The sequence below is a fragment of the Cucurbita pepo genome, chromosome 2 (genome assembly GCF_057944985.1).
Source record: "Cucurbita pepo subsp. pepo isolate OVF chromosome 2, ASM5794498v1, whole genome shotgun sequence".
NCBI classification, from domain to species: Eukaryota; Viridiplantae; Streptophyta; class Magnoliopsida; order Cucurbitales; family Cucurbitaceae; genus Cucurbita; species Cucurbita pepo.
In genome coordinates, this window is record NC_141799.1 from 5211893 (window position 1) to 5335000 (window position 123108).

General features: G+C 36.5%; 16 protein-coding genes, 2 long non-coding RNA genes, 2 other non-coding genes and 1 pseudogene across 28 annotated transcripts; 14 read left to right on the forward strand and 7 right to left on the reverse strand.

Moving 5' to 3' along the window:
- The first annotated feature begins 960 nt into the window (after positions 1-960).
- LOC111788517 (fasciclin-like arabinogalactan protein 1 pseudogene) lies at positions 961-2449 on the forward strand (annotated as a pseudogene).
- A 4922-nt stretch (positions 2450-7371) lies between these two features.
- Positions 7372-18972, forward strand: LOC111788516 (uncharacterized). 2 transcript variants are annotated; one of them, XM_087121676.1, is made up of 11 exons: positions 7372-7651; positions 7769-10308; positions 12185-13373; positions 13896-14266; positions 14355-14543; positions 15462-15616; positions 15817-15908; positions 15991-16100; positions 16472-17387; positions 17460-17558; positions 18520-18972. In XM_087121676.1, the coding sequence occupies exons 1-8, from the start codon at positions 7468-7470 to the stop codon at positions 16020-16022; spliced, it is 4752 nt and encodes a 1583-aa protein (XP_086977802.1). In that variant the 5' UTR covers positions 7372-7467; the 3' UTR covers positions 16023-16100; positions 16472-17387; positions 17460-17558; positions 18520-18972. The 2 variants fall into 2 exon arrangements, with proteins under 2 accessions (XP_086977802.1, XP_086977803.1); XM_087121677.1 differs by having other exon boundaries at positions 7775-10308.
- A 2371-nt stretch (positions 18973-21343) lies between these two features.
- On the reverse strand, positions 21344-21771 carry LOC147793400 (uncharacterized). The gene is made up of 2 exons (XR_015418458.1): positions 21630-21771; positions 21344-21560 (listed from the first exon to the last, which is right to left on the reverse strand). It is a non-coding gene; the product is annotated as an uncharacterized LOC147793400 (long non-coding RNA).
- LOC111788955 (mavicyanin) lies at positions 21643-22431 on the forward strand. The gene is made up of 2 exons (XM_023669550.2): positions 21643-21844; positions 21946-22431. Exons 1-2 carry the CDS (start codon positions 21643-21645, stop codon positions 22299-22301), a joined length of 558 nt encoding a protein of 185 aa, XP_023525318.2. The 3' UTR covers positions 22302-22431.
- A 99-nt stretch (positions 22432-22530) lies between these two features.
- On the forward strand, positions 22531-25491 carry LOC111787684 (uncharacterized). The gene is made up of 3 exons (XM_023667710.2): positions 22531-22777; positions 24317-24384; positions 24474-25491. Exons 1-3 carry the CDS (start codon positions 22675-22677, stop codon positions 25305-25307), a joined length of 1005 nt encoding a protein of 334 aa, XP_023523478.2. The 5' UTR covers positions 22531-22674; the 3' UTR covers positions 25308-25491.
- A 2189-nt stretch (positions 25492-27680) lies between these two features.
- Positions 27681-29487, forward strand: LOC111788786 (protein NOI4-like). The gene is made up of 3 exons (XM_023669288.2): positions 27681-27822; positions 28340-28522; positions 29109-29487. Exons 1-3 carry the CDS (start codon positions 27817-27819, stop codon positions 29151-29153), a joined length of 234 nt encoding a protein of 77 aa, XP_023525056.1. The 5' UTR covers positions 27681-27816; the 3' UTR covers positions 29154-29487.
- Positions 29488-29645: 158 nt separating this feature from the next.
- Positions 29646-33150, reverse strand: LOC111788784 (cellulose synthase-like protein E1). Its single transcript, XM_023669287.2, has 8 exons — positions 32846-33150; positions 32380-32686; positions 31909-32049; positions 31607-31738; positions 31157-31369; positions 30825-31046; positions 30391-30738; positions 29646-30306 (listed from the first exon to the last, which is right to left on the reverse strand). Exons 1-8 carry the CDS (start codon positions 33112-33114, stop codon positions 29749-29751), a joined length of 2190 nt encoding a protein of 729 aa, XP_023525055.2. The 5' UTR covers positions 33115-33150; the 3' UTR covers positions 29646-29748.
- Positions 31934-33724, forward strand: LOC147793401 (uncharacterized). The gene is made up of 2 exons (XR_015419942.1): positions 31934-32072; positions 32343-33724. It is a non-coding gene; the product is annotated as an uncharacterized LOC147793401 (long non-coding RNA).
- A 3768-nt stretch (positions 33725-37492) lies between these two features.
- LOC111788956 (uncharacterized) lies at positions 37493-41294 on the reverse strand. The gene is made up of 5 exons (XM_023669551.2): positions 40791-41294; positions 40044-40129; positions 39428-39733; positions 39262-39345; positions 37493-38089 (listed from the first exon to the last, which is right to left on the reverse strand). Exons 1-5 carry the CDS (start codon positions 41151-41153, stop codon positions 37639-37641), a joined length of 1290 nt encoding a protein of 429 aa, XP_023525319.2. The 5' UTR covers positions 41154-41294; the 3' UTR covers positions 37493-37638.
- Positions 41295-41874: 580 nt separating this feature from the next.
- Positions 41875-47117, reverse strand: LOC111789039 (26S rRNA (cytosine-C(5))-methyltransferase NOP2B). The gene is made up of 17 exons (XM_023669656.2): positions 46691-47117; positions 46413-46579; positions 46257-46320; positions 46031-46164; positions 45849-45932; positions 45687-45761; positions 45525-45596; positions 45366-45439; positions 45030-45082; positions 43982-44091; positions 43689-43757; positions 43438-43512; positions 43228-43320; positions 43066-43145; positions 42867-42966; positions 42308-42579; positions 41875-42204 (listed from the first exon to the last, which is right to left on the reverse strand). The coding sequence occupies exons 1-17, from the start codon at positions 46959-46961 to the stop codon at positions 42150-42152; spliced, it is 1848 nt and encodes a 615-aa protein (XP_023525424.2). The 5' UTR covers positions 46962-47117; the 3' UTR covers positions 41875-42149.
- A 1366-nt stretch (positions 47118-48483) lies between these two features.
- On the reverse strand, positions 48484-50531 carry LOC111787757 (pentatricopeptide repeat-containing protein At5g66520). Its single transcript, XM_023667803.2, has one exon. It carries the CDS (start codon positions 50405-50407, stop codon positions 48536-48538), a length of 1872 nt encoding a protein of 623 aa, XP_023523571.2. The 5' UTR covers positions 50408-50531; the 3' UTR covers positions 48484-48535.
- Positions 50532-52880: 2349 nt separating this feature from the next.
- LOC111788872 (heterogeneous nuclear ribonucleoprotein 1) lies at positions 52881-55687 on the forward strand. The gene is made up of 6 exons (XM_023669432.2): positions 52881-53058; positions 53268-53308; positions 53562-53725; positions 54129-54228; positions 54372-54541; positions 54819-55687. The coding sequence occupies exons 1-6, from the start codon at positions 53003-53005 to the stop codon at positions 55329-55331; spliced, it is 1044 nt and encodes a 347-aa protein (XP_023525200.2). The 5' UTR covers positions 52881-53002; the 3' UTR covers positions 55332-55687.
- Positions 55688-58500: 2813 nt separating this feature from the next.
- On the forward strand, positions 58501-62636 carry LOC111788873 (uncharacterized). The gene is made up of 2 exons (XM_023669433.2): positions 58501-60604; positions 61977-62636. The coding sequence occupies exons 1-2, from the start codon at positions 58757-58759 to the stop codon at positions 62097-62099; spliced, it is 1971 nt and encodes a 656-aa protein (XP_023525201.1). The 5' UTR covers positions 58501-58756; the 3' UTR covers positions 62100-62636.
- Positions 62637-67260: 4624 nt separating this feature from the next.
- LOC111788874 (E3 ubiquitin-protein ligase At1g63170) lies at positions 67261-70514 on the forward strand. The gene is made up of 3 exons (XM_023669435.2): positions 67261-68902; positions 69633-70017; positions 70122-70514. The coding sequence occupies exons 1-3, from the start codon at positions 68397-68399 to the stop codon at positions 70266-70268; spliced, it is 1038 nt and encodes a 345-aa protein (XP_023525203.1). The 5' UTR covers positions 67261-68396; the 3' UTR covers positions 70269-70514.
- A 3632-nt stretch (positions 70515-74146) lies between these two features.
- TRNAE-UUC (transfer RNA glutamic acid (anticodon UUC)) lies at positions 74147-74218 on the forward strand. Its single transcript has one exon. It is a non-coding gene; the product is annotated as a tRNA-Glu (tRNA).
- Positions 74219-74281: 63 nt separating this feature from the next.
- Positions 74282-74352, forward strand: TRNAG-CCC (transfer RNA glycine (anticodon CCC)). The gene has a single exon. It is a non-coding gene; the product is annotated as a tRNA-Gly (tRNA).
- A 1746-nt stretch (positions 74353-76098) lies between these two features.
- On the forward strand, positions 76099-81014 carry LOC111789212 (farnesyl pyrophosphate synthase). The gene is made up of 12 exons (XM_023669909.2): positions 76099-76381; positions 77733-77757; positions 77854-77969; positions 78048-78134; positions 78238-78354; positions 78425-78513; positions 78594-78645; positions 78850-78945; positions 79060-79104; positions 80306-80395; positions 80475-80546; positions 80718-81014. The coding sequence occupies exons 1-12, from the start codon at positions 76271-76273 to the stop codon at positions 80844-80846; spliced, it is 1029 nt and encodes a 342-aa protein (XP_023525677.2). The 5' UTR covers positions 76099-76270; the 3' UTR covers positions 80847-81014.
- A 2575-nt stretch (positions 81015-83589) lies between these two features.
- LOC111788928 (uncharacterized) lies at positions 83590-90575 on the reverse strand. Of its 4 annotated transcripts, none has more exons than XM_023669511.2 (11): positions 90292-90575; positions 88678-88770; positions 88052-88176; positions 86804-87272; positions 86506-86710; positions 85040-86331; positions 84631-84710; positions 84451-84540; positions 84308-84381; positions 84068-84200; positions 83590-83910 (listed from the first exon to the last, which is right to left on the reverse strand). In XM_023669511.2, exons 1-11 carry the CDS (start codon positions 90374-90376, stop codon positions 83827-83829), a joined length of 2730 nt encoding a protein of 909 aa, XP_023525279.2. In that variant the 5' UTR covers positions 90377-90575; the 3' UTR covers positions 83590-83826. The 4 variants fall into 4 exon arrangements, with proteins under 4 accessions (XP_023525279.2, XP_023525278.2, XP_086977409.1 ...); XM_023669510.2 differs by having other exon boundaries at positions 86506-86731; positions 90292-90574; XM_087121283.1 differs by having other exon boundaries at positions 86506-86731; positions 88402-88770; positions 90292-90348.
- Positions 90576-90982: 407 nt separating this feature from the next.
- Positions 90983-101118, forward strand: LOC111789168 (protein transport protein sft2). Its single transcript, XM_023669828.2, has 4 exons — positions 90983-91381; positions 100287-100554; positions 100640-100744; positions 100839-101118. The coding sequence occupies exons 1-4, from the start codon at positions 91173-91175 to the stop codon at positions 100947-100949; spliced, it is 693 nt and encodes a 230-aa protein (XP_023525596.1). The 5' UTR covers positions 90983-91172; the 3' UTR covers positions 100950-101118.
- Positions 101119-101411: 293 nt separating this feature from the next.
- LOC111787721 (kinesin-like protein KIN-14F) lies at positions 101412-110196 on the reverse strand. Of its 2 annotated transcripts, none has more exons than XM_023667752.2 (18): positions 110000-110196; positions 109618-109897; positions 108500-108663; positions 108186-108329; positions 107756-108112; positions 107601-107669; positions 107311-107526; positions 106648-106729; positions 106468-106563; positions 106238-106390; positions 106058-106164; positions 105479-105657; positions 104635-104799; positions 104307-104560; positions 104073-104236; positions 103782-103976; positions 102276-102727; positions 101412-101787 (listed from the first exon to the last, which is right to left on the reverse strand). In XM_023667752.2, the coding sequence occupies exons 2-18, from the start codon at positions 109784-109786 to the stop codon at positions 101655-101657; spliced, it is 3099 nt and encodes a 1032-aa protein (XP_023523520.2). In that variant the 5' UTR covers positions 109787-109897; positions 110000-110196; the 3' UTR covers positions 101412-101654. The 2 variants fall into 2 exon arrangements, with proteins under 2 accessions (XP_023523520.2, XP_023523521.2); XM_023667753.2 differs by having other exon boundaries at positions 109971-110196.
- A 5286-nt stretch (positions 110197-115482) lies between these two features.
- On the forward strand, positions 115483-122980 carry LOC111787722 (uridine kinase-like protein 3). Of its 4 annotated transcripts, XM_023667757.2 has the most exons (16): positions 115484-115618; positions 115753-115819; positions 116623-116803; positions 117395-117486; positions 117793-117862; positions 118604-118722; positions 119305-119401; positions 120328-120407; positions 120629-120823; positions 120953-121036; positions 121158-121218; positions 121784-121844; positions 122016-122109; positions 122197-122269; positions 122419-122501; positions 122600-122980. In XM_023667757.2, exons 3-16 carry the CDS (start codon positions 116653-116655, stop codon positions 122786-122788), a joined length of 1449 nt encoding a protein of 482 aa, XP_023523525.1. In that variant the 5' UTR covers positions 115484-115618; positions 115753-115819; positions 116623-116652; the 3' UTR covers positions 122789-122980. The 4 variants fall into 4 exon arrangements, with proteins under 4 accessions (XP_023523523.1, XP_023523525.1, XP_023523524.1 ...); XM_023667755.2 differs by having other exon boundaries at positions 115483-115618; positions 122016-122269; XM_023667756.2 differs by having other exon boundaries at positions 115493-115643; positions 122016-122269.
- Positions 122981-123108: the final 128 nt, after the last annotated feature.

Below are 123108 nucleotides of genomic sequence, written 5' to 3' on the forward strand. Positions count from 1 at the left end.
ACGCGCTTACTTATGATAATTAATTATTTATTATATTTATAGAAATTAATTTGTCAGTCTCCAAACAATAATTAATTATATAAAATGTACACATTAGCTTACCATACTCTAATATAATATTGAAGTTTGTATTATATAAATTTTAATTTAACTTCTAAGTTTCATAATTATAATTTGATTCTAAACATTATAATATATTACGTAAATGTAGAAAATTATATGCGACAGTTCGAGTAAATGAGAGGTACATGAATGAACTGAGACCTTAACAGCATCAGAGAATATGAGTATAAGATAGCTAAAAAATTCTTAAAAGTATTGAAAGTCACTGTATATGTATATACAAATAAGGTGTACCTTTTTTTGGGTCATTACGAGAATGTTGAGGCCATTAGGTGTCGAATCTGGATTCTGAATTCTGGGTATGGGTCGTTACACTGTATATAGTGACTTTTATTTCGTGGTATCCTCAATTGGTGTCGTCATCTGTCCATGAGTATTGAAAGATAGTTCGTAAGTAATTCTAGTGTTACTTGTCACAATTGCACTCTTGATGATAGTGGATTTCGATTGTGTGGCACTCACTTTTCAACGACGAGTGAACTAAGTTAATTCGTTCTTACGTCGCCTACGGCCAAGCGACGTATGCTCGAGCCTTTGGCCTTGGTTTAAGAGAAAGTTTTAGAAAACGAGGGCTGAGAGAGATTTTGGAAAGAGACGTTAAATAAGCAAACAAGAGAGTAACAACGGCTCACAGTATATAACCTTGGATCGGGGAAGAGTTAAGAAGCGTGCTTAAGTTCTACGCTGACGTGTAAAATAATTATTAAATAAAAAAAAGCCAAAAAGAAAAGAAAATAAAATGCGGGATGAGTCAGAAAAAGAGAATTCCAGTGGTATAGTTGTAATAATCTTCATCTCTGAGCCCAATTTGTTCTTTTAAACCCTCACTCCTTCTCTCTGTTATCGTCTTCCTTTTGCACTCACTTTGCTCCAATTCCCACATACTCAGCCCCTGTTTCTCTTCCTCTTACGATTCACAATGCAGCAGCTCCGTTGCGGCACGGCCGCCGGGACAATGCTCCTTGCCGTGCTCCTCCTCGTGATTTCCGCCGCTAGGGCTCACAACATCACGAAGTTGCTTGCGAAGCACCCGGAGTTCTCCACCTTCAACGACTATTTGACTACTACTCACCTCGCGCCGGAGATCAACCGGAGAACCACTATTACCGTCTGCGCTGTCGATAATTCCGCCATGTCCGATCTCTTGGCGAAGAAGCTTTCCATTTACTCCATCAAGCACACGCTCTCGCTCCATGTCCTCTTAGACTACTACGGAGCCAAGAAGCTTCACCAGATCACCAATGGCACTGCTCTCGTAGCGACTATGTTTCAGACCACCGGCGCTGCTCCTGGTGCTTCCGGTTTCGTCAACATCACAAATTTGAAGGGCGGGAAGGTAGGATTTGCTCTTCAAGATAGTGACGCCATTGATGCGATGTTTGTGAAATCTGTGGAGGAGGCTCCGTACAATATCTCTGTGATTCATATCAGTAAGATCTTGCCGTCGGAAGTGGCGGAGGCTCCAACTCCGTCTCCGAGTGAGATGAATTTGATCGGATTAATGTCCGCTCACGGTTGCAAGGTCTTCGCCGATGCGCTTCAGGCCTCCGACGCTGCGAAGGTTTTTCAGGAAAACGCAATCGGTGGATTGACGATTTTCTGTCCTGTTGATGACGCTTTCAAGGCGTTTTTGCCGAAGTACAAGAACTTGACAGCCGCCGGAAAGATATCGTTGCTCGAATACCACGGATTGCCTGTTTACATGTCTATGTCTATGCTTAAGTCCAACAATGGCGTAATGAACACCTTGGCTACCGACGGCGCCAGCAAGTACGATTTCGTCGTGCAAAACGACGGCGAAGTGGTCACAATCCAGACGAAGGTTGTAACCGCCAAGGTCACCAGCACGCTTCTCGACGAGCAACCAGTGGCGATCTACACGATCAACAAAGTTCTGAAGCCAATAGAGCTCTTCAAGGCTTCTCCGACTCTGTCACCGTCACCGGCTCCAGCGCCCGAGGAGGAGAAACCTGCCGACGCGCCAAAGCCTCATTCTCGTCGGCACAAGGGCACCACGACTCCTGCAGCAGACTCACCGGATGATTCCCCGTCAGACGAAGATTCGGCAGATAAGACAGCGGACGATACTGGCAGCGCGGCGAGGCTGGACGGATGCAGATTTGTTTCGGCCGGAATTTCTGGATTGGCAGCGCTTCTTCTACTGTAAGTCGTCCTCTTCACATTGCCGGCCCTAAATTATTTTTTTCCATATCCTAATTTTTCTTATTTTTATTTTTTTAAACTTCGAATAATTGTTTTTTAAATTAATTCCAATCGGTTGTATTAGTACATTTCTGTGCAATGATGAATGATCTGTCGTTTCTAAGCGTGTTTATTTGTTCCTTTTTTTTTTTATTATATTTTCCAGTTTGGAATGAATAGAAATTTCTACGGCTGTGATTTGTTTTGAGAGTGAAACTTTGAACACCGTTTGAATATTACTATTTTTCTTTTTTCTTGGGCTGATTTAATCATTATTTAGTATAGTTTGAGTTTTACTTCGGTCTGTTTGGAGTGCATTTAATGCAACTCCATTTTTGCTGTTCTAAATTTAGAACACATATGATTAAGTCTAAATTTAGAACACATATGATTAAGATGTTTTGGTTCGTATTTTTCCATTTCATTCACACATCAAAGAGAGGAAGAGAAGATCTTTAGATCTTTAGGTGTATATTTCCATAGCTCCTTACCTAGATTTCTTCCTAGCTACTCTTTTTGAGTGTCGACATTTCCATTGATTTCTTTGTAGTCGTCCATTTCTTCCACTTTCCTTTGTAACTCATATATATTTAGTATCTTCTTTATTGGCAAAGGAAATCGTAGAGTCCAAAACATGGGTTAGTGCAAGGTTAAAGATCACGGGAGTGAGGAAGAGGTAATTGAGTATTCCTTGATTATGAACCCATGATCATTCCCTAAATTCAATCTATTAGCACGACTAAATTTAGGGCATGGCTCTGATACCTTTTACTATGCTTTGAGGAGGCTTGACTTCTTTTCTTTTGGAGTCCTTGTTCGACATTTGAGGATTTACCAATCTATTAGCACGACTAAGTTTAGGGCATGAGGGCATGACTCTGATACCATGTTAAACGAACACGACTCTCCACAATTGTATGATATTGTCCACTTTGAGCATAACCTCTCATGGCTTTGCTTTGGGCTTCCCCAAAAGGCCTCGTACCAATGGAGAGAGTATTCTTTGTTTATAAACCCATGATCATTCCCTAAATTAGTCGATACCGGACTTTCATCATCCAACAGTTAAAGAGTATAATGAATCAAAGATCGACCAAAATTACTGACGATAAGACAAAACAAAAAAACAAAAATAAGACACCAAATTATGGAAAAAAATGTTTTCGTAAATAATGATGTATTTTCTCGGTAATTTTTTAAGTTAATCTTAGATAACGTAGAAATTCGAACATACGAGCTTCTAGAAAGGTTATTGCTTTCAATATTCTTTTTTTAATAATTTGATTTAATAAATTTAAAAAGTATAATGTTAATATTGTATTGAATTTTGTGATTTAGGCATCTTATTCACCGCATAACTTTTAAAAGATAAGACCTAAAATTAAGAACTTTTGTCATTTTTTCAAATATTACATTTTGTAACCTATAAGTTTCTCCCCCACAAAAGCAAGTGTTTGGATCTTTCTTTTATTAAATTAAATAATTATATAAAAAAATACCCATATATTTTTCTAATCAAAATAAGATCGACATTGCACGTACGAGCATAAAATTCATTTAAAACATTTTTATATACAATGTCATAGACTTAAATGTCGGTAAAATCCATTTCAAATAAAAGTAAATGTCAATAAAATAGCGGAAACGAAATAACAATAAGTTCAAAGTAACGAAAACGCCACGATCAACCTAAGGGCTACAGTTTAAACATAAATGCAATTATCTTAACTTTGATTTCATAGCCTCTACAGCGTCGTTATCATTCGTATAGAGGTCTTCCCTTTACTTGAAAATAAGTGTAGAATGTAACTTGAGTATGAGAATTTTAAGAAATACTCAGTAAGTAATCCCGCTATTAGAGTCGGAAAATGCATACACATTGCAAGCATAGTGGAACCTATCCTTTTGTAAAAACATCATGACATAACATTGAGTTCTGCTTTTCAGTCTAGATACGTGCTCACATGGACCCACTAGATAAGCTCATATACATCCCTGGGCTTGGTTCATCAGACTAGTGCAGGCTCACGTTTCTAGGCTCACGTTTCTAGATCGTACGGAGATAAATGACTTATCATGATACACGTGTCATAACATTAAAACACGACATTTAACCGCAACATAGAACAAGAAACCATCCATTATTACATTCATATATTTGAAAAGTCAACAAAAAGTCGTCGATCATCTTCTCCAAATCGCCTGGAGAATTTCAGGTCATAACATTTTTACACTACACACCACCAAAACCACCATGGAACCCAAATTTAAAATCTTATTAACAACCAAACAAGAAGCTTCAGAAAATGGCGGCCACCCCAAAAACAGGGGCCAAAACAGAGACCAACCCACCTTTCAAAAATGAAGAACACGACTCATTATAAAACGGCGTATATATATTGTTACCATTCGGCGGCGGCGGTGCCGGTGGCGGCATAAACTGGCAGCACTGAACAATAGTGGGAGGACAGTTCCCCGGGGGAACCGGCACCGGAAGTGGCTCTGGCTCTGCAATTGGCGGCGGTGGCGGCGGCGGTGATAGTGGTTGTGCATCAGGAGGCGGACGGCAGGCGGATTGACAAAGGGCGCAGTTCTCGCAGGAGGTCGGTGTGGGCATGGAGGCGTCGTCGGCGGCGGTGATGGCGGATTTGAGGTGGAAGACGATAATCAGAGCCAGAAATTTCGCCGGAGACATGATGAATCGGTGGGGATTGAAAGCAATTGAGGGATTGAGATTTATAAACGAAGTGGGATTTGGGTGATTCTTGAAAACGGCATGCGGTGGGAGAAGACATGTGTCGAGTGGAAGAAACAGAGTATGCTTTTACCACCGCCATGTTTTTCGACAAAGATTTGCTAATCAGTGTTTGATTAGTGAAAGTGTTCTTATGGGTATCTCTAATTTGGTATGAATGTTCTTAATTTTATTGGAAATTCATGTCTTGACACATGTCTTGGAGTGGCAATGTTGAATCTTGGGATCACTTGTTCTTTGATTGTCGTTTTAGTTGGGTAGTATGGACTCGGGTTTCGTGTCGGAGATGTTTTAGCCACCACGTTTTTCTCCACCGACATTACGTTATCATAGACTTGCTAGACGAGCAAGGGTGAGCGTCGTTAGTGTCATGTTTGGAGGCCAGAGGATATTTAGTACTGAGTTATAGTTTACCATATATATCATATTTGATATTTTATTATAGACAAATATCTTACTGTTTATTACTGCATTTTGATGTGGTGGTGGTTTTAGCAAATATTCTTATATGGAAATAAAATTTTCGACTTCATGGGTCGGTTGCCAATTGCCCTCGTGTACTATCTTAAATATTATTCAAGTTGATATAGTTGCTCGTTGCTTGTCCTGGTTGGGAGGACGTTTGAGTTGTTCCTATTTGTCTTTTTCGGGTAGTGAGGCTTTGGTTTCTATGTAGTTTTGTGTCTTGATCTCGGGTTTTGAGATTCATTTTTTTACTATGAATTAATTGTCAACTTCTCCCTACCCGATAGTTATATGCTGTAAGCCATTGTTGTTGCCTTTTTTGCTTGCATCACATATAACACCAACTTTCAAAACTCTCTTTCGAAATCTCTCTGCCCCCGTTTTCTAAAACTTTCTTCTTGAACCAGGGCTAGAGGCTTGAGAATACGTCGCTTGGCCGTAGGCAACGCAATAATGAATTGACTTAACTCACTTCTTGTTGATAAGTGAGTGCTGCACAACTGCAAGTTCGTTGCCATCAAAAGTGCGATTTGTGACAAGTGAGTTAAGATACGCTCACAAAGAGAAAAAAGAAAAATTTGTTTCATCAAATAAAGACGGGTCACCAAGAAATGATGTTAGAATATGGTGATTTGAACACGAATGAATATTGACTGACTCGAGAGTGATGAACTTCAACCTTGAAAAATGATCGAGAAATGGAAGATACATTTTCTTCAAGTTCTAAGCTCCACGAGGCACAAAATCACTAACAACAAAGCTAAATAAGCAGTCAAAACGAAACCAAACACGAAACATCTCGACCGAGTGCCTACCGATGTTTCACAACATGTTTTACGGAAAATAACATCATGTTAAGGAATAACATCATCCAACGTCGCCATGTTAGCATGCATCGTCAATATCATTCAAAGTTATCATAAACACATCATAATCATCGTAAAACATCATTTTATAATTCAACATCATAAAGGCATCATAAACATAAAACATAACAGACACGTGCAGAAGCCACTAGGCATGTGTCGTCATACGTCAAGCATTGGTTTAACCTATCCTATAGTAAGACCACTTACTTGTTTGGCCTTAGCCGACATTTTCCTAAATTCGCGTTTGCTAAGCTTTCGTTCCTCAAAATTGCTCCAAATGTTGTCGGGGATCATTTCCTATTAGGTCGTTCATCGCCTTTTGCTAGTATTTCACAATTCTAATATAATTCAACTTAAATTTGTGAAATAAGGCATTATAATGATCTCGATTATCTTATTTAGGGTCAAAACCGGCTCCAAAAGGGTAAAAAACATAGGACACGGTGTCAAAATTGTTAAACCGAGTCGATTGAGCCATTTTTTAGTCGAAGAACTGCACGTAGCCGAGTTGAGCTGTGCAAGCCGACGGGGTTTTTTTTTTTTTTTTTTTTGCTACAAGTTGACAGTGGCGCAATAGGGCATTGACGCATGTGTAGGTCGAGTCTGGTCGAGACATAGATATCGGGTTAACCCGAGAATAGTGTTAATTAAAAGCCTACAAAAGAGCTAATTACTGACTATATTTCTATACTCATACACGGCAACTTGTTTTTTCAAGTGTTACGTGAGTGAGCTTGTGGTGACGAGTGCAAAGACGAGTGGCGAGTATGAAACTTAAAACACATAAAATTAAATTGTAATATATAAAAATAATATGATATAGTAAATATAAAATTAATTCTATATCGAGTTGATTATTTCATTTTTTTTAGATTTATTATATATGAAATTAAAAATTAAAAAATTAAATTGTAAAAGTGTTAATTTAATTATTTTTTATTTGCGAAAGGACTTTTTCGGAATCGAGAGAGAACGTGCACAAAATTTGAATTCAGTTGCCCGGTGAACCCAATTCTGCTACTCCAACCGTTCTTCATGGCCAATTTCTGAAGCATGGCGACGATGGAGAAGCTGTTCGTGCAGATTTTCGAGACGAAGAAGTGGATCATCGACCAGGCCAAGCACCAATCCAATCTCTTCGATCAACACCTCGCGTCCAAGCTCATTATCGATGGAATTGTTCCTCCGCCATGGCTCCACTCGTCTTTTCTTCCTCCCTCCATTTCGCATCTTGAAGGTAACTTCTTACTCTTCTCATAATTTTTTATTTCTTATGCTACATGGTTGGTTAGGGATATTGAAGCAAGAATTGCCTCATTTTGCAACATTTTTTTGCTCAATTGGTTTCTCGAAGTTGCAGAAGTGAACAAGAATTTTATTTCTGGAGTTGAGTTCCCGCGGTCGCCGCTTGAGACACATTTTAGTTTGAACGAGGGATTGGTTGCAGACAGGTGGGAGGAGTTGCAGCGTAGGTCAAATGAAGAAGCTGGTTCTTTAAATGATGATTTTGACGCAGGAATTAGGTCATCTGTTTTACCACAGTGCAACGTAAGTGACGCTGATTTTGCCCTAAATTGTGCCCCTTATCATGACACGAGTCCTTTTTCTCCTCAAAGTCGAGGAGGCGTAGTTTCAGAAAATTTTCAAGATCCTACTCTGTCATTGGCACGGTTACACAGATCTAAATCTAGGCAAAGGGCTTTAGAGTTGCGTAATAGTGTTAAATCCGCTAGGTGTCGATCAAGGTGTGAGGACAAGGATGATTGCATTGCTGGTGGGATCACGGGATCTGCTATTGATTTGCTGCGAGTTGATCTCGAAGATGAATCAAAGTTGGTCAAGCCATCTAGCAGCTGTAAGGGAATTGTTTCTGCAGAAGAAGAAACTAATGTTTGTTGCGAGCAGAAGGATATCTCTGTTTGCTCTGATAAAATTAATGTGGATAATTCTTTTAAGAGTTCCTCAAAAGATGAAGGGTTATGTGTAGCTGCAGGTTCAACAAAGGATTCTTGTCAAGTGAATGAACAATTCGACTTGCCTAGACCTTTGTCTGGAAAGATTGATTACTGCGAGGAAGGGTCGGGGTATGGCAGGTGTGAGGAATATAATTTTGATAACGCTGACCAGTTTAGGTTGCAATGTAGCTCTTTGGATGAGGATAAATCTTTATGCATTTCCCTTGAAGATGAAAGAGTGTGTCCTGGAAGCTCAAAATTGCATTCTGATCAAGTGGACGAGCAATTACCTAAACCGTCGTCTAGCAATATTGAGTGCCGTGAAGAGACATTATTAGAACATTGCAGGAGCCAGGAATGTAATCTTGATAATGCTCTACAATCTGGGTCACAACATAGCAACCTAGATGCAGACGACTATGGAAAATTATTGGACTTGTCTAAACCTTCTTCTGCCAACATCGAATGCTGCGAAGAAACTGTTTTAGGACATTGTAGGAATTGGGAATGTAATCTTAATAGTGCCCAAGGGTCTGGGTCGCAGTACAGCTCCCAGGATGTGGATAATTCTTCGATTGTTGACTCTGAGAATGGAAGATCATGTCCCATTGGAAACTCAACAGTGCATTCTGTTCAAGTGGAAGAGCAATTGGACTTATCTAAATCTTCTTCCGATAATATGGACTGCTGTGAAGAAGAAATATTAACACATATCAGGAGTCAGGAGTGTAAATTTAGCGATGCTCAACAATCAGGGATGCAACATAGCTCCCTGGATGCGGATAATCCTCCATGCCTTTCCTCTGAAGATGGAACTTTATGTCATGTTGGAAGTTCAAAACGACATTCTGATCAAGTGAGTGAGCCGTTGGCATTGTCTAGACCTACATCGGTCAATATTGAATGCCATGAAGAAGGACTAGGAGGCTGCACGACCCAGGACAATAATTTTGATAATAATGCAGAACAGTCTAGTTTAGAGAAAATTTCCAGTTCACCTATAATGGAAGTAAGGGAGAAAACATCAGGTAAGAAGCCCTCCACTTTTCTGGATGACAAGAGGGCTGTTAATAAAAAAGGAAAATGCAATTCATCCCTTCCCGTGCCTGTGCCACAGATTCAGGTAGACTCAGAAAAGGAAGATGATTCTTCTAAAGGTGTATCTGAATCTCATAGTGAGAAGAGATACCAAGACAGAGGATATTTAAATGGGAATTCTCTCTCGTCTGATGACACATCACTGCTAGGTCATGAAAAAGTAATTGCTTGTTCTTTGCTGCACAGTGATGAACCTTCTGAACAAAATAGTTCTTTGAAAGATGGAACATCAAATTTTCAGTTTTCCCATGAAAATGTAGTTGAGATCCCACACGTGGATACAGAAGATGCATTAGTTTTGATGAGAGACACAGAAACGTTTAGAGATCTCATGGTCATGGCTCCTGGTGCTCCTTCCGCCGGTGAAAGGGATAGTAATTTGGAGCAGAAACTGAAAAGTTCAGGCGTATCTCAGTGTAAAGATTCAGATTCTTTTGAGGGATACACTGGGGACTTTAATGGTAACCCTCATTGCACATCAACAGAGTGCCAGACTGCAGAAAAAGTAAAAGAGTTAAAAGCTTTCTGCTCAGTTTCGAAGGCATCTAGTTCTCATGAAAACCAGAGAATGGTTGAGCTGCAATTGGAGAATAGTATTGATGCATCTTTAAGCTTGAGGAATGAGAAACTTCAAGTTATCAACAGGAGTCCCGTAGATAAAAAATTGATGCAGGAATTTGACTATGAAAAACCTGTCCTCGAATTTCAACGATTATCATTTTGTGAAGAAGGTTACCTACAACCAAATGTGAACATGAGCCCTGTAGAAATATTGCAGTTGGAAAAGGAAGCTCACATAGTGCAGGGGTCTGAATCTTCATCTACGCTTACAGCCAAAGAGGTATATATTAGAACGGAAGATTTATTCTTGTTTGTGTTTTTTAATGTCAACTGCAATATCCCTTCGGGTTAATTGCTGGTTGCACCAAAAAAAGAAACAAAAAAATGAAGAAGGCTTGAAGGACACGATAAATAAAGTATGCATATAGACACATAATATGAGAAACTTGCATGATGTATGAGATATAGCAAATAAGAGGCATTTGATGACATTTCCGTTTCTTGTTTTCGTTTTCTTATTTCTAGTTTTTGAGATTTTTTTTTTTGGTAACTATTTTTGTTTATCATTTTCAAGTAAATTTTGAACCAAAAGAAAAAAAAAAAAAAAAAAAAAAAACTGCTTGTTTCCAACTTTTCAAAAATATAAAAAATATTTTTAGTTATAAACTTCTTAGTAAATATAACAAATTCAAAATGAAAATATAATTTGTAACCTTTTAATTTCAAAAAATTATATTTCTAGTAAAACTTTCATTTTTGTTGTATAAAAGTTTAGAGAATAAGAAGTCAGCCAAACACATCTATTGTCCATTTTCTTTTTTGAATTACAAATGAAGGGATTAGAAAAAGTTAACTATGAATCTTATGGGGCATTTGGATTGAGACGAATAATAATTTTTTTTAGAGAAGTTGAGAGATCGGGTTAGGAAGTTTGGGAGGTGGTTAGATTTCACGCCTTCTTATGGACTTCGATCACCAGATGTTTTTGTAATTATGAGTTTGGTCTTATTCATTTGGATTCAAGTCTTTTTTGTAGTTAAAGTTGGACTCTTTTTTTTGTTGGAGCTTATTTTTTTATGCCCTGGTATATTCTTTCAGAGGCGTGGTTTCTTACACACACACACACACAAAAAAAAAAAAAAAAAAAAAAAAACTACCAAACACTTTTTTTCCTTTTCAAAAAATGAAAAACATGAAATGAGGCATTATCGAACAGGCCTTGTCAGATTGACTAATGAAAACACTGTTCATGCTTAGAGTCTACACAATCTTTAAAAATAAACTACAAAGTTGCAATGCAGACCCAAAACCAGTCATCCCCAAGTAGGTTCCGACCTCAGTTTTTCCATCATTAGACTTGTAGCCTTCCAATTTTTTTTTTTTCTACATTAAACTTGTAATCTTTTATATTTTCTATCATTAGACTTATAGCTTTCTGTATCTTCCTCTTCAGTTTAGTTATTTTCATGTTCCTCTGCATCTAAAAAAAGAAAAAAGAGGGTACGTTGGGTGAGTTAAACAAAGGAAACCCAGCATTTTTTCTCCTTTTCTTTCTATTTTAAGTTTTCCTATCTTGATAAGTAAAGAAACAATGTTTTCCACTCTTGAATTAATTTAATCACAATTTATGTAAAGCACCTGAGCTAGTAGTGCTTGACAAGATGGGGTGGCTTAGTTTAATTGTGAAGCGCACATAAGCACATACTTTTGGGATTGTTTAAAGCTGTCATTTTGGTGTACTTAAGTTTGAAGGATAACAATGGAACTAGTGAGCACCCGTGTTGTTTTCAGGTAATTGATCTCTACGTAGTGCAACATTGATAATAATAAGCATATCGCATATGTTTATTGCAAAAGTTTCTATAGAATAATGTGAATATAATTCTTCCTATTCATAACAAAATTTGCTTTCATTCTTCTTAATATATTGTTTTCTGCATATTGTTTCTGAAAGCATGGACCTAGTTAGGAAGCGAGATGATGGTACTGGTCATTCTTTGTTTACTTTTAATAGGGTGTAATGTTCACTAAAAGGTAGCCTTATCAGTTTGTAATAAAGTTCAAGCCAGGAATTTGATTGATTGTCTTCCCCTTCCTTTCTACCTTTTCTATTTACTTCTCATACACGATCTTGTTTCTTTGTACATGACTTACAGGATCTCTCTAGGTTCGGGAGCAATAGCAGAGGCACAATGTTGCAAAATGTTATGCTAGAGAACCAAAGTTTGGATACAAAAGAAAATTTTCAATTTGGAGATAGTGAACTTCCTGCTGATACCGGGAAAACTGAAGGCGAAGAGGAAAATGGAAAACTTACTTCTTACTCGCTTATTACTCCCCATATCCAAACTTCTCATTATCGTGGTGCAGATAAGGATAAGCCTGCACTAGAGAGGTTCCTAATGCAGGCTGATGATGAACAGCCATGTATTTCTGTTGGTGGAATCAACTTTGACAAGTTAGATCTTTCGAAGTGTCTGATAGAACGTGCTAGCATATTGGAGAAACTTTGTAAATCTGCCTGTATAAACAGCCCGTTATCCTCATCTTTAGAAAGTGTTAAGTTGAATAAGGTGACAGACTTGTACCATTCTCTTCCTAATGGTCTACCAGAGAGCATGGACTTGGGGAGTAACCTTCTGATGAATGATCAAAATAACCTACTGAAGGATGGTAGTAACTTCTTGAATAGAGAAGTAATCTGTTCTCCTCATGGGAGGTATTTTTCTGATTGTCTACAAAGCTTTAGCAGTAATTCAGCTGGTGATGTCAGGAAGCCGTTTGCATCTCCATTTGGTAAGTTGTTGGATAGAAATTCATTGAATTCTTCCAGTTCTGGAAAACGAAGCAGCCAGAATATAGAGCTTCCTTGCATTAGTGAAGAAGCCGAGAACACAGATGAGGTTGATGATGATTTTTCAAAGGATATGGGATCTAAAGAGCGAGTACCACTTGCTGACATTACAGAAAATGAAAGCGTTCAGGTTACAGTTTCTGAAGCTGCAAGGTTTACTGATAGATTGAGTTTAGAATCTTTAAACACAGAACTCAGCAACACAGGGACTCATAATAGAACCAAAGAGAATCTAACTCAGAAAAGCAGTAAGAGGAAATATTTGAATGAGGCCGTGAATCATGATATCCTGCCAGTAGGAAACGGAGCTAAGAGAGTCACTAGATCATCTTATAATAGATTTAGCAGGTCAGATTTATCCTGTAAAGAAAATTTCAGAAAGGAAGGCCCTCGATTCTCTGAAAATGAGTCCAAGCATAAAAATATTGTGTCCAATGTGACTTCTTTTATTCCTCTTCTCCAACAAAGAGAAGCTCCAACTATTTTAAAAGGTATATATATTTATATTTTACTATATCCGGCATTCAAATATTAATACATGGATTGATTAGGAACCTTAACATTCTTGGATATTGACATGTAAAAATATCTCAAGAATTTGATATGTTTCCATTACTAGCTACTGAATTGACAAACTGTTAGTGAAAATTTAAGAGTTCGCTCTCCAACCAATACCATTCCCCTTCCTTGCTGCTCCACTCTCTTATTCCCCTGTTCTCTTCCTTCCATTATGCACGTCCTTCCTGACAGAATTATAAATACTAAGCATGCACATTCAAAAGACAAAGTTGACCATTGCTAATAGCCAACTAATTTTCTCTCATAACCTGTACGCTTGTATTTTTCTTTGGCCTTCTTTTGTGCTTAACACTTGCAGCCTATCAGAATTTTGTTTTGGCGTGGCATTGAACTTTATCTATTATTTGTAGTACATAGTTTGAATAGCGTGTATCTAATGATCCAAGTATTGTACTGAATTGTAATTTATGTTTAAAACTTGTGCATTCCTGTAGGGAAGAGAGATATTAAGGTGAAGGCCATTGAGGCTGCTGAGGCTGCAAAACGCCTTGCAGAAAAGAAAGAAAATGAACGTCAAATGAAGAAAGAAGCCTTGAAACTTGAAAGAGCAAGAATGGAACAGGAGAATTTGAGGCAGATTGAAGTGGAGAAAAAAAAGAAAGATGAAGAGCGAAAGAAGAAAGAGGAAGAAAGGAAGAAAAAGGAGGCTGATATGGCAGCAAAGAAAAGACAGAGGGAAGAAGAAGAGAGAAAGGAGAAAGAAAGAAAAAGAATGCGTGTTGAAGAAGTTAGGAGGCGATTACGAGAACATGGTGGGAAGTTAAAATCTGATAAAGAGAATAAGGAAGCGAAACCACAAGCCAATGTAAGATGCTATATGTGAAAAATATTTGAACTTTCCTCGTGCTCATGGGGTTTGCAAGGTAAAAAAAGCTTATTATTTTCTTCTGTAGGACCAAAAACCACGTGACAGGAAGGGATGCAGGGATGCGACTGACAAACGAGACAAGGAAAGTGGACATGACAACTTTGACAAACTGTCAGTTATAGAGTCCAAGGCCTCTTCTACAAGCGATGCTGGAAGGGCAAGCTTTGTTGTGGAGGATTCGCATACAACAAGTGTGGGTTCTCTAGAGGCTGAGGTAAAATGCTTTTGTGACTGCAAATTTCCAAAATCTATGACGTGATTTAGTGTGAAATGTTATATTTCCAATAATAGGAATGAACAATTAGCAAGTTACCCTCCATTTTCCTCACCAGTCTTCCTGAAAATGTCATGATTTTTTTTAGATAAAAAGTCATGAGTTTTCAAGGGAGAATAGATGGAGGACACCACATTGAAACCTTTTGAAGGCAATTTAGAGCTAAATCTGAATGAATTTTGGCTTCTAGATGGTTGTTGGAATTTGAAATTATCATAGGATATATATATATAACACCTCAGGCTTCCAGTTGGTTTTAGATCGGAAACCATAAGAAACTTGGAATTTATTTTACTTGAAAATTAAATCTTTATTGAATATTGATCTTGCTGTATGGTACATGGCTATATCCAAAGAAAAATAATTCTAATTCATCTAGAAATTCTGTGGGAATCTAGAAAAATTAAATCTCACTGGAACCTGGAAATCTAATTGAAGTTAGAATTTCAAGACACTATTTGGTAGTGACTTTTGTTTAATGCTCAAATCTATTCTATCATATGTAACTTAAAATTGAGAAAGTAAATTATTTATACAATTAAAGTTCCTTGAGAACTAGTACATGGAAGAAAAACTGTTTTCCATGCTAACTGCAACCCAACATTAATTGTGCTGGTGAGTCTGTCCTAAGATGATTGCTTGAGTATTTGGTGGACTTTTTGTAATACAACTTTTAGATGTTTGGTATTAGGAAGTCCAATTTCTTTGTAGACTTTAACATTCTTGATTAAAGAAGATTTTTTGTCATTTTGCTTGGATGATTTTTCCTGCTCTCATTTGAGCTTCATATGACTGTAATCTTGACAACCAATTCGTAAGTCTTATAATTTTCTCATCTGAAACTTACAATCTTCTTAGGCACTTGAAAATGTGATGGAAAATAGAATCTCCGAAACAAGTACAGAACAATCATATCAGATTTCTCCTTACAAAGCTTCTGATGATGAAGACGAAGAGGATGGCGATGGCGATGATGGCCTACAAAACAATAAATTTGTTCCATCATGGGCCAGGTTTGTAACTCGGTCTGATGTTTTCAAATAAGGAAATAACAAATGTGATTTAAACTCCGTTAATTCAATTTAGTACATTTTTACATTTCTTATTGCGTCCATCTCTCCCAGCATCCATTTTTGTTAAAGATGGTCGTGAAGACCATTTCAAAATTTCCATTTTTGTGTTGGAACTAATATCTTCATACTTTCTTATGCAGTAAGGATCGTTTAGCTGTCCTTTTTGCTTCCCAGCAAAAACTAAATCCAGAAATTATCTTTCCACCTAAAAGTTTTTGTGATATAGCTGAAGGTGAAAATTAATGCGTAAAGATGATTGCTCCTTTAAACTTTATTGACTTAATAAATGCTGAGTTAGTTTAACTGTTTTGCAGTTCTCTTGTGTCGAAAGCATCAGTTGAAATAGTCTGAACCTTCACAATGTGTATAGATTTTATCTGCAACTCAAACATTCCCCTTCTGTTTGTACAAGACACTCGCCTAGGTATGTTTCGATTAAACTACGTTTTTTCTGACTTGAACTTAATATTGTGATTTATCATTTTTGTTTTGTTTGTCAATAAGTCAGTAGTAACCTCACTCATTTTCGACGTTCTTGCTATTTGAGGATCGTTGTTAGTAAAGTAGGTCTATCTATATTATGTCGACTCTAGCATTTGTGCAAGTATTTCTGGGTTGTGGAAATAGTGAATAAAAAAGCTCCCCTTCTACTTAAGGCATGATCGTTTGTTTACTAAATTGATTATTGTTCCCATTTAAGATTTAGGATTTGTGCAGTCCTTGTATCCCATGTCTCAATAAATTGTTTATTGATTATCGTTTGTTTATTAAATGGAGTGCTATATTTTGTGGCAGATCTTGCTGAATAATTTCGCAAGGAATTGCTGATCAGGTGCTTAGTGTCTTGTTACTCCATATTCTCAATAGCTAAATTGAGACGATTATTGTACAACTAGGCTGTTTCATACGTAGGGTCAATTTCTTAGAGCCAAAATAAGCTATAAAACCCCGTTCCCACCACCCTCGTGCCTGGAGACCTCGACGACGAAAAAGTTGGGGAAAATGCCTGTAGTAAATTCTTCGTGTTAACCTTGCCTACTTTTGCTTTGGGGTGGGTAGGGGGAGAATTTAGTCTGTCCTGTAGAAAGCAGAATTTAACCTGCCAACATGTAGGTGTAAAGCGCTCGTTCCTAACATAACTTCTTTATGTACAATTTATTTTTTATTATATTTTTCTAATGAGGATGAAAGTGTAGATGAGATTGTTCAACATGAAGAGACAACTTTTGATTATATTCTAGAAAAAGAAATGGGTTACCTTAATGCCGTACAGGCATAAGTTGTGTAACCTGGGTTGGTGAATGTCGGAGGAATTCATAGTATGAGCAGATTTTGGATGTATAAATGGATCCCAAAAGATTCAATACACAGCTGATGAACTGGGTTTCTATTTCATCTTGTTCTTGCTTTAACAGAATCCTTGCTTCGTTTTCTTTTTCCTCATAATAAGTACATTGCTTGAAAAACAATGTTATCCCCAAACTAAAAGAAAGAACAACCACAAATAACAACTCCAAAACTCAAGATTTGTTCTTTAGATAAGAATTTGGTATTTAGTTTAGAACCGAAGCTCAGATGGAAGACTGAGTAAATTTAGTGCACAAGGAAATATGAGAGCCACTTCTATAGCAAATCAAGTTGCAAGTGCTGCACAATTCTGGGATTTGTCAAAGTGTAGCAGATTTTTCCCTTGCCATATTTGCTTTGACAGGTATACTTGTTAAGTTTCGCCCATTTTTTATGTTACAGTTCCACATTTTGTAAAACTATTTCTTTGTTGTAGGAGTTCTTGTCCCACTAGAAGTCCTTGTGGGATGCAGGTTAATCAAGAATGAGCAAGTGCTTGATATTTAGACAAGAGCAAAGGCATCACCCATGCAAGGTATGAAAACTCGATATATTTATGTCCACAACTTCTAATAGTGAAACTACAGAAACATCTGAGGTGCACAAGTAATTGCATTAGCATTGGAAGAAGATGGGAGGGAGGAGAAGGTGGCAGAAGAAGAGAGAGCACACTCCCAACAAAGGCAAAGATTCTCTTAAGCCAATGGTTGGGTTGTGCTCTCTCTCTTCTGTCAACATCAACCCTTCCTCCTTCCATGTTTGCCTTCACCTCTTCACTTTCACCATTATTTGCTGCACTTTGAGCTTGACATTCAAACAAAAATGCATAGTCATTATATCATGCATATTTATGAGGCCTTTATCCCCCCTTTTTTCTTCCCTTCCCTTAATTTTAGTTTTGAATTTATGATGAAGAAGGTAAAGATCCCATGTTTTCTCAAAATATGAATTTTCGCTAACTCGAAACTTTTAGTATTCATGATTGACGATATTTTGAGTGAAAAAGTTCACTAAGAAGAAAGAAAAAACTATTATAAGCTAATAAGATTTTATAACATCGATAAAAAGCTAGAGAGTTCAAATCGATGTAATTACCTGAAAGATTATTGATTTCCCATGGCAACAAAGCACAAGAATCCCCAAGTCACTAAGCAGAGAAGTGGTTTGAAATTCTAAAAGATGAGCTCAAAAGAAGCTGTTTCAGAGAGAGGGAAGAGAGAGAGAAAGGGAATAGGGAGCCAATAGAACAGTCTGTGGTGAAGATAGCAAATGTGATACTTGTTTTAATTTATAGGAGAAGAAGGGTCAAGTCAATAGCCAATAGTTCAATATTAATTAATTTTTTTGCACTAGATTGCTTTTTTTCTCTCTCTCTCTCTGAAAAATGTCAGTACTAATTTGCTACACTTACATTTAGTTAAAACATAACTTACCCATCTGAGTGTGACTGGTTAGTAACACATCAATGTATAGATTTTTTTTATTTTATTTTGCAGGTCACGTTCTTCTTCAAACAAGTTTTACTGCTACTCGAAGGTCATGTGTGTGAGATCATTTCTGAATTTTGCTTGTGAAATCTACCCATCATGTTCAAGGATGAACAAAATATGAAAAAGAAGAATTAGAACTTCGAGAATGATTCAAATAGATGATCTAGTCTCAAAGACCAAATTGAAGCCATCGACCAACCAGGCTAACTTAGTTGCGAGCAACTTGAACCAACAAAATCGCATGATGGAATAGTGAAGGATGTAGTCGACTTGATCCTCGGTCCATCCCAAGAACTCGAAGTTGACTAGAGAGGACATCGTGTTGAATATTTAGAATTCATCTAACTTATGTGTGATGATAGGTGGGTAAATATTAGATCTAAATTAGGGGAAGAACAAAAATGATAAATGATCAGTTTTTTGAGAGACAATATAAACTAATTTGCCTAGTTTCATGAAGACATGTCAAGAATAAATCTTGATGTATGTTGACATAGATTTTAAGCCCATATACAGGAGTTATGGACATTCAATGGACAAATTGTTACTTTATGTGCCTTCTCTAACACCGCAATAAGTTCTATCTTAATCAAAGAAGAGAAAAGTATCAACGTTCAAACGTTTAGTTGATTATAAAACAATTGTGATAATTTAATATCAAGTGAACAAATAAAGAACGACAAATATTTATTAAAGGTTAAGGAATTACTCTTCTCATTCTAAACATACGAGTTTAAGAACATAATAACTCTGATAGAGATTCTGTCTGAGTGAACAACATTGATCATTGATATTTATCTCCAACACGTCGGCGAGTCAATTAATAGGTAAAAGTATAAAATGATCGTGGGTAGAAAAATTGTTTAATGTGTTATGGACATATTGAACAACAAGAGTTCCACTATAGACGAAACTCCTTTTTCACTCTCTCGCAGGAAAAATTCTCTCTCATCCATTGAATGAAATACTAGACGAGAATGACCATAGGGTTATACTTGGCCAATGTTGATCGTAGGATCATATTTTGGCTGATATCGACCCATATGTTCATACCCAAAAAATTTGCATGGCCAATGTTGACCGTAGGATCATATTTTGGCTGATGTCGACCCATATGTTCATACCCAAATAATTTGCATCGAGAGCTGATAATACTAGATTTGATTGGCAATTCTCGGGATATTTCAAGGTGATCATCACCGCCTGCACCTCACATCTCAGCACAGTGGAACGTATAATCCGCCTACTATCTCATTCAACTACATTTGTCGTTTTGCAGATGATGTTCTTTCTATTCAAACAAATTTTACCGTTACTGTCACGTGAATGTCACGATTATAATTTATTTATCTTATTATACGATAAAATGGGTTACGAAATATTTAATTCCAATCAATTTGTAAATTTATGAGTTGGGATTTTGTTTAGAAAATGAAGAGATTCTCCAAAAGCTTTCACTTTCCACCATTAAAGGAGAGGCTTCTCCATTTTTAGTTATCCATTACTCTTCTCATCAGCCAAGGCAAAGCAACAGCAGAGCATTATAAAGGGGTGGGAAGATGGTGACCGGCTACTGCAGGTTGATGTGGGCCCCAATCAGTCTTATTCCCCTAAACTTCCAACTGCGAGACCCTATTCCAGTCGCGCGTGATGCCACTTTCAGGTCATCAAAATGGAAGCTCCCTCTCTCTCGCTTTGAGAATATCCTGGCCGTTGATTTCGTAGCTCCAGATATTCCAAATAATTATATATAAATACCTAATTAATAATAAATAAATAAATAAATAAAAAGGAAAGAAATCTATTAAGCATTTCCCCCTTCATGAATTAATCTATATAATTTAAAATTAAGTTAATTACCATTTTTTTTTTCATAGTAATTTTTTTAAATAAGTATTTAACCTGGTCTTTTAATTTTTTTTTATTTTATATTTAATATGTTTCTTAATTTTAAATTCTTGTCTAATACTATTTAAATTATTGGACATTTTAGAAAAAAATGTAAACTTTTAAAATTTTGAATAGTGAATTTAAAAAAAAATATAAATATTTTTAACTTTAAAAATATATTTATAAAAAATGGTTAATATTTTGATTCAAAAATATAATTTCAAGAGTGTTAAAAAAATATACTTTTGAGTTTTTAAAATAATACTCTTAGTTTTTTTAAAAAATTTCAAAAACACCTTTAAATATTTAAAAAAAAAAATCAAAATTATCCATTGATGAACTTTAAAAAATAACATAAAAAAATTTAGAGATAATTTATGAGGTGTCCATAGACGGTTTTCATCTATATATTGATGATAAAAAAAAAAAAAAATTGAATTTTTTGTATAAAGGTAAAATGTGTTAATACTAATAACAAGGTGTTTTTGAATATAAATCCGTCTCTAACCCCACATATATCTAGAGAAGTCTCTCTCAATTCGTTCTCGATTTTCCGTCCAACCCTACGAGTTAAATGAACCTTACTTTTGTTGGATGATACTATAATTTTCTTATTTTTTTTTTTAGAGAACACTAATTAACTTTATTTTAAACTATATATATATATATATATATATATATATATATATATATATATCTTTAAAGAAAAACGTGTTTATTTTATTTTTATTATTTTTATCCATACATAATTACAAATTGACCCTTTTAATTTGAACTAAATTAGAATTTAAAGTTATAAGAATGAGATTAAAATCATTTTTTTTTTCAAATAAAAAAACCAAATTTATTATTTAACCGAGGAACTTATTAATATTTAACTTAATTTTTTTATTAGATAATATGTAAAATTATATATAATGAAAATAATTTTGAGAGAATATACAAAAATTAGGTCAAACAAAATGTAATTGTAATTTTAAGTATTAAGAAAAATAAATTAGAAGCAACAAATTAATTTTAAAAAAAATAATGAATTGAAATAAATTTTACTGTGAGAGCGAGGGAGAGGTTCGTGCACTGCACGTGACTAAGGCTTGGAGCAAAACTGTTCCTCCACCATCCCCAAACTTCTTCGTCTCCCACGATCTTCAAACTGTCTGCGAAAAACTGATTCAGAAATCTCTCTTAAATGATCTTCGACGATGATTCAGAAATCGGATCCTTACATTTTGATCGTCAATGGCGGCTTCCGTTTCAGTCCGCGAACTCCCGCTCTTGTCCCTGTTATCCATCGCTCTCGCTGCAGCGCCGTTGGTTTCTTCGCGTCATTTCCACGTCGGTGACACCAGAGGCTGGTCGAACCCTAATGGAAGCGGAAACCACACCGAGAGCTTCAGCTTTTGGGCCTCACAATACCGCTTCCATGTTGGCGACACTCTCTGTAAACTCACATACACCTAATAATTCCTTTAATTCAACTCACACTTTCGAAGTATTATTACCTCATCACTTTCGATCGATCGATCGATTCGATTTTCGCAGATTTCATGTACCGAAACGACTCGGTTCTGGTGGTGAACTACACGAATTACAGAGACTGCATCATCTCCGATCCGGTCGCGAAGTTCGACAACGGAAGTGGCAACGGCACCGTTTTCCGATTGGATCGAGACGGAGATTTGTATTTCATCAGTGGAGATAGAGAGCATTGTGAGAACGGACAGAAATTAGCGGTGCGAGTGATGAATGACGTTGATGAAAGTTCGCCTTCGCCTGAGGGACTGGAGTTGTGGAATTGGGGACCGCCGTCGTTGAACTCGACGGTGAAGGCGACGTTGGCGTCGTACTTCGCGACGGCGATCGGAGGTTTTCTAATTGTTCTGTATTTACTCACTTAGGGTTAGGGATTTGGAATTTGATTTATTCGCTGTTATGTTCTCCACTTAGTCCCATGTAAATATTTTCAAATAAAATAAATAAACAATTTAAAATAACAAAAATAAAATAATATTTTAGTTTAATTTAATTATTGTAAATAAAGTATTTTTTACTTTAATATTTAAATGAATTTAGTCGTTTTTAATATATTTTTTTTAGGTTAAAGGCATTATTGTTATTTTAATAAAATGGAAGAAAAAATTATTGGGTATTTTTTTAGAATTTACTTAAATAATAATAATAATAATAATAAATAAGGGACATCAGTACTTTTGAGAGAGACGCCGTGCCAGACGGCTTCACCGCCTTGTGGCTCCACTCACCAGCGCTTCAATGGCCGCTCCAGAGCTCGAAGTTGCAGTGTTCATCGATACTGATTTCGGCACCCATCTTGCCGTCGCTGTTCCGCCGCACATTGCCGCCGGAGCTTTAAAGAGTGAGCCAAAAACCTAATGAAAAATATCTGCACTTCACTTTTCCTCCTCTTTATTTTATCTCCGATTACAAACGCTTCATTTGTTTATAGGTTTTTTCTATTTTTCTCTCTTTTGTTGAAGAAGAAACCCCTTTTCATGAGATTAATCTGTTTAGGGATTTCGATTTTTCATCTGTGTTTGAAAGGCTTTATGTTTCTGTTTATAGATTCTGTGTTCTTCATTTTTCTAGAATGTTGAGATTTCTTCTCTTTACTTTCATGTTGAAGTTATATTTTGTTTGTTCATTATGATTGTTTAAGGAATTGAATTGTTGAAAGAAGATTCTGGGTTCTCTTTTGCTCTGTTCTTGAAGATTTGATTTCCAATGTTCTTGGCTAGTTTCAATGTCTGTTGTCCCTGCTTCCATGACTTCATTGATCATCCTTTTATCTCTCATTCTGTTGAATAAGAACTCTTTCTTACAATTTCATAGTTGGTTTTGTTATTTACTCGAAACCCAAGTCAAGTTTGAAGAACTAAGAGAAGTAATCTTTAAATGATTGGAAAAGAAAGTTTGAAGAACCGACATAAGACTCGACTGGTTAGATATTACGGAGGTTCAGTGAGCACCATGCTGAATCTCTCTACCATTTCCTTCTCTGGGCCGATATGAGTTTACCTGGTACTAGCAGCTTTATCGGGGAATTTTCTATCTTAGTAGGAGCTTTCCATAGAAAGGCTTAGTAGCCACATTAGCCGCGCTTGGGATGATTTTAGGGGCGGCGTAAACCCTTTGGCTAATCATTTTGGGTTTTTTTTTGGCTCCTTTGTCTTTGGCTTTCCTTTTTGTATTTCCTTTGTCTACTTGTTCAGGCTTCTCAATGAACGCTTCATACTTTCTTTCTTACTATATCATATCATAGGCCTTTTGTCGGGCTTTCGTCCCTTCACCTCCTTCCTGACTTTTCAGAGAGACCCTTTACGACTATAAAGAAGAGGGGCTGTTCCTCTTTGTCAACTTAGCTACTAATACTCAATGCGAACGTCATTTTGAGCTGTAAGGAGGCAAGCAAATGAAGGGAGGCATTACGGGCCGGGTTTTATCCTCCAAAAAGAAAAGGGGAATTCTATGATATGGCTAATGGTTTTGATAAGCTTGGATAGGTATGAAGTTTGGAGTTGAGAAGATTGCCTTTATGTATGTGTTATATGATTTGTTAAAGTTAGTATGCATATGAACATCGAGTTTCATGAACTTGGGTTCGTGTAAAATGGACTTATATAGCCAATGGAATTAGCAAATCCTTCGTGTGAGGTAAGCAACCTGGTTCGGGTTAGGAAGTTTGAATTACTGCTACATTAGCTTATGGCGGAATGACTTTCTAGCTGCTTAAGAAAGTGTTTTAAAGCGCTTGAAAAGTCATTTCAAACACGATCTTTTTGTTGTTTATGCGCTCAAGGACTCTCGAGCTTGTGGGTTTGTACCGTATACAAAATTATGTGCATGTTGTCTGTAATGTATTTATTGTTTAGTCTGCTGATTGCAAAACTTTTTCCAGGGGAAGTTGAGAGAGTACATTTTAAGTGTTTCCCAAATATAGGAGAGATCAAGGTGGATGGATTCATGGTGTGTTTGTAGATTGTTTTCATTTGTTATCATGTTTCAGCATCATCTTTCAGATCTTGTTCTAATTTGTTCCATTTCCTTTCCATTAGGTGAAGCAAAACTCGAACTTCTACCATTTGCCTGACACGTTGCTTACCAAGCTCACTTCCCGGGTGGAATCAGTGCAGTTTCTTCATGTCAAAGCACAGCCTTTGAATGAGTTTATCGAGCCTCGTTTACCTGAAAATGCCGATTGTTTCCCCAACCTAAACAATGCCACTTACCCTTCGGAAAGACAAGGCTACTGTAGACACTCCTGCACGAGTAAAATCAGAATCGACGACAAGAAACGGACAAGAAAGATACTAAGATCAGCCAGCACCAAAAGCATCATCTTAGCTTGTAATACAAGGAGAAAAAGGAAGAGAACCCAGCTTTTAGAGCATGTGGAAAGGAACACCGATCTGGAGGAGCTGATCAAAGATGCAGAAAAGTTCGATGGCTCGATCGATACATCGTCATACCATAATATGCCAAATGATGAGGTTAGAACCACAAAACAAAGGTACGCAAGCTCCTCCACAACCAGTGAGTTATCATCTGAAGTCATGTCTGTTTCAAGTATCATAAAGAGATATTTTCCAAGCCACGACGAAGTAAGCAGCGTTCCAAATCGATCGAGCGGTGGCATTACTCGTAGTGAGCCAGAGGAAAGAAGCCCAAGCTTGTTGCCTTTGAAATCGCCATTTAAAGCAGGTACTCCAAAACCTGAGAGATCATCTAAGCTTGGGAAAAGGCTGGTAATGGCTTCATGTAACCTTGGGATTTCTCCCAACAGAGGAAGGCCAGAAATTTCACTCTGCAATTCCAGAGGTAAAAAGTTTCAAGAACTCATGTCTTTGGCTAAAAGTTCTTGTTTTGAGATAAGTGATAGAGAAGATTGAAATTTTAGCATTAGATTTCTTTGTATTGGATGAAAAGTGTATACATATATCCATCCATTCCATTAGTCTAACTAGGTCGGGTTGTGTTGGGTTAGGTTTAATTCAGATTTAGAGCTTTTTTTTTTCCGTATAAAAGAGGTCGGGAGTACATGTTAATTGAACTATGTCAAATTTGGTGTTAAAACCGTCGTATTGGTTTAAGAGAAAACAAAACAATGCTAGAACATTTTTTTTCCGTTGAGGAGACGACACGAACCAACCTAACAAAAAAAAAAAATTATGGTTGGGTTGGGTTGGGTTCATTATCTACTAAAGGTCGTTTGATTTGAAAATTTTATAACCCGAACAATTGGGTTTCACAAACACCTCTTATAACGATCCATGTCTAAGATTCGGATCAGTATTTAGAATTTATGTCTTGGTCTTATCCTCACTCACACACATCCCATGAAGCTCTAATGATTGAGCCACGGAAAAGTAACATGTAATTAGTTGGTATATGTAATAACGACATGATTGGAAGGGATTTTAAAGCGACCCATATCACGTTTATCATTTTTTAAAATAAATTATTAATATTTTCAAAAATCTTTTAGAAAAAAAAATTTATTTCTTAAAAAAAAATTTCCCACAAAAAGTGACCCAAAAATCTATTAATCTATAATAAATATAATTTTTTTAAAAAACTTTATACTTTATATTAAAAAAAAATGTTCTCTATATATTATATTTTAATTTATTTTGAAAAGTGGTTAATAAAATAATTCTAAAAGCATAGAAATGTCATTATCATAAATAGGTTGATTTTCAAACCAATCCCATCCAAACTATATTCTTCCATTTTTGTTTGTTCTTTGCTAATAAAATATTTTATTTCTTTATTTATTTATTCATAAATCTTAATATTTTTTTTCGAATATTTGAATTATATTATTGATATTTAATATTAATCACTCCTTCATTCGTAATATTTAAATTTTTAGTCTTTTGGTTAAAAATATATATTTTAATTGATTGAATTATTCCGTATAAATTAAATTAAGAAATTAAAATAAATATATAGTTGGGATTAAAATCTTTTTTATTTACTATAAAAGATTTATTTAATAAAATAAGTTAAATATATTAAAGTTTTTACTATATAATAATAATAATAATAAATAAATAAATAAATTTTTATAGACAATAAATTTTATATATTAAAGTCTATAATTTTTTTTTTTTTTTTTTTTTTTGCGCCGAATCGACATTCATTGGGTAGCACGATGGGGACCTCCTCAGGCCCCGATATCTTCATGAATTCTTCTTATCTCATCTCTACGAAGCTAATGAGATTGATTTTATCCGATGAGATGACCTATAGAAGCTCAATTTTCAATTACGCAACGATTTTCTTTAATTACCCTTGATATTGCCATTGCCTTTCTTGATTTTCACGAGAAATGGTCATTGACATCGAGAAAACGATTGGCTTAGATGAGAAAAGGCGAATTTGCTCGTAGCCTCTAATTGGCATGTTTAAGCCTTTTCTTTTCTTTGTTAATGACGGCCTTATTGGGAAAACACGTTTAGGGACACTTTCCACTCTTAAATCTTTTTAAAACTTGTTGGGTGTTTATTTAGAACCCTCAGGACAAAGAAATTGGTTAACCATAGACCTCGAAATGTTACAAATCGTTGGATCTAAAATGTTTTCCGTCTTCTTGAATATACTAAATTTTCAGCTCGATTCAATATTTGAATTTTGAGATTCCATGAATTTTGTGCATGTTGCTCACTGTACCCGATACCTTAGATTTTCTAACGAATTGCAAATATCTTCAACCCCATAGGTATTTTGGTAATTTGCCATTTTCAGAATATATATATATATATTTTTTTAGAAAAATCAAAATATTTTCTAAAAGTTCTTGATTTTTTTGGGTCATTTTTCATTGAATTAAAAAATCAAAGAGGTCTTTTAAAAATTAATAAAATTACCATTTTGCCCTTTTCATACTTTTTCTTTCCTTATAAAACGTCGTTAGGACATCGGGAATAACTTACTCATGCCCCGTATCCTTGATCGGGTCTCTTAATCTTCACATTTGATTCCTCAAACGTGTACTTAACCTTTCTAGTATTTTCTGAACCGAAAATTAAAGAATATTTTTTAAAAACATTAATTTTTTTAAAAAAAATAATTTTAATTAAATTTAAATATGATTTCTAATAAATACTTTACAAATTAATTATAATTAAATTATTTGCTTAAAATACCCATTCTAATGTCACTATAAAAAATCCTTCCAAAACATAAATAAATAAATAAATAAATAAATAAATAAATATATATATATATATATATATATATATATAGGAAAAGGATTTTCCGTATCCAATAAGACCACTTTTGCCCCAATTTACAAAAGTCGCCTCTTCTACTCTCTCAATCCGTCTTTGTTATTTTCTCTCATTCATTGTTTTCAAATTCATTTCTTTTTCCTCGGAATCGTTCTCTCTGGAATTCATGGCGGTATGTCATCGCTTGATTAATGTTTTGTAAGGATTTTTGTTTTTTTGTTCTTGCTTTCATGTGCTTCTCGATCGGTATGAGCTTTTCTTCCTGCTGAATTTTCCGTTTTCTTGCTTCGATTCGCCAATTTGATTTGTTTGTTTGTTTGATTTCCTTGAGGATTGTTCAATTCCGGGTTTGAATGGTTTGCGCTTTGATTTATTTGTTCCTTTTACTGATTTTCAAGCTGTTCTAGTTTTATTCGGACGAAAATCTGGATTTTAATTCGTTGTTCGAGGTCGTTTCTAAACTTTCAATCGATAAATCGTTGGCTACATTCAGATATATTGTGCTCTTGGAGCAAACTTTTTAATTGGTCCATTGTTTATTGTTTGATGGATTCGTATTAGATTTGAAGGTATTTACTAAATCTGTAGCCATGAAGCAATATTGTATAGATGTTAGATTCATAGTCTGATTGTTAATGAAACTTACCAGATTCACAGAGGGTACATTTTGCTATTCTCTCTTTCTGTAGGACAAGGGTCGGCCATTGCCCAAATTTGGTGAGTGGGATGTTAATGATCCGACATCTGCTGAGGGATTTACTGTTATTTTTAACAAAGCTAGAGATGAGAAGAAAACAGGCGGCAAACCTGATTCACCTGGAAAAGTTGATGCACAGGGCAGGCCTGGAGCAAATCCTGCCAAGGCACCGCCTGTAAGATATCATTCATAATCCTTTCTCAATTTTGCCGTTGGATGGTCGTCTTAGATGGCATGTCTATTGATGGTATTAACTAATTGGCATCTAAAGAATGTTTCTTTTGCAACATTAGACCATTGATTGATCTATTACTGTCAATGAATTTCTGAGAGCGTTACTTATGATTAGTGTGAGTGTGTATGTATGTACATATATCTGCATTGAGGTTTGTTCATATTCTTGGGAAATATCTTCATCTGGAATTGAAGCATATCGGTGAGGTACCTCAAACAGTTTTTAGGAGGGATGAGATCACATCATTTAATGTTAAAAATTTAGCATCTGTTTGATTTTATATGCCTTGTTAGGAACTGTGTGTGCATGGAACATGAATTTCCTAGTTTTATATATATTTGAGAGGGCTCGGGTTCTTGTTGCACAAATGTAGGCATTTGAGTTGAATGGCTTGATCTTGGTGCTTCGTTTACTCTTTTCTGGTTCTTATGTGTATAAAATGAATAATCTGCAGTTTTACCTTACATAATGTATTTACAAGTTTTCTTTGGATTTTTTTTTTTTCCCTCATGTGGATGATTATCAGAAGAAATGGCTTTGCTGTATCCAAAGTCCCCCTGCTGAGTCTTGAGAAGGTTGGGTTAAGGGGTCTCAGTTGAAAAACATATTATTCTATTGTCGTGTCTGCTGTGGCCTCTCGAATACGATGAACGTTCATGGAGCCTTGAAGGTCCTACTAAATTTTATTCAATTTCATGTAAATCTGAGTGTTGTTGTGGCGGAAGAAGTAAAAGAAGACGAACATGTATTGTATTCATACTATTAATATGGTGGTTTTTTATTAGAGGATAAAGTTGCTATTCTGTCTTTGCCTTTGGTGTGAGCTGTAAAGCTTTGCACTGGACATCATGTATAATTGTGGTTGGTATAATTAATGTAATACAACTCTTTTGCTTTTCTTTTGACATAGCCTTTTCCCATAACACAAACATTTATTTGACCAACAAGATTCGAACCTAGGACCCACAAAGGAAAGTACTTGATATCTGGTTTAGTTTGCCTATTACACAAACTACACACACTTAGAGATACCTTAGAAAGTTGCAGACTTTTACAGAGCCTAGAAAGCAAATCTTTGAAGTCTATATTTTAGGGAGTAAAAGATAAAGGTAACGATCTCTCGAATCCCCGAAAACGAAAGATACCCCTACATGTACTATCCCAAATTAGAGTAGAAATGAAAAGGAAATACAAGTGGCTAGAGCGTATATGAAGGATTTAATGGTCAGGGAGGTTGGCATCCTGCCCTTATCTGTTCTAAAGAAAAGTCCTTGATACAGAGGCCAATTGATCAGAACCAGAATCCCACAAAGAAGAACCTGCAAGACCATTGTATGAAAGACCATCACCAAACCACTGCCACTCTCTACTGCTTTCTTCACTGTACCAAGAAAGCAAAGCAAATTAACCAAAGAAATTGTTGCTATTATAGTAAACATTGGGGAGGAAGCTCCAAATTCCATCATCTCCTTTTCATATCTTTTGGAGACTTCTTCATCAGTCACTTTAGCTGTGATTACAAATGCTGAATCAGAAAACCCAAGTATCTTCAAGACAGTGTCTATAAAAGCGAAGAGATAGGAACTTGTTCTCTTATAGAGCCACATCCTCTGATCATTCCACCACCCTAGGATTGTTCCTCCAGCTGACAAAAACTCCACGAAACTAGCAGCATACTTAGCAAGTATCACATATGTGAAGGGTAATAGCCATGGGCTTGAAACCTGAGTAAACGAAGCAGTAAGCTGCAAGTCGATCGACAATTTTCAATACTATGAAGTTTAGAAATTGGCTGGGAAGTTGTTTACCTGAGGAAACAAGGGAACACCTCTGAGGAGGTAAAGTGAGGGGATGATGGAGTAATATATTGTTGCCAAGGAATTAACAGCCCAAAGACAATAGATGCAATATCCCATTCGTAGGCCTAGACTGATCTTTCCACGAGCATGCCATGCAGGACTGTACCTAGAAAGAAGAATCTGAAGGTCTCCTTCCGACCATCGCTTATGTTGAACTAGTGTCTGAAGTAATGTGGTTGGTGCAACACCTAGGAAAGCTCCCCTCTCTGGGTTGCAATAAACCGATTTCCATCCCTGGCATTGTATTGACAACCCAGTTATAACATCTTCTACAGGACATCCATATCTCAAACCCATCTGCAATTTAAAACTTGTTGATCAGGCTCAGAAATTTGAGAGAGGAAGATATATAGAGGAAGAGATGGACGAGCAAAGAGACCGACCTCTTTTCCCCATTGAGTGTTCTCTTCATATGAACAGCTTGCTAGATGCTTTGATTTCTCTTCTAGTTCATTTACACTGTCTTTAAAATTCCTGTAGTCACTGTTCCATTTATTTCTGTATCCCTTGCTGTACTTTTTACCACAGAGAACGTCTCTTCTGTTAAAGCAGCCTGTTCCTATATATATTGGGCCTTCGAAACCATCGAAACCAGAGAATTCCACCTGCAAGAAAAAGAACTATATAAATTTCCGCCCATTATTTGAATTACTGAACAACTGAAACAAAGCTACCTATAAACCTTTTGAACTTTCTGGTACTGACTACCACTTACCTCACTATGGACTCGTAAAGTACTTGAGTAGATTTCATTCTTCAATACATTGTCAAACTTCTGTGGAAATTGCACATATGCGATCTCGTGGCCCTTCTCTTCATCCATAAAAAAGCAAAGTGCATCTCTTATGGCATCAGAGTTGTTTGAATACATATCACAGTCGACATTGAGTACGATTTGCCCATTGCTTATCTGTGATGAGACCCGAAGCTGAAAATGGAACCATGCACAACCAGGTTAGTACTACTCACGTAACATGTTCTAAGCATTAACTAGTATCCATGTAGATTGAATGATATCTGATTGTGAAAAGTAGTGTTAATCAGTGCATTAGCTTGATACTTAAGGTGCTATAGTTCTATTCGCGAACAAATTTAACTTTTGTGAAGGTGTGTGTAGATTCAGGCCTGTGTGTCTCTTTATGAACACATTCAAGTAGATAATTACCAGCGCATTCATGGCTCCAGCTTTGAAGTTGTGGAAATATTGAGGACTCTTAGCACGAGCCAAATACACTAAAGTTGGTAACCTAGACGCCTCAACATCTGTGGCTTTTGTATCTCTCCCATCTATTAATATCTGGGATGTTGGGAACAGAAAATCAAATATTAGAAATACTTGCATCTCTAGATTAAGGCTGTTGAAGAAAGTAACATGGGAAAGTGTAAACAGAGTGATGTGTGCAATCTTTAATGTATGTAATCTGATGTGTTTTGAATTTTTCATGAAGGAAGAGTGACAGAAATTACCTGAAGGATAGTATCGTGGTCGCGTCGAGATGTATAGGTTTCCCACTGGGAAAACCCTTTACTACTTGACCGTATTTCTTCAGGAACCCGACCTAGCTCAACCGCAGCTTTGATTCTACTCTCCATGTCTTTGTATAGTTTCTACAAAAGAAGAAACCATTCAGGTAAAAGCAGCCATTAGTGCCAACTTGAAATATTTTCAATATTGCATGCTGTGTTTCATTGTTCGGTTTTAGTTCAAAAACAAGCTATGATCTAATACAGATATCACCTGTTACATGTAGCTGGTTGGACTGTTTAAATAGGAAACTAACTTGAAATGATAATGATGGCTGTATGCAGTAATTATGCCTTTCATCAGAATCTAGTTAACTTAAAAAGAATGATTTGATTTCTTTATTTTTTATCTGATTACACATATTTTATCGGATCAGGGATTCAAATTCAAATGAAATAGAACATAAAAAGTACCTGAACAAAGACTTCTTCGTTGCTCTGATGATCAGTGTGTAAGGCAAAGTAAGCTGCAGGTGCCCTTGGTTGGATGTTGAACTTCTTGCAAAATGGTATCCAGTGCTTTGCAAATTGAGAGGCCTCCATGAGAGCATAGTAGGTGAGCTCGGAGCCTGCATCGTCAGAGAGGTACACGCTGAGCTTCTCGGGCGGGTAATCGTATGCCATGACTGATAATACTGTGCTGATGACCATAGCTGGTGGCTCCATCTCAGGATCTGCCGTGCACACAAATATGTCCACTCCAGGTAGGTGTCCCTCATGCCTGTTCACAACAACATCCCATTTGAAAAATCACATAAACCAAGTTGGAGAAACAGAGAGGGAGCTTGTTCCTCGTTTTCCACAACAATATCCCAATTCAAACATCATAGAATCCAAGTGAAAGAAACACTGAAACTGAGAGAGAGGGAGAGAGAGCGACCTCTTAGAGAGGTTGTGTTTAAAAGTGCGCCTGTAAATAGGATTACAACGAGGAGCCTGAGTGAGAATCCAGTAAAATCCGAACCATATCTCAGCAGCAAACAAACCAAGCCAACCCCATCTTCCTTCTTCTTCTTCTGGTACAAACCTCACTCTGTAACTCCAAATGCAACAAATCCCCACGAAAATGGAGGCTGCAAAAACCCTATATGCAACTCTCCCATTACCTTCTATAGTCTCAAACAATGGCAAATACCCTTCACTTCCCATCTCTCTCTCTCGAATATATCAACCTCATAAGTGTACATATATATATATATATAGTTGCAATGGGTTGGGATGAAAGAAGTGGTAGATAAATTAATGAGTAGGGCCAAAGGGTTGCAGCAAAGAGAAGCCAAGTCTATGGCAAACACTAATGGAGGTATAATTCTGTATATGAATGATGTTTGTTTATGTTTAATAGGGTTAATCCTGGATATTGAATGTTGACTTTGAACACTTGAATTTAGAACAGATATAATAATGATGGATACATCTGACATGTTCATCGATATCTTCCCCATAAGTCTAGGGAGATGAGCTTGTGAAAAGGTGAGTGGGGACATGGCAGGGCAGGTAGCAGAAGAAGCAAAGTCGTCTATGAAAGAGAGGAAGAAATTGGATGCAGGTTTTGCCCATTTTTGAATCAGAAATTCCTGTTTGTACAAACTTCTTTTTCTTTTTTGTATTAATTTATGTATTTATGTTTGAAATGATTTGCGTTGTTTTGCTTCTCACATGTCACTTTTAGTAATGTTGTCCCCACTCAATATCTCATCCCACATGTCATACTCATGTTACTTGATTCGAATTAACTCAAAATAGTAAATTTTACTTACTTGGGTGGGTTAAATTTTTTCTCTGGATTAAGTTGAATTTTTAGAAATGGAGACATTATGGTTGATTCACGGGTTGATTCTTTTTTTTTTGGTTGAGTCAACTTGACCAATCCAACTAACCTAAAGGTATGTCGACTTGACCACATGCCTTAAATTTAGCTTTGTCAATAGAATCCTCATATATCGAACAAAGAATTGTGAGCTTCGAAGGTGTAGTCAAAAGTGACTAAAGTGTTGAACAAAGGGTGTACTTTGTTTGAGGGCTCTAGAGAAAGGAGTCAAGCCTCGATTAAGGGGAGGCTATTCGAGAGCTTCATAAGCCTCAAGGGAGGCTTATAGTGTATTTTGTTCGAGGGGAGGATTGTTGAGGATTATTGGGAGTGAGTCCCACGTTGGCTAATTTAGGGAATGATCATGGGTATAAGTGTGGCTAATTTAGGGAATGATCATGGGTATAAGTGAGGAATACTATCTCCATTGGTATGAAGCCTTTCGGGAAGCCCAAAGCAAAGTCTGAGAGCTTAGACTCAAAGCGGAAAATATCATACCATTCTGGAGAGTTGTGATTCCTGAAGAATATTTAATGTTTGTACTAATGTTGCGTTGTGACTTGCGAATATTTGAGTTTTATGAAATTTTAGTTATTAATATTACTATATCTATTGGATTTTTTAAAAAAATAATTTTAACAAAATTACTTGACAACTAGCCGGACAACTAAACTAGAAAATAGATGATTGGGTTAGGTTGGGTTATGAATTTTATTCAAATTGCTCATGTACATCCATATTTCAATCACCTGTTGTTTTTTTTTTGGTTACCCGCAAAACTTCAGATGTTTATATAATTTTTTGAAATAGAGCCAAAACTAGATAAAAAAACAAAAAAGGATTAGAGCACATATCGGAGAGACGGGGTGAGGCTTGTTATTCAGAGGATTAGAGCACGTGGCTACGAACCACAATATCAGGGGTTCGAATCCCTCCTCACCTACAACCAGCCAAAAAAGTAAGGACTTTTTCCTTTGATGGTTAGAAAATTATGATCGAGATAGCACACCCAAAATTATGTAACTGAGTGTGGGTCTTTTGTCGAAATAGAATAACCTTATTTATTTATTTATTTTTTGTAAATGGGTTAAGGGTGAGGGTTATGTTATATATTAAATATAGTATACCCGGCAACCCGAATCAGCATATTTTTTTGTTTTATGCGTGATAATTCTTCTTCAGTCAAGCTTCGGTAAAATAGTAGAGCAAGTACAAGTAAGCAAAAAAGATGTTCCTTGTCATTAATAAGTTACTCGAGCTGCTAACCTAACTAACCCAATAATTTGTATTAAAACCTTATTGTATCATGAAAATAATGTATCGTTTCATTAATGTCAAATATTTAATACTCTTATAAAAGCATGATTTTTTTTTTTTTTTTGCCTATATCTTATTTAATTAATTCATTAGCTAATTTGATAGTGAATTATCAAAGTTAATACAATCAATTATTTAATTATTATTTTTAATTAATTAGATGAAATCAAAAAACTTTATTAAAATATATACTTAAATCTATATCACAATATATATATATATATATTAAAGAATGCAATTATGTATTTATAAAATATTAATTCACTATATCTTTAGAATTATCTAAATCAACTATAATATAAAATTTTATTTTTTAATAATTATAACTAATTATCTATTATTTGTTTGTAGTTAATTAAATATTTGTGGGGATTACTTTTTGTTTGGTTTGAAATTAAATTTTTTTTGAAATATTACCTTTGATCGGATTGGTATTGAGCTAGTGAAGAACATACGGGAGACGGGAAAAGTGTAGTGTTTGTGGAGCTTCCACTTTCCTTTCCACTTTGGTACGGTACCACTAAGCTAGGCGTGAGGCAAATTAGGGATTTATAATCTGAGTGAGAGAGTTTGGTTGGTTCATGGTGGGTCCATCCTGTGGGAGGACGCTTATCATGTGAGTAGTCAGCAGAGCTGACACACACATGGGGTAGCGTCCCCGACCTTGGACGACTTCATGGCTTGTGAGATAGGTTTGTCAGTTATCTCCCATAGATGACAAGCAGACTAACGTTTATCATGTTGTTTCCACCTAATAAAGAGAGTGTTCCTTGAGATAGTGCCTTAACTTAGACATTTGTCGTTGTTGCGTAGGCTAACTAGCTACCGAAGTCCGTGCACAACAAGAACGATATATCTAGATCCTAGAGATAGCTCGGGCTATTTAGTCCCATCATATATATATATATAATTTATGAAAAAGAATTAAGGAAAACATTTTTTTATAGAAAAATTAGAATAATAGAATTAGTCAAACTTGGTATCTCCCAAGAATTGACGTAAGATCTCTATTAATGAGATATTTTGGAATTATTACATTATTATATTATTTTTTTAACCAAATATATCATATGTTGACTACTTTTGACTTTCAAACCAATAATAATAATAAACTAATTACTTTTTTTTATGCATATTTTAAATAATAAAACATATTTTTTTAAAAATCCGCCGCCAAAATTGACAACCGAAATTAAAATTTTGAGGATATATACATATAGTTGTAGGTTATGTAGGTTGAATATAAATATTTATATGAATATTTATACCAAATCAAATTGAACTAAGCTAATGCAAGTCGAGAGAACGCATGGCTCATGCCCCTTTAGAGGCCGAGGAGTTCTTATGAGTTGGCTTGGATATGTCTTGTGTTCGACTTTTTCGTATTAGTTTAGTCTTTGATTTCTTCTGAAACTCGGATTTGTCTTTGTGATATCCTACATTAGTTAAAAAGGAAAACGAAACACCTTTTATAAGGATGTGGAAACCTTTCCCTAGCATACGCGTTTTAAAGCTTTGAGGGGAAGCCCGAAAGGGAAAGCCCAAAGAGAACAATATCTACTAATTGTGGGTCTAGGCCGTTACAAATGGTATCAGAGCCAGACGCCAGACTATGTGCTAGCGAGGAGGTTGTTCCCTGAAGGGGTAGACACAAGGTGGTGTGCTAGTAAGGACACTAGGCCCCGAAAGGGGGTGGATTTGGTGGGGTCCCACATCGATTAAAGAAAGAAACGAGTGTCAACAGGGATGTTGGGCCCTGAAGGGGGGGTGAGATTGTGATATCCCACCTTGGTTGGGGAGGAGAACGAACACCTTTTACAAGGGTGTAAAAACTTTTCCCTAGCAGAGACGTTCTAAAGCTTTGAGGGAAGCTCAAAAGAAAAAGCTCAAAGAAGACAATATCTGCTAACAATGGGAAAGCCCTTGAGGGAAAGCCCAAAAGGAAAAGCTCACAGAGAACAATATCTACTAACAGTGGGTTTTGGCCGTTATAAATGGTATCAGAGCCAACACCAGACTACGTGTCAGCGAGGAGGCTATTCCCCCAAGAGGTAGACACAAGGCGTGTGCCAGTAAGGACGTTGGTCCCGAAGGGGGGTGGATTTGGTGGGGTCTCACATCGATTGAAGAAAGAAACGAGTGTCAACGAGAACACTGGCCCAGGGGTGGATTGTGATATCCCACATTGGTTGGGGAGGAGAACGAAACACCCTTTTAAGGGTGTGGAAACTTTCCCCTAGAAGACGCGTTTTACAGCCTTGAGGGGAAGCCCGAAAGAGAAACCCCAAAGAGGACAATATTCGCTAGCGGTGCACCGGGACCGTTACAGTCTTCTTAGTCCAATTTGAACTATAACGTTAGCCCTCAGCACCTAATTGAGGTCCATGGCTTGACCAGTTATTTGCAGTCATTTTTGTCTGTCTCATTCTTAGAACGTTGTCTATTTGAACTTCAGGGTAAGGAGATAACCTCAATATGTTGCTAAAACATTTGCAAACAAACTTTAAAACCTGAAGATTGAAGCTTCTTCCTCACCCTTTACACTCTTACAGCTGCTTGTAGCAGCTATAAGCAATGGCAACACACATAGTAGCACAGATAACAGCAGCAACGGCATACGTATCTTCACGCTCCCAGCTCTCGAACCATATCGGCAATGAGCCAACTTTACAGAAGGACACATCGCCACTGATGCTTCCCGAAGTTGGTTTTCTGTTTCTCTTTGCAGTAACAACAAATACAGGAATGTCGTTTGTATCTGAATCGATTACTGTTCCTGATAGTTCGGGGTTCTGACAACAAGAGGAGTAACCCTCTTTGTCTCCCCGACAGCAGGCTGCAACCTCGACACGAGAACTATAGAGATCGAAGTTTGGATCGTTGGTCTCGATTCGTGCCGACTCTTCCTTGCTTTTATGGCCATTCGTCTCCCTGATTAGACTAAGTCTCCGTTGTTGGCTCAGCTTCTGTTCTTCCTCTGACAAACCCATCTGACCCCTAAGTGAGTATATGCAATATAGGATTAAAAATGAATGTTCAACAATAATTTTAGATTAAATAACTTTTTAGTTTGTAGGACACTAGCTCATCTTAGTTGTAACAGCCTAAGTCCATTGCTATCAGATACTATCTTTTTTGGGTTTTTTATCTTGGAATTTCGCTCAAGGTTTTTAAAACACGTCTGCTAAGGAGAGGTTTTCACACCCTTATAAAGGATGTTTCGTTCTCCTCCCCAATCGATGTGGGATCTCACAATCCGCCCCCTTCAAGGCCCAGCGAGCTAACACTCGTTCTCCTCTCCAATCGATGTGAGATCTCACAATCCACCCCCCTTCGAGGCCGAGTGTACTTGCTGGCATATCACCTGATGTTCACCCCCTTCGAAGCTCAGCGTCCTCGCTAGCATACCACCCGGTGTCTAGCTCTGATACCATTTATAACGGCCCAAGCTCACCGCTAGCAGATATTGTCCTCTTTGGACTTTCCCTTTCGGCTTCCTCTTAAGGTTTTTAAAACTTGTCTGCTAGGGAGAGATTTCCACACCCTTATAAAGAATGTTTTGTTCTCCTCCCCAACTGATGTGGGATCTCACAATCTACCCCCTTCAAAGCCGAGCAAGCTGGCACTCGTTCCCCTCTCCAATCGATGTGAGATCTCACAATCCACCTCCTTTAGGGGCCAACGTACTTGCTGGCACACCGCCTGATGTCCACCCCCTTCGGGGCTCAGCGTCCTCGCTGGCATACCGCCCAGTGTCTGGCTCTAATACCATTTGTAACGGCCCAAGCCCCCCGCCACTAGATATTGTTCTCTTTGGGCTTTCCCTTTCGGGCTTCCTCTCAAGATTCTTAAAACACGTTTGCTAGGAAGAGGTTTCCACACCCTTATAATGAATGTTTCGTTCTCCACCCCAACCAATGTGGGATCTCAGTATTTTAACCATAACTTTAACAAACCATATCAGAAGTAAATTGATCTAGTACTCTACATAAACCCATATCTAAAGAACAAATAACTTCATGCAAAGCTTACCTTCTTGTTCCCAATATGGAAGGCAAAAATTACTAGAGCACGACAGGAAAACTAAGCGATAACGATCGAATTTTCATCTAAATATACAATCTCCTATCATTCATAAGAGTTTTCGGTTCGTAAAAAGAGTGTGATACCTCCAGAGTTCATCGACAATCTTCCCGTTCGAAATATGCTGCTGAAGCAATAAAAACACATCTTCTGGCGAAACATATCCATACCTGAAAACAAACCGAGAGGTATCATATTCATGGTATCACATTTGAGCAGAAGTATCTATTAAGATACATATCTCTCCCATACCAGTGCCCAGTGACTTCACCATTGGTGTTTGATCTAAATATAATGACATTTCCTGCGTACTTGTGGCCCCCAATATGTGAGCATGGGCTTACAGATACTTCATTTTCAAGACCAAGAAATCTTATCTCGTCTCGGAATCGACTGACCAATGTAGGACCACACTCGCCACACCGACGATCTCGGGACCCATGACAACACACGAAAACATATGAACCCTTCAGTTCTTCAGGATATCCAGGCTGCCACTCGCCATTCTTCACAAGCACTTCTTCAACAAATGTGTCAACATCAAAATGGGTCAACCTCCTGCAGTTTTTCCAAAGACGTTCAATTTTAATTATGTAACAGCCCAAGTCCACCGCTTGAAGATATTGTCCTCTTTGGGCTTTCCCTTCTAGGTTTCCCTTCAAGGTTTTTAAAACGAGTCTGCTAGGGAGCGGTTTCCACACCCTTGTAAGGAATGCTTCGTTTCCCTCTCCAACCGATGTGAGATCTCATGATTCACCCTCTCGGGTCGTGACAAATTATGTTTCAACTCTAGAGTTGCCATATGGATAAGCAAGGAGTTCATCAGAACGAAGTTAGTTAAAATCAAGCTTGTAACGACAGAACTAACCTGTATCTTATCATGTCGGGGAAGATGAACACATCCCCATTTGATGTCTCGGTTCCATCACATCCCTCGCAAATGGTTAAGTGGGTCTAATATTTCCAAAAGAAACAGAAGTTTGAACATAGAGACGATGAAAATATCAAGCATCATACAAGTAGAGAGATAATAAGAAGCATTTGAATGCATATTCTAAGTGGTATTGATCACCTAAGTGATAAATCAAGCTCATTAAAGGATTAACAAGAACCTCCAACAAAGATCAGACTAATGCTCAACCAAACAAACTCTCCAGGGGAGCGAAAGACGAAACACGAACCGTGGACCAAACCGAATCATAAGGAACAACAAAGCAACCCAATAAAGAACAAGACATTGAAAAGGAAAACTCCCACAACAAACAAGGGAAAGAAAACTAAAGGAACCAGCCCAAGATTTTGTCATGTTCGTTGAAACAAAGTTACAAACCTACTTCTTTGTTGCCTTCAAATCCACTCTCAAAAGCATTATAAACATAAGTTTTTTCCAGCTACAATGCATAAACATATATTCAGTAAACCACCAGATCCAAAGCACAAACATACAACATAACAGCAAAAAGCACCACATTGCAAAACCCACATTGTCAAATCACTCAAACAACAGAGCTAATCCAATTGGACAGTTAAAGAACAAAGAAAAAAGAAAAAAAACCAAGAAATGAAAGTGCAGAACTATTATCAAACAGTTGGTGGGCATGAAACATAAACCTACATTTTTCTTCATATCACCCTTCCTAGTCATTACGGCAGCAGAGAGCAGCCTCGGGAGGCGATCGAACTCAGCCGACTCAATCCTAGGAGGCCAAACCTGAGGGTTTTTGTAACAAAGAAAAACATGGCGTTCATAGAAATCCACAGTCCCAGCAAGTTGGGTGGGGGGAAACTCGGGGCAAGAGAATCCAAATTCGGCGTGGCTGATGTTGGCATTGAAGTCGGAGAGAAAGCCCTGATTCTTGAAGCTTCCGGAGGCACTTCCGATGAGGGAATTTGGGTCGGAAACAGAGACGGGAGAAGAAGAGGAAGATGGGTTTGTGGGGGAAGAAAGAGGGTGGTGTGTTTCTCTGTTGTTACCCATGATTTGATTTGATTTGATTTGATGAATGGGAGAAGAAATGGAAATGGGTCCGGCGAAAAAGGGGAAATTTGAAGTTTTAAAGCTTTACGAAAAACTGACCTATTTTTGTCTCTTTTAAATGATTCTTTATTCATTCAATGTCAACGGTTGCATGAAGCCCGACCAAGATTCCGACCAGGTTTTTTTTTTTTTTAACCTTTTTCATAAAATGGTATAAATTATAAAATTAATGAGCATTTTTTATTAAATACTAGTTAAAAAAATTTATAAGTGAATGACAGAAACACATTTTTTTATATCGATTTACGTTCGAGATCCATACAAATTTCAATTAAGATATTCTACAAATGATATGAGGGCATTTTCGACAAAGATCATTCCAATAATAACATAAATTCATTTATGTTTAATTTTATTTCACCTTAATTTGTTCAAAAATAAATCTTTTTCTGAAGATATTTTCAAGTATGTTTTTAATTTTTTTTTTTTTTTTTAATGCAAAAGTATTTTTTAGATTTTTCGATATTATTGAAATTTTTTTGAAAATTTAGTGTGCAAACTTGAATTTCAGAGAGTTCCAAAAGTGTATCTAAGAATAACATGTGGTTTCTTTTAGAGTGAAGGGCATAATGGTAATTTCACATGCACGATATCTCGGTGGCTACTGGCTTTTAAGAAAATTGGTAAATTATAATTTTAAAACATTAAAAAAAAAAGGCCATAAAGAATAAAAATTTCATCATAAAATTATAAATTAGAAACCAAATGTATGATGATATGAGAGAGAATGATCCTACTACTACATCAATCTATCTTAACCTATCAAAATTGGACACGTTTCGTACAACACCTATTATATTTTCTTCCATGGTTGAGTTAAGCAGAGCAGCCTTTCAAGTGTGTGCTCAACAGATAATCTGTGGATTTCTTCACTCTCTTAAAGATTTACTACCTTCTATATCGACTACTCGATCCATAACACGTACCTCGAATCACTTATTTCTTGCTCCCACCAGCTTTCTTTTCCCTCAAAGCTTCTCGCTTTTCTTCCCTGCATCGCGTTTTGAAGGAAAGATCAGTGTCAGGCCAGAAGAATCAAATTTCAAGGCTAAACTATGGCTACAGTTATGGATAGATCACAGCCAGGTTCTCACCTAGCTTTTGAGATTTCCTCTCTCGAGGGAAATTTTCTCTTCTTCCTCTTTTCCACACCCGGCTTTGATTCTTCGCCATTTTCAACTTCGTGTTTTTCCAAAACGACCTTCTTCCTCTTTTTACCATCGTTCACTTGTGGGTGAAGGCATTCGCCATCGTTCTTCTCATTTGCGCTCTTCTTCTCTGCCTCAATATCCTCCTCTTCCACTGCCTCTTCTTCCAATGCTTCTGAAGATTGAGCAGTTGGTATCTTGTTGCTCATTTTCTTCAACTGTATAATAGTGGAAACTAATTAATTCTAAGTTATATTATCCAGTACAATCAAAAGTCCCTACATTACAAGCAATCAGAAGATAAGCATAAAGGCGCTATCGTTGCTAAACGAAAAAAGAGTATCTGTGTTTCCAAGCTGTATATTAAATGAAGTATTCGAGATTTACTTCGTCGAACTATTATTCAAGAACACAAATCCCTGATATCCCACCCAATCCCATTCAATAGGAACTAGAAAGGAGAGAGCTCAACACATATCATCAATCTTTTAAGGTTGAAACATACCTTTGCTACAAAAAAGCCATCCATGTTATGGACATGGGGGTAGAAACGTCTTGTCTTCTCTAAAGATGGGTGAAAACGTTTTTCCCTAAACCGGATAAACCTAAAACAAGAATATGTTGGTTAATTGAGGGAGTGAACAACGATGCTGGGAGTACGTTCAGTTTAAAAACTGGGGGGCGGGGAAGAGCATGGTGAGTACCCGGGACGTCCGAAATCAAGGCCACATGGAACAAGTTTCACATTCCTCTTCTTTAGTGCATAGTCAACAACTGCTTCATTCTGCAAGATGGGAATGTGCAATTAGTAATATACAATATAGCATCAACACAAAAGAGAAAAGAGAGGTTGGATTAATACAGACCTCGTCGACCATTATGGAACAGGTGGAGTAAACAATATAGCCCCCGGTTTTTGAATTTGCATCAACCATGTCAATTGCAGCAAGTATAAGTTGCTGTATAGGACAAAGAGTGAAATTAATAGAAAATTCTCGTTTTGTGCAAAGGAACCAAAGTAATTAATGGAATGTTTCAAGGGTCGATGCCCAAAAACACATAATGATGAGATATACCTTCTGCAACTGAGCACATTTCTGGATTTCTTCAAGGCTTTTTGAGGTTTTAACAGATTCATCCTTAGATACAACCTAACAAATGAAACCGAGATTCAGTTTGAAGAACGATAATGGAAGATAATATGTCATCATTGGAAAGATGGCAATGAAGTAAAGCAATATGGTTTTCTTTTCATAGGGCCTGGGGATAGGGAGATAAAAAGTTCCCAGGGGAATAAAGCCCATTAAATAGACACAAGGGTACTTACTCCAGATCCACTACAAGGGGCATCTAATAGAACTCTATCGGCCGTATTCATCCCCCACACTTTCGGGAGCTGAACGATAATAAACAAGAAAGAAAAAAAGAAAAAAATTAGTGTGGGGTTATGTTGTTATGGCATAAAACATGAAGCAGCTTATTGTCCACAAAAAACAGAGTAATGAAGTACTATTTTCATACTTGAACCAAGCCTAACCATATTGGAAATCCTAAAAGACATAATATAATAAATTGGAACATAGTAATGAAGGTGGGCGGCAAGAATAATGATAATCAGACCTCCTTCCCATCGTAGTTACAGACAACAGTATTTGTCACTCCCATTCGATGTAAATTCGCAGTAAGTGACTTCAATCTTGGTACTTTCATCTCATTAGCAAATATTATTCCTGAGATAGTCGAACAATTTAAGAGAAGAAATTTTACATATCACAATTGGCAAAGAAAAGATACAGAAGGTCAATTAAACAAGCAATAATGAGGGCACGTGCTGTGGTACAAGATCAGCCTTTTCGTGTCCTAGAGATTTTGTAACATGAAACTGTACAACCCTCAAAAGAATCAAAGAGCCAACAGCATTTCTCCAATGCTCATCGGTCAAACCAGATGAAACTCATTCCACAATTCCATACCCTACTTCTTGTTTTGGGCTTTGGAAACAGATTTTTAGTTAATTCTTTGTTGCTGAAAGCAATATTAGAAACCAGTAGTTTTTTTATATACATGAGCGTCCAGGTCCACTTGCACGCGTGTTAGCTAACCTCATAGAACAACCATCTAATCCTACTAGATTTGGAAAATAAATCGTAGGTCAGATGCTACCATCCAAGCCGAATAATGTTTTCACTAACACCAATATTCAATACGCCAACCAATGGTGGTTTTATTAGACAAAATCAAAAAAGAAAACACTCGATTCCCCTGGTTCTGTAGAACTTGAACTTGCAGGCATCCATTCTCATAATCGAATTAAACCAAGAACTGATTTGGATTTAACTGACCCAACCAGTTATATTTAAGAATGGTTTGGATTGATCCAGTGTTATTCTACGTAATTGTTGATTCTTGTTTTTCAAAAATGACCTCAGAAAACTTAACACATGCACACTCCTACTCTATACATATTCCTGCAATAGCTTCAAATAGTTCTTGTTTGACATAAGATTAATATATTTACTCTGTAGAAAGATATTAAGAAGGACATGGTCAGAAGATTATTTCAACAACTACCCTGTATATGGACTTGTCAGATCCAAATAATTTTTTTTAATGAAGCATGGGGAAATATATGATTAACATCAACATATCTGAATTAGATACTACATACCACTATTTTTCATGAGTGCTGCTATGTAAGTAGTTTTACCACCAGGTGCTGCCCTGCAATAGTTTCAAACGCTTATATGAGAATGTGACAAATATCCGACTACATTGATGCTAGATATACTACTGTAACACATAGAGGATTCTAGTAGCTACATTATGGAATCAAGCAGCCATTTCATTCACCAAAGAGAAAAAACAAGATTATAGCCAATAGCCATGAACTAAATTTCAAATAGGCCAACCTTTAAGGATATGGCATCCTTTTCATTAGTTTAGAAGAAATCACAGTAAAATAACAATTGTGAGAAAACACTGTAGAACTTGTTCATTCACTTACGCCATGTCAACGATTCGTTCTTTTTCTTGAGGAGCAAGGGCCATAACAGGAAGAAAGGAGCTTGCACCTTGTAGCTGAACAAACAAAAGATACATATTCACCATTTAAAGCCGATGATGAATGGAAATAAATATATAATATAATTAGAACACGGCTTACCATGTAAAAACCAGCCATATATTCAGGAGTTGCTCCAATTGGCACTTGGGAATCATATACAACAAGTCCAACCTACAATAAATATAGGAAATATAACTACTTAGTTGTAAAATAGAACGAAGAGGGAACCGAGGATAAATTTACCGAAACAAAGTGCCTCACCTTTGACCACTTGCTTAAAGGATCTAGGTTTACACCTCTGTTAATCAGAACATCTGCCAGATCACGCCTTCTTGTCTAAGAACAAAGAGAAGTAATTGAATAAGATACACATTATGAGAAGTTGCATAAAAAAAACAGAGATACCAGTATGCTAATTATTACCTTTAAGGTGTTAGTCCGCAAACATATTGGTCTCGGCTTTTCAAAAGCTTCGATAAGTTCCATTAGCTCGACAACAGGAAACAACTAAAGACAAAGCATGTTGATCATTAAGTTTCATAGTAACTTCCACTCCTAACACCAACACTAATAACTATAAGCAAGAAAAATACTCGACTTGTTACCTCAACTAGAACCCCAGTAAGAAATTCGTTATAACCATAGTATGAACCAATATCTTTCTTAAGTTGTTCAACATAATCCTTCCGGGTCACCCCCTCTTGCCTCAAAGCCTTGAAATTTGAAAGAACTCGAACAACTAAAATTACATTTCAGTAAACAATGAGTAACATAAGTACAGGAGGAGCTATGGTAAAGAATAAACTGCAGATAACAAATGAAAAGGCTTACTTTCTCTTATCCGCCTTTGTAAATTTGAAATGTCAGGAGGTCTAAGCGCCTCTTCTTCAAGTTCCTGGTAAAAACGAAGATGTTTCAAACAAAGAAACAATGATCGGCTTCAAATTCAAGTAAATAAAACACGGCGAATCAGCATATGAATGTAACCTCCTTGGTTGGTAATCTGAACTCATCGGATTCTTCTTTAATATTGAGCTGCATTTCATCAGCTGCATCTTTTTCTTCCCTCGCTCTTTCTTCATCAATAGCTCTCGACTTCTCTTCGATGTCAGATTCATCAGAATCCGAACCAGAAACAGAACGAGAAACATTCTCTGCGATAAGAAAACAAAAACTTATCCATGAAACCCAGAAGAATACGATAACAGGATACGAAAAATCACTAACTGCAAAAAGAAAAAAAAAAAAAAAAAAAGGGTAATCACCTTCGTCGCTTCCATGGAAGAAATCATCAGCCAAGGGATCATCACCATCAGAAGAAACTTCAGAACCAGAACCAGACCCAGATCCTTGTTCATCAGCATCAAGCATTCCATCCTCTACTTCTTCCTCATCCAGAGCATCAGAGAGGTCAGAATCATTCTCCTCCTCTTTCTTTCCACGTTTAGGCGTGAAGAGCTCGTCCTTCTTCTTCCTTTTCGATTGTGGGTCGTCTCGTTTCACAGCTTTCTTCTTGTTGAACTTGGCGGCAGGCATTGAAGCAAGCTAAAATTAGTAAAGATGCTGGATTTTAAACCTCAACAAAACACCAATGAGACCTGGAATTGCAGAGTGAGAGAGAAAAGGAGCGACCAATTTGGGCGATTGAAGATATACGAGAAGACACTGAAAATAATGTCGACGAAGGGGGGGTTTAGGGTTTTGGCGCAGTCCATATAATTTGTCATCAACTCCGGTTCGGTTTCTCAATTTTCAACCGAACCGGATGTTTGAAATTTTGCTTTAAAACACAATTTCATATAAATAAAATATATTTTGATTTAATTTCTATCAATTATATTATATTAATTAATTAAATTTTTATTCATAAATAAGTTAGGTTAAATTTAAGTTTTTTAATTTACTTGGCAATCAATTTTAATCATTATCTTTGCTCTTAATAATGAATAGAATAAATAATTTATTTATTAAATCGTATTATTAAAATAATTTGAGCAATTAAATTTTAAATGTTTTTTTCCTTAGATTTAGGTACGAGTGGGTGAAACTTCGAGACTTTAATAGTGATGAACTGTATTGTCGGGTTATTAGTAGACTATGAGATGCCCTGACATCGAATTAATATAATAAGCTAATTTTGTAGTAAACAAAATGTTGTACTCATGTTAAAATAGAGTAAGTTGACCTTCGGGTTTTCCACTAATACAAAGAGACTACTACCATTCTTAAAGCTCGGAATAGAATGACCCTAACAACAGTTGATTTAGGTGAAGTAACGAGCAAGTACTCTCTAAAAAAAAAAATGAACATTACTTAAGGTATAGAAATTAGTTAGTGGCAGCTCAGACCCAACAAAAGCAAGTAGCTCATACTCAACAACATAATGACTACGTATAAGACCATTTGATGTCGAGTTGGGGATGTGAACATAACAGCCCTAAAAGCCCTTATGCACTATTTGACTCTCACAAATAATATATACATATATATAAGATTTTTTTTTATTTTTTTTATTTTTGTTAAATTATGTGAAGCGAAGACTAAGTGATGTGACCATGTTGCAAGAGAATGTCGCAGAGCCATCAGATGCCAAATTCAGATTTCAAATCTTAATCTGAATCCTGGACATGGGTCGTTACATATGTGATCCAACGTTATTGCCAAAAGGAAGTTTGTATTAAATTTGGATTTCGAATCTTGATCTAAATCTTGAGTATGTGTCGTTATATATGTGATCTGGCCTAACTGCCAAAAGGAAGTTTGTGGGCATGTCTCGATGATGATATTTTCTACAACGCATCGTCGTCAGACTACTCAGAATGTTTGGAAAGTTGGGTGTTTACCTAGAGATGAAGTGGTTCTTCCTCATTGGCTTGGGCACTCCACCAGCTAGAGCATTGAAACTATCTGACATGGAGGGCTGTAGGGATTTTCTTCAATTTCTATGTTTACAAGAGGCACAAGACATGGTGGGCGAGGCATAACTATATCTTGTCAGCTTCTTTGGATGCTAGGGTTGCTTGCTTTCATGGGGATTCTCATATATTTCATCCTTCAATCACCACAAGAACAAGAACCATTAGTTCACAAATCATTTATCTCAACTACAACTACCAGTAATCGCCACAAGAACAAGAACCGTTTTTGAAACAATGAAATCGATTTCTATCCCGAACAACTATTTCTCTGGTACTAACAACTGATATGATCTTTAGAGCGGCATGGCAATCCTCGCAGACTCGCAGATTCTTCATGATTCTAATAACAGTTCCAGGTCCCGTCTTGATTAACCCGAAGACTACTGCTAACTTCTCACTATGTCGAAACAAATACTTCTCTTTTTGATCATCTTCCATGTCGAGCAACACCACCGAGGTGTTGGGCACGTATCCTTCGAGCTTCATTCGCTCGAGCAACTTCTCCCATGTCTTGTATATCTCCTCGGTTTGAGGATGGGTCTCGTCCCCTGCAACAAAATTGTGAACCATTCCTTCTACCATGATTGAACTCCAGCCAGGAGTCTTTTTTACTCCTCTGTCTCTCATCAACTTCCTCACTCGGGCTACATCCTCCCATCTTCCTGCTTCTGCGTAGATGTTCGATAGGACCACATAGTATCCATCGTTTAGCGGATCCAATTCCGAGAGGTGACGGGTGGCTTCTTCGGCTAATTTTATGTTTTTGTGAACTTTGCAACCACCAAGGAGGGCTCCCCAAACAACACCATTAGGTGCAATAGGCATGTTCATGATGAACTCATGAGCCTCTTGTAGCAGCCCTGCTCGGCTGAAAAGATCAACCATACAACCATAGTGCTCAATCCTAGGAATTATCCCATAATCCTTAGTCATGCTAGCAAAATATTTACGGCCTTTCCCAACAATTCCCATGTGGCTGCAGGCATGTAAGATACCAATGAAAGTCACTGCATTGGGCTTCATGCCTGTGTTTATCATTTTATTGAAGAATGCAAGAGCCTCCTCGGCCTGTCCATGGGCTGCGAGTCCCACAATCATAGCCGACCAGGAAACGACCGTGCGTTCTTCCATGTCGTTGAAGATCCGATAGGCATCATCCAAGCACCCACACTTTGCATACATATCAATCAAAGTGTTACAAACACGAATGTTTTTATGATAGCCAATTCGGTTAGAGAAGTCATGTATTCTCTTCCCCAAATCCAGGTTCCCCATATCAGCACAAGCTACAAGAACAGCCACCACCGTCACTTCATTAGGCAATAAACCAGCTTCTTCCATCTCCAAAAACAGATCGACGGCCTCCTTGGGCTTCCCACATTGGGCATATCCACCAATCATCGAAGTCCACGACCTCACATTCCTCTCAGGCATTTCAACAAACAACTTATACGCACCCTCGATATCGCCTCTTTTAACCAATTGCGCAATCATAATATTCCACGTTATCACATCCCTTTGCGGCATTTTATCAAACACCATCCTTGCAACACCCATTTCGCCACACAACGCATACAAATGAACAATCATATTCAGCAAGAACATATTCGATTGCAATCCAAGTTTCTCAACATACCCATGAACAATCCTACCATTCCTAACATCCAACAACCGAGAACACGCTTTCAAAACAAACGAACAAGTATAATTATCAGGGCAAACATCAAACTCACGCAAACGATAAAAAAGTGAAATGGCATCAACAGGGGAATCTCCCTCGGCAAAAGACCTCAAACAAGTGTTCCAGAGGGCGACTTGGGATGCGTCCACGAGCTCAAAGATTAGCTTGGCGTAGGAGAAACTCGAATTCAGAGCACAAACGGAAGCTACCCGTGAAAGTGGGAGGGAAGAGAGGGGAGAATTGGTTTTGAGGAGATGGGCGTGGACTTGCTTCAGCTCAAAAGGGGAGGAGAAGTTGTGGAGAAGATGGGTGATCGGATTTGGAGTGGGAGAGGCTCTATGGGGAAGAGGGGGAACGTGAAGTAGAGATACAGAGCAAATCATTTCGTTGTGATTGGGTAAAGAAACGCATTCGTTTTCAAGATCATCCGAGTGTGTGTTGAAGATTTGGATCGAAGCTCGGGACGCTTGAAATTGAATAAGAATGCTATCATCTCATTTTCAAATTCTTCCACTTTTCTTATAATTTATAATCTAAAATTACTTTTGATAGAAGTTTTTCATCCTTATATTAGTGTTAAATTTACTTCAAAATTTTCAATGCTTCATATTTTCTGTTTTAGCCAATTACATATGGTTATGAGCCTTATGATTTTGATATCATTTGTAAAAACATAAGCCCACTTGGTAGATATAATTTGCTTTAGCCTATTACACATTGTCATCAGCCTCGTGATTTTGATACCATTTGTAAAAACATAAGCCCACTTAGCAAATATTGTCTGCTTTAGCAAATTACATATTGTCATCAGCCTCGTGATTTTGATACCATTTGTAAAATATATCAGCCCCACTTAGCGATAGTGTTTGCTTTAGCCTATTACACATCGTCATTAGCCTCATGATTTTGATACCATTTGTAAAACACATAAGCCCACTTAACAGATATTGTCTGCTTTAGCCTATTGCATATCGTCATCAGCCTCATGATTTTGATACAATTTGTAAAAACATAAGCCCACTTAGCAAATATTGTCTGCTTTAGTCTATTACAAATCGTCATCAGCTTCATGATTTTGATACCATTTGTAAAACACATAAGCCCACTTAACAGATATTGTCTGCTTTAGCCTATTGCATATCGTCATCAGCCTCATGATTTTGATACAATTTGTAAAAACATAAGCCCACTTAGCAAATATTGTCTGCTTTAGTCTATTACAAATCGTCATCAGCTTCATGATTTTGATACCATTTGTAAAACACATAAGCCCACTTAACAGATATTGTCTGCTTTAGCCTATTGCATATCGTCATCAGCCTCATGATTTTGATACAATTTGTAAAAACATAAGCCCACTTAGCAAATATTGTCTGCTTTAGTCTATTACAAATCGTCATCAGCTTCATGATTTTGATACCATTTGTAAAACACATAAGCCCACTTAACAGATATTGTCTGCTTTAGCCTATTGCATATCGTCATCAGCCTCATGATTTTGATACAATTTGTAAAAACATAAGCCCACTTAGCAAATATTGTCTGCTTTAGTCTATTACAAATCGTCATCAGCTTCATGATTTTGATACCATTTGTAAAACACATAAGCCCACTTAACAGATATTGTCTGCTTTAGCCTATTGCATATCGTCATCAGCCTCATGATTTTGATACAATTTGTAAAAACATAAGCCCACTTAGCAAATATTGTCTGCTTTAGTCTATTACAAATCGTCATCAGCTTCATGATTTTGATACCATTTGTAAAACACATAAGCCCACTTAACAGATATTGTCTGCTTTAGCCTATTGCATATCGTCATCAGCCTCATGATTTTGATACAATTTGTAAAAACATAAGCCCACTTAGCAAATATTGTCTGCTTTAGTCTATTACAAATCGTCATCAGCTTCATGATTTTGATACCATTTGTAAAACACATAAGCCCACTTAACAGATATTGTCTGCTTTAGCCTATTGCATATCGTCATCAGCCTCATGATTTTGATACAATTTGTAAAAACATAAGCCCACTTAGCAAATATTGTCTGCTTTAGTCTATTACAAATCGTCATCAGCTTCATGATTTTGATACCATTTGTAAAACACATAAGCCCACTTAACAGATATTGTCTGCTTTAGCCTATTGCATATCGTCATCAGCCTCATGATTTTGATACAATTTGTAAAAACATAAGCCCACTTAGCAAATATTGTCTGCTTTAGTCTATTACAAATCGTCATCAGCTTCATGATTTTGATACCATTTGTAAAACACATAAGCCCACTTAACAGATATTGTCTGCTTTAGCCTATTGCATATCGTCATCAGCCTCATGATTTTGATACAATTTGTAAAAACATAAGCCCACTTAGCAAATATTGTCTGCTTTAGTCTATTACAAATCGTCATCAGCTTCATGATTTTGATACCATTTGTAAAACACATAAGCCCACTTAACAGATATTGTCTGCTTTAGCCTATTGCATATCGTCATCAGCCTCATGATTTTGATACAATTTGTAAAAACATAAGCCCACTTAGCAGATATTCTCTACTTTAGTCTATTACGTATCGTCATCAGCCTCATGATTTTGATACCATTTGTAAAAACATAAGCCCACTTAGCAGATATTGTCTGCTTTAGCCTATTACATATGGTCATCAGCCTCAGACGTTTAAAACGGGTCTACTAGCTAGGTTTCTAACTCCGCTAAATATAGTACCTTTGAAAAAAAAAAATCAAAATTAAAATTTGAAGTTTGGGCTCAATGTCCATGGGCCCAACTATTGGGCCGGCCAAGTATCAACCCGATTGACATATAAAAATGCTCTCTCTCTCTCTCTTGGACCGTTAAAATTCATTACCCTCTTTCAATTCGGAATTCCACTGAAAACCTAAATCAACGATCTTTCATCTTCTTCTCCACGTCTTATCGATCTTCTTCGACAACGCATCCGCCAGCCAAATTGCTCATGGCGTCCAAATCGAAGAGCGAAAATCCTCACACCGGCGATGGCGCTAGCCCCGGGTTTGTTTCTTTTCCTTTCTCAAATTTTTATTTTCTTTCGGTGTTTCTCTGAGAAAGTTTGATGAGTTGGGGAAAAGGGCTTTCTTAAGCGCCAGATTCCATTACTATATGTCATCCCCCTCTCAGGCCTGTCAAACAGTTAATTTGTCTTGATTTTCTTTAGATCTCGATTTTGTGTTCTCACTTTTTTGCTATTTTTGTTTTCCCAGGAAGATTTTCATCGGAGGATTGGCGAAGGATACAACTTACAGTGAGTTTTTGTTTTATTTTAATCATGTATTAGGGACGAGTTTCTGTACCCATGTTTAATTCTGCTGAAATTACCTGTTATTCTTGATGGGTGTTCATATTTTGAATGGCTAGCTTAGCACCTCTTCTATTGCGGTTCATTGATAATTAAATAAATTCTTGATTTGCTAATTCTGTATATTGATTAAGTGCAATGTTAGCTTAGATTCGGCTGCAGCTGATGTTCTTTTTCATTGTGTTCTTGGAAAAATTAGCTCAATTCAACAAGCATTTTGGTGATTATGGAGAGATAACGGACTCGGTGATCATGAAGGATCGGTATACCGGACAACCAAGAGGTTTTGGGTTTATTACTTATGCTGATCCTTCTGTGGTTGACAAGGTTATCGAAGATACACACGTCATCAATGGAAAACAGGTACGTCATCTTAATTGTTTTGTTTTTCTTCTTCCTGCTAACTGGCTTACACTATTTTTCAATTAAATCAATTAAATTATCGGTCGTAGTAGCGTTAGCGTGCCAAGCCCTACAATGGATTCATAGATTATGAAATCAATTAGACTATGATTTAAATACTTTTTTCTGATTCTTTTGTTTATTTTTTATTCTTTTTTGAAAAAAAAAACCACATTATATTCTACTGGGTTGTTGAATGGCGTAAAATATTTTTGTTTCCCGTGGTCTTATGAGGTTAATTATTAGTCTTTTTCTGTATTTTATTGGATGGTTTATAATCATACAGTTGTAATATGATTGTTGTTGCATGAATTTATGCTTTATTTATTTTATTTCTGGGATTTACTTTGCTAAATGGAGATAGGTTGAAATCAAGAGAACCATCCCTAAAGGGCAAGGTCAATCAAAGGATTTTAAGACGAAGAAGATATTTGTTGGTGGGATTCCATCAACGGTTACTGAAGGTAAGGTTATTGAGTTATATGTTGAAGCGTGTTCTTTATTGGCAGGACCAGTGTTTGTTTCAGCCACTTTTTATTTGATCTTCTCATATTGATGTAGTTTCTATGTTGTGTTTTAATATGTTTATTACGTATCTTGCTTGTAGATGAGTTAAAACATTTCTTTTCCAAGTTTGGGAAAGTTGTGGAACACCAAATTATACGTGACCATGAAACCAACCGTTCGCGAGGCTTTGGGTTTATAGTTTTTGACCAGGAAGAAGTTGTAGATGAAATTTTATCCAAAGGAAATATGATAGATATGTCTGGTACCCAGGTGAGCTTATATAAATGGACCGCAAGTGAGCAAAGTGTAAACCAAATTGTGTTTCCCATGGGTTTTGCACCATCGTATTTTCCAGTTTTAATAATAATGGACAATTTTCAACCCTTTCACTTTATACAATCGTATCTTTTAAGTATTATGCGATTAGCTGCTTCTTTTTGCTACTAATTTTAGGTTGAGGTTATACAGGTATAGGTCTTCTAAGGCAAGGGCTATCAGAATAGTTAAATTGCAGAAGATCTAGGTTAACTAAGTTACTTTGTTGTAGGTGGAGATCAAGAAAGCTGAACCAAAGAAATCCTCAAACCCACCACCTGCTCCTGCATATGGTAGCAATTCTAGGGCTCGTTCATTCAATGATGGCTTTGGTGGATATGGTGGTTCTTATGGGGACTTTGATGCAGGCTTTGGACCTGGTCCCTTTAGGACTGCAGGTGGTCTTGGTGGTAGGATTGGGGGTGGCTATGGTTATGGTAGTGGTGGTGACTTTGGTGGTGGTTATGGAGGTTTTGGAAGCAGTAGCTTAGGTGGCTACCGAGGTGAATCATCCCTCGGTTATTCTAGTCGATTTGGTCCTTACAGTGGTGGGTTTGGTGGGGGTTATGGCACAAGTGGCTTAGGAGGATATGGTCGAGGGGTTGATGGCTATGGGAGCTATGGAGGTTCAGGTTACAGTGGAGGTTATGACTCAGGTCCTGGTGCTAGTTACGGAGGAGCAGGTGGTTTGTATGGAAGGGGAGGCTATAGTGGGAGTAGTCGATACCATCCCTATGCAAGGTAGAATCGTTGCGTAGTCAGTACCGTCCATCTCCTTGGAAGCTAGAACAGAAGTCTCACTCGAACGCTGTTTCGCCTAAGAATTGCCATAGAGTTTTTCAAACACACAGGTTCCTTTAGTTTTGTGGCCCAGTGATAGGCAGTGTTCTCTCACAAATACTAGAGGTCCAAGGATGCTTTGGAAAAAGACGAGAAAGAGTGTATTAGACTTTTTATTGTATGGTTTTAGACACTATTATGTAGACTACACTACTGCAAGCTAGTTTATGCCTAATATGGTTGTCCCCATCTAGTACAATTTCAATGTAGTGTGCTGTGCTGCTCTGCTGTAGGCTTTAGCATACACTTATTTCTCGGTTATGTTTATTCGTCACGTTAGTTCGATAAACTAGATAGAGATATTAGATGTATGTTATTTCCTAACACGACCTAGTAGTCTTATGCTCTTTATTTTAGTTTACAGAACGTGATAGACACAGGAAGAGTAAAATATAATCCTCCCAGTTCTTACTGATAGTTTTAGGGGAGCGAGCGGGAAATGTAGGACGAGACACATCATGTTTATCGATATGTTGTTTAGATAGATAGAGGATTGTTGTTTTGATATTGAGATTAATTCATTATGTTCTTGGCCTTTTGAGTGATCTGCTGAAGCTGTACTGGTGGTTGCCATGGAAGCTATTTCTGCAATTTTTTAGGTTACTTTAGGGTCTCCAATTATTTATCCAGAAATTAGGTTTTATTTTTTTATTTTTTTATTTTTTTTTTAAATGAGTATAGGGTAAATAATAGATAAGGCAAGTTACCATGCACAATTGAAGTCTCTGTAATTTCTTCATTAATTTTCTTTTTTTTATAATGAGTTTTTTTTTTTTTTTGTTTTTTTGTTTTTTTTTTTTACCATATTTAATTCAATAATATTTATGGTTTTTTTTTAGAAGTGTATTTATTGTTTGTGGGGTTATAAATGTGGGGAATAAATTGATTTTTGCCCTTATTTTTATTGTCATCTAATTATATTTATATTAGAAAAGCACTATTATATATATATATTAGATGAGAATGGAAGCATGCAAAGCATTATTTTGGAATAGACCATCTTAGTCAAACCATTATATTTGAATGAAAGTGGGAGAATATGGAATAATACTTTATTTCCGTTCATTAATGTAATCTAAAAAATATTCTTAATAAGGTATAACTTAATTATAATTTTCATACATATATTTTAATAAAGAGACCACTTTAAATGTCGTTGAATTAATAATAATAAAACAGGGATATTTTATTTTAAATTTCATTTATGTCCCACATTTTTAAAGCAATGTTTTTAATTTTAAAGTTCATTTTATTTTAGCCATTAAAATACAACAATTTTGTTTCTTTTTTATTATAAAATTTAAAGAGTAAATTTTAGAAATAAAAATATAATAAAATTCAAAATTTTAGTTACCAAAATATAATATAATTTATTCTCTTACTCTTTCATTTAATCTAAAGCTGTTGCACTGAAACATGTTTACTTTTCTTTCGTTTTCAATTTTAATTCTATTTCTTTTCTATTTTTATAACTTCTTCCTTTAAATTTTTAATTTTAATTTTAATTTATGGAGCTACTTTTAAAAATATTGTTAACTACGCTTCAATTTTTTTTTTTAATTTTTTAATTTTTTTATTAATATTGTTAATTTTTTTAAAATTAAAAAATATATTATTACCATTAGTACATGAGGACATTATTAATATGCGTTTGAAAAATCTCAAGACTTAATATATTTAATTTTTTTTTTTTAAATATTACCGTTGGTATATGAAAGACTACTATTTGGGTGTTGAAATTTCTTATATTTATGTCTGAAAATATTGACAAACTAGAGAATATATCATTTTTATTTAAAATTATGATATTTAAGAATAGCAAAAGAGACATTTGATAAAATGACAAAAAGGAAATCGAGGAGGAAAAATGATGTATAAAGTGTAGATAACATGTTCCGATCCTTTTATTAACGATAAAAATTAAATTTGGGTATTTATATATATATATATATATATATATATATATATTATATATATATATATATATATTAATTAGAATAGAGGAAAAGTTGATTAATTTTTTATTTGAGTATAAAAATTTAATAATTAGATTCATTAATCTTTAAGTTGACTCACAGTTGTCTTTTGGAAACATACTTGTTCAATAAGCAACTCTTTAATTATTATTATTTATTTATTTTTTTAAATATAATAAAAACTTTATTTAAAAAATAATAATTATTATTTAAAATCCCTATTTATGGCCATTTTGACAACTCCACATAATTGACAGAAATATCCCAAATTTAATTACGTATCTTTATAAAAAAAAATATATTTAAAAGATTTTATTTGATTCATAATGTTGGTTTACAAATATTTTTAATTATAAATGGAAATTAAAATGGTAAATTAAGTAAAGAGATTTTGTTAGAAATGATGACGTGGAAATTAGCTGGCCAATGCTTTATGAGTAAACAACATAATTAAATTCCTCATCACCACCCTTTAAGCTCAATCATTCCTCCATTCATTATCCTTTATTTATATTTCAATTTATTATACTTTTAATTTTTTAATAATTATTATTTTTTTAATGAGGTTGAAAATCTCTGTTTGAATAGGGAGGGAGTAAAGAGAAATTCCCCCGTTAGCCAAACAGGTTATGAAATGGATATTATATTCTTCGTCCCTACTCTGGCCTCCAACCTTACCTAAATTCTCGTCGGTTGTGGAATGGAGATCATATTCTTTGCCTCTACCCCTGTCTCCGAGCTTACCTAAATTCTCGTCGGTTATGGAATGAAGATTATATTCTTCATCCCTACTTCTGTCTCCGACCTTACCTAAATTCTCATCAGTTATGGAATGAAGATTATATTCTTCGTCCCTTCCCCTACCTCCAACTTTACCTAAATTCTCATCTCATCTTCCTTCTGCACGAAACTCGATCCCTGTAAATCCTTTGAGAATCCCAACCTGCGCTAAAATTGAAATATGAAGAGAGGACTAACAAAAAATACTTCCATCTTCACCCATAGACATAGGACTTGGGGTCCCTATATATATATATACCTATATATATATATATATAGGTATATGGTATATATATATAGGGCACGTTGTACAGTGTTGGGAAGAAGAGTCCGGAGAAAAAGGAGGGTTTGGTGAAGGCGACAGCATAGAAAAGGGTGGCTTTGGTGAAGGGGACAGCCTAAAAAATGACAGCAAACTTCAGTAACTTACTGCTCCCATGGTGGACTCTATTATGGCTAAAACAATCCCTTTCCTCCCTGACTTGCCTCCCTCTCTCTTCTTCTCCCTCCATTATTGCCCTTCTCTATCTCTTCCCCAAACTCCATTTCTCTGCCACTCCCACCTTCCCTGCAAATGGAGCTCGTCCCTTACTCTGACCCATCTTCCAATTCCCTTCCCAATTCCTCCACCCCCCCATGGCAGGACATGTTCAGATCCGCCTCAATTCGAAAACCCAGCCCCGACCCACAAAATCTCCACCAACAATCTTCCAAAACCCCCCCTCAATCCGATTCCAATCCCTCCTTTTCCGGCGACCCTCAAGTCCGTCTTGCACTTTACATCGCCATGGCTCACGCCGGCCTTGCCTTCACTATTCTCACTCTCTACGCCGTCGGCCGTCTCCTCGAAGCCTATCTCCGCCCCCTTCAATGGGCCGTCCTCTGTTCTATCCCTCTTCGCGGCATTCAACAAACCCTAGAAGGGTTTTGGTCCAAACCCCTCAACTTAGGCCTCACAGAAACTCTTCTCGCTATCCCCGTTGCGGTTTTTCAGGTTTTTGTTGGAACCCTTGTTGAATTTCGTGAAGTTTGTTTCCGGGTTGTGCTTAGAAGGAAGAAATCTGAGATTTCTAAACGAAATCAAAGTGTGTTCTCTAAGTTATTGCGATGGCTTGTTTCGTTTTGGATTTTTATACTTGCTTATGAGAACTTCGGTGTTATTGCATCTTGTTCGCTTCTTGGATTAGGTTTTTTGTTTAGTTCTAAGTCTGTTGATTCAACTATGTCCTCTGTTTCTTCGTTTCGTAGCATGAGCTTTCGTCGTACTGCTGTTAGTGCGTTCTTCACCAAAGGGGTTTTGAAACGATTGAAAACCATCGTAGCAATAGGTTTGATTGTCGCTATGGTTGTTGTGTTCTTGGCTGGATTATTGTTTTTCTCTTACAAAATTGGTGTTGAAGGGAAAGAAGCTATGATTTCATTGAAACTTCACGTGGAAGAGAACAATTATGCTGAAAGAATTGGAGTTAAGAAATGGATAGAAGAGAATGATATTCCTGGGATGATCGATGGCTACACTACCAAGTTTTATGAAGCAGTGTCGGAGCAGATAGATAGCTTAGCTATGCAGTATAACATGACAGAGTTTGTCACTGGGATTAAGCATTTAGCTTTAGCATCGTCTCGTGCTAACTCGTCGGGGCCTTCGACCTCTCTAATCGCTCCATCGCCGTATACGCAGAAGCTTATGAGCTTGAGAAATCGAATCCATAACAAGGAATGGGGTCAGATTTATACAGAACTGGATACAATTATTAGGGAGTTGATAATCACTAGGGAGGATTTAGTTGTGAAAGCGAAAGGATTAGCTGTTCAAGGGATGGATATTTCGCAACGAGTCGTTGCTAGTAGTGTATCGGTAGTAGGAGGTAGTGCGAAGTTCATGGTTTCGATCGGGAGTTCTATTATTTCTGGAGCGGCTGAAGTTTTGAACTTCGTCTCGCAATCAATGGTGTTCATTTGGGTTCTGTATTATCTTATCACTTCCGAATCTGGTGGTGTGACTGAACAAATAATGTATATGCTTCCTATTGAAGATTCAGCTCGTATTCGATGCGTTGAAGTTCTTGATAACGCGATCTCGGGCGTTCTTTTGGCTACAGCAGAGATTGCTATCTATCAAGGATGTCTTACATGGCTGTTGCTTAGACTATTTGAAATACATTTCTTGTATATGTCTACTGTTCTTGCATTTCTCAGTCCACTTTTCCCAATTTTTCCTTCATGGTTTGCAACAATTCCAGCAGCCTTGCAGCTTCTGCTGGAAGGTCGGTATGTCGTAGCCGTCGGGTTGTCTGTTATTCACCTTGCGCTTATGGATTACGGCGCGTCGGAAATCCAAGAGGACATACCTGGTCACAGTGAATACCTTATGGGGCTTAGCATCATTGGTGGAATGACTTTGTTTTCATCTGCATTGGAGGTACACTTTCTTTCCCTTTCTAGACTTTACTGAAATCACTTGTGATGTCCCCGAACAAAACACCCTTTATAAGAGTGTGAAAACCTTCCCTAGCATACGCGGTTTAAAGCCTTAAGGTGCCCAAAGAGGACAATATCTGCTAGCGATGGTCTGGGCCATTACAAATGGTATTAGAGCCAGACATCGGACGATGTGCTAGTTTTCTCGCTGTTCCCCGAAGGGGTAGACACGAGGCGGTGTGCCAGTAAGGACGTTGGGCCCCAAAGGGGGTGGATTTGGTGAGGGTCCCACATCAATTAGAGAAAGGAACGAGTGCCAGCGAGGATGCTGGGCCCTGAAGGGGGGTGGATTGTGATGTCCCACATTGGTTGGGGAGGAGAACAAAACACCCTTTATAAGGGTGTGAAAACCTTCCCTAGCAAACGCGTTTTAAAGCGTTGAGGGGAAGCCCGAAAGGGAAAGCCCAAAGAGGACAATATCTACTAGCGGTGGTCTGGGCCGTTACATCACTAGAGCTTATAAACAGTTTACGAGTTTGATGATTTAATATCTAAACTAGCTTTGTGAGATCCCACATCGATTGGAGAGGGGAATGAAACATTGCTTATGAGGGGGTGGAAACTTCTACCTAGTATGCGCGTTTTAAAACCTTGAGGGGAAACCCAGAAAGGAAAGCCCAAATAGGGATTCTTTGCACCTTCACCCTCTATCTTCTTTAAACACATATCACCTTCTTCCACTGACCTGTGAGTGAAGCTCCCAACTGCAGAAGCATATGGGACTAACGTCATTTGCTCATGCTCCTCCGTTGTCTTGGGAGATTGTCCTTTTGACAATTTAACATGATTTGCCAAAAGGGTAGTCCGAGTTTAGCATTATTCCTCCTGAATTTAAACAACACCTTCTCAACGTACTGCTCTTAGGACATGTTTGATGTGACAACAAATCTATCTTGAGAAATCCTGATCCCAAGAATTTTCTTCGGTGCACCCAAATCTTTCCTCTCAAATACTAAAGACATAGTTACCTTCAAATAGTTTATCCCCCTCATATTGGATCCTGTAATCAATATATATCATCCACGTACAAGAGTAGCAACAGTAACAACACTGATCATTTTCACTCTGAAAATCAACCACTCTTGCCCTTGAAGGAGTGAAACGTCTTGTACCATTGTCTCAGTGCTCATTTCAGTCCATACAAGCTCCTATTGAGCTTGCACACCATGTGTTCTTTGCCTAGAACTACTAACCCTTTTCGATGCTGCATGTCGATCTATCTTAGAAACTTTAACAGTTGCATGTTTCCATTTACCTTTTCCTTTTTGCGGGCTCGTGCCCTTGCCTGAATGATCTCTTATTGATACTCACAGGGTGCGATTATGGGACCGTTGATTACAACCGTCGTGATCGCCCTTAAGGATTTGTACGTAGAATTTGTTTTGGGTGGAAATAAGAGAAAAGAGAAAGAGAAAGAAAAGGAAAAGTGCAACTAGACAGCATACTTATTTTTGTTTCTAAATTATGGTGAGCTACTCTTATCAAGCTTGTGATACTCATCCATTTCCACAGCTGCATAAGAAACTGCCCATTGAATTGTAATAAATTTGTAAGTTATGTTCCTTTCATCATACTGTCTCTGTGCTATCTGTCTCCATTCTTTCCCCTGTAAAATCATTTTGTTTTAGAGAGAAATATATAGTCAAGAGTTTGTCACTGTGTTCTTGATGTTGGTCGTCGGGTTGAGTTGGGATGTGTTCGTCGTCTTTCCTGCCTTGTCAACAGAACAGAATAAAGCTTTCGCATCGTCCTGTAAAGAACGTCGGGTGTTCGGTGTTAAGATTGGGAGTTGATGATGGAACCTGTAAAGTTTACAGAGCTGATTAGTTCTTGCTGTTTATGTAATTTGAATCGTTGAATTCATATGTTAGATTGATGTTGAACTGTTTTTGTCTGCATAGAGTTAGTTTGGTATCATTTTAGAACATTGGAAACTACTTGTTATCAATGAAAAATATCGTCATATTTGGTAAGATTAGCTCGTGTTTGTACCGTTAGTATAGCTTCTATTATTATTTTTTTACGTTACCCAATTTGCATCACAAAAAACTTATGTCGACGTAGCTATGCCGACGCATTTTTTTGAACCCGTACTATGATTTTCAAATGTAAATTACTCTAAAACGGAGATAATTCTCATTGTCATAGAAGATATGAGGTACAAAATTTGAAGTGGATGAGATCGTCGAATAGTCTTAGTTGAAGATTGGAATGTACTGTAGGTTCATGTGGTCGACGGGTAAATTTCTACCGTTCGATTAGACCCTTCAGTGGACTCACTACCATTACGAAAATGAAATGACGCCCCAGCTCGGCTCGAGACACTACAAACTATTCTTGGCTTGACACATACCCACTTCCCTAAAACCCTAAATAACATCGGTGCGAGACCCCACGAACTATTCTTAAATTGACACATACCCAATTATAACAACGGTGTAAATGAAATAACTCTATAATGCTCAAACTCAACGGGTACGTAAGCTTCCCTAATTTTCTTTATTTTCAACATTTTTAGAATTTCACGAGCCTTATAACCTAAATTTCAAAGAGGTGTAGAAGGAAAAAAAAAAAAAAAAAATGCTTGGAATACCCGAGATACTCGAAAACAATAAATAAAAATAAAAAATTAGAATTTTTTTCCACAACTATATTTTAACATAAAATTTATTATGAAAATAAATGTATAGAAAATTAGAAAAATTTTCTTGAATCTAATTTTTTCGACTTGCATTCGAGGCAATTCTTAACCTATAAGGCTTATCCGAAACTATAAAAATTAACGTCTTATTATCTCAACTAAAAACGATATGTTTTTCAACTTTTGTTCTTCGAATTTGACCTAATTTTGCTTCTCTTACTTTGTTTAACTACATTTTCAATATGGTCTTGTTTTGGCATACACTCTTTAAAGCTATCATTAACTCGATATCAGTTTCAAAATGGCGTGTCATTTTCCCTATTATGTTTCTTTAGCAACATTACAAAGTAATCCAAATTTGGGTATCAAAACACGTCCAAATATCGTCTTGACATTCATTTACGTTCTTTCAAATATATCATCCATTGCTATCAATCCTTCATTTGCACGTTATTCGAAATTCAATTATTTTGCAAATTTTATTTGAATTACTCTTTGTTTAAGCTCCGAGTATCAAAGAGATAGTTTTTAGGTTAAATTCTTAAGTTTAGTCTATGTACTTGCACGATTTTCATTTAGATATGGTCTCGACTCATTCATGTACCTCTTATTTACTCAGGTGTCACATGCCCACTAGCTTCTGTCTTAACCATTTCATCTTTAGGACACTCTCATTTAGATGTGGTCTTGACACATTCATGTATCCCTCATTTGCTCGAGTGTTACATGTCCTTCATCTTACGAGGTGTTGCTATGATACCATTTGCAACGATTCATGTCCAGGATTTGGAATCTAGTTTTGGCACCTAATGACCTTGAAATTTCCCTGCGATATCAACTCATTCATGTACTCCTTCCTTTGCTCGGGTCTCACATGCCCACCAGCTTCCGCCTTAGTTTGTCTCCAAACCACATCTTACTAGGAGAAGTACCGCTCTGATACCAATTATAACAATTCATGTCCAGCATTCAGAATCCAAATTTGGCACCTGACGATCTCGACATTCACCTGTGACATGGTCATGTTATCTATTTCTCGCTTCTTAAGAGTGAAAAATATCCACACAGACCAATATAAGTTATTCTAGCATACTTTGTCATCACTCCCATGCATTTTAGGAAAATTCTCGAGAGTAACACAACATAAAATTGTTTCAAGTAAATTTTAAATTTGATAATTTTTTTTTATTATTTTTAAAATTAATTTATTTGGAAGAATATTAATATTATTCGCGAGTTTGAATTTAAACAAAATTAATAATTCAATTATTCTTAATTATGAAATATATATATATATATATATATATATATATATATATATAAAATAAATCAAAGGCTGTCCCATATTCTATTTTTATTGGAAACTGAATTCATCTTGAACTTTGCAAGATCAAGGATAGCCTTTGGTCAAGTAAGCCAATGATCAGCCTACACGTGGCTGATGTCGAAACTTTAGAAGATTTTTTTATTTATTGTCACATCAACTTTATATTTAAAAATATTATAGAAATAATATTAAAAAATAATTATATATCGACAGTTAAAATAGGAGGGTACACGGGTTGAGTTCAATTTTTTTTTGGAGTAACCTGAAATTTCCAGTCGTTGGAATAATGACCTGATCAACCTAATTAGAGTTCACGACTCAACTCAACTCAACATTATTTTCGGGTTAGGTTGTCGGGTTGTTTTTTTTTTTTAAAAAAAATATACTTATTCACCGTACATGTTATATTAATTACTAAAATCTCAAAAAATTCAAATATTAAAACGTTTATAAGTCACAATGCATGACCGACACCTGTTACAATTGTTGTATATTCTTAATTTTTTGAAAAATAGGGCTGAATTGAATTGTAACTCTATTTTCGAGTTGGTTAAGTTGACTCGACCAAAAAAATGTCAACTTGTCTGTCAAATAAGAATTTTCCGCCACGATAGAATTAGAAATTTTAAAAGATTATATTTAGCCCTAAAATAATATATCAAATAATCATATGAACTAAAATTTCTTCCACTTTTGCCCTTTAAGGGATATGCCACGTGGCAAGCAAGTAAGCAACGGAGTGGCCAAGTGTAAGCTTATGACATAACTGTAATTGTGAAGTAAGGTTTTAGAATTTGATGAGTTGGCTGGATTGGCCGGTGGGTTATTGCCACGTGTCGTTAGAGTTTCTCGTAACTACGTAATTGGGGATTTGATAGTGATATTACAAATATTTTACATTATTAGCTTAGGTTACTATTTTTCTTAAAGTTTTGAATATTAAAAAATGACATTATTATAGTATTTTCATATTCAACATATTAATACAAAATTGTTATTATGTTGAACCGTCCACGCACCGTTCCAGCTACCTTCAACTACCGTTTGTAGTCATATCGAGTAAGCTAACATCTAAGAGTTGCTAGCTAAGTTGTTGTGTCGAGGTGAATCTATGTACCCAATAGCACGATATGAATTCAACGGAGACTTCTCATATTTTAAACTTTTTTATGCGATAGGCTTTGTTTACTAACACTCTTTTCGTTACCATGCTATAGTTCAACGAAGTGTGAGTAGGTGCAGAGAAGGGAAGGTAAAACGCTAACGAGAATGAGCAATGGCGAAATGACAAGATAGGTCCGGTCGCTCTTTCTTTCTTTCCTTGCGTGCAGAAAGCACACTAGATATGGGCCTTGCGTGATTTTACTGTGTTTTCTGCACTTGACTCGGTGGATAGTTGACAAAAAAAAAAAAAAAAAAAAAACGTGAAAATTTGATAAATATTGGATGATATTGTAGGAATTGTTGTGGGTTTTTTCGTAAGAGTTTTAACTTTAAACGTGAAATATTTTTAATTTTCGTACTAAGTTAGGGGTTTATGTCGGTTGGATTGAGAAAATCTTTGTGATCAACACAAAATTTCAGGTTGGTTAGGTTGGTAAGCAAAGTAATCTTAATAATCTTTTTTTCTCTCTTATTTACTAAGACGACGAAGAATAATCTTTTTTCTACCAATTGGGGCCCTCCCTTCACCACGGGATGGTTTACAGGGTACATAACTACTCCTCTTACTACCGAACGCTTACTTAGCCAACATTTAGATCCAGCTGTACCCAAACTTTTCTGGTTTACCCCAGCATTCCCCACTTGTCCGACTGTTGCTGAGAAATTTTTGGATATCAAACGGACCTCCCCAAAAGGTAATTTAATGTGGCCGATTTCCCCTCTTTTGCAATCAGTTTCGCTATAGCATGTTAGATAAATAACTAAAGTCTCATAAAACTCAAATATCAAATATGCACAAGTGGGAATAGGTTGGGTTAGGTTGCAACCCTATTTTTAGGTTGGTCAGTATGACTCGGACTTATCAATTGATTCATAACCTTTCAAACACAACCGATATCTATATAGACTCCCTTTACTTGTAGGAGTACATCTTGGATTTGCCAATTATGTAGTCCTACTCACAGGAATCTGATCGAATTGGGAGAAGTGCGGGTCAATCTATTGGAGAACCGGGTACTCAACTAATATTAAGAACTTTTCATACCAGCGGAGTATTCACAAGGGGACTGCAGACCAGACCAAAAAAATGTTAACTCAACCCATGGACCAACCTGAAATTTCAGTTTTCTAAAGATTTAATCCAACTCAAACCGTAATAAAAAAAAAAAAAAAAAAAAAAAAAACTAACCCAACCCAAAGTTTTTAGTTGGTTGGATAGTCTAAATTGATCGAATTCTTGAATCATATGAACACTCTTAATTTAAATCACATATTTTAATAAGGATCTAACTTCTAAATGATTAATGGTTATCAAATATATTTAATTTGAATCTTAACAAGAAAAAAAACATGAAAGGAAGATGGGATATAAAGCAAATTGGACAAGGTTTGACCATTTAAATAATTAAAAAAAAAAAAAAAAAGGGGATAAAATTTGAATGAAAATTCAAACACACTCTTTGTATTCCCTAATAATCTCTCTCCCAATTATGAACCAATAAAGAACAAAATCCCCAAAATTAAAAAATTGGGTCTCTGATATTGATATTTTTCTACAGATTTTGGGCAACAATCAATCAACCATTCCAAGAACAAGATGAAGATGATGATGGTGATGATGAAGCAAGAAGCAAGAGTTCGCTGTGTGTTTTGTTTTGTAAGGGTTTGCGTTTTGGATTAGCTCTCCACGTCGCCATATCTAATGGGGCGGATGGGGCGGGCCACTCTGAACTTCCCCTTCCCTCAACAATGGTGTGTGGCCAACCGCCATTCCCTCTTTGCTTTAAATATCTGTCTCTGAGGGCCACTCCGCCCGACACCCCCTTCAATCTTGCTACTTGGATTTGGTGGCCAACCATTCAATCCTCTCTCTCTTTCTCTCCCTGTTTCTTTCTTTTTCTTATCCATTTCAAAACCCATGTGGGGTTTTGTTTATCTAATGGGCTTTGGAAATTCTGATTGTTGAGTATAAACGGTTGATTATCTCTTCTTCTTCCTCTCGATTTGGGGCTTTTGTTTTGTTTTGTTTTGTGTTTGAAGTTAGGCCAACGCCTTTGGCGTATTTCTTTACCGTTTGATTGTTGATTTCACTTGTAATCGAAGTTAGGATATCGTCTCTTCTTGGGTTTCTCTTTTCTTTTTTGTTGATTTTCTGGTGACCCTCCGCGACCCAACTTCTTCACCTTCCGGTTTTCTTGCTTTCCAACCATTTTTGTTGTCTTCTCTTTGCTTCTATATACACTCCATTTGTAATTCTTTGTTTGTTCTGAGATGCCCTTTTGTATGTTCTTTCTGAATTGTCAGTTTTGGACCTGCACGCTAGGTGTTTGATGTTTTGCCTCACTGAATACCTTGTAGTTAGGACATGGGACTTTCATGATTTTGAGTTGTTTGCTTTTGTCTTGAAGTGGGTTTCGTCTCTTCTTTAATCATAACGGGCAAAACTTGTGTGATTTTGGTTCAGTTTCAGTTCTCCTTTCATGAAAACCACCCCTTGTTCTTTGTTCATCTTTCCAACTTTATCAATGTCCGTGTAGTGTTTGTTGTCTTGTTCTTGAAAAGGAGCTTGATTTGCTTTAGTTGAAACAAGGTCGTTTTGCAATGATTCATTCTGGTTTCTTCCTTGCGGGTCCTTCATTTAATTCTGATGCTACTACATCTTTCATATCGAGTACTGTGTCTGGAGAAGATGGCGCTACGGCTGATGATACCAGAAATGATACCTCTGGTTCCCTCCCTCCTTCTTTTTGGGTTAGAACAGCCATGAGAGTCTCTAGAGCTAGATGGTTCATTTTCTTGAGAAGAGTTTTTCATTACCAAAACGGATCGAGATCTGATCTTGGGCCGAATCCTTTCAATTCAGGTTCATGGATGGCGATGGAACTTGTAGCTTTGTTTTTTCAACTAATCATCTCAGTGTTCACTCTTGCCATTTCACAAACTGAGAAGCCAGTTTGGCCTATGAGATTGTGGATAGCTGGTTATGATCTTGGCTGTGTTCTTAGCTTACTGCTTCTCTGCGGCCGCCATCGGTGTCGTTATCTTATGCAGGGAGATAGTAACAGTCTTTCGGATATCGAGCACCAGAGCAGCAATGAATCATCGAGGTAATCCTCATCATGCTACTTTCCTATCAATTGATTTTAAGCTTTAACTATATTCATGAACTATGTTAGACTTAATATGAACTGTGTTAGACTTAATAATAATGTCTTTGAGACAAAGAACCATTGTAATAGCCCAAATCTTGAGGACAATATCTGCTAGCGGTAGGCTTAGGTTGTTACAAATGGTATTAGAGCCAAACATCGAATAGTGTGCCAGCAAGAACGCTGCGCCCTGAAGGGGGTGATTATAGATGGTATCAGCACTAGACACTGGGTGGTGTGCCAGTGAGGACGTTGGCTCCCAACAGGTGTGATTTGTGAGATCCCACATTGGTTGGAGAGAGGAACGAAGCATTCCTTATAATAAAGGTGTGGAAACCTCTCCCCAACAGATGCGTTTTAAAACCTTGAGGGGAAACCCAGAAAAGAAAGCCTAAAGAGAATAATATCTATTAGCATTAGACTTGGGCTGTTACAACCATGGTATCAAATTAATCATGTTCTAAAGTTTTTTTCCAGAGCGTTCGGTAAAAATTTCTACAGTTCACAAGTCTGTGCAATACACAGAAACTAAGTTAAAGAATGGAAGGTTTCTTAATGACCCACAGGATTAGAAGTTCTTATATTAAAGTAACTGAAAATCATTAAAGGCAGCTTTAGGAGCTCAAAACTTTACTCTTCCTGCAATACTTCACCTCTTATCTGACTACTTTTATTCAACATAATTCAGGTACTCACATTTGATCAACAGATGTCGGACGTTTCTTGATCTTTTCTTTGCAATATGGTTCGTAATGGGCAATCTTTGGATCTTCGATTCTCGGTTTGCGTCGTTTCAAAGAGCTCCCAAGCTACATCTATTATGCAGCTTCGTGCTAGTTTGGAATGCCATATGCTACTCTTTCCCGTTCTTCCTGTTTCTGCTGCTATGTTGCTGTGTGCCAGTGATCAGTAGTCTTATAGGATATAACATCAACATGGGATCGACCGAAAAAGGCGCATTGGACGATCAAATCTCTCAACTACCTTGCTGGAAATACAAAGTCGTCGACGTCAACATCAACCTCGGAATTCAACCCGATAATACCAATACAGGACTCCCAAAAGAGGATCCAGTAAGTAATATTGTATTCTCCCGGTTTAGGAAACTTGAAACGAACCGTTTCTTTCACGGGTGATCGGGAATTAAAACACTTTCATTTCCCCTTTGATCTTTCAGGAATGTTGCATCTGTCTTGCCAAGTATATAGACAAGGAAGACGTGAGACAGTTGCCTTGTTCTCATGTGTTCCATCTCAGGTGTGTAGATAAATGGCTTGCTATAGCATCATCATGCCCTCTCTGTAAGCAACAACTTCAAAGATAGAGAGCTAAGAATCCTTTTCTTTCTCCCTCCAGAATGAAATTCTTTACATATTCCCTGTTTTTGTGATTTAGGCCTTTAGATTAGAGTTTCATATGGTTGCTTGAGTGAGTTCCTGTGCTCACCAGTTACCTAAATAGACTGAAATACCGAATGTTAGATATAGCAGGAGAAATGATGCCTTACTTGTAGATATTGTGAGAACTATAGCATTTGCTTAATGAATACAAACTAAGTGTGCCTTGATTAGCTGATTAGCTCTGTAAAGTTCATTGAGAATTTGTCGTTCTTCTAGGAGACGAGTAGAGAAGGGCTTAGGAAACGTTTGAGCGAGTCAAAAACGTCGAGTGATTGGTTAAGCTTTGTTGTTTTTTTAGGTTCGAATGCGTTTGAGTTTATATTCCCAATGATTACTAGTTTGTTTTGTTGTGTTGGTTTAAAAAGGACCTGTTGGATGAAGAAGGTCCCACGTCGACTAATTTAGGGAATGACCATGAGTTTATAATCAGAGAATAGTCTCTTCATTGGTGTGAGGTCTTTTGGGGAGCCCAAAGCAAAGTCATGAGCTTATGCTCAAAGTGGACCGAAAGAGAAAGAAAAGATTTTCTGGAAGAAGAAAGACAGATAATAGAGAGATTCAAACCAGGCAAATAATAGAGAGATTCAAACAAGGTAGATAATGGAGGGATGGTTAGGCAGATAATAGAGAGATGTCATCTGAAAAAGGTGAGTAATCAGATTTACCTTTTACTCTTTTCTTTTTCTTTTATAAAGATATTAATTTATTGCAATTATTTAGATCTGAGTTAGTAGCAGCCAAATAAACCGTACTCTCACCAAAATCAAAAGAAAAGAAAAGAAATAGATGGATAAAAAAGAGAGAAAGCAATACATGGAAAGAGTAGATTTGGAAATAATAAAGAAAATAAAACTACTTAAATGATAGAAAATCTGAGAATAGAATTAAACTGTGGAACATAATTGCAACATAATTGAAGAACAGGAGTAGAATTAACCTGTTATAATTCTGTGGAACATAATTGCAACATAATTGAAGAACCGGAGTAGAATTAACCTGTTATAAGAGTAGAATTATAGATATGGGAGTAGAATGAAACCATCTCATTTAGAGTAGAATTATAAAATAAATAAAAAAATTAAAAAAAAAAAATGGAAGAGAAGATTTTGGGAAGAAATGAAAATTAGAATCACTTTAAAATGACTTTGGTTAATTGCATATAGACATTTTTAAAGAAAAGAAAATCGATTTAATTAAAAAGGGCAAATGCTCTTAATTAGAACTAATGATGATTTAAGTAAAATGGAAGATATGAAAAATTGTTATAATTTGTACTTATAGAATTCAATTTTTATTGATGTCGTTGTATTTCACATTGTTAGTTTTTTTATTAATTAAAATGTGAAATACTAACAAAAGGTGACGAACGGTGCGATAGAAAGCGAACCCTAACAATATTTGGAGTAGTTCTTGAGGAGCGGGAGATTACAATAATTAAATTAGGGATTACTCCAGTTAAGGCCAACTAAATAGGATATGCTAAAAAATTGTATGAGTTATGATGATGTATGAACTCTGTCGTATGTTAATATTAGATGATGTTTGTTAGCTATGATGTTTGATGATGTGTGTAGAATATATATATATATATATATATATATATATATATATATATATATATTTCGATGAATGACGTACTTGATCTGCTTGATGCACTATATAGCAATGTGATGAGTATGATAATTGTGTGACGTTTACCTTAATATGATGTTGTTTTCCATATTGCATCATGTCGTTAGATCGACATAGGACACAAGCCTAAGAGCATGAAAATGAAATTAATATAAATATTCACGAGTATGTGTTACCTAGAGCAACAAAGAGATGAGACTAGAGAGTTGCGTCAGAAGAGACATTATGATGGATCTAGAAGGACCTCATGCATATTGGATGTTTAGCATAGGGTTACTTCCCCTAGAGATGATGAATACGGACGCGCACAATATGATGATGAGTGCGAATGCGCACAGATGAGGGTGTTCATGAAGCACATGACACTATGAGGTTTCGCTGACCTCCGAACGTCACTACAGATTAGCTTGACCCGAGGGTCCAGGGGGTGTGCAAGCACCCTGGAGATTCACACTCGCACGTGTGAGTCGTGTGTAGGGAAATACTACACATCCAATTTGTGCAAGACTGGAGGTCACCCTTATGATGTTTAGAGATAGGTCCCTAAATCATGATTGCACGTGTTTGCATTTGCATGACCCCCTATAGTGGGGCCATTTACTGAGTATTCTTTGAAATACTCCGGCCGTGTGCCACATCATCTTTCCGGTAAAGGCAAAGTGCACTTGTACGGAGGACGACGACACGCAAGCAGAGACTGTGGCATAGGGTAACTCATATTTAAATTTCTAGTTTTAAGTTAGAATAGGTTGTCTTGCATTTCATTGTTTTAAATTATTTTGTATTTGTTTTTGTTTTCAGTATTTCGTATTTAAACACGTAAGACCATGACTATGTTTTACAGAGAAGTTATTTTAAGCATTTTTCGAAGTATAAGTTATAAATGATGTTCATGTAAGAGTTATATTTCCGCATTAGAGATGAGTATGAGACGCTAGTAGCGACTCTGAGTATGTGGAAATTTAGGGTCGTTACAGCCTTATTCTAATAACATCATTAATAGACCCACCTTATAATCATTAACTATAGATCAGTCTACTATAGACGCAGAGTTGCACTCTTATGTAGTGTAAGATAAGTTGTGTCCATTGATATAATTATTACAAGCAAGTTCATCTTTCCTGAGTTGTTCGTAATTACAACGGGATTAAAAGTCTGTTATACTCTTTTAATTATGTCTTTCACTTTTAAGTACTACTTATCGTCTAATGAAAAATTTGTTTATGACCCAACTATAAACGAAATCCCTCTCCCTCTCCGACCAGTGAAAGGGTGAGCCTTATTGCAAGTCTCGAAATTAGCATTTAAGAGAACAACTCATCTAATTTTCCTATATGAAAAGGATTGAATTTCATCTCGTGAAATTATGTTCCCAACTTTCTATTTAGTAAGTTCCTAAAATGGTAGACATACTGAATCGACTAGAACAATCATTTTCACCTATGCAAATCAAAGGACAAGCCCTCACAGACAAAAATTCATAACTAGTTTAATACTTAGTCACATATGATCATCCTATGAAATATTAATCTTCCTAATCAACGAATTTCTAAAAAAAGATTAAATATTTCGTGGTTCAATCTTATACAAACTCATTGTATAGGATACTCCACTCACATGTCTCCACAGAAACGATTTGAATTAAATAATTTGTATCAATAATGCTGCCAAGAAACGATTCTTTAGGTTATTACTTGAACATAAACTTCTTATATGTCAATTACGTATAGTTCAAAATTACATTAGTAATTTTAGATATTCATTCCATGGATAATATTAAATTTCAAATAAATAATCAGAACTATTATTAAAAATTAATAACTACTTACACGGTTTTAGAGCATAAATCCTAACATTGATTCCACATGTAGAGACATGTGAGTAGAGTACTCTATACGATAAATTTGTATAAGATTGGACTATAAAATATTTAATCTCTTTATAAATCTATTAATTGAGAATTTAAAGTTAATTTAGACCGAAAGTTGACGTTCGGGCTTGCACGAAGAATGGTAAGATTTACGTCTTAAACTTTGGACGTATTTATTTCATTATGTAGTTTTATTAAATAATATTAAGTGGCTTAGCAAAAGTGAATGTGAATGCCACATGGGATTTAGTACCAAACGTACCTTAATATGTATACTATCTACGTGGTTTATGCACAAGCTCCGTTGTCGTCCAGCGGTTAGGATATCTGGCTTTCACCCAGGAGACCCGGGTTCGATTCCCGGCAACGGAATTTTTTGTGTTTTACGGAGCCAAAGAAAATTATAAAATTATATTTTAACAATAAGAGCATCCAGCGCATCTAGTGTAGTGGTATCATAGTACCCTCCCACGGTACTGACCGGGGTTCGATTCCCCGGATGCGCAAATTTTTAAATCAATATGTTTTAATTTAACCAGTAATAATCATTTAATAACGAATAAATTTAAATTATTTTCTAACATTATTTCATCTCATCTATCATAGACATAGCCACTCTCTATTCATTATTTAATTATCTTTTATTAAATAATATCAAATTGTACAAATATTTATTAAGTTATTATTAAATTATATGACCACTTATTATTATTAATTTATGCCCACTTATTATTATTAATTATTTTTATATCCATGCCTATGTTTAACTTTAAATAACCCATTATTAGAGTTTTATTAACTCATTTATATTTTTTTTTATGAATTTTTGTGATATATATATATATATTATCTGTCATACATTGTTATTTTGTTATTTAATTTTAACAACATCATTCAATACGAAACACTGCTTATTTAAGTTAGATTTATTACAAAGTCAATAAAAACCTAACCGATCACGACATTTTTAACTTCGATCAAAGTTCTTCCCCTTTCGTCTCTCTTGAAATCTTTGGTTTTATTCATTTAAGTCGTGTTTGGTTCGGTGCGTGTTCTCATTAGACATATGTTTATCTTGGACAGCTGAATTCGAAAGTGAACTAGGCTTTCTGGATCCTGCTATTCCTAATTAGACCTAAATGGATTAATGAAAAATGATCACTTAAAGTCGTTCCAGCAACATTAATTAATTTAAGATCTCTGGGTTCTTCTTGTAATCTTATCCCACCATCTAAATATATATATATATATATATATATAATTATAATTATTAAAAAATTAAATTTTCTTGAGGACTTTTTTTACTTAAATACCCTTCTCATTGTCTTTTATTGCAACAATGCCCTTCTACAATAGAGCTCGAGTTGTATAGTGTGTGAAATAATTTATTCACTTATTTATAAATAATTAATTATTTAATTTGCACGAATAAGCCAATGCTATTAGAGTATTATTGTAACTAATATATGTAAGGACTGTAATAATACAAAAATTCTATAGTATATAAATAATGTGAAGTGTTAGGTCAACGATTATACATAATAAAATTATATATGGTAAATTACATATAAAGTAAATTGTTATTGATAATAAATAGTATACTATATAAAATAATTTGTTATTTACGGTAAGTCTAATGAGTCTACTACGAAAGATTTACTCATGATGGATGGGGCAAGCAAGTTCTTCTATTCTGGTTCATGCTTTCTCTTGGCTATATGGTTCATCCGTGGGAGAGATCGAGCTTCAAGAACTAGTAAATCGTCTTCTCACCCTATCCTTTCTTTATCTTAGCAGCTTTTCAATCCTCAACTCTCGACTCAAGATTCATTCTTAATCAAGGATACTTCTAGCAAGAAATATATCGAAGGGTTAGTGTCGGGCTAGCTGAAAATCAAAGTTTATCAGAAGCTTAGTCTAAATTCGTGAGTAAAAGTAAAAAGTTATATATATAGGTTATATCTGGTACAACTATATATAATAAACTGAACCATATAATTATGCAGAGCTTTGAAAATGTACTCTCCTGCCTTCAAAAACTTTTAGTGTATTCATGTTGTTCATGTAGATCGAGTGTATGCGTGGTTGTGTTTTTCTTTGTTCGTCTAAATTGAGTGTGGGCATTGTTGTGAGATCCTAATCGTTACGTTCTTTATTTTGATAATAGGTATTGTTAATGAAAGTGAGACTAATTTAGGGAATGATTATGAGTTTATAGAAGTCTCACGAACCCGAACCAAGGCCTCATGCGAAAAGAGTGTGAACGACTGCATATCGATATCATGTCAGAGAGACATTGAACGTGCGCGATAGCTAGCAATCTCCCCATCCACCGGCTATTAAACTACCGCGAAACAACTTTCACAGTTCATCCACCAGTTCTTCTTTCCCTCTTTTCTTCTCTCTGCGTTTTCTCCGTTGAAAATGGGTGAATTCAGGTCCAAATTCTTGGAGGTTTACTCATTGTTGAAATCCGAGCTCCTTCACGACTCTGCTTTCGAGTTCACTCACGATTCTCGCCAATGGGTCGACCGGGTACCTTACATTTTTCTAATTTCATTGTCCCCAACTTCGTTACCTTTTCGTTTTTCTCGTGATTTTTCTTGTTTTGAGGTTCGATTGAGCTGTTCGAATCATTTTCGGAATGTAATGTGGTTCTTGTTTTTGCATTTTTGCATGTTGGGATTTGTTTGTTTGATTGATTTGTATGTGGATGTCGTTGTAGAGTGGCTGAAATTAATGAATTATTTGATGATTTAGTTTATGAATCCGAGATTTTGTTTAAGAAATTGGGGGATTTTGAGTTCTTGTTAGATTGTTTTGACTTGGAACTCTTCGATAATTGACTGAGATAGGCCTTCTGGTCAGTGTTTACTAGCAATTGTGCCGATGGAAAGCCTACAACGCCTTAAACTCCTCTTTTTCTTGTATCCGCCTTATTTTTTTCATTATGATGTGGATTGTTACCAAAGATGAGCATGGTTTTGCAGAAAAATATGACATAGTTTTGTTATTCATCATTGTGTTCATGGAAATGTTTTCATCCGTTCAAAATATGAACTATATGACGAGAAAAATTGACATAGATATTTGCTTAAATCTACAATGAAGAGACTCTCAGATGAGTGGTTTCTTGCGGTATGATCTGGTTGATGATTGTTCGTATCTTCTCACTTCTTGCACTAGTGGTCTCCCAAGTGTTTATACTAAAGAAATATAAAGCTAAGTGTGAGATCCTACCTCGGTTGTTGGGGACTGTTGGGGAGGAGAACGAAACATTCTTTAGAAGGGTGTGGAAGCCTCTTAAAACCTTGAGAGGAAGCCAGGAAGAGAAAGCCCTTGAGCTGTTACAAATGGTATTAGAGCCAGCAAGGACTCTGGACCCGAAGGGGGTAGATTGTGAGATCCCACATCAATTGGAGAGAGGAACGAGGGACAGCGAGGAAGTTGAGCCCCAAAGGGGGATGAATTATGAGATCCCACATTGACTGGAGAGAGGAACGAGTGTCAGCGAGGACGCTGAGCCCCGAAGGAGGGTGGATTGTGAGATCCCACATCGGTTGGGGAGAAGAACGAAAGACCTCTCCCTAGCAGATGCCTCTTAAACCCTTGAGGGGAAGCCCGGAAGAGAGCCCAAAAAGGACAATATCTGCTAGCGGTGGGCTTGAGCTGTTACACCGAATATCTCGACAATGAGTTTGCTTGCCTGGATAGCTCTAGTTAGACCATGCTTGTCTCTTGCTTTTGATTTGTGGCATGATAATATATCCATTCATATGAACATTTTTGTTTTTTCTCTATGTTCATGGTCTCTCTCCGTTTGACTCCCTACAGCTGCAAATATTTTGTTCATCCTGATGAATTGTATGGTCTTTTTTCATTGCAGATGCTCGATTACAATGTGCCTGGAGGTATGGTGGAAACTCACCCGAAAGTCCTTCAAGATTTTGTTGTATTGCGTTTATACGACGAATTGATCGATGCGAAATTCTTTTTGCTTTTTGCAGGAAAGTTGAACAGAGGACTCTCCGTCATTGAAAGCTATAAGTTACTAAAACAAGGGGAAGAGCTTAGTGATGATGAAGTGTTTCTTGCATCTGCACTTGGTTGGTGCATTGAATGGGTATTACTACTTGTTTCCTCTTATTTGTGGTTCATCATTTCACTGTATGCTCACTGTTCTCAATCATCTTCCTCATAGCTTCAAGCATATTTTCTTGTTCTTGACGATATCATGGATAATTCCGTCACACGACGTGGTCAACCTTGCTGGTTCAGGGTTCCAAAGGTGTGAATTTTAGTGACACCGAGTTATTTTCCTTCGACGTTACTTAAATCCCTGTTTATAAATGTGTATCAGCCATAACCCGTCCGGTATTTCCTAATTATAGGTCGGTATGGTTGCTATAAACGATGGCATAATGTTACGAAACCATGTCCTGAGGATCATCAAAAATCATTTCAGAGAAAAGCCTTATTACGTAGATCTTTTGGATTTGTTCAATGAGGTGATTGTCTTTGAGAATACCTTAGTGCAAGGCCTTGTATTCTCTGTCTGATCAAGTATCCATGATTTAGGTGGAATTTCAAACAGCCTCAGGACAGATGATTGATTTGATTACCACACTCGAAGGAGAGAAAGACCTATGGAAGTACTCGTTACCTCTGTAAGTGAGAACATTGCAGTTCAACGAAATCGTTCGCCTTTTACTCTGAAAATACATTCACTTGAAAGCTTTTTGTGCAGTCATCATCGCATTGTTCAGTACAAAACTGGATATTACTCGTTCTACCTTCCGGTACGTACATTATCGCCTTTTATGTAAGTTTTTATCATCGAAAGAAGATGTCGCTTAAGGAACACAACCGTAAACCTTTTTCGGTTTGATTCATGTCACCCAAATCAAGAACTTAATGAATTTCATATCTTCTGTCCTAGGAATTAGTTTCTTTTGTAGAATTCAGAAATCTATACTGACAGAACTGCTTTGATTCTGCTTTAGGTTGCATGTGCGTTACTAATGGCAGGTGAAAATTTGGACAATCATAGTGATGTCAAGAACATTCTTATTGATATGGGAACCTATTTCCAAGTGCAGGTAGTTTGTTATCTCTTTGAACGTTCCAATGTGGCTTAGGAAGTTGCACTGAAAGATTACTTTTTCGCTTCAATTTGAGCTTCAAAACCATATACTATTCCAACTTTTCTGCAGGATGATTATCTGGATTGTTTTGGTCATCCTGATGTGATAGGGAAGGTAGGTTGTGTAACGCCCTTAATTTTCTTGTCCTGAATTAGTGAAGTTACAAATGGTATCAGAAACCGTCACTGGACGGCGTACCAATGAGGACATTGGGCCTCCAAGGGAGGTGGATTGTGAGATCTCATATCAGTTGGAGAGGGGAACGAAGCATTCCTCTTAAGAGTGTTGAAACCTCTCCCTAGTAGCGCGTTTTAAAATCGTGAGACTGACGACGATACGTAATATGCCAAAGTGGATAATATCTGCTATGGGTGGGCTTGAGCTTGGGCTGTTACAAATGGTATCTGAGCCAGACACTGGACGGTGTGCCAACGAAGACGCTAACCCTAAAGGGGTGGATTGTGAGATCTCACATCGGTTGGAGAGGGGAACAAAACATTCTTTATAAGGGTGTAGAAACCTTTTTCTAGTAGACGCATTTTAAAGCCTTGAGGGGAAGCCCAGATGGGAAAGCCCAAAGAGGACAATACCTGCTAGCGGTGGGCTTGGTGTGAGATCACACATCGGATGGAGAGGAGAACGAACCATTTCTTATAAGGGTGTGGAAACCTCTCCCTTGCAGACGCGTTTTAAAAATCTTGAGGGGAAACCCAGAAGGGAAAACCCAAAAAGACCCAAAAAGGAAAATATCTGCTAGTGATGGGCTTGGACTCTTACAAATAGTATTAGAGCCAAGCACCGGACGATGTGCCAGTGAGAACGCTGGGCCCCAAGAAGGGTGGATTGTGAGATCCCACATCAGTAGGAGAGGAGAACGAAGCATTCCTTATAAGGGTGTAGAAATCTCTCCCTAGTAGACGCGTTTTAAAACTGTGGGCTGTCAGCGATGCGTAACGTGCCAAAGAGGACAATATCTGCTAGGGGTGGGCTTGGGCTGTTACAAATGATATCAAAGTCAGACACCGGTCGGTGTGCCTGTGAGAACGTTGGGCCCTCAAAGGGGGTGGATTGTGAGAACCCACATCGGTTGGAGAGGGGAACGAAGCATTCCTTATAAGGGTGTGGAAATCTCCCCCTAGGAGACATGTTTTAAAACCTTGAGATGAAACCCAGAAGGGAAAGCCCATAGAGGACAATATTTGATAGTGTTTGGCTTGGGCTGTTACACGTTGCGTGAACTGTTACTTTAACGACGTGCTATGCTTCTGTATTTGTAGAAACCGAGACTTGATTGACTTTTAAATTGGTATTTCAGATTGGAACAGATATTGAAGATTTCAAGTGTTCTTGGTTGGTTGTGAAAGCACTAGAACTTGTTGATGAGCAACAGAAGACTTTGCTGCATGTAAGTGGGGAACTTCAAGTTGCCTCTATCAAATTTGGTATTACGAAGAAGAACAGTAATAATTTATTCTCTTTTACAGGAAAACTATGGGAAAGCAGATGAGGATTGTGTAGCCAAAGTGAAAGACTTATATAAAGCCCTTAATCTAGAGGTTCTACTTTCTACCGTCAAAAGTTTAGGGACCAAAACGAAATACCGAACACTTCCCATAAGTTTATTATAGGATATACTTACAACAAGTCGATTATAATTCCTTGTCATCTGGTGTTAGAACTTTCAGGTGTGTCGAGATAAATCTAGTTGTTTTTCGGCGTTCTTGCAGGGTGTATTTGCCGAATACGAGAGCAAAAGTTACGAGAAGCTTATAAAAGCCATTGAAGTTCATCCAAGTGATGCAGTACAAGCAGTGTTGAAATCTTTCCTTGCAAAGATATACAAGAGGCAGAAATAGAGAACGAGAAGATCGACTTCGGCCAAAAACTGTCGACCCCGTTTATGGTACTCGGTGTTTTCCTGCTATATAATTTGGTAGATGTATGCTGATTATGTTATTTAGCGTCTGAAAAATGAAAAAGGTCTCCGTTTGATAACTAATTTTATTTTAGATCGTTTTTGATTATTTGGTGGATGGGTCGGGAGTGAGTGAATATAAGGAACGAACACTCTTCGTATTCACTCATAACAACTATAAACTTTCACGAGCATAGACGGTTGTAAATGAATCAATGTAGGTCTTCAATTTGAAATTTGTTCGGCTTTGAAAATGCTTTTGCAATCCACTCCTTAGCTACGATCTAAAAAAAAAATAAAGTACCAAGAGTGAGCGTAAAAATACACCGAAGAAGTAACATACTTGTGGACTCTAAATCAAATCCAACTTCGAAATAAATCTCACAAGGCTCATTCAGCTCGAAGTGGGTCGTGATTGGTTCACCTAGACCGATACCGTATGTGCTCGTGGTTGGACCGATGAGGACCCTAATCTACCTCAGCTCCCTTTGATCCGTCAACAAAGTTACAGGCTAAAAATAACAAAAGGTTGTGAATTGGGCAAACACCAAGATTTGAGGCCAACACAACCAATGTCGAAATTTGCTTACATTTCTCCACGAAAAAGAAGAACACACAAAGCAATTGTTCATCAAACCACAAACAAAAACGAAGAATCTCATTTTTAATCCTCCAATTTCCTGTTTGTCGTCTTAATTTTTGTGGTGAATTGATTGAGAGAAGGAATCCATGGATCACAAACCAGATCACAGGGCCCCAAGGCCCACTCACAGACACAGCCTCGATCAACACAACAAAATCGGATTCACAGATTTCGATTTAGAGGATCTGAAGCGGAGCCCTCGCGTCCTTGTGTCTCCGTCGCTGCATTCTTCGCCGCAGAAGGTCTCCCCAGCGGCCAAGGGGAATTGTCTCTGCTCTCCGACGACGCATATTGGCTCCTTCCGGTGTCGGCACCACCGGCGCTCTGCTGGTATCCTCCGCGGCGGATCTGTCGGCTCCAATCTCTCCGATTTGGATCGGAAATCGAGTGAATTTATGGGATTCTCCTAGTTGCCTTGAAATCGTCTGATGGTTCGTCTGTGTTCGTCCTTTTCTTCCTCTTCTTATGTGTTGTTATTTGGTGAATTTTTTAATTGGAAATTTGTGGGAATGAAGCAGGATTTCATGATTTCCATTGCCCATTTTTTGCTTTTCTTTGTGCACCAGTAGTGGTTGTGTTGTAAAAATCTTTTTAATCAATTTCAAACTTTTTAATCTATTGGATCGATGACTTGAATAACTCGAACAGAGTTTACAATTCAACTCATAGTTGGAGTTGGGTTGTCGGATTTTTTTTAACTTCTCTTTGTTAGATGAACACGACTCTCCAAGTGGTATGATATTCTCCACTTTGAACATAAGCTCTCGTGGCTTCAGGGCCCAAAGCATAGCCACGAGAGGATAGTATCATACCATTGTGGAGAGTCGTTTTACACTTTTTAACATGTATGTTTAAAGTAATAATATCAAACATTCATAGATTTATGTTACGAACTTTAAATATTTTTACCATTCTTAATAATTTTAAAAATAGGGTAGAGTTGAATTGGATTTTAACCCTATTTTCAGATTACATAAATATCAACGGGATTAGATTCTTTGATTTTTCTACCATAGGTTGGATTGGTCGGATTCACGAGCATTTGAATATCCCTACTTTATGTTCATGATAAAATAAATAAATAAAAAAATAAGCTTTTAGCTAAATTCCAAATTTGAGAAAGAAAATTTTATTTTTATTATTTCAATTTTCTATAGATAATAAATAAAAAGTATTTATAAACTTAATTTTTAAATTTCAAACTTAATTCTAATTCTTGACATTTTTGTTTTGGCTAATTATTTAACACAAATTCAAAATGTTTCTTTCCATTTTTATCCATTTATTTTATTTTAGCTTTAAAAACTAAAATTAATCATTTTTTGCCCTTTTATTTTCATCATTCTCCACTTAGAGACTCGAAATAACATGAAAATTAGCATCATTCCTATAAGTGTTTTTGTCTCAAAGACCCAACAAAGGAGTTGCCCTCTCAATCGAACTCGATTTCAATTCAGAATCATATATCCATTTAGAGAAAATATGAATTGGTTGTAGTGCAGGCTAAAGAGCTGTCGGTAGGGCCGCCACCCCCTAATAGAGACCTGAAATGCGAACACAAAAACGAACATATGGAAAATGTTTGAATAGAGAGAAAAATATAATATTTAAAGTTTAGTCTTTTGTTTTTTCAACATCTTTTTAAATTTATTGTCTCGATTTAAATTTTGAAAACCTTTCTTTTTTAAAAAAAGCATATACCAAAACAAAAAAAAAAGAACGAAGACATGAATCCATAAACTTATGATATAAAAATTGCGTTTTTAACATTATAAAATAAAACATTAAATTTCAATGTAACAAAAGTGGTCTTAAACATTTTAAAATCTGTCGACTTCTGTAGCAACTAGCCTAACCTTAATAGCAATTATAAATATACGTTTTTAAGTAAATTTAACATGACAAAAAATTATTTAAAACATATTTTAATCTCTCAACCGTACATTTCACCTACTCGATTCGATCGCCATCACTAAATGAGAGCGAGGTAGCCAAATAGCGTTTTTTTTTTTTTTTCAAAAAATTGGCTTGTGCAAGCAAGTGAAGAATGTAAGTGAAGCCTATTACAGCACAAACCATCCCAGAGAAGGGTAAATGACAATTTGATTGAACTATCAATCACCAACATTGTAGGCTTTGCCATGTTCCTCTTCTCAATTGTGACTCACAACAACAAGAACAAGTTAGCAGACTGATAAAAACTATACAATGCCATCAGCAGCTACTTCCCATTATATTTTATCCTATGCAGCCCTACTAAACTAACATAAATGTCACTTCACTTGCTCGGCTTTGTCCACGACGTTTCCGAGGTCTTAACATTACCATAATACACTTGCTTTGAAGACTCGTCCCAATACGCCTAGAGAACGAACAAAATTAGCATCGGGTTCTACCAAAGAAGTTCAAGACCAGATAAAACAAAGTCGATGAACTGAATACGGAAGTTCAAACTCGATAGCCACGTTCGATTCTAACTCGTAATTTCAGTTTATCATCTTTGGTCTAATGGAATTTACCTGCCACCCTGAGGGGAGATCTTTTGAGATTTCTGCCAGGTTAGGCTGCTGGTTTCCATCCGCGGATGCTTCAGCTGGGGATTGAGTAACTTTGCTCGACGATTGAGCTCTCCTTCGCTTTACCCGCTCACGCCTAGAAATGTAGCAAACGGAACTTAAAACCAAAGACCAAAGAAATCATTGAATCCTAAGCCTTGTTCGATAACCATTTGATTTTTAAAACCAATTTCAGCGTCATACCAATCACCCCCAAGAGGCTGAAAGTTAGCGTTTTCTTTTGCATCCCCACTGGCAACCTGCTGTGCATGCCATTCCTGCATCAAAAGCATCAGAGTAAGAACCCAGTTCACAGGCAGTGGACTCTCTTTATTTCAAAACTTCACCTTTATTTCCCGTTCTCGTTTCCTCTCTAAAATCTCGTACGCATTTTCGGGTTCTTCCTCATCTTCAAGTTCTTCCTTAGCGGCTTTCCACTGATCGATCAAAGAAAAATATGGCATCTCATCAGAAACACCAAAAGAGCATTTATGTACTATATCTATGAAGCTGAAATACACACACACCTTGTGCAACAAACTGGAAACCTTCTTATTAGATCTCAAGGAGGGGGCAACCGTGACGGTCTGCTTTTTACTGCGCGGAGCTGCATACAGAAAAAAACAAAAGAGCATTGGAGCAGATCTGCAATGCCGTATATTCGGAGGCCACGTTTTAAGTAAAGAGCTAAGAACATAGCATGAACATCTCACTAGAGGAGTTAAAACTAGGTTCGAGCTTACAGCATATCGATGGTTAACCGAACAAACTCTACACAGTAAGTACTGCCAACTCCTAGCCCATAGTACACACGATATGTTTTCGTCCCCTAATCTGTACCTCTTTTTGGGAAGCTAGATAAACATTTCACTCCTACTTTTTTACTTGCAAAAATATCACGACTAAAAAGCTCGATTCGCTGCTAACATATCATACCTTTTGGTTGAACCTTGGAAACTGTAGATGTATTAGCAACAGCCGAAGAATCAGTAACAGCTTTAGATGTAGGCAGAACATCATTAGTTGGTGAGCCCGAAGTAGATCGGAAGGAGACTGATGCGGTCTCTTTTCGTCCCTTGTCAATTTCATCCGTGGGAGAAGCAGTATTCATATTTGCTATGTCAGAAGATCTATATTGAATAGAGGAAGAAGGCTCAAATCTCACAAATGAGGCATCAACATGCAACTGAGAAGGCTCTGCGGTGCTAAAGACGGGAAGAGAGGTTGTTGTGTCTTGAAGAATACCGTAACTTTCAGGCACGACACCATTTACAACTACAGGAGAAGAATCAGTATGGGAATTGGGAACTGCCTCATAGTAAAATGGTGCTTGAGCCAAAACAGTGTTACATGCTTCTGGATGTCCATAAAAGTTTGCACTAAGAATGGCTTCAGGGACAGGATGTGCATAATACTTAATACTAGAATCAGGATAAGACACTTGATATGGTTCGGTGTAACAAGGAGGCTGGCCAAGTTGGGTATAAGATGGAGGCATAGGATAAAATGGTTCAGCTGGCTCATCAGGTGGCGGTGGAGGAATATCTTCATTATCAGGTGGTGGTGGGGGAATCCATTCCTCATCTGGTGGTGGTGGCGCCATAGAGCTATCCTCTGGCACTATGGATTCATATCCAGAAGCAAGATTTGGCTGGGCTTGTGGATCTGGCAGAAGCGGTTGCTCAGAGGAAGTAAACGACTTAGCAACGGACATATCGGACGTACCAGTCACCATCAAGTTACCTGCAGAACTCGCATCTTCAACTTCCATATCTACCTCCATGTCAACATCTTCCACAGAATGTACACCGCTCTTGGAAGCCATTTCGTCAATTACAACTTCACTTACCTGCTCAATCACAGCAGTAGTGTTTCCAAAGTGTTCGATTGCGTTAGACGATGAAATATTCTCTCCATTTGCAATGACAGTACGCAAATGAGAATGCTCCGAAGCAGAACCACCACAAGCCACTCTCTCGACTTCAGACCCAACGTTCGCTCTTACAATGTTTGGACTATCAGTAGCCTTGGCTTCATCCAATTGTGACGATACAGCAGCAGTCTGATAAATTTCTTTGTTAATGTCATCTTCAATCTGTTTAAGCTTCCTTGCTGAGTATTCCCAGAATGGAAGCAAAGATGTCTTATAGGGCGTCAGCGACTTCAAATCTTCGAGTCTTATCTGTGTTTCCTGTATGTACTCTGATGTCCATTCATGACCCCCAGACCTGAAGTTTATTTCAGCCATTAGTACAAAAACGTAACGTAAAACCGAAAGTCCATTTCTCTATGCTAACATAAAAAGGGCATATTCTAAATTTTACCCTTGAAATGCCAGTAATATTTATATTACACCTCCAACTCAGTCAATATTCAATTGAGGTGAACAGGTCAAGCCTTACTTTTGTAATGATTTCAACCTCTCTAACAAGCTAGCACTCCAGTTCAGAAGATGCGAAGGAAGATCCAACCCAGACTTCGATTCTTCATGAGTCATCATGTAATCAACATAGATCTCGGAACCAGCTTTTGCTATATTCACATCATTTGAACAAGTGCTGAAGGCAGCATAGCTTTGGTCAACCTCAGAACCCTGACTTGCACATACTGGAGCACCATTCTTGTAACCTTCAATTTGATCATTCACTTTAGGCTTATATTTAAACAATTTTTAAACACTGACATTAACAAAACAGTCACCTGTGCTTTCTGCTGAAAACAAATCTAACTTCCCACCGTTAGCTAAGCAAGATTCGTGTTTAAAGACTGTAACGTTCTCTGGAAATTGTGTAGGAGAGGTTTTAATATCAGTGGTCGATTGAGTAGGCTGAGCCTGAGCCAAAACAACATCAGGTACTTCCCATGAAGTTTCCCCAGTTTCAACATTCCAATAATAATAATTATGGCTCTCATGCATAACAATCCTCCATCCTGAAATAACATCCCCTACGACTTGTACATCAGACGAGGCCGGTACAGACGTTTGAACCAAATCAGTTTCCTTGCTTAAATATCCCAAGTTATTAGTATCAGTTTTTCCTTCATCTTTGCTCTCTAGGTTCTCAGAAAATTCAACGGAATCCCGCTCTGATTCCTCTTGGACCGCCTTTTGAGCGATGAGATCTTCACTGACCTTTGCATCCATTTTCTCACATCCCTCAGCAGAAACCTGAAATCAAGGATATCAATGAAGCAGAATATTATTAAGAATAGAAGTGAACTTTGTTACCACGCACAAAAATCATTACATCAAGGAAAAAGAGCAAGTCAAATGTAGAAAAAGGAAGATAGTGAAGCTCATCTGGGAGAACATATGACCTTACGTGTGTTTAAAAGTTATCTTCAAATTGGGATCAAACCCATATTCAAGATGTAGCCATCGAAAATATTTTCAACTTACCTTGTGTAATTTCTAAATTTCTTTTCAATTACCATATCAAACAGCACCTTCACCATCTAAGCAATAAATATGTAGCCCAAGCCCACTACTAGCAGATATTGTCCTTTTTGGGCTTTCATTTTTGGGTTTTCCCTCAAGGTTTTGAAAACGCGTCTGCTAGGAAGAAGCTCACACGCTTATAAAGAATGTTTCATTCTCCTCTCCAACTGATGTGGGATCTCACAATCCACCTGGGCTCAGCATCCTCGCTAGCACACCGCCTAGTGTCTGGCTCTGATACCATTTGTAACAGCTCAAGCCCACTGCTAGCCAGATATTGTCCTCTTTGGCTTTCACTTTCGGGTTTCCCCTCAAGGTTTTTAAAACGTGTCTGCTAGAAAGAAGTTTCCACACAAAACTAATACATTCTCATGGGAGGGGGATTGAGCCGCAAATAAATCTACTCATACAAGAGCAATGCCTAAAATTAATGAATGTAGAAAATCAAATCAAGTTTATTAAGTGCTAAGCCTGATATGCAATTTACGCGATAAAAGAAAGAAAAATACCTCATCCGTTCGGTCAGGTAACAAAGCATCTTGCCCATCATGATCTGAATTTGTATCCAAGTCCTCATCAACTTCATCATCACTATATTGCTCAAGTAACAGCAAGGGATTTTGTGCTTGGTGGCCTGAAAATGAAAACACTTTCACATCAAATACTATCCAAAACCACGTGTCTTAGTAGCACGTCAAAGAATTCCCTGAAAAATTCACGAATATCAAGGCGTTAGAAACATTAAATTTCAATTCAACAAGAACATTGAAGATATTTTCATCACATCCACCTGTTACACATCCAAGGACAAACGTCAGTGTTGCATAAAAACAAAAATTAAAGACAGAGACGTACGAACCGATGAAAAATTTTCCCTGTCGAAATCTCCAAATGCTTTGATGATACCAAAAATGGCATAATGATCGAGTCATTCACATGTTCATTGTGGCAAGGGCCCCGACCTGATCTGATAATTGGTGTCCCAAAGACCACAGTTACCCTAAAGACTGAAAACAAGTTCTTGGGGAATAGAATACAAAGTCTTGTACATAAAGTTTGAAATATCCACCACTATAATGTGAAGCACTCATATCCCCTTTACATAGTCCTTTTGAAGAACACTGATAGAACCCACCTGAAGAGGATGCTGATTTCGGTAACTTGGTCGTCTCTCTTGAATCTATATCCCCTCCAACTTCTTCTTGTACATCAGAGCCATCTAAATCTCCTACACAATGAATAGCACATCCACCATTAAAATAAAGTCATCTAATATTAATGATCTCCAGAATCATAACACTAAAATCACTAGCAGCTGCTATGAGTGTGTCAATACTACCCAAGTTCACGTATCAAGGAAACGACCAAAAAATACTTTTCATTTTACCCATTTCAGATTGAATCAATGAAACGCCAAAAACAACTAAATTAAATTTCTTCGATGCATTCATATATATATACTCTTTCCTTTTTAGCAATCATCTAGACTACTTTTTTTGGTCTCAAATGCTAACCAAACAAACTACTATTGAGATGCATGACATTTATGTCTATTGAAGACTAGATATAGTCAAAAGTAAACATTTAAAGAAGAAGGAACATGCATAACAGATATCCAAATATAAGTTGATATGGAATCAACCCAAGGGAAAGTATGGAACGGATTACCTTGATGATCAAGATCATGAGTAAAGAAAACTTGTTTCTAAACTCGTGATTCGAATCACTCCACAAGAGGTTTGAACAATACCACTTGAATGACTCTAGCATGTAAGTTCTAAACACAAGAATTTGCAAAAAAAAAAATCTTAGCTCTCAACAAAGCTAAAAAAATAGAAATTCTATTCTTTTTAATTCCAAAATGTGATGTCTCTAATCAAAGAAAGAATTTCTATTTTTTTTAGCTTTGTTGAGAGCTAAGATTTTGTTTGCAAATTCTTGTGTTTAGAACTTGCATGCTATAGTCATTCAAGTGGTATTGATCAAACCACTTGTGGAGTGATTCGAATCACGAGTTTAGAAACGAGTTGTCTTTACTCTTGATCGTGATCATCAAGGTAATCCGTTCCATACTTTCCCTTGGGTTGATTCCATATCATTTGGTATCAGAGACATGCCCTAAACTTAGTCATGTCAATAGAATCCTCAAATATCGAACAAAGAATTGTGAGCCTCGAAGGTGTGGTCAAAAGTGACTAAAGTGTCGAACAAAGGGTGTACGTACTTTGTTCGATGACTCCAAAGAAAGGAGTCGAGCCTCGATTAAGGGGAGGCTATTCGAGAGCTCCATAAGCATCAGGGGAGGCTTATAGTGTACTTTGTTCGAGGGGAGGATGGTTAAGGATTGAGTCCCACATTGGTTAATTTAGTGGAAGATCATGGGTTTATAAGTGAGGAATACTATCTCCAATGGATGAGGTCTTTTGGAGAAGCGCAAAACAAAGCCATGAGAGCTTATGCTCAAAGTGGACAATATCATACCATCGTGGAGATTCGTGATTCCTAACATAAGTTTTCTTCCCTTGACAATCACACAAAGCCCTAAGAAACCGAAGAAGCATAAACTCCAAACAGAAAGAAGACCAAATCGATGAGATATGAAAATCAGCCACCAAAAGCTCAACATTATCTTCTTCGATTACAAATAACCAGATGAACAAATAAACACATATAGACATCCGCACTAGCACAAACCAGTTACATAAATGCATACAAAATAAAAGGGGAGAATCCAAGAAAGAAAAACTACCGGAGGGCTCGGCGAAAAGATCGAGTTTGACACGGCGGCCGGCGTTACTGAGAGCTGCCAGGCGCCGCTCTCTTCTCCTTCCCATAGCTACAAGAATAAAGAGAAGGTGAAAGGCTTCAGTGGATTGTGATGATGAATTAAGCGAGTTAGGGATCAGGTGGATTGAATCTCTGAAATTCTTTCCCTTCGCCAAAGTCGGCAATTCGGCGACCGAAGATCGGAATGAAGGAGAAGAGAACGCCGTTGATTTAAGGTTTTAGCCAAATTTTGTCTTTTTTTTTTTTTTTTTTTTTTTTTTTTTTTTTTTTTTTTTTTCTCCCTTAAATTGAGTCTTTACACTTTTAATGAAATTTAATATTTTTATTTATCTAAAATAATTAAATAATATTAATAATTTAATTTTTTTAAAAAAAACATGTAAAAGACCAAAAAAAAAAAACACAGCTGATTAAAATAAAATTTTTGAAAGTTAAGATCTAAAATAATAATTAAATTTTTATGAAATTATTATATATCTAAATTCTATATTTACAATAAATGATTTTTTTTTTTTTTTTGAATACTTTAAAAGTTTTAGTAATATTTAAATTTAAAAATATTTAAAAAAATTCTTACGGAAAATAATTTTTTTTTATTTTTTATTTATTTTTTCTCATAAACTTTTGTAATCAATTTTGGGCTGTTGATGGTATCTCTTCGTTTCCAAGGCTTCTTCTTTACTATTGCCTTCGAGAAAAAACAAGCGAAAATCGGTCGCGTTCTCCCAGCGATATCGATTCCTCAATCCAATATCAAATTCCCAAATCGAAAGCAAATCTGCAACTTTTTTCGATTAATTTTCGTTTTGATTTGGAAAGGGCTGTTTGTGAGCTGAGAAAACGATGCAGAAAGCGGCGCAGGGATGGTTCACGCAAGGGGGTAATAGTGGGAGTGATAATCAACTCAAATCGTCCTCTTCGTTGCTGGCCGATTGGAATTCGTACGCAGAATCACAAGCTTCTGAGGATGGCAGCTCCAATTTGGGAATCGGATTCGATCTCGAAAGTGCTGTTAGGTCTGCCAATGAAACCGTTTCAGGAACTTTCAGCGTGTAAGTCTCTGATCTCATATGCATCTTAGCGATGTATGTCGTATTGAATTTTGTATATTTTTACTGTAATTTTGGTACTTGGCTATGGCTGTTACGTTCTCTCTTAAGGTTGTGAAATGACATGATTTGGTTGGCTGGGTATGAGGATGTGTGGGAAGTGATTTACCATTATCCTTCGGAATCTTGATTTGCGTTGTATTATCATTTGAATGATTAAGAGTTTCATTTAAGAATCTCGGAGATCCTGCATCTGAACTGCCATTTGGGTATTAGAGAGTTAACAAGGGATCTGAAGAAACAAAGAATGTGACTAGAGGTTCCCAAACAGCATGAAATGAAATTCTCCTTAGCCCAGGAGAGTATAGTTGCACAAGTTTGAAGGTCTTGATATCAATGTCTTTGGATCCTTCCATTCTTGTTTAGATTTTTGGGTTAAAAGGAGTTCAGTCTTTTTGAAGGCTTCCATATGGGAAAGAGCAAAGTTCTCCTTTTCTTGTGTTTTTTTTAATATGTTATGTAATTGGATCTCTTTTGTTATTACTAGTTTGGTTTTCATTCTGATTTTATCAAAGTTTATAAAATCATTTGCACCATGAAAATCCTTAGATTATAGCAACCTTGAGGCTAGAATGAATTTTTTCTAATGGCTTCATGGTAAGCATTAAGAGCTTTAGGGGCAAATGTTGAAAATTTTCCATTTTCCAAGTTTTTAACGTTAGCCCCTCAAATGTTTAGGCTTTTTTTTTTTTTTGGATAATGTTGGTCGTGAAGGAGTGAGACCAGGCTTACTGACTGGCTATCATGTAATGCCATAAATCTGTCTGTCGGGAAACTCCCTATCCATTTTGACACCAAATCCTTATTTCTACTCTGTAGATTTTCCAACAGCCCCCTTTATTTGTGGAAATTGAAATGGCTAACCAATTTACAAGATGACTTTGTTTTAAATTTTATTCACCACAGGGTTAAGGATGACATCTGAGTTAGATTTTGTGAAGACCATTGCCATTGGCTTGATGGCAGTCTGATTTGATCTTCTTTTTCTTTGTTTTATAATCTGCATTCAGTGAATTATCCTTTTATTATCATTTCATCATAGAAGGGAAACTGCTAGTTAGTTTCACAATTTGTGTTTCTTTATTATGGTTCACTCGACCAATTTGGACCATGGGTCGTGTTACATCCGAGTAAAGAAGGGATACATGGATGAACTGAGAACACATCCAAATGTGAGTGATCCTAAGGATAGGATGACTTAGAATGACTTAAAAGGATTGAAAGTTACTACCTATACCAACAAAGTGCATCTTCCTTTTCGGTAGGTCAATCACAAGAACTCCAAAGTTAATCGTGCTTTGCTTGGATCTATCCTATATTGGGTGACCTCCTAGGAATTTTCTGAGGAAGCATGTGAGTGAAGAAAAAACAGGCTGAAATGACCTGTATTGGTCTGTGGAGATAGTCTTCAGTCTTAGGAGCGAAAAGTAAGTAATGTGATCATGTCGTAGGGGAATGCCGGGATCATTAGGTCCGAATCTAGATTTTGAATCATAGGCATGGGGTGTTGAGGTTCATTATGCATTTTTCTTGCAAGTCTCTCTTTTCTTGACTGGTATTATCTCCTGTTCACCATCCTCTTTCTTGTGAAATTTGGGAAAGTTCAAATTCAAAAGAAAATATTATTTTTTGTTGGTTGGTATCTAGATGTAGGACTAATACCGTGTATTCATTCGGAGGCCATCCTTAGTGGTTTCTTACCCTCATGGTGTACCATTTGAAGGGATGACCTCAAAGATTATAATCATGTCATATTGGTTTGCCATTTTGCTAGATTGATTCTGGTAAGATTTTAAAGTCTTCTCAAGTTGTTTTAGCTTTGCTAAGGTTGTGTCGTATTAGTTTGATGAGATCTTAATTTACTTGCTCTTTCAAGACAAAGATAAATTGATATTGGAGGTTACTTTCTTCCATCTAATGTGGTCATATCCAGTTAAGGAGAAACTATAGCATTTTAGGGGAGGGAGAAATGGTTAGAGGATGTTTGGAATCATCTTTTGGCCACTCACAACCCTTGGTGACAAAGGAGCTGACACATCCGACAACAATTGATAAGAACTAAAAGATGAAATTTGTAGAATGTGGTGGTATCAATAAGTTTAAAACAAAGAGATTGATTAGAGGATCTAGTCTCAAAATCGAAAAAAGAAATCAAATGGATACTTTGTTGATAACTTGACTCTGATACCAATTGCTCGAAGTTCAAACAATCTGTCTATCGAATGCGGATTAAGAGAATTAGGATCGAAAGATTGTATTGATAGAAGAACTTGATGGTGATTACAAGGATGCTTGAGATTTTCTTTCAAGTAGAAGATTTGCTTTGAAAACTTGCCTTCCAATACATATTGGAAGTCTTTGAAGACTCTGGAATTGAAATAAAAACTAGATTGAGTTAACCAAGAGATAATATTGAATTAGATAGAACATGACCCTTGACGGATATTAATCATATCTTTAGGAAAGGTAAAAGATTGAAAGCAAATAAAATGTAACACCGGCTCATCGACAGCTCGATTCACCAGAGTTACCACTGACATAGACCATTTACTTCGAAAACCAGTCATAAAAAACCAAAACATTTTCGTACGTAACAAGTAAAACATGTAAATCCAGTACTTTTTACAACACAAAAATAACCAGAGTAAGTTTTCAACAGCGAAAGCACATGTACATAAAACAGACTTAGAAATGGATTCCCTGTAGTCTCTAGCCCGCTGGTCTCGTCCTCAGTTGGTCTACATCATCTATACCAGGAAAGAAAAGTTAAAATAATTTTGATGAGTAATTAATTTACTCGATAAGTTGCTAACTTGTCATTCACAAGTTTCTTACTTATCTTTCCTGCTGTTTTTAAGTTTTATTCACCATTGATTCCTAGCTTCTTTCATTAGGATCATTTGTTCGCTAATAAGGTATTTCAGCTACCTCTCGCTTACGTTACTGACTTTCTATATGCTTATTTAGAATTTTTGGACTCGTATGTAAGACTCACTCTCGGTCAAATATGACTCATTTACTAATTTCTCAGGAGGCCTGTAACATCATACATACCAACGGTCAGGAATACTCGTTGTTCCTAACTTAGCACACAACGTGTTGGTTAGGAACTCCGCCGGAATTAGTAGACTACAATACTTATAAAAATAGATCAGGACTCAACAACTATAAGCATATCCTATAGTCATAACTTTTCTATCAATGTATACACATATAGCATGCTCACATCTATTGCATGCATTCACATATTTATAATGTTCAACAACTCGTTCCAGGACACCAAAAGCATGTCTTCAAATCCTGATACATCTTCGTGGCACCTGGATGTACAGTATAGAGTGACTCATGTGCCTCAGATAGAATCTTCCTCTTGATCTTTACATCGTTAGGTACACAAGTTCGATTCCGCCACTTCAAACATCCATCACCTGTCATCAAGAAATTTCTGACTTGTTCAGTCTCAAGCTGCTCCATGACTTTTGCAAAATAAGGGTCCTTCTGTTGACCTTGAATAATTTGTTGCTGCAATGTCGAGCAGATAGTCATAAAAGCTAACTAAGCTGTCGCTTACCTAACTAAAACAACTATTTGAGATCGTTCAAACTCCATCTGAATGTTGGTTTGCCTCATCAACATTGCAGATGAGTGAGTTGTTTTACGACTCAAAGCATCAGCTACTACATTAGCTTTGCCAAGGTGACAAAGGATCTACATATCATGATCCTTCACTAACTCCAACCATCGGCGCTGCCTTATATTTGGCTCCTCCCGTGTAAACAGATATTTGAGACTTTTGTGATCTGTATATACATGTATCTTTTCACCATACAGATAATTTATCCAAATCTTTAGAGCAAATACCACAATAGCTAACTTTAAATCATGACTTGGATAGTTGCATTCATAATCTTTCAATTGTCAAGAGGCATAAGCAATAACTCTCCTGTTCTGCATAAGTACGCAACCCAACCCATTTTTAGAGACATCACTATAGATTATCAGATCTCCAATACTATCAGGTACAATAAGCACGGGCGTTGATGCTAGTCTTTCCTTGAGTTCCTAAAAACTTCTCTCACAAGCTCGACTCCACTCAAATGTCTTCCCTTTTCTAGTTAATTGAGTCAAAGGCGCTACAATTTTTGCGAAGTCTTTAATAAATCGCTTGTAATATCCTGCTAAACCCAGTAAACTTCTCACCTCAGTAATTGTAGTTGGTCGAGCCCAACCTATAATTGTCTTCACCTTTGCTGGATCAACAACTATGTCATCCTTGGATACCACATGACCAAACCAAGGAATACCCCCTTTTGAGGCCAAAACTCACATTTCGAGAATTTGGCAAATAATTTATGTTCGCGTAATACCAGCAAGACTTTCCTCAAATCCTCGCATGTTCATGTGTCTTGGAATAAAATCAAGATATCATCAATGAACACAATCATAAAAGAATTCAGAAAATCTTAGAATACTCGATTCATCAGCTCCGTATACACAGCAGGGGCGTTAGTTACACCAAAGGACATCACAACAAACTCATAGTGTCCATAACGAGTACGAAAAGTTGTCTTCGGTATGTCCTCTTCTTTGACTCTTATCTGATGATAACTAGAATGAAGATCAATCTTCAAAAATACTGTTGTCCCTTGAAGCTGATCAAACAAGTCATCAATTCGTGGCAACTCTCTATAATCAATACAGAGACGTAGTGTACCATCTTTCTTCTTCACAAACAACACTAGAGCTTCCCATGGTGACACACTGGGTCGTATGAACTCCTGGTTCAACAACTTTTGTAGATTCTGTAGGAGCCATCCTGTAAGGAGCTTTAGAAATAGGTGTCGTTTCTGGTTCCAGTTCAATTCCAAAATTGACTTCCTGCTCTAGTGGCAATCGAGGTAATTCATCAGGGAAGACATCCAGGAAAATTGATATATCTGTATCAACTCGTCTGACTTCTGCAAAACTAGCCAGGAACGCCACAACACCATGAGTAATCAACTTCCTAGCCTTTAAAGTAGTTATCGTCTTGGGAATACTTCTCGACTTCATACCTTGAAATCGAAAGCTTTTTCCCATTGGAGGTTGGAATACTATCTCTTTCTTGTAACAATCAATACTGGCATGATAAGCAGATAGCCAATCCATGCCCAAAATAACATCGTGATTGTACATATCTAGCACCATTAATAACACATCTAATGGTTGGCCAGATACTACCACTCTATCAAATTTTACATTTTCACAAGTCTGGAGTTGTGTGACGGAGGAGAGTGGGTATATACGAGATTTTACGAAACTTGCCCCGCCAACTTTTGCAGGAAAGGTGACTGACCCTTAGGCAGCTGAGTGGTGGCTGAAATGTATTGAAACAAAATTTACATTCTTCAACTTTCCAGAAAGTCATAAAGTGTTGTGTGTCACATACATGTTAGAGACTCATGGTGCTGTAGCGTTCCTGGCTAGTGTTGCAAAAGTCAGACGAGTTGATACAGATGTATCAGTTGTACCTATGGTGAATGAGTTTTTGGATGTTTCCTTGATGAATTACCTCAGTTGCCACCAGAACGGGAAGTCAATTTTGGCATTGAACTGGAACCAGGAACGACACCTATTTCTAAAGCTCCTTATAGGATGGCTCCTACAGAATTGAAAGAATTAAAGCTGCAATTACCAGAGTTGTTGAACCAGAGGTTCATACAGCTCAGTGTGTCACAGTTGTACCTATGGTGAATGAGTTTCTGCATGTCTTCCCTGATGAATTACCTCGGTTGCCACTAAAACGGGAAGTCAAGTTTGGCATTGAACTGGAACCAGGAACGACACCTATTTCTAAAGCTCCTTACAGGATGGCTCCTACAGAATTGAAAGAACTAAAGCTGCAATTACAAGAGTCGTTGAACCAGAGGTTCATACGGCTCAGTGTGTCACCATGGGGAGCTCCAATGTTATTTGTGAAGAAGAAAGATGGTACACTATGTCCCTGTATTGATTATAGAGAGTTGAACGAAGTGACAATTAAAAATAAGTATTCGTTGCTACGAATTGATGATTTGTTTGATCAGCTTCAAGAGGCAGCAGTATTTTTGAAGATTGATCTTCGTTCTGGTTATCATCAAATAAGAGTCAAAGAAGAGGACACGTCGTATACAGCTTTTCGTACTCGTTATGGGCACTATGAGTTTGTTGTGATGTCCTTTGATTTGACTAACAGCCCTGTTGTGTTTATGGAGTTAATGAATCGAGTATTCGAAGATTTCTTGGATTCTTTTGTAATTGTGTTCATTGATGATATCTTGGTTTATTCCAAGATAGATGATGAGCATGCAAAGCATTTGAGGAAAGTCTTGTTGGTATTACACGAACATAAACTATTTGCCAAATTCTCAAAATGTGAGTTTTGGCTTCAAAGGGTGGTATTCCTTGGACATGTGGTATCTAAGGATGACATAGGTGTTGATCCAACAAAGGTGGAGGTAGTTATAGGTTAGGCTCGACCAACTATAGTTACCCAGGATATTAATTCGCGCCTTTGACTCAATTAACTAGAAAATGGAAGAAATTTGAGTGGAGTCGAGCTTCTAAAAGGAGTTTTCAGGAACTCAAGGAAAGACTGGCATCATCACTAGTGCTTCGGTACTAGGAATCTGGTAATTTATAGTGATGCCTCTAAAAATGGTTGGGTTGGGTTGCGTACTTATGCAGAACGGGAAAATTATTGCTTATGCGTCTTGATAGTTGAAAGATTATGAATGCAACTATCCAACTCATGATTTAGGTTAGCTGTTGTGGTATTTTCTCTAAAGATTTGGAGACATTATCTATAGTCTACTAATTCCCACGGAGTTTCTGACCAACGTTCTGTGTGCTAAGTTAGGAACAATGAGTATTCCTGACCGTTGGTATATATGATGTTACAGACCGCCAAAGAAATTAGTAAACGGGCTGTATTTGACTGAGAGCAAGTCTTACATACGAGTCCAAAAATTTTAAATAAACATAATCAATAACCTAAGCTAGAGGTAGCTGAAATACCTTATTAAAGAACAAATGATCTTAATAAGAGAAACTAGGAGTTAATGATGAATAAAACTTTAAAACAGTTGGAAAGATCAGTAATAAACTTGTGAAAGACAAGTTAGCTACTTACTGAGTAAATTAATTACTCATCAAAATTATTTTAACTTTTCTTTCCCGATATAGATGATGCAGGCCAACCAAGGATGACCAGCGGGCTAGGGACTACCGGGAATTCATTTCTAAGTTTGTTTTGTGTATATATGTTTTTGTTGTTGAAAACTTACTTTGGTTATTTCATAGTGGTAAAATGTGCTGGTTTTACATGTTATATATGAAAATGCTTTGGTTTTATGACTGGTTTTTGGAGTAAATTATCGATGTTAGTGGTAACTCCTGTGAATCGAGTTGTCGATGAGCGGGTGTTACAAAAACAAAAGCGGACAAGACCCTGCTTTCGTTAAATAATCCGTGCACATTTTGTCCTTACTCCTTTTCATCTCCTTAGGCCATCCTTGAGCATTGCAGCTCTTCCACCAAAAATCATATAAGGAAGGGAATGCGAGGTGCTTTTAACTATAGATATTGAGAGTCAATAGGGCTCAGTCTCCAAGTGATCGAACTGGTTTTCAAAATAAACGAGAAATGGCTGGGTGTTGCCGATATAGATGATGCAGGCCAACCAAGGATGACCAGCGGGCTAGGGGACTACCGGGAATTCATTTCTAAGTTTGTTTTGTGTATATATGTTTTTGTTGTTGAAAACTTACTTTGGTTATTTCATAGTGGTAAGATGTGCTGGTTTTACATGTTATATATGAAAATGCTTTGGTTTTATGACTGGTTTTCGGAGTAAATTATCGATGTCAGTGGTAACTCCTGTGAATCGAGTTGTCGATGAGCGGGTGTTACAAAAACAAAAGCGGACACGACCCTACTTTCGTTAAATAATCCGTGCACATTTTGTCCTTACTCCTTTTCATCTCCTTAGGCCATCCTTGAGCATTGCAGCTCTTCCACCAAAAATCATATAAGGAAGGGAATGCGAGGTGCTTTTAACTATAGATATTGAGAGTCAATAGGGCTCAGGCTCCAAGTGATCGAACTGGTTTTCAAAATAAACGAGAAATGGCTGGGTGTTGCCCTCGGCAGTCTGCTAGTTTTAGAATATTGAAAGTTTTCCGACCATTGAAGACACTTCTAATTCATAGTGTGAGATCCCACATCGGTTAGAGAGGGGAACGAAGCATTCCTTATAAGAATGTGGAACCCTCTCTCGACGCGTTTTGAAACCTTGAGGGGAAGCCCAGAAGGGAAAATCCAAAGAGGACAATATCTACTTGAGCTCACAGATAAGAATTATCAGCGAGCTTAAATTGTGTAGCATATAAAAGGCTTACTTCATAGCCTTCATGACTTTTAGATTCGCTTCATTCCAAAGAAAAGTAGAACCAACAGAAGCACTGTATAAGCTCAAGTCCACCGCAAGCAGATATTATCCTATTTGGGCTTTCCCTTTCAGGCTTCCCCTCAAAGTTTTTAAAACGTGTTTGCTAAGAAAAAGTTTCCGCACCTTTATAAAGAATGTTTTGTTCTCCTCCCCAACTGATGTGGGATCTCACAATCCACCCCTTCGGGGCCAAACGTCCTCGCTGGCACTCATTTCCTTCTCCAATCGATGTGGGATCTCACATTCTATGTTACATCCAAGATAACTCTCGTCAACGATAGTATCCTTTACAAACTCTCGTCAAGCATTTCTCTCATAAGGGCATTTATTCACATCTTTCATATAATTTTCTGATTATTTCGTGATTTGATCCTTCTATAGGGTTTCGAAAGGAGTGAGAGAACTTCCCGGAAACTTCCAGTCGGCCACTAGTAACGTTCCCTCGGGAAAAGCCCTGATGTACTTTGGTTTGTTTCTAGCAACTGGAGTTTTCTTTATCTTCATTGCGTTCACCATGTTCCTCCCTGTCATGGTTCTTATGCCTCAAAAGTTCGCCATCTGCTTTACTCTTGGCTGCTGCTTCATCATTGGATCCTTCTTTGCACTTAAGGGTCCACAGAATCAGCTTGCTCATATGTTCTCTAAAGAGGTAACTTTTCCCTAAATGTAAATACATTTTTTACCGCCACCCTCTCATTATTTTAGCTGATTTGTTACTTCGCTTCATGATTCAGAGACTTCCTTTTACCGCAATCTTTATTGGTAGTATGTTGGGCACTTTATATGTTTCCATGGGGCTTCACAGCTACGTTCTCTCAGTGTTCTTCTCTGTATTACAGGTATCTTCATCATTCTTCCAAATTTTATTCCCATAATGCATTTATTGTTCCATTTCGTATCAGTCCGAATTGAAACGTTTTGGTGTTACTCCAGGTTCTTGCACTTGCATACTACGCTGTTTCCTATTTTCCTGGCGGGTCTACTGGAATGAAGTTTCTGTCGTCTGCTCTTACGTCGTCGGTAATGAGATGTTTCGGTAGGTGATCTTGACAGTCGTATGGCTTATGCTAGGCACACTGCACATTTCTCTACTGATTAGAGAGATCCATGTTAATGTGAGTTATTTTTGGTTGGAAATGATGCATAACATGTTGGTGTATGTAGAAACCAAAAATATTAGCAGCAGGCACCATTTTTCTGTGTTGTTTTCTGATTGTTTCATCTCCATTATCATATTGACTGAGCTTCTCAGAAACTGTGGAGAGAGAGAAATTAGTAATTATCTTTAAAAATGATATTCATCCGAGATGCATATTACCTTAGGATGCATATTACCTTAGGATGCATATTACCTTAATAATTAAAATCTCATAAAGTTCAAATATTAAACATTTATAGGTCATAATACATTACTAATATCGATGGTAAACATTTTTTTTTAAAAAAAAAGATAGTATTGGGTTATAACCCTATTTTTGGGTTGGTCGAGATGACTCAATAAAAATATGTCAACTCGAAAATCGAACCAAATTTTTATTTTTTTAAATATTTAATCCAACCTAAATTGAAACCGAAGAAAAATCAAGCCTATACAAAGGAAATTTACTTCACCAGCAGCATCCAGAGAGCACCCCATTTCAACAAGATTTTTTAGAATTATAATTGATATACAAAGAATAACGTAACAAAAAGGAAAAAAATTCAATCAATCAATCAAATAAGATATAGCTACAAATATATTTTCAGTGTTCATTTCCTGCGAGTTGTAGATCTGCTTCTTCCAAATTCAGGCATTGATCCATTGCTGACTTTGTTTTGATTGCGACTCCCATTCTCAACTCTACTTGTTCTTAGCAGAGTTTCAACAGCCCCAACTTGTACTCTGTTCCATAATAAACCACAAAAACTCTGTTAATAAATAGAGAAAACAACATCACTTCTTGGCAAAATCTCTGTTAATTTAATAATTAATTTATATATTTTCTTAACACTGTTCCTCCAGGAGTAGGCTCGTACATTACTTTAACCTTAAGGTTAGAGGTGCTCCTCTGATGTCATTTTCTTCTCAACTAATATTGATTTCCATTTGTTTGACCTTTTATAGATCTCTAAGCCTGCTAACGAGGGGAGTATTAAAGTTTATTATAATCCATCAAGTTAAATGTAACGGCCCAAATCCACCGCTAACAGATATTGTCTTCTTTAGACTTTTTCCTTCGGGCTTCTTCTCAAAGCTTTTAAAACACGGGGGAGGTTTCCACACCCTTATAAAGGGTGTTTCGGTCTCCTCTCCAACCGATGTGGGATCTCCATTAAACTTTTAGATTTAATTTAACATGGAATCAAAAGTAACGTTGTAACTAAGTTTACCTTGGTGGTTCCAGATTCTGAGAGTTCCTCGGAAAGTTGTGACAAGCTTTTTTCACCTTCAAAGCACCACCAAGAGGCATTCCCCAAAGAAACTGCTCATTCTCCATCTCAGAGAAGTCACTCTTTCTTGAATCTTGCTCATTTTTTTCTTGGCAAACTAGTTGCTTCTTCTTTGTTGAGCCCATTGCTGTTTTTTGGATATCAAGAAATGATGAAGGCTTTGCTATTGGTTGGTTCTCGTTCGTCTCTGTCTTAACCTTGCTTCTTAAAAGGGCACCTCTATCTGTTGATATTGATCTCCTAACTGGTGGAGATGGTGACCTTGGATTTCCAGAGCTTGAACTTGTTGTTGATCTCTCTTCACCTAACAATCTCATTTTTATTGCATCTTTCTCTGTGAATGTTGAGGGAAATCTTGACCTTCTTTGCTTTCCTGAAGAGCAGCTTCTAGCCTGATATCATCAAAATGTTGTCAAAACATATAACAAAAGAGATTAGTTTTATCTCGGTTTTGGAACTAGCCACGTGTTAGGAATCACGACTCTCCATGGTATGATATTATCCACTTTGAGCATAAGTTCTCGTGGCTTTGCTTTGGGCTTCCCCAAAAAGTTTTAAAACACATCTACTAGGGATAGAGGTTTCCACATTCGTTCCCTTCTCCAACTAATGTGGGATCTCACAATCCACTACCCTTGGGGGCCCAGCGTCCTCGCTGGCACACCGCTCGATGTCTGGCTCTGATACTAGATTGCTGAACACAACTCTTTGTGGAAAACACTTGCACTCTTTATCAAGACCGATCGAGAAACATTCTATAGAAACTACTGCACTCTAGCCTGGTAAACCTAACAAAGAAGGGTTGTGGTTGTTTCATTTGTGGAGGACCTCAAAGAGCCCGTGACTGCCCAAATCAAGATAAATTGAGTGGATTTGTAGATGACAGACAAGGGGAGAAGTTCCCTTCTAACCCCCTGCTTCACACATTCAGTCTTTCTTCTCCCTTACGTGATAGGACTCTAAAGCCAAGTGTTTGCTTCAGTTACAGCCCTCCATTGAATGGGGTGGGAAAAAAAGGTTCGGAAATCTAGTTTTTTGCTCGAGTCCAGTGGCAATGAGGAAAGGAAGACAGCTACGAAAGCAAGTCAGCCTAAGCTTAAAGTAAAGGAAAGGTCCCGTTCCAATATTGGAGGAAGCATGACATAGAAAGCAGGGTATGTCATGGGTTGTAGGGAAGAGGTAAGACGTGTACATGAAAGCAAGCGAGAGCAGAGCCTAGGGGTGTCCACGTGCTTTGTATGTCTTGGGATGAAAACCTAGGTAGGGTGGAGGGGTATTTATAGTAGAGGCTAAACAATTTATTCTTAAAATATCTAAATCTTTCCTAAAATACTTAAATCATTTTCCTAAAATAAATAAACAATAGACTCATACAATTACGGGACTAGACTCTATTGGACTAGTAATGATATTTTAACAAAAGAATCATCGAAGACGTTTGCTTACCTTCAAAGTTTTAGTATCATCCAGAGGCCGTTGACTATGTTCAGGCTTAGCACCTCCATTAGTACCATGTCTTAGAACACGAAAGGGCGAGGCAATTCTTGGCTTCTGATTGTGTCCAAGAGCTCGAGCATTGCCACCCTTTAGCTGTTCAAGCTCTGTATCCTTCATCTCTAAAGCTGATTTAAGATTCGATATCTAAACAAAAATATGAAGCACAAAGTTTGGTTGGTAGGACACTCTCGTACACAATGGTAAACACTAATGGTATACACTAATGCATACGAAACTAACCTCGTCTTTAAGCTCTCGGATTTGACTGTTTTCTTTGTTACAACGAGCTGCACCTAATTCAATGGAGGCAACTCTCTCAGCAAACTTAAGCGTGCTAATCGTCTCTCCGAGTGCATCGACCTCGGAATTTATGTGTACAAACATCAATGTCTTAGCTTGTCCACCTGTTCTTCAAGGAAAATGTAGCACATATTATAAACTAGCCAAGAAAAAGGCAAGAAAAAGAAAGGTTACCTAAAGAATCTTGAAGGAGTTGAGTGAGTTTGCTATTTCTGTAAGGGATATGAGCACTCTTTTGTGCAAGAGCAGATATCACATCTCCAAGTGCAGAGAGGGATTTGTTTATATGTTGTGCTTCCTTTAATCTGTCACCAACAGCTTCAGATTTGTCCACTCTTTCACTACCAGCTAGATCAACTAGATGAAGACACCCCCTAGTGATGGATCCAGACACCAAATCTTTCCCAAGAACATGAACTATTAAAACACTACAACAAGATCATGCATAAACATTTAGACAGAGCCCAGTTTTGTAGGATTAAATCAAGAGAAAAGCTTCTACCTATGTGACCGACTACTTCGCTCATTCAACGCCGTAGCACCGATAGCTCGATTATTGTGGCCAATGTTCATCAAATGAAGAACATCTTGAGTGCATGTCACAGGAACCCAGCTTGCATCAGGTACATTAAGGCCACTTAGTTGAGAGTTGTTTCGTATATCTAACGTTCGAGCTGTTAAGAAAACGAATATAATCATAGAGGTGTGTAATAACAACTCTCCACAATGGTATGATATTGTCCACTTTGAGCATAAGCTCTCGTAGCTTTGCTTATGGCTTTCCCAAAAGGCCTCATACCAACAGGGAGTAGTCCTTACTTATAAACTCATGATCATTCCCTAAATTAGCCAATGTAGGACTCCCTCCCAACAATCCTCCCCTTGAACAAAGTACGCTATAGAGCCTCCTCTGAGGCCTATGGAGCCCTCGAACACAGCCTCCCCTTAATCGAGGCTCGACTCCTTCTCTGGAGTCCTTAAACAAAGTACACCCTTTGTTCGACACTTGAATCACTTTTGACTACACCTTCGAGGCTCACAACTTCTTTGTTCGACACTTGAGGATTCTATTGACATGAATAAATTAAGAGCATGACCCTGATACCATGTTAGGAATCACGAACCTCCACAATGGTATGATATTGTCCACTTTGAGCATAAGCTCTCACGGCTTTGCTTTGGGCTTCCCCAAAAGGCCTCATAAAGGCCTCATACCATTGGAGATGTATTTCTTACTTATAAACCCATGATCATTCCCTAAGTTAGTCAACATGGGACTCCCTCCCAACCATCCTTGTGGTCATATGCACAAAATTTACTTGGCAACTGTTGTTTTAAAAGGATATCTTCTGTTTGAGCCATCACTGACTAACAAATCTCTCACTTGCTCATTGTATATTTCAATCATTTGAACACCAACTTCATATTTTATCATATCCAATCTTGCATTTGATATTTGGAATAAGTCATTGAGAGCTCGATAATTAACACCCCATGTGTCCTCACTCATCAAATCTGGGCCACTCTGCAAGAAAATGAACATAAAAATTGTTAAGGTCGTATAACAACACACACTCAATCAAGATGAACACAAAAAATAGAAGAGAGATAATTCAAGGAGAAATATTGGATAAAAGTTTTACTAATGACTTCAGGTATGTACACCAAAAGAGAATACAGAGAATGAAGAAAGTAAATTTTGAAAGCACTGACCTAATGGGTTATATATATGGTTTCCGCATACTAAATATAGGTTTAACAGATTTAACGAGATATTAATCTACCAAATATGTCTCTACCAAATCTTTACGAAATATCTACCCTATATATCTCTACTAGATCTTTATTATAAATAAGCATCAGGCTCCATATCCCAACAAAAACTTGTATGTCTTCAAGGAGATAAAGAATTTGTTAGTGTTTACCATTGTGTATGTCTTTCCCGAGCCAGTTTGTCCATATGCAAAGATGCATACATTAAAACCATCAAGAACAGATCTAATCAATGGTTGAGTATCCATATATATTTCTCCTGCAAAAATTTGTTAGCACTTATCTTAAGTGATAATATTCAACTAATAGTATTTGATTCAACTATTTGATACCTTGGGTAACATTAGTTCCATAGACTTTATTGAAGGAAAATACTCTTCTTCCAATCATTATGTTCCCATTTTCTCCAATATAATCAACTGTAGAATGCTGGTTGGCTTGTCCTGGCAAGAAAGGCCTCACTCTACAGTATACCCTTATTGTTCCTATGTTTACAAACCATTAGGACATCGACACGGCAAGAACATGTTCATAATATGCACGAAGTAAATTGTTAATTTACCTTTAAGGTCTTGAACTTGATTGTAAAGTATACGATTCTCTTCCAAGACCTTGTGGTAAGAAGAGGAAGCCATTTCAAGGCCCTTGAGATGATGTTCTATGAAAATAAACAGAATATAAGCATATTAAGTTCATACGAACTCAAAGGAAGCAATTGAATAGGGAAAAAAAAAAATATCACCAAGCCTTTCAACTTCCTCGTTCCATTGGGACTGTATGTGTTTAACTTCAAGCTTGGTTTCTTGAAATGCTGAGTTTAGCTCCTGAAGAACAACCAAATCAAATTATTAAAAATCTACACGAAACAACGCATATATATTGTAACGGCCCAGACCTACCGCTAGCAGATATTGTCCTCTTTGGGCTTTCCCTTTCGGGCTTTCCCTCAAGGCTTTAAAACGCGTCCGCTAAGGAAAGGTTTCCACACCCTTATAAAGGGTGTTTCGCTCCTCCCCAACCAAGGTGGGATATCACAATCCACCCCCCTTCAGCACCGAGCATCCTTGCTGGCACTTGTTCCTTTCTCCAATCAATGTGGGACCCCCACCAAATCCACCCCCTTTCAAGGTCCAGCGTCCTTACTGGCACCCCCCTTCGGGGAACAACCTCCTCATTGGCACATCGCCCGATGTCTAGTTCTGATACCATTTGTAACGGCCCAGACCCACCGCTAGCAAATATTGTCCTCTTTAGGTTTTCCCTTTCAAGGCTTTCCCTCAAGGCTTTAAAACGCGTCCGCTAAGGAAAGGTTTCCACACCCTTATAAAGGGTGTTTCGTTCTCCTCCCTAACCAATTTGGGATATCACATATATAAATATATATATATACAGTAAGCATTAAAACCTGAATTTGATTCTGTTGAGCACGAACTTGTTCTTCATGGCCAAAAGCAGTCCTATGAATAACCTCACGTTTTCCTCCACAAACACAGAATTTGGAGATATCACTTGATGCCATATTAGCTCTTTGACTGATGTATCGAGAAATTGCTTCTATGAATTCAGATTTTGATAATGAACTTAAGTCACTTTTCAACATCTTTTTCAGAAAGAGCCCAAGCTGTAGAAAAAAAGAGATGAGACTTAAGAACTCTTAGAACTACAATGCATTTTGTTGAATGTTCCATCATGTACCTGAGTGCCTTGAGACATAAGCAGTGCAGAGAAATCCTTGACAACCTTATTAAGTAGTGCATCAATTACCTACAGTGTTTATAACGTTAAATTCAATGTTAGTTTCAATCGCTTAAACTTAGAAGTAAACTATTTGATGCAGGACCTTACCCTACCATTGCATTTAAAGGGAAATCTTCAATTTCATTAGTCTCTTTAAGGTAAGCTTGTAGAAGTTTGAGTCCAAAACGATCAAAAAGAAAAGCAAGAGCACTGCAAGTTCTTGATTCTTCAACTGAAACTTCATTAGAAAGATGGAGTAAGTCTAGTAGCTGCTCGAACCGAGACGAATCCGATTCGTCTACCGACTCGTCTGTACTCTCAGTTCCAGTCACGGATGGTGAACTTTTGGCAAGAGATGTGATCCGTACAGTTCCTCCATATCTCCAAACGCCAATCCCACCAGCTTGTTTCCACTCATAATATCCTTTCAAGCAAAGAATACACTCCACAACTTTACCTGAAGTACCTCCCTACACACATCAAATTCCATCAAAACATGAAGATTTTCAGTGAAAATGAGCAAGGAAGAAGATTAGAACGAACCTTTTCCAAGTCGGAAGCTTCAAATGTCAAGAGTTTCATGTCTTTAACTGCTTCCAAGAAGTTCCTCATGTTCTCAAAATACTGGATTGCAGATTGAGCAGCTCCTTCAGCTGACTGAACTGTCACAACTGGACTCTCCACTACCTATAATAAGCAAATTAAGAACTTCAATTTTTGTAACGCCCAAGCCCACCACTAGCAGATGACTTTCCATTTCGAGTTTCCACTCAAAGTTGTTAAAACGTATCTTCTAGGGAGAAGTTTCCACACCCTTATAAAAGATGTTTCGGAAGAAGAATGAAGTATATTAGGACCTTGGGAACAACACCAGGGTTTACTTTGTTGAGGACGATGCAGAGGATAAGGCCATTGCGAAGAGCGAGACAGAACTCTTCTTCTGAGGGCTCCTTCGATAGTACTCCTAATGCTCCATGATCCATTTGGCGTAGCCATTCCACTGCTTGATTCCTCCTCAATGCTGAAAATACATCACCATTACAAATAGCAATAACAAAACACAAGTTTGTTACAGAGCTCCTCCTCCTCTTTTCAAAAATAATTGTTGTGTTAAAAAAAGATTAATAATAAAAAGGAATTATGTTCTTCTTTGGGCTGAAAAATTGGACCAATCTCTTTAGAAGATGGCCCGGATTAGTTGAAGGGAAATTCTGGGTTTATTTGCAACATTACTCCCACCACTTCGATTCTCTCTCTTTTTTTTTCTTTAATGTTTTGTTCACCTTTTCCTAACTTAGTGGAACTATCGTTATCTCTCCCTTCGAAACATGTCATTATTATTTATTATTTTTAAATAAATATGTAATTATTATTTATGGGTATTAAAATAAGATGTTGCAGTGTCAAATTACCATTTTAGCCCTACTTCATTTCACTTCATAGGTTTTAAGAATTACATTCTCAAAATTAACTAATTTTTTTAATATGGCAAAAAAAGAAAGGAAATATTATATATATTCCCAACTAAATATATAGAAGGAAGAAACCAAACAATTCTTTTTAAAAAAAAAAAATTATTATTATAACAAAACTTAAATTATAATATTAATGTGAGCATAAGTCAACCAGAAAGAATTATAATTCTGGACCAAAATTAAATAAACTAAATAAAAATCACATCACTAAAATAGGCATTTAAGAAAAAATAATATGAATTTTTTATATATTGTTTTAAATTTTGGAATTTTGAATTGTGGCAGTGTACTTTCGTGATTTTAAAATTGAGACTTTGAATTTTAAAGGGGTGTGGGTGTGAAGAGAAATACAATAAAGTGGAGTGTAAAGAGAAAACTCCGTGAATTTTCAAAAAATGAAAAACAAAAAGAAGAGGGAAATCGGAAGAAATACGAACTCTTCGATAGATAAAAATCAAAAAGCGATCGGAAAAAAAGAGTGCGACGGATTAAAATCTTACCAGCTTCTTCCGCTTTCCGCTGAGCCAATTCATCGTCGTTGATAACTTCCTCAGAAATCGCGGAATTAGAAGTAATCTCGTTACAATTCGGAACCAGAGCCTTCAATCCTCTCATATTCTTGTTCGGAGACGTCAAAATCGAACTCCGAAAACTGAATTCCTGCGGCATTTTGATGAATCACACTCGATTCTCCTTCCAAGAATCTCCAATTCTTTCTTTTCAACGCACAGAAACAAAAGATTTACACTCCAATTCGATTTTTCCTCTGTTTATCACGATCTGAAAAAGAAACAAACAATGCCGATTCTCGATTCGCTTCAGAAAAAAAAAAAAAAAACAAAAAAAACAATACCTAACAAGCACAATGATCAAAATCTTCACCAGTAATGAATCTTCGACTTCCTTTCCGGAGGAAATTAATTAGTAACAAAATTTGGTGAGAAGTTCAACGAGCTTCTCGTGATCGTTGATATCAGGATTCTCAGAGAAGAAGAAGAAGAAAATCAGAACCGGTTTAGTAAATGCTCCTTCGACGTGGGGGAAGTTCGCGAGGGAGAGATGAAGAATATAATGAAAGCTTCAATTGTAACGTTTTGGAGTGTCTATATAAGTTCATTCATAAACATTTTTTAATATATTTTTATCTTTAAAAATTAATAAAAATACCTCTAATTTTGTATTTTATTTAAAAAAATATTTTTAATAATAATTTTAAACATTTAAAAAAATTTCAAATTATTTTTACCATTAATTGAAACTATAATTTATTTTTAATGGCATTATAAACGTATTATTAAAAAAATGAAAAAAAATCATTTAAAAAAATAAAATTACCAAAAACTTTAATATATATATATTTTTAAAAACAAATATAACCCAAAAAGGAAACAAAAAAATTTGAAATTTGAAAAAGGAAAAAGATTCTGAGATGACGGCCGTTGATTAACGGCAGGAAGGAGGCTTAAAGCCGGACGTCAATAAACGAAGCACCGTCAGAAGCCCCATACCAGACAACATTAATGAATTATCATTAAATAAGTTGGTGTTTTCGAGTTTTGACTTGAAAACGGTTATTCCACGTCGGATAATATGAGACAAATGTGATTACGACACGTGTCCAACTTCCTCCCACGTCGGAACTTGAGTGGATTACGGGTTTTGATACGCTACATTACTCACACAAATAGTACGAATGGTCCTTCCTGGTTTTCGTAATTATTATGATTCAAACCGCCGGTTTATCCTTTTTTCCTTTTTATATTGAATTGACCGTGACCATCGGAATCAATGCGGGCATTGCGATTTGTCGGTGACCCCACAGCCCGGTAATTTTAGCATAAAATAAAATTCGTACCGTTGTATGTTCTTAATTTTAATATTAAGTTATCCAAAATATTCCTAAATTAAGTAATTTCATTTATATTATTATTTTTATTTACTTTTTTAAAAAAATAATATTATCAATGTCTCTAATTAATATATCGACTAATATCAACTAGCGTTCGCTATTAAGTACTTTGCTTAGAGCAAGTGATCCACCGCTAACAGATATTGTCATCTTTGGACTTTTCCTTTCGGGGCTTCCCCTCGAGGCTTTAAAACGCGTCTTTAGAGGAAGATTTCCACACCCTTATAAAGGGTGTTTTGTTCTCCTCCCCAACCAACGTGGGACATCACAAATTCATCCACCTGTGCTGACTCAAATAAAAAAGTTATAGTCAAAAAGACTTCAAACCGATAGAAACCCGATCATTTCTCAGCTACGTTCAGAGTTAAATGAAGAAAAAAAAAAGTGTAAAGTGTAAAGGGGAAGAGGGGAATTATGAACGTTGGATCCTCCAAACTCAAATGATTATGGAGGCAAACTTTTGGCCATGCGCCCTTCTTTTTTACATTATGTGCCCCATTTATTTAACCCCATTATTATTATTATTATTATTATTATTATTATTTTATTATTTTTATTTTAGTTAAAAACCTTTTTATTAGATTTTGTGCTTCAAAAACCAAACAAAATCACTCATCTATATATTCTTTGCATTTCCATATATTTAGTTGGGAGTGAAATTCCACTTTTGCCCCCGTTTTGGTATCCAAAAGATTATAATCAGAATATTCTATCCCAATTCTATTTCACTGTGTATTGTTCTTTGAATAATAATATTTTCAGATCTATTCACATTTTTGAGGGTGATATTGTGTCATTCTCATAACATAAAAGTAAATTAATTTTTCATTTTATCTAGAATTTAAAATTTATGTGGGTTGCTTTTTACTAAGTCGTGGCTTGTTCTTCAACAGGCACGTGGTGCTTAGATATAGATAATCTATATCTTCATTGACATATCTTTTTCACTTGGCCTCTCTTCAAAACAATGACCAAATGGTTACTTCTTCTGTAGAGAGGAAAAACGAGCTTGTCAAGAGGTTGAAGATGCGTGGGTGCATGTGTTTCATGTGCACGTGGAGGTGCAGCTAGCCAAGGAGCTAGGCGTGTGGGTCAGCGTAAGCATAAGTGTGGGCAAGTGGAGGCTTATTTCGAGTTTCGGTTCATTGTATTCAACTCCTTTTGACCTACTCTATCAAAATTGGTCTATAATAACTTTGAAAATTATTATATACGGTGTCCAATTAGAACAAATTAAGACACATTGCCATATTAGAAGCAAATTAGAAGTAAAAAAAGACTAGCACTTTGTAATTCTTTTAGTAAGGTGCGAGTAAAACAATAATAAATTATTTACGGCTTTAATTCGGTATCATAGGCAGGTTTGGTCAACATAAGAGTGAGTGTTTTTTTATAGTTTTTTTTTACCGTATCAATTTTTAATAGTGAGAAATATGAGTGGTGGAGCATCAAATGAAGTCCTTGCTTAGACTACAGAAACTATAGGACGAGATGTTTGTTGATGTTTGAACCAACAGCAAAAGAAAAGGTTGAGAGAAACCAAGAGAAAAATGACAAAACTCTGTTTATTAGTTAGCAAGCCATTCATGAGACTATCTTCTCACTAACTGTATAACTGTAGCAGCAACTACATTAAAGCAAAATTTAAAGACCATAACAGTCAAATTGTCATCTCTGAAACGTGATTTTGAAACTTTTCTGAATAGTGAATCAATTGCTGATTTTTTGTCTGACAATAGTTAGCCAACTGCATGGCTATGGAGAACAAATTTGATATGAAACAATTGTTGCAAAGTTGTTGAAAAGCTTTAACTCCAAAATTTGACCACAAGTGAAGGACATAGTCACCAACTAAAGAGAGAATTTTCGTTTAACAGGTTGTGGATGAAGATGATCTGAGAGAGAAATGATGGACAAAAACAGTTCAATAAGTGAATTCAAAGTTGGACATATAAACGCGGATTGTTAGTATAAAGATCCTTAGATGAACTTTGCCGCAGAAAATAAAGAAAAAAGAAGAAAGTTTTTTAATTCTTTTTATGGCTTATATTGAAATTAACCAAAATAAAGTGATTTATGGTTGGTTGACAGCCGATGCTCGAGACATATGCAGACACCAAATCTTTATTTCAGGAGTTCGATGAGAGGCAATGAATTAAGGTGCAACTTGGCAATACTAAGAAACAAGCAAGTGGAAGAAAAAGACATGGGAAAAATTGAAAAAAGTCAGGATAAGGTGACTATTAGATAATGTTCAATTTGTGCCTGATTTTAGGTACAATTTATAGAGGGCTGAACAATTGATGATTAGAGGACATTTTATTTTATTGATGACAATACGAAATCAAGTTGGAAAATCTAAATTGTCATAATTTCACAAATAAGATGATGAACGTGGAATTACTGAGGGATATAAATATATGGTTTTTTTTGTATTACCAAAAATTGAATAAATTGATTTATGTGGGTCAATGCAAACTAAATCGTTGAGCGGGAGCATTTATTTTTTACTATTTACCGATGACTATATTCCCATGAGCTGGGGTTTGCTTCCGACAACATAAGTCAAAAAACCTTTGTGAAGTTTAAGAATTTTAAAGATATGGTGGAGAACCAAAATGACTGTCATATTAATGTGTGGAACAATCTGAGGTCCCATGAACAGGCTCGATATAATGTAAACCTACCTTGAGAGGGTTGAGGGACCACATGTGTAGATTGAGTAGCTGACACGCACACGAGGGCTCTCTTCGGTTGTATGATTTTTCATGTGGAAGGGTCGCTAGTTAACCTTACACAAATATGTTCAAACCGAATGTCGTAATGTTCTAAGAGATATAATGAGGTCACGACTCAACCCATGATACAGGTGTTGTGGCTATGCAAGCTCACTAAGACGTATGATAACAGAAAGTTAGTTCACCTAAGATGAAATTCGCCATCTAGGAATTTCCAATGCTATAACCTAATGAACAACTTCCAGATCTCGATAGGGTCTATGACATGTAAGAGAACCACTCAGAACTTCAGAGCCTTTCTAGAACTTGAACAACCTTTTTATATTATTTTTATGAAGATTAAAAATATTTGATATTTGTAACGATATTAAAGATGAGTTATAACGCGTGAATGTCTGATATTTCTAATTTATAAAATTTTAGTTATTGATATAATTAATTTTTTAAATAATTAAAAAAATAATATAAAAATAAAAATAGATTAAAAAAACAACTTGAAGAACCATTTATTGGGAAAAGCAAAATTTTCATTTTTTTAAAGAAATTACAGAATATTATGATACAGAAATCAAGGGCAATCAATCTCCTAAAAAAAGCGGTGGGCCCCACAGCCGAGTCAGTGCCACGCTGGAATCGTAATTTATGCTAAGTTTTTCCACAGCACCGCCGTACGACAGCGTTACCGCCCGACCGCACTACCATTCATTGTTTTGGCTTATATTATATTCTTCACTTTATTATTACACTTTCCTCAAAATTTATACATTAATTAATTATTATTATTTAATTAATTCAGTCAACAGCTTTCAAGGATGATGTAAGATCTAAAATATTATTAAAAATATAAAAACAATTCTTTATTAAAAAAAAAAAAAAACCATACAATAAATTAAAAGTATGTTCCGGAGTCGCAAAAAAGGAAGCGTAATTTTTGTTCTTAAATATTTATCTAATTAATTAGCGAGAGTAACTTATTTCATGACATTATTTTTTAAAACTTTTTAATAGACTCAATATTCATATGACTCGATAATGGGTTGAATTAGATTCTTTTCGCTTCAGTTGGCTCGTTGACATTTTTTTGTCAGGTCAACCCAATCCAACCCTATCATACTTTTAAGAGAATTATAAAAATTAAAAATACATCGTATTTGTAACTGATGTGATGTGACTTATAAATATTTGATATTTAAATTTTATAAAATTTTAGTTACTAATAAATTATTAATAATGAAAAAAAATAATCCGACAACCCAATTCAACAAAACTATTTTCGTATTGAGTTGAGTTGAGTTGTGAATTGTATTAGGGTTGCTCGAGTCACTAACTCAACCAACTTGAACATAGAGGGTTGGATTGAGTTGACTTAGCTTATAAACTCTATTCAGGTTGCTCGAGTCATCGACCTAAAATTTTGAATTGGTTCAAAAGATTTATCAAATCGTCTGCACTATTAAAGATTTTAATATCAAATATATTTTTTTAAAAAAATAATGTAAATAAAAAAATGTATTAGACAAGAACGACAGCTATATTACAACAGCTCGATAATTTAAGAATAAATATGGTGTCACTATAAATATTTGTCGAAAATATTAATAATATTTTTAATAAAAACGGGAAGCACCGGATATCGGGCCCACCAAATGGAATCGGATTCAAGGTCTCCGTCTCCTCTATCTCCGGCACCACTGTATATATACTGCCAATCCAAACGTCTGTATCAGAGCCAAGAACCTTCATTTTCTTTCTCTCTCCACTCTCTCTCTCTCTCTCTCTCTCTCTCTCTCTCTCTCTCTCTCTCTCTCCTCTTCTTCCTCCTTTGTTTCTCACTTTCTAAGCAATTTCACGTCGGTGCGTTCGGATTCAACTGCATTTGGTTTCTTTGCTTTACTTTCCTGATTAATTTGACTGAATCTTTGAATCTCAGTTTTTGTTTCTTTAATCTATTATAGTATTAAATAATATTTCTTTTTTTCTTTTTTAAGAAAGGAATTTGCATACGTTACCTGATCGCCGCGGGATTTCGATTGGATCTGCTGCGTAATCGTACTGGTATGTAGCGCGCTACTTTGAAGCTTTTTTTTTTTTTAATTTTTTTTTTATTGCTTTCTGTCTTTTGTTTATTTATGATCTCGATTCGTTCGTTTTCTTTTGCGGATTGGTGGATAGAGGTCGGTTAATGCGGATTTCTCAAGTTTCTGTTGATTTCACTGTCGAAGAATCTGAATCTGCTTTTTGTGTGTGTTTGTTGTAATTGCTGTACTGCTGTTCTGTTGATCTGTGTTGTTTAGGACTGTAATTCTGCTGCTGTACGGATGCGAAATGTGATTGAGGTTGGATTTTATGTCAATTGTGTGAATCGGATGCTGTTTGTGTATGGTGTTTTGCTTGGTTGGAATTCGTTAATATATCATATGGTACAGAGCTTTTGCTGGCTGTTAAGTGTTCAATAAAAGTAGTTTGCTAAGTTGCAGGCGGCTCTAAATTTACTGAAACGGTTAAATAAAAGCTTCTGTGATCAATTTTTAACGCTTCTTATTTTCCTTATGGTAATAAGGAAAACAATTGTACATAAGTTTTCAATGAAATTGATGAGAGTAGAAAATACCCAGTTAATGCAGGTGGTGTGGATCTATGAAATAATGGGGATAATATAGTGTTCTGGTGTTTAGATCTCTTGAGGCCATTTGTGCTCAGATTGATTTTATTATGTTTTTGGCTCTTAAGACTATGTCATGCAGAGGGGAGGTTTTTTTTGGTCTGTATGTGCTTATCTTGTTGGCTGTAAAGGAAATGATTTATGAATGGCTTCATGCTGTTGAAGATATGCTAAATGGTTTTCCTCTTTAAATCAGGAACACTGATTGCTAGTTAAGATCCTGGGCATGGGCTCTGCTTCAGTTGCTGATTTACTAGAGGCCTCAGCAGGCGTGCATTTTTCTGGGCTTTATATGGATAGTTTGAAGCAACAAAATGGACATACGAAGAGCTTGATGTCAGGAACTGAAAATTTTCAAAAACAACCTTTTGTCATAGGCAAGTATTTCATGCATTACATGTTTGATTTTATTTTCTTGGAGTAGATGAAAGTTGCATGAAACTGACGTTTATTTAAGAAGAAAGTGACGTTTGTCCTAAATTTCTTTAGATGGTAACTGTAATGATGCGTAATATTGCAATGCATGGTTATCAGTCTGCATCAAAATAGTTGACAAAAGTGACTTTAATCTTGACCTTTTTTGAAGTGACTTCAATCATTTCACGCTTTATAGCTAAGATTACATGATATGTGAACAAATTTTATTCTTCTTCATTCTCTTTTTTTTTTCTTTCACCTTTTCCCGTTGTTAACTGATTGATAAAACTCAAAATGGCATCGAACGTCTGGTAAAACGAATCAAGTCACCTTTATTATTATTATTATTATTTTCTTATGTTGTTGATGGGTGGTTGTGGCAGTCAGTTCTAGAAGATTTCCAGTTTTCTATTTTATTATAATTTAATTTAGTATCATTTTATGACATTCTTTGTGTATTCCCCAACTTTGTGTTTTCCGAACACACTCAAACTAATGGGTCTCTTTTATCTTCTATGTGTATGGCTCACAAATCTTCTTTATCTTTGAAGGGGTTGCGGGTGGTGCAACCTCTGGGAAGACAACCGTTTGTGATATGATCATTCATCAACTTCATGACCAGCGAGTCGTACTTGTAAACCAGGTAGCTTTTCTCGAAGCAAATTTCATTTACTGGTGATAAATCATTTGAAGTATTATGTTTAATTAACTTTAACTTGAAACACTGAGCCGCTAAACAGGAGATTTGAGAACGTCAACTGCTTGGAATTAATCTGAATTCTCACGACCCTCCTATATATAGAAGTGCCTTATTTATAGATTTTTAAGACTTAATCTACCTCCACCTTTTGCCACTCCGGTTCTTTGGAGATGGAAGAGAATCACAAGTGAGGATTTAAATCTGATGAGCTTCTGACACTGATATTGATATTATATGCTGGTCTCATAGGATTCCTTCTATCATTATTTAACTTCCGAGGAACTTGCACAAGTCAATGAATACAACTTTGACCATCCTAGTAAGTTTAATTTAATGTTTCAGTTAATAATTCATATCTTAGAATAATCGAATAATTCCTTTCGTATTTCACCATTGAATAGTTCCAAATATATCTTGATGCTAATATTTCTCTGATGGCATATTCTTCATTGGAAATTACTAAATGTTTGTTTAACCATTTTGCATCTTCCCTGTCGGTCATCTATTTTCCGCAATTCCTATGACTTCCCTCTCTATACTACCATGTTATTCTTTTGGTTTCCTGTTCTGATTTGCTAGTGTTCTGGTTAATTTCTATGAGTAAGAGAATAATCTAATAGATTGGACTTATCCTTATTGCATGTGATGAAATCTATTAGGTTGTGGTAACTGGTTATTCCCGTCAACATTTTGGGCTAATAAAGGCTCCAATTTAGGCTTAAAAATACAGACTTACAAATTCATAAAAATTTTGAACTTTCTAGTTGCATTAATATGACCGTTGTGAATCATATAGTTGATGCAATATTTAGAGATACTTGTAGGTTTTACCCTTTGAAAAGCTTGAATATTATTGTTTTCTAAGTTGTACTCTTAATTGGTGGATCTAATTATTAATGGGTTAATTATAGGCATGTCATCTTAATAATAGTCTGAAGGACCATCTATTGGTGAGGTTATATATACTGCATGAGTTTGGTATATATTGTAGTTGTGTTTTGGGTTGGTGTGGGAAAAATTGATGGTATGCTTCTTTCTCATGTAAAATTTCTTGTATCAGATGCATTTGACACAGAGGAACTTTTAAGTTCGATGGAGAAATTGAGGCATGGGGAGTCTGTAGATATTCCAAAATATGACTTCAAGAGTTACAAAAATAACGTTTTTCCACCAAGAAGGGTATGTCAATTAGAATTTTCAGTATGACTTCTAGATTTTTTTCTATGTGGAGCATAGGAATTAGTCATACTGAAAATTCTCTTTCTAGATTCTGATGTGACATTACTTTCATGCAAATAGATTCTCAAGGTGCCGTGATGTATCTTTAGGATACTAAGACATGACTGTACAATGAATTTGATTCTGCTCTTCTACTCTGTTCGGGTTTTGATAACTTGAGTTTGATCTGGGAGGTAAAGTACATGAAATTTTGTAGTAAAGAGACCTATTTAACGGGTAAAATTTATAAATCGATGAATGCTTGAATGGATAGTTTACACCTCTAAAAGATTGATTGTTTTTATATAAGCTTTATTTAATTTATTGAAAAATGAAAACCAAGGTGTCATCGGTATATGATTTATGATGGGGAGGGAGGTGTTTGATTTCATGGAAGATTTTCTATTTCACCTTCATTACATTGTCTAGTTAATATCTTATTGTGGTACTCACAAATAAATCCAGCATAGATTCATGGTATCATTATTTCCTTTTTAATTTTCTGTTCTACAGACACAATAACTGTCTAATTCTCATTTGTAGGTTAACCCTGCAGATGTTATCATTTTGGAAGGAATTCTCGTTTTCCATGACCCTCGTGTTCGAGAACTGATGAATATGAAGATATTTGTTGATACAGGTCTCTATGCTATGTCCTTACTTTTCAAATGTACTGTTTCTATTTTTCCATGAAATGAAATTTATTAGCTTATGAGACTTTTTGGATCTGAAAATAAAGTCGTAGAGGTCCTTTGTCATCGTCTCTACTTGTGAATGGTGTTGAATTATTATAGGTTATAAAATTATTAACTCTTGAGACTATCCGATTTGAAAATGAAGCCATTTCTTCTCTCTATGACTGTTCTTATCCTTTGTGGTCTGTGTTTGAGTGGAGGTGGTAGGTGAGATAAAAATATCTCCATTCTCATTAACATTGAGGTGATAAGGCTTCACTCTAGTTTGTGGTTTGAGAAAGGTTTTCTAATATGTTAGGCTGCTTCAAATACAATGATTACAAAGAATATGCATCGGAAAGGTTTATGGAAATTGTGACAATAGTTTTCAGATTCAATTCCAGAAAATGAAGGGTTGTGGAAAATATTTAAAATTTGTTCTTTGTTTTCAATTTTTTTTTTCTTTCTTTAAGTTATTGTTTCTGTTTCTTTAATTAAATGAATTCGATGAAATAAAGTAACTTAGAATAATAGATAAATTCTTTGTGGATATAATTCAAAATTTTGAAGTATACAAATAGATCTAACTAAATGGATAGTACAGAAACTAACCAACTATTAAACTTTCTTCATTTAAATGTCTTAAATTTTTCAGAGAACTATGGGTGCAAGTAAAATCATTATATTTTTCAAGCATTTATAGAATTTTTCTACCGAACATATTTCTGAATTTTAAAAGGTTTTCAAATGCTTCAGCTTCCTTTCAATTATTTTCAATACCTCTTTTTTGTTCAATAAACCAGACATTTTTCTATGGCGCATTCAAAATTTGGGTAAACGTTTAACCTACTAAGTTGAATAATTGCTTCACATTTTAAACTTTTCAGTGCAGATGCTGATGTTCGTTTAGCGAGAAGGATTAAGCGTGATACTGTGGATAAGGCTAGAGACATAGCTGCAGTACTCGATCAGGTTAGTAGTTTGTACCATCGAATATTCACTGATGTTTAGTATTATGCTATGTTTATCCCAATTATATTCTTTCCGCACATTTTACTTTCAGTACAACGTGATTTTGTAAATGAATCTTTTTAAAACCTTTAGTTGTTTTTCAATCATGTTTTTCTCCCTTTTTTCCTTTTTTTTTTTTTTTTTAATATAATAATAATGTTTAAGCTGTCTTGTTGATGCAGTATTCAAAATTTGTAAAGCCTGCATTTGATGACTTCATACTTCCAACAAAGAAGTATGCTGATATCATCATTCCCAGAGGGGGTGACAATCATGTTGCCATTGATTTGATTGTACAACATATTCGCACCAAGCTTGGTCAGCATGATCTTTGTAAAATATACCCTAATTTATATGTTATCCAGTCTACCTTCCAGGTATATAGACTTGTCTACTGTGTGTTTTGCTATTTGCCTGAAGAATGCAAAACATAATTTAAATCTTTTTTAGCTTCGTTAATTAGTTTTTGTTGGGGATTATTACTAGTTCTTTTTCTTTTCTTCCAGATACGAGGGATGCATACATTAATACGAGATGCTAAAACCACAAAGCATGATTTTGTGTTTTATGCCGACCGGTTGATTCGTCTGGTAAGTTTTGTGCCTGTAGAAACCTTTATTCTATCAGTGTTTAACTTTTCTAATAGAAACTGTCCAAGAAGTTTCTGTTTGTTTCTTTTTTCTTGTCATGACTTCCTGACCCTTTATGTAGGTTGTTGAACATGGTCTGGGACATTTACCATTTACAGAGAAGCAGGTGACAACTCCAACTGGTAAGCCAGTTAACATTTTTTGCCAATGTATTTTTGCATTATGGCTTATGGTGTAAAATGTTCATTTATCAATCAGTTGAAGGCTGAGTATCTATGCATTTAGTTGCTGTCCTTTTTTGCACATATTTTTGAACTGTATGCTTTTTCTGTCAAATTTAAATGCCTTTTGACTTTTTTAAAAACAATCAAGTCTAGCTTCATTCTTATCTTTTAGTACAGTCATGGTTTTCTTCTCCGCATGAACGTTGGTATTTGGGTAGGGACAACGAATTATATTTTGTTAAATGAATTTGACAACTCATCCGTCCATATAAATAACCAAATCCTTGCTTGCTTTACCTAGAAATCATAATCCATTGATCTGCATGCAGATATTCCTATGTTGTAACTTTCTCACTAAGATATGCATTGAGCACAATGATGATGCAGCATGCTTAATAGTAACTCAACTGTCTTCATTTGGGTTTGTTCTCTTTTTGAGATGTGATGTTATCCATTTTATTTATATACATTGTGGAATAAGTTCATTGCCGCTAAAACTTGAAAGTTTTTGGTGTGGACACAGGATCTGTGTACAGTGGTGTTGATTTCTGCAAGAGGTTATGTGGTGTATCTGTCATCCGGAGGTTAGACGTAAATCCCAATTCTTTTTGAAGATTAGACGTTTTTCTTCTATTATTTGCGTACCAAAATGTTTGTTTCTGTACTCCAAAGAGTCGTCTCTAATCTGTGTAGACATTGCGTTTTTATCTTGATCCTTATAAGTTACATTGTTGAGTACTTTAAACTGATTTCAGTGGTGAGAGTATGGAAAATGCTCTGCGGGCATGTTGTAAAGGCATCAAAATTGGAAAGATTCTCATTCATAGGGAAGGCGACAATGGTCAACAGGTATGCTCTCGTTTTCGCGTCTTCTTTGGTTTTGTTCCCAAGTGCATGCATATATTGACAGGTTTTGACGTCATATGCTTTGTGCAGTTAATTTATGAAAAACTACCCTCTGATATCTCCAATAGACATGTATTACTATTGGATCCCATCCTAGGCACAGGTTAGCTGTTCTGTGATATTGACTCATACTCTATAAATTGTCAAATATATGATGTTTAAGCTTTGTCATGGCCATTGGTTACTTTCATGTGATCAGTGACATGAATTGGCTGGTTGTGAGTAGGTCTGATAGTCTCGACGTTTCTTCAGGGTATTCAGCGGTGCAAGCTATTTCTTTGCTCATAAGCAAGGGTGTTCCAGAGCCTAATATTATATTTCTCAATCTCATATCAGTAAGTTTACCAAGTGTTCGTGAAGTTCATTTCTACAGAAGAGCATATTTTCTCTCTGTTTTTTTCTTATTGAATTGTCCCTTTCTTCCTCACTCTAGGCACCTCAAGGCGTTCATGTGGTGTGCAAACGTTTTCCAAGAATAAAGATAGTGACCTCTGAAATTGAGATTGGTCTGAATGAAGATTTTCGTGTGGTGCCTGGTATGGGTGAGTTTGGGGACCGATATTTTGGAACCGACGATGATGAAGAAGTGAGGCCTCTCCACAGTAATCGTTCTCTCAAGTAATAACACTCCCACGACACACCCGAATCCTACCCAGTCGTTAATCGTGGAGAGATAATCGTACCTCAAAATAATGTGGTTATTATATGAATGCGCTTCACGAGGTGTTTAGAAAGAAAAAATTTTGACTCATAAGTGCCTTATATATGGAAACAAACGCCGCCCCTTATTATATTATTGTTATTACTACTACTATTACTATTCTTCTTATTCTTTGGCTGGGTAGTTGCCTTTTGATATGTTATACATGCCTTGCAATATATTTACCTAGAGAGAGACGTTTACTACATAGACATTTCCATTGAAATCATTTTTTTAGAGCA

Excerpts from the sequence above, each read along its gene's own strand:
- LOC111788516 (XM_087121676.1), top strand. The coding sequence starts at position 7,468 with ATGGCGACGATGGAGAAGCTGTTCGTGCAGATTTTCGAGACGAAGAAG. Across the intron at positions 13,374-13,895 it reads AGCTCCAACTATTTTAAAAG|GGAAGAGAGATATTAAGGTG; the intron begins GTATATATATTT and ends GCATTCCTGTAG. Across the intron at positions 14,544-15,461 it reads TGGGTTCTCTAGAGGCTGAG|GCACTTGAAAATGTGATGGA; the intron begins GTAAAATGCTTT and ends CAATCTTCTTAG.
- LOC111788955 (XM_023669550.2), top strand. The coding sequence starts at position 21,643 with ATGGCGGCTTCCGTTTCAGTCCGCGAACTCCCGCTCTTGTCCCTGTTA. Across the intron at positions 21,845-21,945 it reads CCATGTTGGCGACACTCTCT|ATTTCATGTACCGAAACGAC; the intron begins GTAAACTCACAT and ends CGATTTTCGCAG.
- LOC111787684 (XM_023667710.2), top strand. The coding sequence starts at position 22,675 with ATGGCCGCTCCAGAGCTCGAAGTTGCAGTGTTCATCGATACTGATTTC. Across the intron at positions 22,778-24,316 it reads TGCCGCCGGAGCTTTAAAGA|GGGAAGTTGAGAGAGTACAT; the intron begins GTGAGCCAAAAA and ends AACTTTTTCCAG. Across the intron at positions 24,385-24,473 it reads TCAAGGTGGATGGATTCATG|GTGAAGCAAAACTCGAACTT; the intron begins GTGTGTTTGTAG and ends CCTTTCCATTAG.
- LOC111788786 (XM_023669288.2), top strand. Across the intron at positions 28,523-29,108 it reads ATCCTGCCAAGGCACCGCCT|AAGAAATGGCTTTGCTGTAT; the intron begins GTAAGATATCAT and ends GATGATTATCAG.
- LOC111788784 (XM_023669287.2), bottom strand. The coding sequence starts at position 33,114 with ATGGGAAGTGAAGGGTATTTGCCATTGTTTGAGACTATAGAAGGTAAT. Across the intron at positions 31,739-31,908 it reads ACCACGATACTATCCTTCAG|ATATTAATAGATGGGAGAGA; the intron begins GTAATTTCTGTC and ends CCAACATCCCAG. Across the intron at positions 30,307-30,390 it reads GTGTTCCCTTGTTTCCTCAG|GTTTCAAGCCCATGGCTATT; the intron begins GTAAACAACTTC and ends TCGTTTACTCAG.
- LOC111788956 (XM_023669551.2), bottom strand. The coding sequence starts at position 41,153 with ATGGGTAACAACAGAGAAACACACCACCCTCTTTCTTCCCCCACAAAC. Across the intron at positions 40,130-40,790 it reads AGGGTGATATGAAGAAAAAT|ACCCACTTAACCATTTGCGA; the intron begins GTAGGTTTATGT and ends TGGAAATATTAG. Across the intron at positions 38,090-39,261 it reads ATTGTCGATGAACTCTGGAG|GGGTCAGATGGGTTTGTCAG; the intron begins GTATCACACTCT and ends ATACTCACTTAG.
- LOC111789039 (XM_023669656.2), bottom strand. The coding sequence starts at position 46,961 with ATGCCTGCCGCCAAGTTCAACAAGAAGAAAGCTGTGAAACGAGACGAC. Across the intron at positions 45,933-46,030 it reads TTACTGGGGTTCTAGTTGAG|TTGTTTCCTGTTGTCGAGCT; the intron begins GTAACAAGTCGA and ends CTTTGTCTTTAG. Across the intron at positions 43,146-43,227 it reads GTTCCATAATGGTCGACGAG|AATGAAGCAGTTGTTGACTA; the intron begins GTCTGTATTAAT and ends CCCATCTTGCAG.
- LOC111787757 (XM_023667803.2), bottom strand. The coding sequence starts at position 50,407 with ATGATTTGCTCTGTATCTCTACTTCACGTTCCCCCTCTTCCCCATAGA.
- LOC111788872 (XM_023669432.2), top strand. The coding sequence starts at position 53,003 with ATGGCGTCCAAATCGAAGAGCGAAAATCCTCACACCGGCGATGGCGCT. Across the intron at positions 53,059-53,267 it reads GGCGATGGCGCTAGCCCCGG|GAAGATTTTCATCGGAGGAT; the intron begins GTTTGTTTCTTT and ends TTGTTTTCCCAG. Across the intron at positions 53,726-54,128 it reads ACGTCATCAATGGAAAACAG|GTTGAAATCAAGAGAACCAT; the intron begins GTACGTCATCTT and ends AAATGGAGATAG.
- LOC111788873 (XM_023669433.2), top strand. The coding sequence starts at position 58,757 with ATGGAGCTCGTCCCTTACTCTGACCCATCTTCCAATTCCCTTCCCAAT. Across the intron at positions 60,605-61,976 it reads TGTTTTCATCTGCATTGGAG|GGTGCGATTATGGGACCGTT; the intron begins GTACACTTTCTT and ends TGATACTCACAG.
- LOC111788874 (XM_023669435.2), top strand. The coding sequence starts at position 68,397 with ATGATTCATTCTGGTTTCTTCCTTGCGGGTCCTTCATTTAATTCTGAT. Across the intron at positions 68,903-69,632 it reads AGCAGCAATGAATCATCGAG|GTACTCACATTTGATCAACA; the intron begins GTAATCCTCATC and ends AACATAATTCAG. Across the intron at positions 70,018-70,121 it reads GACTCCCAAAAGAGGATCCA|GAATGTTGCATCTGTCTTGC; the intron begins GTAAGTAATATT and ends TTGATCTTTCAG.
- LOC111789212 (XM_023669909.2), top strand. The coding sequence starts at position 76,271 with ATGGGTGAATTCAGGTCCAAATTCTTGGAGGTTTACTCATTGTTGAAA. Across the intron at positions 78,355-78,424 it reads TTTTGGATTTGTTCAATGAG|GTGGAATTTCAAACAGCCTC; the intron begins GTGATTGTCTTT and ends TCCATGATTTAG. Across the intron at positions 78,646-78,849 it reads ATTACTCGTTCTACCTTCCG|GTTGCATGTGCGTTACTAAT; the intron begins GTACGTACATTA and ends ATTCTGCTTTAG.
- LOC111788928 (XM_023669510.2), bottom strand. The coding sequence starts at position 90,376 with ATGGGAAGGAGAAGAGAGCGGCGCCTGGCAGCTCTCAGTAACGCCGGC. Across the intron at positions 88,771-90,291 it reads TCTTTTCGCCGAGCCCTCCG|GAGATTTAGATGGCTCTGAT; the intron begins GTAGTTTTTCTT and ends TTCATTGTGTAG. Across the intron at positions 86,332-86,505 it reads AGGTTGAAATCATTACAAAA|GTCTGGGGGTCATGAATGGA; the intron begins GTAAGGCTTGAC and ends AATAAACTTCAG.
- LOC111789168 (XM_023669828.2), top strand. The coding sequence starts at position 91,173 with ATGCAGAAAGCGGCGCAGGGATGGTTCACGCAAGGGGGTAATAGTGGG. Across the intron at positions 91,382-100,286 it reads GTTTCAGGAACTTTCAGCGT|GGTTTCGAAAGGAGTGAGAG; the intron begins GTAAGTCTCTGA and ends ATCCTTCTATAG. Across the intron at positions 100,745-100,838 it reads TGTTCTTCTCTGTATTACAG|GTTCTTGCACTTGCATACTA; the intron begins GTATCTTCATCA and ends GTGTTACTCCAG.
- LOC111787721 (XM_023667752.2), bottom strand. The coding sequence starts at position 109,786 with ATGCCGCAGGAATTCAGTTTTCGGAGTTCGATTTTGACGTCTCCGAAC. Across the intron at positions 104,237-104,306 it reads ACTCCTTCAAGATTCTTTAG|GTGGACAAGCTAAGACATTG; the intron begins GTAACCTTTCTT and ends CTTGAAGAACAG. Across the intron at positions 101,788-102,275 it reads CAGAATCTGGAACCACCAAG|AGTACAAGTTGGGGCTGTTG; the intron begins GTAAACTTAGTT and ends ATTATGGAACAG.
- LOC111787722 (XM_023667755.2), top strand. The coding sequence starts at position 116,653 with ATGGGCTCTGCTTCAGTTGCTGATTTACTAGAGGCCTCAGCAGGCGTG. Across the intron at positions 117,863-118,603 it reads ATACAACTTTGACCATCCTA|ATGCATTTGACACAGAGGAA; the intron begins GTAAGTTTAATT and ends TTCTTGTATCAG. Across the intron at positions 121,845-122,015 it reads GGTGTATCTGTCATCCGGAG|TGGTGAGAGTATGGAAAATG; the intron begins GTTAGACGTAAA and ends AACTGATTTCAG.